This window comes from Rhamphochromis longiceps, linkage group LG5 (genome assembly GCF_057381845.1).
Source record: "Rhamphochromis longiceps isolate RC_006_pf linkage group LG5, R_longiceps_female_GT1.1, whole genome shotgun sequence".
Classification (NCBI taxonomy): Eukaryota; Metazoa; Chordata; class Actinopteri; order Cichliformes; family Cichlidae; genus Rhamphochromis; species Rhamphochromis longiceps.
In genome coordinates this window covers 35,992,660-36,134,960 of record NC_140561.1, presented here as the reverse complement: position 1 = coordinate 36,134,960, position 142,301 = coordinate 35,992,660, and the positions used below count along the sequence as shown (strand labels likewise).

General features: G+C 38.3%; 10 protein-coding genes and 1 pseudogene across 16 annotated transcripts in view; 6 read left to right on the top strand and 5 right to left on the bottom strand.

Annotated features, from left to right (window-relative positions):
- Positions 1–3,126: 3,126 nt before the first annotated feature.
- On the bottom strand, positions 3,127–15,988 carry tfap2c (transcription factor AP-2 gamma (activating enhancer binding protein 2 gamma)). 4 transcript variants are annotated; one of them, XM_085407458.1, is made up of 8 exons: positions 15,841–15,988; positions 11,017–11,478; positions 10,528–10,579; positions 9,308–9,379; positions 8,503–8,725; positions 7,179–7,297; positions 5,696–5,837; positions 3,127–5,490 (listed from the first exon to the last, which is right to left on the bottom strand). In XM_085407458.1, exons 1-8 carry the CDS (start codon positions 15,868–15,870, stop codon positions 5,196–5,198), a joined length of 1,395 nt encoding a protein of 464 aa, XP_085263584.1. In that variant the 5' UTR covers positions 15,871–15,988; the 3' UTR covers positions 3,127–5,195. The 4 variants fall into 4 exon arrangements, with proteins under 4 accessions (XP_085263584.1, XP_085263583.1, XP_085263586.1 ...); XM_085407457.1 differs by lacking the exon at positions 15,841–15,988 and adding an exon at positions 12,015–12,442; XM_085407460.1 differs by lacking the exon at positions 9,308–9,379.
- Positions 15,989–20,335: 4,347 nt separating this feature from the next.
- rtf2 (replication termination factor 2) lies at positions 20,336–43,498 on the bottom strand. The gene is made up of 9 exons (XM_085407456.1): positions 43,350–43,498; positions 42,951–43,045; positions 42,656–42,749; positions 42,326–42,465; positions 40,841–40,919; positions 27,363–27,473; positions 27,232–27,283; positions 24,919–24,993; positions 20,336–21,495 (listed from the first exon to the last, which is right to left on the bottom strand). Exons 1-9 carry the CDS (start codon positions 43,416–43,418, stop codon positions 21,299–21,301), a joined length of 912 nt encoding a protein of 303 aa, XP_085263582.1. The 5' UTR covers positions 43,419–43,498; the 3' UTR covers positions 20,336–21,298.
- LOC146670502 (uncharacterized) lies at positions 21,794–22,592 on the top strand (annotated as a pseudogene).
- gcnt7 (glucosaminyl (N-acetyl) transferase family member 7) lies at positions 30,046–38,125 on the top strand. The gene is made up of 5 exons (XM_085407454.1): positions 30,046–30,327; positions 33,496–33,799; positions 33,980–34,721; positions 35,303–35,398; positions 37,528–38,125. The coding sequence occupies exons 2-5, from the start codon at positions 33,593–33,595 to the stop codon at positions 37,773–37,775; spliced, it is 1,293 nt and encodes a 430-aa protein (XP_085263580.1). The 5' UTR covers positions 30,046–30,327; positions 33,496–33,592; the 3' UTR covers positions 37,776–38,125.
- Positions 43,499–73,125: 29,627 nt separating the features above from the next.
- On the top strand, positions 73,126–96,838 carry eya2 (EYA transcriptional coactivator and phosphatase 2). 3 transcript variants are annotated; one of them, XM_085407451.1, is made up of 16 exons: positions 73,127–73,398; positions 82,251–82,331; positions 82,534–82,574; positions 83,449–83,561; positions 84,392–84,508; positions 87,908–87,984; positions 88,138–88,321; positions 88,581–88,717; positions 88,842–88,925; positions 91,500–91,589; positions 93,679–93,737; positions 94,486–94,646; positions 95,392–95,506; positions 95,662–95,783; positions 95,888–95,988; positions 96,329–96,838. In XM_085407451.1, the coding sequence occupies exons 4-16, from the start codon at positions 83,459–83,461 to the stop codon at positions 96,407–96,409; spliced, it is 1,431 nt and encodes a 476-aa protein (XP_085263577.1). In that variant the 5' UTR covers positions 73,127–73,398; positions 82,251–82,331; positions 82,534–82,574; positions 83,449–83,458; the 3' UTR covers positions 96,410–96,838. The 3 variants fall into 3 exon arrangements, with proteins under 3 accessions (XP_085263579.1, XP_085263577.1, XP_085263578.1); XM_085407452.1 differs by having other exon boundaries at positions 82,183–82,331; XM_085407453.1 differs by lacking the exon at positions 84,392–84,508 and having other exon boundaries at positions 73,126–73,398.
- A 378-nt stretch (positions 96,839–97,216) lies between these two features.
- On the bottom strand, positions 97,217–102,721 carry tgm5l (transglutaminase 5, like). 2 transcript variants are annotated; one of them, XM_085407449.1, is made up of 13 exons: positions 102,138–102,721; positions 101,799–102,032; positions 101,377–101,495; positions 100,892–101,020; positions 100,357–100,534; positions 100,020–100,155; positions 99,816–99,919; positions 99,483–99,722; positions 99,280–99,342; positions 98,976–99,188; positions 98,685–98,842; positions 98,136–98,272; positions 97,217–97,981 (listed from the first exon to the last, which is right to left on the bottom strand). In XM_085407449.1, exons 1-13 carry the CDS (start codon positions 102,361–102,363, stop codon positions 97,828–97,830), a joined length of 2,091 nt encoding a protein of 696 aa, XP_085263575.1. In that variant the 5' UTR covers positions 102,364–102,721; the 3' UTR covers positions 97,217–97,827. The 2 variants fall into 2 exon arrangements, with proteins under 2 accessions (XP_085263575.1, XP_085263576.1); XM_085407450.1 differs by having other exon boundaries at positions 98,976–99,185.
- Positions 102,722–107,205: 4,484 nt separating this feature from the next.
- Positions 107,206–108,679, bottom strand: pxmp4 (peroxisomal membrane protein 4). The gene is made up of 4 exons (XM_085408038.1): positions 108,519–108,679; positions 108,225–108,287; positions 107,904–108,102; positions 107,206–107,808 (listed from the first exon to the last, which is right to left on the bottom strand). Exons 1-4 carry the CDS (start codon positions 108,629–108,631, stop codon positions 107,539–107,541), a joined length of 645 nt encoding a protein of 214 aa, XP_085264164.1. The 5' UTR covers positions 108,632–108,679; the 3' UTR covers positions 107,206–107,538.
- Positions 108,680–111,301: 2,622 nt separating this feature from the next.
- itcha (itchy E3 ubiquitin protein ligase a) lies at positions 111,302–124,328 on the bottom strand. Its single transcript, XM_085407448.1, has 24 exons — positions 124,202–124,328; positions 123,191–123,237; positions 122,776–122,917; positions 122,368–122,492; positions 121,761–121,892; positions 121,323–121,371; positions 121,005–121,183; positions 120,539–120,761; positions 120,352–120,447; positions 119,968–120,142; positions 119,263–119,332; positions 119,090–119,174; positions 118,345–118,473; positions 117,647–117,719; positions 117,414–117,485; positions 117,226–117,314; positions 116,926–117,085; positions 115,957–116,090; positions 115,411–115,551; positions 115,065–115,185; positions 114,790–114,894; positions 114,515–114,611; positions 114,338–114,410; positions 111,302–113,932 (listed from the first exon to the last, which is right to left on the bottom strand). Exons 2-24 carry the CDS (start codon positions 123,213–123,215, stop codon positions 113,833–113,835), a joined length of 2,595 nt encoding a protein of 864 aa, XP_085263574.1. The 5' UTR covers positions 123,216–123,237; positions 124,202–124,328; the 3' UTR covers positions 111,302–113,832.
- Positions 124,329–124,772: 444 nt separating this feature from the next.
- bloc1s1 (biogenesis of lysosomal organelles complex-1, subunit 1) lies at positions 124,773–129,816 on the top strand. The gene is made up of 4 exons (XM_085407447.1): positions 124,773–125,011; positions 125,159–125,231; positions 127,061–127,193; positions 128,788–129,816. Exons 1-4 carry the CDS (start codon positions 124,951–124,953, stop codon positions 128,896–128,898), a joined length of 378 nt encoding a protein of 125 aa, XP_085263573.1. The 5' UTR covers positions 124,773–124,950; the 3' UTR covers positions 128,899–129,816.
- A 955-nt stretch (positions 129,817–130,771) lies between these two features.
- rdh5 (retinol dehydrogenase 5 (11-cis/9-cis)) lies at positions 130,772–134,928 on the top strand. Its single transcript, XM_085408037.1, has 6 exons — positions 130,772–130,908; positions 132,121–132,206; positions 132,342–132,664; positions 132,789–133,047; positions 133,876–134,039; positions 134,397–134,928. Exons 2-6 carry the CDS (start codon positions 132,175–132,177, stop codon positions 134,615–134,617), a joined length of 999 nt encoding a protein of 332 aa, XP_085264163.1. The 5' UTR covers positions 130,772–130,908; positions 132,121–132,174; the 3' UTR covers positions 134,618–134,928.
- A 2,517-nt stretch (positions 134,929–137,445) lies between these two features.
- gls2b (glutaminase 2b (liver, mitochondrial)) overlaps positions 137,446–142,301 on the top strand; it is a 17,687-nt gene continuing 12,831 nt past the window's right edge. The window contains exons 1-7 of the mRNA XM_085407446.1: positions 137,446–137,582; positions 137,705–137,879; positions 138,228–138,327; positions 138,447–138,568; positions 141,209–141,338; positions 141,563–141,642; positions 142,174–142,301. The exon at positions 142,174–142,301 is cut by the window's right edge and continues 36 nt beyond it. Coding sequence (XP_085263572.1) covers positions 137,546–137,582; positions 137,705–137,879; positions 138,228–138,327; positions 138,447–138,568; positions 141,209–141,338; positions 141,563–141,642; positions 142,174–142,301 — 772 coding nt within the window. The 5' untranslated portion in view covers positions 137,446–137,545. The remainder of the gene's footprint in view (positions 137,583–137,704; positions 137,880–138,227; positions 138,328–138,446; positions 138,569–141,208; positions 141,339–141,562; positions 141,643–142,173) is intronic.

Here is a 142,301-nt window from a genome sequence, read left to right as displayed (position 1 = left end):
GCCTTTTTCTTTCTAGAGAAACTGATATGTAAGGTCAGTTTCTATTAGTCATATTAATATGGGTATTTCTGGGATTTTTTTTTTTCTATAACCAGTATATAAAAAAATAGTTTGACTCCAACACAAAATAACTTACTCCCCACCCCCTACTCCAACGAGGAGTCGACAGTGAACGGAACAATGTCACAGAACTTGAGGCTAGCCTTAAAGTACAACATCAACTCATTAAAGGTGTAATTCCTCTGCTGTTAAGATCAGATTCAGTACACTTACTTCAGTATGATTTATATTTTATCCTGGTATGTTCTTGTGCTTTTCCCAGCACTGATGCAGACCATGTTGCATCAACTTTTATCAGAATGCATCATCTCTAATACTTTTAGTCAACTCGCTCTCCATATAGCTCCTCATTCCTTACTCTTATTCCTCAGTGGCACCAAAATGGCACTATTAATCATGTAAAGACCGGATTGTTCCTATTTTTGTCCAAATGAGAGACACTTTTTTTATATTAAAATGATCATCTGGGTTGTGTGTTTACAGGGCCAGGCGTGTTTTAATTCAGATTTCTGATTTACACTACTACTCTCATCTGTGTGACTTGTCACTTATGACATGGAACGTTAAGGCTATGTTTTAACTCATAAAGTGGTTTCAGTGGTTGGGAGCTGCAAGCAAGCGATTAGTCTGACTGCAAATGAGCCTTAATGTACAACAGATTTCAAAGACAGGGAAGGGAAGCGGTTAACTAAAAGGGTAATTGTAAAGTTCTAAGTGTCCTCGAAACAAGTTGGGCAGAAATCTATAAAAAAAAAAAAAATTGTAACAGTAAGAGCATACAGTCAACTTGTTAGGCTAATAAGTAATAAAAACCAACAAAAAGATTGTCAAACAAGGTTTAAAAAAAAAAAAAAGGGAAATATCACATCAAGTTGTCTCCTTTTTGGCCTTTTTTCCGCTCTTACAGTTTCATCCTGTGACTTGGTTTGACCTACATGGAAAGGTCATTCAGTCAGAGCTGGAATAGAATACAGCTACAGTTCAGTGAATCTGGAGTTGACAAGTAGCCTCGGGCATCCTAATGAGGTCTGAAGATTATATTAACATGTCAGATATAATCTCTAATATCTATTTTTTGAAAGAAAAAAAGTACATGAGTTCCTCTTCTTTCATAAGAGAAAAAGAAGTGAAGGTAACAGGTAAGTGCAACAAGTCTATGCTCGCCTCCTTTTCCCAGCTACATTAGGCGTGTCATAAGAGAATTACTCACACGGTCTCACAGTTGAGAAGAAAACGTTTGACCAGTTGCGATGTTGCCTGTGTTTTGGAAAAACACGTACAAGGAATTAAACAAAGCCGTTCACCTGATGTCAAACGGAAAATATGATCATTGTATATGTAAAATCAGGTCAGTTTAACAACTCTGCTGATCATTTGACCAGCTCCAACTTTGTGAATGTGCTCAGTTCGAATTGATTCTACTGACAATAAAAGATTTGGGGGGGGGGGAACCCCCCCCCAAAAAAAACAAACAAAACAAATGGGACGTGTGTACTTAACAGCTGACATCTGCCAAAACAAACTTTGTGATGTGACAAAGAGACGGCATAAAGAAACAAGGTCAACCTCCAATCAAATCCTCAGTGCTTCCTCAACCATTTTCAGCCTGTCATCAAAGGCACAAGAAGAAGAAGAAAAAAAAAAGTCTTCCTCTTTCTCTCTGCTAAATTTCACCCATACCTCCTCCACCTATTATCTACCCTTTCAGGGCCAAGCACACAAGCTAACACGAGTAACTGAAGGCAGTTAAAGTCAACCGCTGTGAGGGCAGCGAGCCACTGCGTTGACAGGTCTGGTTAAACAGGTTCTGAGGGGAAAGGCTGATACTTGTTTAACTGCAAGGTAGTTGCTGCTGCTGCTTCCTTTATAACCTGTGGCTTGGTTTTTGGGAAATGTTCATTTCACCCACTGACCCCAAAAGCTAATATAAAACAAAGAGAAACACTGATGTCATATATGTTTGTGCATTTCAGTGCCGTTGTTATACCTTTCAATTCAGCTATATGTTCGATGTTGATTCATATAAGTGTTACTCCTACGTATGAGGGGCCGTACAAGCCAAAATTCATTCTTTCAAGCTGCAACACTTGCACCTGCAAACTTCTTTTTACGTGCACTCAAAATAGTGGCACAAAAATAACGCCATAGATAGCTTGCTGAAGAACTTATAAGAGCACAATATTGCAATGTGTGTTTTAAATATGTGTAAACATGAGAATAAAAATATCCAAATATAAAAATTAAAATAAAACTATGTGAGAGTGAAAGTATATGTATGTGAAAGAAGAATATATGTATGTGAGAGTGAAAGAATGAATTTGTTTGTACGGCCCCTCATACCTACGTGAAACACAAACAGATGAACCTCTGAAATTAGCAAGGCCTGAACAGACAAGTGATGATGAAACAAGTAGACAGTTCTGCCTAACTTCCTTTTCTCTTAACTAAATTCTTTGCTGCAGCCACAAATTTGCATCTCATTATTCCCCAAGAAACTTGCAAGTAGGCTTAATGGCACACCTGCTCCAAACATATGTAAAGGAAATATTGGCAAGCTGCAGAGGATAGACGTTGAATGCTGAACGGTTAGTACAGTCGATTCAATAGTTGTCCAAGTTTAACATAAACAACCCATTTGTCCTCTCTAAGCTGCACTTCTTTGTTCATCACATGATGTACTTTTGAGGTCTGTGCTTTTACTGAGCAACACAGCTTATTTGTGAAGCTAAGTGAGAGCACATAATGATGGCTACTGTTCTCATTAGTTTAGTAGGGGATTTTCTTTGCCGTTTATTAATAGGAAAGTTTTTCAACACATGACTTAACCATCATCTGTGTGATATTGCTGAAAAAGAGGCTACAGAACAAAAGTGCTATCCATTAAGAAAAAAAAAAAAAAAAAAAAAAAAAAAGTAAGTGTGTGGCCTAGGCAACATTACTGACTCACTAAATCAGGCTTGAGGCTGTCATTTATTTTTTTCCTGAAACTTTAAAACAGCATTTTTTTTTTAAAACATTTTCAAAAATGTATATCATCCCCACTTTCTAAAGTCTAGTTTATTAAAAAAAAAAAAAAAAAAAAAAAAAAAAAAACCCTAACTGATTTACAAAAGTTTAACACATCGTCATAAAAAGTTAAGCTATGCACCAAACTGATACCATTATTTACACAAGCCCATTAAATTACAACATAAATTAGAAAATATTTACATCCAGGACAAGACACTGGATAAAATTCTATGCTTGGAATTTAATTTCTAAAAACATTTTTTAAAAGAAATATTTACATTTACGCACGCATTCTCACAACCAACACACAACCTGGCAGAAGTGGGCTTGTTGGTAGGTTAGTGTCAATTTGGATGTTGTTTTAATAACTTGTTCACAAAAAATTAATAAGTAAAAGCAAACAAACAAATTCTCACGACTATGTACTGTATGTGTTGTAAGACTGAGTAACAATGGATCCATGGCAACGCCTGTAATCCACAAACACTGAGGAGGCTTCTGTCATAGCAAATTCAAAGTGCCCCTGCTATGCATTCTGGGATTTTATCTATCATGTAGTCTGTTAAATCATTTTTGCACATGAGAAAAAGGGTTTGCAAAGTCCACATCAAAGTGAGTTATTCTCTCCTGCAAAAACCAGTGCTGCTAAACTGCTTGAAATGCATAATTTGAAGTCCAGACCTTTCTTTTTGTCATTTACATCACTATGTAACATGGTGCCATAATGCACACCTAGCAGCTAGTTTGGCATGCCCTCAAAAAAAAAAAAAAAAAAAAAAAAAAAAAAGCAGTCAACTAAAACCTAATGCAGCCACTAATACTGAGTGTTTCAGAGGGTGAAGAGATGTGCTGTAGCAGTATACAACCACAAAAATAAAATAATGAGCCTCTAAATTGGCATAATGGGGGCACTTTAAAGTTTTTGGTTTCTGAAAGAGCACAGGCTGAGATGAGAAAACCAACTGTCTTTTCTCATCTAGCTTCAAATCAACTCCCATGAACAAAAACACAATAACACTGGATCCATTCTGAATTAATGGTACAACTAAAGCACAAAAATAAAGAAAACTAAGATTTTCCATCACACATAACTGTCCTTTGCAAGTCAATTGAGACACAGGAAATAAGTGGATTTGCCCCCAGACTGAGCAGGAAGGAGAAAACTGAGAGGAATTCACAGCCACAGAAAGTCATCTTGAAATGATGTCCTCTAGGGAAGATGAGGGAGGGAAAAAAAAAAGAGAAAGACAAGGGAGGTGGAAAAAATAGTCGCAGAATGCATTTTGTTTCCCCCTCATCTTCTTCAACAAAATGCAGGCCCTGTGGTTATAGCAGTAGGCCACTAGCAACTGTATGTAACTGCATAGTGGCTAGCATGATGCGGCATGTATTAATCCCCTTTTTAGGCATGTACTCCTTGCTAGGAATTTAACAGTATTTTATCGCATTACTTTGGTGTATGAATGTAACCTCTCTGGAAAAGTCATGGCTGTAGTTTCACTAGCTTATGACAAATAGCAACTGTGCTAAACAGCAATATGAACATAAATGTATACTTTTTTCCTTTTCTCCCCGACTTGCATGCATCACACAGACCCTGCTGTCCGTGGCAAATTTAGAGAGAACTGAATGCACAAACCTTACCAGTTCATAATGGCAGGACTTGTTGCCAAAAACAAATCTTTTGCACGTGTGAAAAATAACATATGCCATGCTGCTCTCCTCTTACTGGTTTGTGTGAATGAAGGCAAGACAAACATTAATATAGAAGTGAACTATCACTAAATGACAATCCTGTTGCTTTAGCAGACAGAAGAAGCCACACATGCCATGTCTGAAAAGGGCTTTACTCTTTCACAGAGCGGGCTCCCATTAGGACAAATCCAGAGCATTCAACACGCATGCCAACAGTAACTGATTTGTAGCCTGCTGTGACAGGCTGTTAAAAATCCCCAACCTGTCAAACTATAAATTTACAGTGTGAGCACACACATTCACACACAAATGCAGCTCTCAAAAAGACAATACCAAATATTGATTTTTAAAAAGGTCCAAAAGGGAAGTCGGGGCAGCAAGATTAAGTGACTCTGGGAATCTCAGGTTCATAGGGATTCTCCTTTAAGCTCTCATTTCCTGTGCTTGTCCATTTTGTCAGTAGATTTACTTCCACTGTCTGAGGATCCCTGGGTGTCGCTACCAGAGCTCAGGTACATCTTGTCCACTTGTTTGAGCGCTTCATTCAGGTAGTTCTGAAGCGAGGTCATGGCAGCACAGATGGCTGGAGAGCCAAAGCCATGAGTGATGAGACTGAAGTGAGTCAGGCAGCCTTGGATTCCAGGTTCCAGAATGGGAGCAGGCCTAGCGTTGCCCAAAGGTGAGCGGTCCTGAGTGAGCAGATCAGTAAACTCTTTGCAGATTTGCCTGTAGGTAGAGAAGCAGAATAACTAAGGATGTGAAATATGTACAGATTTGTGACCTAATTGGAAAATGGATAATTTCGAAAATACAGCTTTCTATTGATCAAATACTTTAAAACCAGCTTTTGAAAAAGGTTGTCTTGCTACATCCCACTTTGCTAGGTGTTTAAATGCATGTAAATTAAAACAATGATTGAAAATACACTTACTTGGCAGCAAGGAGCATGTTCTTGCGCGAGTTAGCCTCATTCCGCTCCACATGTGGCCTACCCAGGTATTCAGCAATTGCCTTTGCAGGGAATTCGGTCTCACACACATAACCAAAGTCTCTTGCTAAATGAACAGCTTCACCTAAGACAAAAAAGAAAAAGATAATATTACATATAAGAAAAAAAAAAAAAAACAAAAACAGGTTTTCTGTAGATCCAAGAAAACACTCAAGTTGCAACTTTATTGCTAACCACAAATTAATACTTGTGAATAAATATATTACTAATACATATTAATATTAGTCTTTAGACAAATATTATAACAACATATCCTTTGACATACTAGATTGTTAAGCTGTCCAGGAGCAGAACAATTTACTAGTTTAAGAGCATTACATGAATAGTCCCATTTTCAAACAGATATACACAAGCATGAAGGCATAAGAAGTGAAGCAGCTGAACTGCAGAATAATCATCTGCAGTCATTCTTCTAACTCTAGGTAAGAAGAGCTATGCAGATTGATACATTTTTGTCTTCAGGGTGGCTCGACTTGCATGTTCATAAAGGGATTATGTGAATAAATGCTACCAAAACGGGCCCCGAGATGCCAACAACACCGCTTATTGATAGACATGTACAAGTCTTCAAATGCTGGCAGCTATTCAGAAGCACAAGCTTTAAGGTCAGCTGGCCCTCCTGGCAAGCCGAACACAAGATAACAAGGCTTAATTCAGCTTTGAAGGTCTCTAAATAACACAGGCCTCCAGTCATCTTCCTGCACAGAATCATCACCCCATTTATAAAAATTCGGCATGTGGGGAGTGAGAGAGGGAAAAAAATAAAATAATATCTTTCTATAGCCAGCGGCAGGTAAATGTGATTAAAGTGATACTGGGATGATAGAATCAAATGTCACTGACTGAGGTATGACTGCAGTTGTCATTCAAACTATACAGCAACAGAAAACAGTCACAATAAAAATCAGGGCTGTATGACCTGGTAGTATTCTTTCCATCAACAGGAACAATTAATTTTCCCTAACACAACTGAGTTTCAGAGGTGACTTTGCACACTAGGTAATACAAGACAACATGCTCAATGGAGTAACAGAATTAGTGCTGAGGTTTGTTGTTTCTTTTGAGTATTTCAGATGGAAAATGGTCATCTCAGTCTTTTATACACTATACGAGTTCAGTCAACCTAATTTTGGCTAAATTTTCCAAACCACTATGACTCACCAAATAATGTGTAGCTGACAGTCTGGCACATTAAACACAGGGAAAAAAAAAAAAAAAAAAAAAAAAAAAGGTTGCAGTTACATTGCCTTTAGTTACCCTTTCCACAAGAAGTGAAACACACACATACCAATGCCAATACACTAACGTTCCCACATTCTCATACTACTAACGCGACATTCCAGCCACTGCAAACCGTAATTATAGTGCGAGAATTTACTGTGGGCAAATGACTAATGTGTCATACCTTCTACTAGCGAGGTAAGTAGAGTGACATTAGCTGCCTTCCTTCTTCCTGCAGGCAGGTTAAGCCCAATTTTGTCCAGCTTTTCTCTCAGAGAACGGCCTCCATTTTTTGACTTGGCTCTGTATAAAGAGAAAAAGAAATTGAGGTCATTCACATATTGTCTTGACATTTTCATCAAATTATCAGTGGAGTTTTAAAACGTTATTGTGTCATTTATGACTATTTATTTGATCCCCCTTGAGACCATAAATTAAAAGAAATACCAAGAGTTACAAGATATGTACTGTACACCTGTGTAATACACATTCATGTGTATAGTCTCAAACACTTCTGAAAATAAATTACAAGAAGATTCTCTTGACCTAAAATAAAATATTGAAACAATTCATGTTCCACTCAAAAGCACAGCAGAGAGGTATAACTCATAAATGCATTTTCAGAAGCTCTTGAACTCTCCACTTGCCATAGCCAATTCAGTTTTCTGCATGACTGGCAGACAAGCTCTCCCCCTCAGTGGTCGGTGAGAAGGGGCGCATCTTTGGAGAGACATGTGTGTTTGAGTGCCCCCACCCCTTCTCCCTCTTGTCCCACTACTAACGATAGTCCTATTGCTGTGTGACCTACTTTTAAGAAAGAAGAAAAAAAAAAAAAAAAAAAAAAAAAAAAAAAGAGATTGTATATGTGGGTCTGTGGGTGCATGTCAGCATTAATACAGGCACATGGGAAGTGGTAAACATGCACTCCAAGTACAAAATGCTCCAGTCAGGAGTGTTAACCATGTACTGTAACCTCGAAGTCCCTCAACAGACTGCTGCACTACCATGTGTGCCATAAGGTCAACTGCTCTGGCACAGTTTAACATTTGCAATCACGTACACAGGCACACAAACACAATAGGTAGGTACTAACAATGTTGACGCAACCTATCCCCAATGGAAGCACTGAACCCAAAATTGCACACAACACAAAGAATGTCACAAACCTTGCAAAAAATAAAGAAAAGAGGAAAAATGATGAGCCGGAGCAACAGAGTCAAGCTGTGCTTTTAAAAAGAGCCTTTCCCATGGGCTACTAAGCTTTAGCCTACAGATCACTTGCTCCACGCCTTCCACAGCTTAATGATGGTTTATTTTTGAGATAATAAAAGTCTTAACAGTTTGCAGAAACCAGAAATTTTGAACAACTGAAATCATTTTGGATTAGTTAATCCTATTTTTTGTGAATCAATAGAAATGTATTCACATGTCATGTTAAAGATTTTTACGAACCACAAGGAAAAAAGAATACTGTCTAGCTGTGACGTGGAATGAGACCGAGCCCTGACCTGCGTAGAACGCCTCCCAGGAGCGATGCGTTGAGGCATTCTGGGGGTGACAAACGTCTCTGGACTTCAGCCACAGTAACCTTGTACTTGGATGTAGAGCTCAGCAAGGAAAGACGGCCTGGTACGGAGCAAAACACCTCTGTGGGATTTGACACCATGCCCAGCAGGGACTCTTTCTGGAAGGGAAGACCCAGTGCGTTTCCTTTAGGTAGAGTGACAGGCCCTGGAGAGTGAGGAAAATAATGTTTGTAAGCTAAATACTAAAGTAGTGCAAAAGAACATAAAAACAGATTGTGGTTGGGCAGTCAGATTTGTTAATTACTGTCAATCTTTATTCCAGACTTACGATCCATAAAAAATAAAAATAAATCAGACAAACCAATCTGTACGTTTCCTGTTTATGTGCATAAGCTCTGATCTTTCTGTGTCTTGTGCGGAAAAGCGAGCAGAAGTATGCGTATGCTGCTCTCCTCCAATGAGGAAAGCCAGTCTCTGCTGTGCCAAAATATACAAGAAAAAAAACATCTAAAGCCTTTTGAAATGTGTGGTTTTGGAAAGATCGGATGCCTGATGGTTAAACAGCTATGATGCCCTCATGTCAAACACCATCCACAAACAGGTACGCACATACAGACCGTCACTCATCTAAGCCACAACCTCGGAACCGTGAATTGATTGGTCTCACAGTCTTTGATCGAGCTAGACATTGTGATTTTTTTTAAATGTCATCCCACAACAAAAGCACTGACAGACAAACAAAACAGTACAGCACACTACGAAACAAAACAGCTATCTTCATCCTCACCCGCGAAAATTCCCCCCTGATAATAAGTCCTCTGTAAGCGATCAAGGTTCCTGCCACCTCGAAGTCCTAATACTGAGACAGAAATGACAGAGTCACATCAGTGCTTTAAATCTCCTCTCCGGCAAATCACTGGGAATGACATGCCATTGTTTACAAGTGGAAACCCTAGATTGCCCATAGCGTGCCCTTGAGCCTGGGAACAGTATAATAAGCAATCACTGATTTACATAACAAATGCAGACTGTTTGGTTTATTGCACTCTGCAAATGTCGTGCTGCTTGTTATGTACTGTAATATTGCAATATTACAAAGCAACCCTATAATTACTAGCATGCTTTCAAAGAATAAAACTTTGGGACTGTACTGCAAAATATGACATTGTCAGCAAATCAAAAACATCAATTTTACTTTGATGTTTAACATACATATGAACAAGAAACTAAGGCGTGACGTTTACATTTTAAAATGAAACTTAACTCTACTTACGCAAATTATATTTTCTACTTGTCCACTGTCCACATACTGTTCATAATAACATGATGTTCCTTGGGTTCATCTTTCACTTTAAATCTGTTTAATAGAGCCCTGATGACAAAACAGCAGGAATAAGTTTCTCCCTCAAAACAGTTCAAGTCTCAACAAATTACTAAACTGTCCTTCACATGCAAGCCTAATGCCACACCCACCCAAAAGCTGGTTCTGCAGAGCCAAACACAGCTTCAAGACCAACTCATAATTTCCTGCTAACATGAACTGAAAAGAGCTGCAATTGCGAGCTTAACACGCCTAAAGATGATCCAAAGCTTTGGAACTCATAGTCAACACAGTTTGTGAGATTGCTCAATTTCCATGTCATGTCAGCTGTAGCCTGATGAATATGAAAGGGATCAGTTCTTTCCCACTGGGCATCCATTCAAGCACCTTCAACAGAATAGGCTAAGGATCACATCGGGCTTAAATAAGTGCATCGCATGGATTATCATTGTATGCAGTGTAAGTACAAACAGAAGACGCCTCCTTTCCTTACTCTCTCACTGAGTGCCCTGACATGCCACTATAGAAGTATGTCATTTCCAAGTATATAGAGTTCAACAAATGAAGGTCCAGCATTTTTTAGTAATTACCACATATTTTGCTGTACAAAAGCATTCCTCTTCAGTTTTCTTTTTTAATTGCTCTAACAGTTAAAAAGTCAAAATAAATAAAATGTCACAACTCACCTTTTTTGATGACCGTCTGATCTGCCATAATTATACTGTGGTCGTCTACTTGCTGATAACAAAGAAAAGAAGCAGCAGTAAGTAAACACATGCATTGCTCTGTTTTGATAAGATGCTTGAGCTAGACTATTTTTTCCTAAGGTGGGTATTTTCTTGATATTAGTAATCATAATCTGTCTCTTTCATGCAAAGCATATAATGTAATATGTTCCATTTTATAATAGAAATATTTTCTACTACCGCACCTTTAACTTGGAAGCATTTTGAATATATGTGACCTTTGGTTATATTAACATTTAGGAGATTTTAAATCTCCATATGGCAGGCGAGTGCAATAAAACACACTATAATGCATCCATTTACGACTTTTCAGTATATTCACTACTTCGACTGCATTCACACAACCATTTAAGCACAAAGCCTCAGTCTTTGCGCGCCTCTGCCTCAAAAGTATAATGTCAAGTGATTATATAAATCTAATCCACTTACTTGAACATCATCCAGCCCGTGTCCCATGTCATGCATCCCCATATTATCGCCAATAACCGACGACTCTAGACTGTGAGCGTGTGGAGACAGCAGCTCCGGTCGGCGGAACCCTTCCCTCCTAACCCCTGACGAGCCTCCCTCCAAGCCTAGGATCTGACTCGCGAGTCCGCTCCTCCCGTGTGCGCCGAGCCCCTCCTGGCCTTGCCGCCCAGGCCACGGCTGCTGTTGGTTCGACGATGGCGACTGGTGTATGGAGTTGATGTTGAAAGGGTCCCCGAGGTGAGAGTAGGGGTCACTAGACTGCGGGTACGAGATAGGCTGGTAGGGAGGAGGAAAGTAAGGGGGCTGGAAGTCTGAACTGGCCGAGTGTGAGAGGGAAGTAGACGGGCTGTAGAGGTGTTGACTGACCGCCGGCAGGTGAGGCAGCCGTGGGTTCCCATTGCTGTTACTATCGTGCCTTTCCTAAGGAATGGAGGAGACAAAGCGGCTGAGAAAGATGCCAACAACATGGCAGGTTGTCACCCAAGGAGATAAAATGTCAGATTATTCGCTGGCACGATGTCTACTGAAAAATGGGATTTAGACGGGATAAAACAATAACGGAGACCGTTAATTTGGAATTTTTCTTAGTACTTAGTGGCTATTGCAAGAATATGCAAATATTCTCAGCAGCAATCAGCGTCTCAGATTATTATTATTATCATATTTTATTTTGTATATAGAGTAACAATAATAAGAACACGACCCCACTTTAATTTTATAAGGAATCATAGCCGGCTTTAACTCTGACAACGACATCCTGTTTTCACTGTTTCGCCAAACTTTACTCTAACTTTTCTCCCTTGGTGCAGCACATCATGCTGCTTCTAATGAGTCACCTTCCGAAATTTTACCGTGATTATTTCAACCCAAAGGATTAAAAGTCAGCACCCACTTCTTGCCGTTAAATTCGGTGCCACTGATCTCACTTAGTGGAGGCCATCTCTTACGAAACTCACCTCACAGTCATCCTCGTATTTTACGTTGTCGGCTAATTTCCACAACATTTTGGCTGAGGAAAAAGTCTCTTTCTTGCAAATTAAAAAAAAAAAAAAGTGTAAAAGAAAAAAAAATGGGGGAGGGGGGAAAGAAGCCCGCGAGTTAATCCAGGTATGAAGAAATTAACAGCTTCCTGGTGGTCATGAACCCGCTTATTCTTCAGCTGCAGCAGGAGGCAAAGTTGTAGGCGAAGGCTGAAGGGCGAACTGACCTACCGACTGAGTATCCAACTACAGATATGAGTTTCCACAGCCACTATGAGAGAAAAATAATCGTTGTCAGGCAATATTCCCCCCTTTCCTGCCAAGGCGCTCAGTACTTCTGTTGTGAAAGTGGGCGAAACCGGTTCATAAGAAACTTGACTCCCTCTTATGGACAAAACAGTGCTGTTCAGTGCAAACATGAGCATTTCACTATATCTGCACAGCTACTTACAGTGGGCGTCACCCTGTCCGATGATGTCAGTGAATTGGAAAAAAAAATAATAAAAATAAAAAATCCTGATTGGCGGGGTGATTGTCCAATCAAAATTCGGTCCGTCTGTAGCGCGTCTTTGCACGGCGTCAAATATTAAAAGGATTAAACATCCCCAGTGTAGTCTATATCCATTTTCCTCTCTCTCTCTCTCTCTTTTTTTTTTTTTTTTTACCTATTCCTCGTGTCTTGCAGCAAATGCTGCTTCTCATTAACATTTTTACTTCTTTTATCTCCTCGGGCCCATGGGTAGTTGAACCTTTAATTTTACAGGGCACTGTGTTCTGTTTAATGATTATATTCTTGGGCTTTAAAGCGATTCATTGGGCAGAGATCTGTTAGCCAGTCATCAAAGAAATGATTTCTTGAGTTTTATATATTTACAAAATTGCACTTTACTGAACTGCAGGACAATGTGCTCATGTAAAATATTACGACTACGAGACAGAACCTGTGAAAACGTTGCAGTTACTGCTGTACGTTAATGAGAGCTTCTTGACGAGACCTTGTACTGTAGTATACGCAGGCTTTACACAGTGTATTGCCTCTAGAGACCAATCACTTTGCTCGGTTTGAGCTGCTAATTTTAATAGCCTTCAGGAGAACGTCTTAATTTGAGGTAAAAACAAAAAAACAAAAGTTAACATTCGTGTTCTTAAAACCACCACCACTAAAAGTAAAACCCTATTATTATTATTATTATTATTAGTGGTAGTAGCAGTAGTATGTAGGTCAATTATTATTGGCCTGCATACATACTACGCATAAATGCAGTGATAGGAAACTGAGCCAAGCTACTGTGTGTTTCCCTTTTATTCCTAAAACCTTGTGGTTATGCTTTGACCGACTGGATAATTTTATAATCTTAAAGATCACCTTTTTCCCACGACAAGGCGTACTTACAGTTTGTATGCTTAATTCAGTAACAGGTATTCCAACAGGCCCGTGACATTTTGATGTTTCATATCAGTGGTACGTTTCAAACCGCAATAAGCCCGAGGGCTTAACCGCATTATTCTCTCAAAAAGCTCTAAAGCTCAAAGGATTTCAGCAAGCAGCCCTTTCTTAACTTCATTTAAATTTTTGTTGAGCTTTATAGTATCTCGGAAGGAGGGCTCTTTGAACTCTGGTTTTAATCAAAAGACAAGTAGAACAGACTTTGAGGGGGGAAATACATGATATAAAAATAACACCTGTTATCAGTTCTTCAAATCGTATTATGCCACCCCGAGGCTGCTCTAGTATTTTATCACTTTGTTTTGCATTATCAATTGATACGTAAACCAGTACGTGTCAGATTTTAATTTGTGAACTTAACGTGCGGAAATCCCGTGGCTTCTCTCCACCCAGCTGTGATAGTCCGCCCCTTTTTGTCCTCTTTGCCTTGTTGTCATGCCAAGCACTATTTATTTATTTATTTTTTTAAATGCCCTATTTAAAATGTTGTTCTGTGTTGAAACAGGCACAGGACGGACCTAAGAAAGTTAGTCACGCTTGGCCGACCGGTAAGGTTTTGAAAAATCCTGATGCTCAGCCTGTCATTTTAATGACAGCCGACTCAGCTGATGTCAGGTGTGAAGACAAAATGGATCCGTGCCCGGACACATTCAAAGTGTCACAGAAGCCAATGACTGAGCTCTGCCTAGTGATCTGCCTGTTTTCTTTGATCCCAGACTTAAGAAATATAGTTCAAAGCTGGTTTATGAACTGATTTTAACACCCAAAATTTGCATTGTATTGATAGGTCTACTAACTAAGTGAGTAAACTACTAAGTGAACAACCCTAATGGAGATCACAGTAATATTGAAGTTGCTCCAATATGTGTTCGTAACTGAAGAAAGAAAGATATATATATATATATATATATATATAAACAAACTTTACTGGGCGGAAAATCTACTCTTGTAATCCCCCGCCCAAAAAAAATTCAATTTAAAATTTATAACTTAAACTGTTTGCAGAAACTATTGAAGAGGTGGAAAAAGTACCCTATCAGCAATTTTACTGAAAAATCATTTCATCCTTTATTTCAGTTTTAACCATCAGCAGCTCCACTGGTTTGTGATCCAGTAGCCTCAAGCGAAAATACTCAAAGTTTCTGATGAGTTAAACCTTGTTATTATTGGCATTAATCACAGGTTATTCAAAAAGCGCATATAGCGCCGTGCGACTTTAAGCTGGGGATAAAAACGAATTTGTAACTGCCCTTTTCCGCAGCAACCATTTTGACGTGAAGCAGTGTACAGCCACAGCCGCTACTAATGACATTAATGAAGATTTTGTAATTAGTAACACCTGTAGTTACTTACCACGTCGTGTCCAAATGGCTGCTGTAAAGGTTTAGGCTATATAAGGAGGGACTCAGTCTTAAGGTTAACGAGAGCGCACGTTTGCACAATGCAAACGTATTAAATTAGACAATAAATATATTTATGAGTAGATCTATGATTGCTATAATTTGACTTAATATAGCCTAAACTAGGGTTACGTTTTTATTCTACTCTGAACAAGACTGTTTTTAAAGTGATCAGTGTAAGAAAGACCCTCCGTAAGTTTACTTTTCTGTTAGTCTTCCACTGATGTAGATATTAAACGAATAAGTTTAGTCTTTTAATAAGTGCATTAGAATTATAAGTTTACATTTTACATTAGCCTTTTCATATGCTTGGATATTATTGATGCCGTAGTTCACTCAAACATGGTGCAATTTAAATTCCTTCTATATTCAGGTTATTTTAACTGGAAGCTACTAGTTAAATCAGCGAAGGTTAAAAGATAATCCACAGGCCTCCGTCCTGTTCAAGCAGGATGTCAACCAATTTGCATTAGTTTTTCACCCTTATTGCTCACTCCGTGGCCTCTCGCACGCAACAATCTCCCAATGCCTGCGCCTTCTGACAGGGACCTGATCTTCAAGGTGGTTTTTGACAAAATAGGGAGCTGATCTGCAAGGTGACTTTTACGGGAAACCCTGTGAAGCTTGTGATATTTGAAAGTTGCCATTTTATACCCTACAGCTGTAATTAGTCAGGCTTGTTAAATTTAATGACAGAGGTGGAAGTGCATGAATTCATTGTTCAAATTTTTAAGAGTGTGGCTGTAAAAACGGACTCTAAGCTAACCTATATTAAGATGAAGTGAGGCTGATCGTCTACCGAGCTCTGTGAGGAGTGTGTCGGGCCCGAACAGCACCAGCCCAATTTAACTCCTTGTTATGGTGGGAAGTAATAAAACAAAAGCGATAAACACGATACAGGCTTGGTCAAATTAGATCATCTGTAAGAGGAAAATACAGGAGGCAGCCAACTCACCCTCCAGTCTATCCTCTCCAGTACAGACATCTGCAAGGCTCCAGTCGCAGTAATCCCGCTGAGCTGCAGCGAATGAGTGAAACCATGAGTTTTACATTGCCGACTTCACCTGACTGCAACGCAGGACGCATGCGCACTCTAATGAACTGCACCTGAGTGGACAAATCAAAATTTATTGCCAAACCGTTTATGGAAATTTGCATATACGGTTTGTGTAAAACAACGTGTACATTAATTTATTAATATGAGGAAAGCTGGTACGAAAGACTAAAAAAACAACAAAAAACACTGAGGAAAACAAACATGATGCACAGAATTAGACTTATAACCGAGACAGTACTACAGTTAAACTTATCATTGTATTCTAGTTTTGAGTGTAAAAAAAATAAATAAAAATAAAGTTACGGAGGATAAAATTAATGAATACGTGGAAAAAAAGAAGTATGGAAAATTCAAGATAAGGCAATTCCAGCCCAGCCCTAAAGCCACAGCGCCTCGGGGTGACCACAAGAATCTGCTTTCAAAAGCCACTGAAGCTTTTTAAGGTGTATAGTCCCTGTTATCTGATCTCCAGAAGATTTCAGCTTAAACTATTGAACAGATCAAAGTGTCTTTGCTGTGTGGTTAAGAATGCAGCTGATATATCTTGATCTGGGGAGGGGGGGGAAGACGTCTACCTGTGGTCTGACACCTGTTTAATCGATTTTTAAAAAATGGTGGAATGACACATTTTCCCCCAGATTAATTTAATTCCAACAATAAGACCTTAATTTAAAACCGTGTGCTACTGTTAAAAAATAAAGATCTTCTAATATATAAATTTTGTTGTTACGTTCTTGAGTAAAACAAAAATTAAGGGTGGAGGGGGAAAAAATCTACAATTTAGCAAATCTGACGTTATGTGTTGGTGAAATAATTCAAACCAATATAAGCAAACAATAAATTGTTCCGTGTAGTTGGTATTTATTATATCTTTCCAAAAAACCACAACAAAACACCAATTTCGTTTTATTATAGTCCCCCATGACCACTAAAGAGGCCTAAATAATAAATATATTTTTTTTTTCCATTCGCAAGTCTTTATTATAACTATCAACTAAATTAAAATGCTTGTTTCCTAATCAGTGTTGAATGCTTTGTTTGATAAAATGCCGCACTAAGTGATCCAAACGTGAAAGAAAGAAAACAGCAGACTACCAGGAAAATCTCTGGATGGAAACAGTTCTGTTATTCTAAAGTTTTAGCCACCATAATTTGATCATTTGTGGTGTAACGAGAAGCAGGCTTTGTACACCCTTTGTATGCTGTTTTCTTTACGCCGAGTATAAAATCTCAGCGCGGTACTTGCGCCTGTGCTGTCACCTAGGGGCCGCATCTTTTCATTACCACAGGACTGCAGTAGTAGCCTGTTTTGTAGTGGCTGTGGAGTAAGTAGCTACTCTGGGTGGACCTATTCAGAGATCAGCTCAACATATTACATCTACGGTACTTAATTTTCAGTTATTTAAGTTATTTAGGTATTTACATTACATGCCATGATTACTTCAGCAGTGAGAAAAATAGCTTATTGGCATGGCATATTACTTTTTATTGCCATTTTCACATATGTGTGTGTGTAAGAATGATTGTTGCAGAGGTAGTACTGTATAGCAGATGGCACTAAAAGCAACCAATAAAATGTTGAAGGTAAAAATTTTTTTACATTTTCTCGATCACACAAGTCAATCATCTAATTGCAACCCAATCATGCGTTTCCCTATATGGAAAATTAGAAAGGAAAAACCCGGCAAACATTAACTCAGGATGCAGTAAAAGTCTGACAGAGTATCACAAAGCAAGAAAGACCATATTTAACATTCACAGGTTCTGGATATCAGCTGTTGAAACCAGAGGTTTCTCAGAGTATTTTATTACCATCAATTTGTCCAGTTTTTATAAACCTTAACTTTGTAGTCAGGGACAAAAATATTTGAACCCCTGCTAATTTTATGAGTTTGCCAAATAACAAAGAAATGATCAGTCTATAATTTCAATGGTAGGTTTATTTGAACAGTGAGAGACAGAACATTAACAAAAAAAAAACCCACATTTCAGTAAAGGTATAAATTCCTTCGCATATTCATGAAGGAAACAAGTATCAGCAAGATTTCTTAATACAGGTAATGAGTTGACATTAGGAGCCTTCTCAACCCGTTACCTGTATAAAAGATAGATGTCCATAGCAGCAATCAATCTATCCAGATTCCAAACTCTGCACCATGACCAAGACCAAAGAGCTTTCCAAGGATGTCAGTGGTCCAAGGATGTGTCGACAGCACTCTGGGCGCCCTTTCCTCATATTGTAAAACACATGTAAAAAACCTCGGCGTCTACATTGATGGTTCTTTTAAATTGAATAAGCAGGTGAGTGCAGTAGTTCAGTCCTGTTTTTTTCAGTTAAGACAGCTAGCCAAGGTAAAGCCATACCTTCCGGCTAACGTCTTTGAGCGTGTTATTCACCCTTTTCTTACTTGCAGATTAGACTACTGCAATTCATTGTATTATGGTCTAGATCAGGCCACCATCCATCGTCTTCAGATGGTTCAAAATGCAGCTGCTCGCCTGCTAACTGGTGCCAAACGAAGAGAGCATATAACCCCAGTTTTAGCTTCTTTACACTGGCTTCCTGTCTCCTACAGGATCCAATTTAAACTTCTACTTTTTGTTTTTAAGTCACTTAATGCTCGGGCCCCTCCTTACCTGTCTGAGCTCCTCTCTGCCTATGCTCCAGGAAAAACCACGAGGTCTAGCTCAAAACTAATGCTGTCCATCCCACGGACTAACCTCAAATCCCGTGGTGATAGATCCTTCTCTGTGGCAGGTCCCAGACTTTGGAATAGTCTCCCCTTAAATATTAGATCTGCACAAACACTTGAGCAATTTAAATCATCACTAAAGACACATTTCTATGCCCTGGGTTTTAACACACTATGACCCAAGCATTTTGGTCTTATTTGAATTAGTTTAGTTATTGTTTTAATTCTTTTACTGTCCTATTATTGTTTTTTACTGTTATTGTTGTATTACATTGTTGCTTTTTAATACCATTTTTATATTGTTAAGCACTTTGTGCAGCATCGGCTGTTTGAAATGTGCTATATAAATAAATTTGACCTTGACCTACACAAGGCTGGAATGGGCTACAAGACCATCGCCAAGCAGCAAGGTGAGAAGGTGGCAAATGGAAGAACCATAAAATAACTGCCAGTCTCCATTGTTCTGGAGCTCCACACAAGATCTCACCTCGTGGAGTTTCAGTGATAATGAGAATGTTGAGGAACCAGCCCAGAAATACTCAGAAGGAACTTGTCAATGATTTCAAGGTAGGTGGGACGATAGTCACCAAGAAAACAGTTGGTAAAACACTAAGAAGTGAAGGACTGAAATCCTGCAGTGCCTGCAACGTCCCCGTGCTGAAGAAAGCACATATGCAGGCCCGTTTAAAGTTTGCCACTGAACATCTCAATGATTCAGATGAGGACTGGGGGGAAAGTATTGTGGTCAGACGAGATCAAAGTTCAGTTATTTGGCATGAACTCAACTCGCCATGTTGGGAGGAGGAGAAATTCAATTTAATTTTTTCAATTCAATTTTATTTATATAGCGCCAAATCACAACAACAGTCGCCTCAAGGCGCTTTATATTGTACAGTAGATCGCACAATAACAGATACAGAGAAAAACCCAACAATCATATGACCTCCTATGAGCAAGCAACAGTGGGAAGGAAAAACTCCCTTTTAACAGGATTGGTTGGGGTGAGAGAAGGAAAACTGGATAAAGACATGCTGTGGAAGAGAGACAGAGATTAATAACAGATGTAATTCAATGCAGAGGTGTCTCTTAACACATAGTGAGTGAGAAAGGTGACTGGAAAGGAAAAAACTCAATGCATCATGGGAATCCCCGGCAGCCTACGTCTATTGAAACATAACTAAGGGAGGATTCAGGGTCACCTGGTCCAGCCCTAACTATATGCTTTAGCAAAAAGGAAAATTTTAAGCCTAATCTTGAAAGTAGAGATAGTGTCTGTCTCCCGAATCCAAACTGGAAGCTGGTTCCACAGAAGAGGGGCCTGAAAACTGAAGGCTCTGCCTCCCATTCTACTTCTAAATACTCTAGGAACAACAAGTAGGCCTGCAGTGCGAGAGCGAAGTGGATTTATGCTGAGTCAGTTTTTTCAGTTGCTTCCTGGTTGTCTCATTACTGTGAGATACAAGCCCTAATTACAAAAATGTGACACTGTCCACATTATCACTGCAGGGAGACTTGTTGTTGCGTAAGAGTTTTTTATAGCTTGTGTTAGGTGTGATGTTTCCCTTCAAGTGCACAACAGGGATTTGGTTTTGCTTTTGTGATCTTGGATAATTAATGCTCTGTTATGCACTTAGTAACATGTTACAGAAGAGAGAACACAAAGATGTAATATAATCTGCACCATAAAAACAACACTAAAATACTGTGAACAGAAATTTATTGTGGTATTGCTTGATACAAAAAAAAAGCAAAAAGTAAGAACAAAGCCTTTTTTTAGTTCTTTGTAAATGTTGTAAATGTACTGACTGTCTATACAAGCACATTTAACCTCAATATGAATTCATTTGGAGACAATAATACAATGTAACTTTGTATTTTAAAGGTCTTCCATTAAAGTCCAGACAAAAATGCACAAAAACAAAAAAAGCATTAGTTATACAGTATATTTCCCCAATCGCATTAAAGCTGTTGGTCTCTGGCTGTGGTGGTTATTTTGCAAATCAGAGGAGTCAAATACACCAAATGCTTTAGTTTTTCCCCCGTTTCAAAGAACAATTGAGAAATAACTAATTAAAAGAACAAAAGTGAGTGAAAGTCACCTGCTACACCTGTTAAAAAAAAAAAAGCCAAAATAAATAGCTACCAGGCACATACAACTAGATTTTGTGAGGAAGGAAAATCTGGAGATACTAATTACTGAGGATCTGCCTTTTCAAATGCAGGGCAGTTTGTCTTTTTTCATTTTTCTTATCATAACTAAGGACTAAAATAAATGCAGCAATCCTGTGAGCACATTAAAATGCTATTTTCTGCCCATTAGGGGGAAGCAGAGTGCCACTGATAATACAGTCATCCTAGTATTAATTCCTCAACCACCTGTGACTGACAACAAAGAGGTTGTGAGGGAATCCATGGGGAGGAATTAAGTTACAAAGTACACACTCAGAACCACTTAGGGAGCCGCAACTAAATGTTCCCAACATGTAAACACTGAGCTACTGGGAACTGGAGAGAGAAATTGGGAATTAGCCTGCATATCGCTGTCAATATCTGAGGTCATGTAGGGTTGGTGTGTGTGCTTGGTATGCACAGCAAGATTTATTTTAATATGTTAATATTTCTGGGAAGATCTAGAAACTGTGATCTATGCACTTTAGTAGTTATTAGAAGTGATAAGGGGTGTGGGTGACCCAGTTGGATGTCTGATCTTTAGTGCGCTTGGCAGAACTGTGGGTTGTGAACAAAGACTTAAAAGCCTCTGACTTTTCGTTCATATCCTGGATGGACCTCTTTGTAGCAGAGGCTGATGAAGACTTGGTCGCTTTAGACGAGCTGGAAGATCCAGAGGGTCCAGCCACAGCTGAGTAGTAGGATGAAAGAGACAAAAAAAAAGGCATCTTTAAAAATAAGGACTTGTTCCTCCCACAGGTTGATCATACCCATTGGATGTTAATTTAACTACAATAGTCTAAGGAGCTTGGAAAGAGTCTGGACTTCTTTAGGTTTAGTCGAAGATGTTTCACCTCTCATCCAAAAAGCTTCTTCAGTTCTAAGGGCAATTGGTGGAGAGTCCCAGATTTTAAGACATGTGGAGAGTCCCCAAGAGGGTCACGGACCCCCTATTGATCCTCTACCTAATCACACAAGCCAAGGTGTGAAAAAACAAACGCAACAATACTGTCATCCCTTATGTAGCAGGTTTATCAGAGCAACTCAGGAGAGTTTTCTCAAAGCACAACATCCCAGTGTACTTCAGACCCAGCCACACACTCAGACAAAAACTGGTTCATCCCAAAGACAAAACTCCTACACACAAACTTAACAACGTAGTGTATGCTGTACAGGGAACCGGGAATGCTCAGACCTCTACACTGGAGAAACCAAACAGCCAGTTCATAAACGCATGGCACAACATAGAAGAGCCACCTCCATGGGACAAGACTCGGCTGTCCACCTGCATCTAAAGGACAAAGGTCACTCTTTCGAGGATGCCAATGTTCACAGAGAAGACAGATGGTTTGAAAGAGGTGTGAAAGAAGCCATTTATGTCCACTGTGAGTGACCATCCTTGAACAGAAGCGGTGGCTTACGACACCAGCTGTCTGCCATCTATAATCCAGTTTTGAGATCCCTTCCTAGACGCCTTAACGCCCACTCACATCCTGGGAGATTTGACCTCAGTAAATCACATGACAGGGTGGGGCTAGGCTTCACAATAGGTTCATCCAAAACCTTGGCTGATTGGGACCCACACCCGTTTCCACACCTTGGCTCGTGTGATTAGGTAGAGGATCAATAGGGGGTCCATGACCCTCTTGGGGACACTCCCATAGGGTTTAAAATCTGGGACTCTCCACTAATTGCTCTTAGAACTGAAGAAGCTTCTCGGATGAGAGGTGAAATGTCTTCAAGGAAACTTAAAGAAGTCCAGTCGCTTTTCTTTCCAAGCCCCTTAAACTACGATGACCTGGATGACTGAGAACAATTTATAGACATTTGAACTACAGTAGAATTTTACTTTAATTGGACATCAGTGGTAAAACACTGAACATTAGACTGAACATGGATCATTAACCTCCTGAGCCCTAGAAGAAAAAATGTGTGATAGATCCGTTTAGATAATTTAAGTATTGTTTCAAAGAAAAATAACTGTGGAAGTGGAGTCAAATTTAGAGCAGTCAAGAAATGCGGTGGACAAGAGCCAGACATTAGAGCACGAAGGTGAAATTTCAGACAGAGTGAAAAGTTCATACCAGCTTTTGAGGAGCCTGGCAAAATGATAACATCCATCGCCCATTATGGACAAAAAGGATTGTGTATGCTAAGGCTCTGAAGTTGTAGGTAGTTACTGGTTTCTCAACTGTTATGCAGGACATCGAACTGTGAAGGTAATCACACTTCATGGCAGCCTTATTGCATTCTGTATTCACTTTCCAGAGTGCTTTATTCTGCTCCCACTTAGCTGTGACGTTAAGATCATTATTACTTAGACTGCCCAATGTTGATGAAGCTCTCTCAACTTAATGAATTGGCTTTAATTAGGAACCAGTAAATTCAGATTTTAAGCTATCTTTACAAGCGGTGACAACAGATAAACTGAACAATGTTTCAGTTCCAATGCCACCTTCAGAAATGACCATTTCCCTCTTGTTTGTGTGGTGATTTTTTCTGTTACACACAACCACCAGACAATGGTTTCCTGTTTTCATGTTACCTGTTAGGTTTTGTATTGTTGATTGTCATTTATGCTTAGAAATATTTAACCATATATGCTTAGAGGTGTATAATCAATTGTGTAGTGATAGGATGTGTGATCTTTAGCAGGCTGCAAAGGCTTGGTGTGCATTCCAGAGTGGAATGCACACCTACATCCTGGGAGCATGGGAAGAGGTCGTACCTTGTTTTATTGTCTTATGGTAGGATAAACGTGGCTATATCTGTTTTAGGCTAAGTGCCTTTTGTTTAGATGAACTGTTGGACTTCCAGACCAGCAGGTTTAGGGAAGTCATTTATGGGGTCACACTCTGACCCCCCCCCCACACACACACACACACACACACAAACACACAGACACAGGCAAGGTACTTTTTGTTTGTATGTAGACGTCATATGTTAATGAACCTATGCATATTCATGTAACCTCAATAAAAGAGCAGTGTTACGGGGGAGCGGACGAGAGCAACTGGGGTCAAGCGAAGGAACGGCGTTTGTCCGGTTCTCTCCCGTGCACGAGAAACATGAAGAACTTTGCCTACTTCGTGTCTTGCTTGCTGTGTAATTATATTGTCTTCAACGTTCCAGCGAATAGGTTCAAGCTACAAACCTATCATTACCTATAGAATTTTCAACCCAATTTCAGTATGTAACCCAAATTGAAATGATAAAGATAGCAGATGTAGAGTTTAATAATATATATGCTGAAAGTGCATTAATTACATGACTTGACAAAATAAGAGAAGAAATCAAAATCTTAGCTGGTGGAAGTGTGATTGTGTGAATTCAACTGAATAGGTTTTTATTTCCCCTTCTAGATATTAAAATGCCTAAAAAATTGAGAGCCCTACATTAAACAGCTCCTATTATGGATGGTAGGTACAGTCACACCACCCCTTCGTAAGCTCCTTTAAAGATGATGATCCTCTGAGCTTCCACCTTCCTACTCTGATGTCTGGCCTTTGTCCACCTCATCCCCTGACAGCAGTAACACTGACTCCTCTTCCATAGTTCTGAGTAAATTATCTTTCTGCTTCATCCTGCCTTCTGCTACCAGAAGTATGGACTGGTTGAAAATGTAAGTAGTAAGTCCTGCTGTTCAATACAAAGGACAGTGAATACAATTTTTGTTTTGGAAGGGATAAACTTATTGTACATTTCTGAAATCAAAGTCAAAGTTAAGACTCTCAAATTGAAGAAACAATCTGAGTGTAAGCAATAGAATCATAATGTATGCCAATCTGTGGAAGCGGCAATTTCCATCATTTTGAAAAGAAAGTGCTCTGCAACCTCCACAAATGTGGCATTAATAAAAAGCCCATCATGTCCCCTTGACAGTATAGTAGGAGTCGTATAGATAGCATAAATGGTGCTTAATGTAGCAGTCTCAGTCAGAGGACAAAAATTCATTGCTGGGTCTTAGAAGGTTAATAAAAAGAGGCTGAATGAATTACATACAGAAAACCACATTCATGTTTTTAAAACAGTTGGCTTCAAGAGATTTGTGAAGACAATGCAATGTCAATAGACTATTTGTCTGTACGTAAATGATCCAAGTATTGTTATTTACCTGACTGGCTGCTGTCACCACCATTTTGTTGCAAGCTTGTTCCTGCTATATCATTGGGAGGAGACACTGTGCCGTCTGTGTGGAAAGCAATCAGGCAAGACAGAGGATAAATGGTTAAAAGCACTAATACTTATGTAGCGCTTTTTAACTGAGCACTAAATGTGCTTTCTTCCTACAACCCTCATTCACCCAATCACACACACATTCATAACAAGCACTTTTTTCTATACCTTGTCAAACATTCATCCACAAAAACATTCCAATGTATGCTTTAAGACATGCACTGACTGGAGTGCCCGGCAAATTGATCCACAGACCAAGTAAACGACTGTTCTACCCCCTGGGCCATGTTTTCCCCAGACTGTGTAAGTTGAGTGGACTTATACTGTTCAGTGAATAAATAATAAATGACAGATTTAGTGGTATTTTCATAAACTATTTATTTACCACATCAATGGCAGGGCAAATATTTTTTCTAACATGGCAACCTTTAAAAAGTGAAAGGAGACAGAAAGACAGGTGAGAAAGAATAAAACTTAATTGACTTTTTGATGGCATTTTACACACAGTACTGGTACAGTATCTAGAAAGTGTGGGAAAATACTGGCATCATATACAGTACTTTCCTCTGAAGAAATTATGATGGGACCCAGAAAAAAAACCATTCCTATGTACAATAATGGATTTCTATACAGTTTACATCAAATGAAAACTTTGGTTGTAAGATTCAGATTATTTTTTCAAATTATTTAATAAAAGCTAGACATTTTAAATGAGAATAAGAAAGAAACGTATTTCTTTGTGCCCCCTTTCCCTGTTAATGCCCTACCTGGCCCCCTGGCAAGACTTTGCTAGACCCGCCCCTGCACAGTTACCAGCTGTCAGCAACGTAGAAAAGGATCCTGGTGTTAGTTGTCTCTCAGAAACAGTTCATAACTTCCTCTCAACTCATTCATGTCACCTAAAAGGTAAACCTGCTTCTCCATCAGCTGTTCAGCTCTGATGATTCAGTAAGGACATCTCCTGGTTTCATCTTCATGTTTCCCTCTCACCACATATCCAAACCGATATCATGACCAACAGCTTTTACAGCTGTGGCTCCAGCAAACATCAGCTGATACTAGAAAGTAATATTAAGTAAATTCTAACAACAACTTATCAACCTTAAGTGCTGCTGCTGTTGTTTAGCAGCCTCCTCCTGCCTCACCTTTCCAAGTGGTGGAGACCAGCCACTTGCTAATGTTACTGAATCTGTGGAAGCTCCGCCATAGCCACCACCAAGCAGTTGAGTTATTTTTACACATCTGCCAGCATCTGGCCAATCCACCACCTTTCATTGTTGATACCGTTACGTAAAGAAAAAAACCTCCAAAAAAACCAAAACATCTGCCCATAAAAACAAAAAATCCCCCCCCACCCCCCCCACCGGGCAAATGCCCGGTACGCCCGATGGCCAGTCCAGCTATGCGTTGGAGTGTTAATCTGAGTAAAAACAAATCGAATTCTGGGGTTTCTCAGTTAGTCTTGTTTGTGAGTTGAGAGCGTTGTGCTATTATTGAAAACAGGAAACCACAGCAATGTTCTCTGTTGGCACACAACACTGACACCTTCAATTTAGACTAATTAACATCAGGTTAGACTGCAGATCTACAGAATCTGGTTCAGTGTGACTATTTTTGCATTTCTTGGCTCATTTATGAGAGTAAGAAAAACAACTGGAAATAGTAAGACACATTCACAATTATAGGACATGTATAATATAGGAAAGTTTTTACATTTTGATTTACAATTGTAAAACTGTGGGAATATTCCCCCCCCCCCCCCCCCTTTTTTTTTTCTTTCCTTGCAAAAAGGTGAAAGACAGTCAACAAGGCTGATATTGGCCAATATTACTTATTTCTATGACTAATCTTTTACAGTTACACTTAATCCTGTGTTATTGGAAATGTGTCAGGATCTAAGTTTGCACAGGAATTATGAAAAACACTGTATGTCAGTAAAATATGACAAAACCAGCCTGATACATTACCGCAAAACCAGAATAAGATAAAGTAATAATGTCCATCATTGATGTACAAAGTATTAGCAGCATTAGCTTGGCCACACACTATATATTACATTTATATGTATCTTAACTTCTCAGTATTTTCAGTGTGAGTTAAAAGTTTGAATAACCCAGCTAGTACACTACAGCACATTCAAAATATTATCCAAATGAAGAAGAACATTTTCTGGCCTTTTGCTAGTTCGTTGGCCTTGTTCATGCAAATGCTGAACACATATGATGACTTACTTACTAGGCTTCACACAAACCTTTTGATTCTGATGTTGACACCGTTTCAGTTGCTTTACTCTTCTTTGATTTCTGAAAATCAAAGAATATTTGTTTCAGGGTTTTGTAGTTGTGAAGACAGATTCTATCAAAAAGCAGAGAAGTCACACACCTTAGTTTTAGCTTTGGCCCGCTTCTCTTCCATCTTCTCCCTCAGCTTGTCCACCTCCTCCTTGTTGCCATTGAGCACAACAATATCTTCATCTTTAAATGGATCTCCACACTATAACACAAACATTATATTCCAGATAAGGGACTCTTAAAGGGATTTAGAAAAGGCAAACATGTTTTGCAACAAGTGTAAAGGCAGAAGACATTCACCATATAGCGTTATTTCTGCTAATGCACTGTTATCCAGCACAACTGTTTTAAAATTAAATATGAGGTAGGACTTTCACATATATCATCTGAAATCATGAAGCAATGAGCAAGTTCTGTGTCAACCTCTGTTTACCATTTAGTACCTAAAAAGGGAACTACTTCAACAACCCCCAACAAAGCAAGATGTTTTGCAGAATCTGCACATAAACCTCCTCTCTTTCTCAAGGTGGAAACAACAGACCTGTTTTACTATTTGAGGAAACAACACACCCTTCAGCAGAGCAAGCTATGAAGGATGGTGCTGTGTAATCCTAAAGTAAAGTAAACACTCAACCAAGCATCACTAGCTGCACTCTATATAGAGCAAGTCTTGGATGGAAAATACTGGTGTGGAAAAGCAGGACTTTAAGTGGTTGGTTAAAAAACGTGACCCAAGATACAACATCCAATGTAGAAAATATTTTTTTCATTTTTATTGAAAAAGGAATAAAAGTTTTTAACTAAAATACTATGCAGGCTCCGAACGAGTAAAAAAGGGACTTTTTTTAGTTATAGGTAAACTAAAGTGCTAAGGAGTTACGTTAAACCTTTACTTGAAATTTCCAGGGAAACACGACTAGCTTATTTTACTGTTAATTGTGTTATTATTGTGTATAATTCTCTATTACTAGTATTGTGTATAATGCTGTTGCTAGCGCCTCCTTTCAATAGATTCACACTTTGAATGAGGTAAACTGTTATCAGTGACAGTAGCTTCTTGGCCAAGGAGGATTAAAAAAGTGCCCTTCAATTACTTACACTTTTAAAAGCTGCCGCCTGCTAGCATTGATAAAACATTGTCTGGTTGTATATGCATTATAAATTTTGTGGCAAAACAGGAAGTAACAAAACTGAAAGTTGATTGTAATTAACATCATTTAAGGTATTTTGAAATATACATATTTGGCCGTCAGGCTAGTTTAAAATGATTTTCTCTGAAAAAGTGACTGCTTTCAGTTTCACTTCGTATAAGTACATGTAGTCCAATCCATCTTGCAAATCAGTTTTGTTTTGTTTTTTTAACTTTCTCAATGGACGTTCATAAAATGTTGCTCGTTTGCATCTTTTGCAGGAATTTGCAGTAAAACTTTTTTTTAATATGCCTTTTGCTTTTTCCATGAGCCATTAATATCCAAACATACCTAGAACTCAACACTAACTAACAAAACTATTAGATCAACCCACAGATAATTTCTTTGTCGGGACACGTCCCTTTTCCATTTTATTTGCATGCTGCCTGCCTATGACTGGCTAAACTCTGTGAAGCATGAGAGGGGAAAAAAACAAAACAAAATGCCACGAACGTGTCAGTCAGACACGCACACATCGATGAAATGACTAAGACAAAGAAATGTTATTGTTATTCTATGTTATTATTTCAACAGTTTGACACTTGAAATTTTCACAACACAATAAACCATTCTGTCACACCAAATCAAAAGTTTAATATTTGCTCCAGATCCAAATTAAAATGTAATTTGTTTTATTGTTGCTGTTGTTTTCATCGTTCCTTTGGTTTCAGAAGTAGCACTTGAGTTATGATTTCATTTATCCACAACAGTTTGTAAGTTTGCTAATAGAAATACAGGATAATACTGGTTAACGATAACCCTGTATGAAACAAACTGGCTTACATATTTGTGAAAGTCTTGCGATTAAAAAGAAAAAGGCTTAGGTTTTTGTGTCTCTAAACATATAAACGGGATGAATGCTTTTAATAGGAAAACACACACCGATATTCAAAAACAAATATTAAACCCCTGAGTAACAAGTAGGGGATCCATTGTGTGGTTGTAATGCAGGCTCACTGGGTGTGAACCGTGGCCATGTGCTCTGTTCAACACAACAGAGATAATCTCGGGAGCTGACCAAGCAGCAAATAAACTCTGTGGACCGCTATGAAGTCTGTCACTCTGCTGTTACCATCACCAAAAATGACACAACCTAGCATGAAGTCAGTTAGTAAACAAGTCAACCAAAATCTTTTTTTTTTTTGTAACTGCAAGAGGCAACAAGATTGTGAACAAGAGACGAGTCACACTGCACAGTGTGCATAAACATGCACACCATTAACAGGGCAGATAAACTGGAACTGATCTTATCTGAGAGGAAAAAAGAAAGAAGAAACTTGAGGTAATGAGATTCGAAGACGAGCAAAAAACAAGAATACTGATGCAATACACAAGTGAGCAGGAGAGAGAGAGAGAGAGATAGCAAGAAAGAGTGTGTGTGTGTGTGTGTGTGTGTGTGTGTGTGTGTGTGTGTGTGTGTGTGTGTGTGTGTGTGTGTGTGAGAAATGTGTGAATATGACTCCTTATGTCAGGTGTGTGATTGGGTGTTCATGCTAGTAACCAGGGAGGGCCGGACTTGTCTCATGGGGCTGTGGGAGGAGAGACATAATCAGCTGCAAACACAACAAGAGAATACTCCACACAATTACAAACCACTGTGGCTCACTCACAACGCAACATCAAGCTCTGAGAAAGCAACCTCCTGACGAGAACACAAGAAAGCAATTCAATTTAGCTTGACACTACCGCTACTGCTGCTGCTGCTGCTGATGGCACCAAAGGAACGGACTCTTCACTGCAGGACTTCAAATGAATTATAGCAACATAACTCGCAGGAGCAATTTAGGTCATTAAGACCCAAACAGGTGCTGATGTACAAAAGTTGACCTCTTCACTATAAGGAGTATAGATTGACCTGCATCAAAGGTAGGTCACTAAGCTTGTCATTTCTTTGTCTTTCTTTCTTTACATATTCTGCTGTTTATTTCTGTTGCCTCTGACCAAAGCAGCAATGTGATAAATGATTGCACGAAAACAAAATATAGTCGAACATGCTGATCTAAATATGATCTCAAATTTTCATTGCAAGGAATGTATAAACAAATATTTTAAGAAACCAAAGGGTTTTTTTTTATCTACCCAAACTCGTAACCAACAACCAGCAAGCTATTCCTTGTTTCTACATATGAACTGTTCTTTCTATTAGTCGCAATATGAGAAGGATAGGAATCTCAGCAGATCAGAAACATACACATTTCCATGGCAGCCTCCCTGCTGATATCTTTATCTTCAGTGATATTCTCAGGAACAGGCTTGAGTGAGGATGTTTACTGTGAAAGAGAACAGTGTTCAGACATGTCTAAAGCTTCTCTGCCCTCCAAAGGATACTTGGGTATAATTTTTTTTTTTTTTAATAAACAAAATAAAAAATAAAAGTTGTACTTTTTTCCAATTAAACTCAGGTTTACTTACATAGGACCTAACAGTATTTGGGAGAAAACACCAAAATTTAAAAAATTCCCTGTAAGCAAGCAGTTTGTGGGGAGTGTAGAACTCTCTTTTAACAGAAAGAAACAGCTAGCAAAAACTGGCTCCGGAGGGCAGTAATCTGCCATATCCAGTTGGGGGTGTCGGGATATGCTCGGTGCATCACAGCACACCGATTTAGTCCCTAAAAAGGAGCTACTTCAAACCTCCTCCAAAAAAGCGTTTTCGGAGACGTCTGTTACCCAACAGCTCGGTTCAAGGCTCATTAGAGCCGGTGAGAACACCGGACTCCCGGCAAATTGTTTTCAAACCCACCGCCGTCTTTCGCTACTCAGGTTAAACATGGTATATAAGTCACTTAGATAACTTAAAAATGTTATTGTTTGGCTTTTTTCAGTATTTTATTTGTTCCCAAGTAAATTGGTTTGGCTGAGATTAAAATTATAGTTTTACACAGATGAATAAACATCAAGCAGACAACTGATTATCAGAAGTGCGAGATGCTCGAGAATATACTCCTGTTATATTTTAGATAGCAAGGAGCAGACGGCAGAGTTTATTCAACTTTACCGAGACAATCTGCAAATTTCATTAAAAGTTTAATAAACTATCATCTTGTCTTTATTTTTAGTTAGCACATACCTTAAACACTTAAAGCTGTAAGCTGGTGCAATAAGCTGTAAGTTTTACGTCCAATGGACGCACAATCTGATTAGTTGACTAATCGCAAAAATAATCGTTGACCAGTCGACTATCAAAATAATCGTTTGTGGCAGCCCTAGTGCTGTGAAGGAAAGAGTGCTGTCAAGGATGACACCAAGACTCTTGACCTGAGAGTCCATTGATAACTCTGTTGTCAGAGTTATCAATGGATAATGAAAGACTTCTGGTTGGAACTTTAGTCAGTTTTGATTTGGTGCCTATTAGAATAAATTCTGTTTGATTGCCATTAAGTTTAAAAAAGTTGTGAGTAAACCAAACCTTGATGTCACTTAAACAATCAGAAATAGTTGTGGGTAGGAGAGTACCTGTGGGTTTGGAAGATAAGTAGAGCTGGGTGTCATCTGCATAGCAGTGAAATTGCATGTTATACTTCTTCAAAATATCACCTAGGAGTAGGAGATAGATAATACAAAGTAAAGGACCCAGGACAGAGCCTTGAGGTCACCAGAATTAACTGGAGTAGATAGTGATCTGTGAGTGAGTACTTGAACAAACTGTGAGGAGCCAGAGAGATAAAAAGAAGACGTTTAGAAGAATCTGATATTAATGGATTACAATACTCCACCTGAAAGAAAGCAGCGACACATATTTGCTTAATGCACGTTGAACGACATATCCAGTTCAAAAATGACTCTCAGGTTCCTCACAATGTTACTGGAGGCTAACGTAATGCCAATCAAGAGTTTGCGTTCTGGTTAGACATCATGTTTCAGAGATTAGGGACAAATATAATAACTTTAGTGTTGTGTCTAAAACATGCCTGTCCTTTAACTCAGCGGTCCCCAACCCCCGGGCCTCGGACCGGTATCGGTCCGTGAGTCGTTTGGTACCGGGCCGCGAGAGTTGAGGACCGTTTTCAGGGTTTTTATCAGTTTTCAGCGTTATTTTGTTATCATTTTTATCGTTAACTCGGTTGTCCCGGGTCTTTTCACGTGCGTTATGAATAAATCTTTTTTTTTTTTCGGTACCGGTACTAGTTTTATTTTGTTGTATTTATCCGCGACACCTTAAAGGCCGGTCTGTGAAAATATTGTCGGGCATAAACCGGTCCGTGGCGTAAAAAAGGTTGGGGACCGCTGCTTTAACTAATTAATTTGTGTAATCCAGCTTCAGAGGTTACTATAGCTTGGTATCATCTGTGTTGTAATGAAAATGTATGCAAAATTGTCTAATAACAAGGGAAGGGAAGCATCTATAATGTAAACAGAATTGGTCCCAGCACAGAACCCTCTGTAACTCAATAACAAACTTGTCATGTGAGAAGACGACTCCCTATTTGCATGCACACATTGGAATCCATCAAATAAGTCATGATTAAAATCAATGCAAACCATTTCCTTTAACACAAAAGCATATATGAGTCTCTGTAGCAAAATACTGTGGCCAATGAATGTGACACTGAGATTTAATAGGATAGCCTGTTGTTCAAGTAAAGTAATTGTTCACTACAGAGGTTTCAGTACTATGATGAATTCTGAAACTATACTCAACGTCCCGCAAATAAACCGCTCCTCTGCAAGTGATCAGTTAAACGTTTTACAAGTACTCTTTCAAGAACTAAATCATCTTCTTCCCTTTGCCGCGTTGAAAATATACAACAAGATGAAAACAAGTTATCCGCAATTGAACTGCTTTGCATTATCATAAAAAATACATCTAACATAGTGATCGATATCAATTACCTTTGCCATGCTTTTGTAATATTATCATATACAGAACAGCAAGTAATTCACTTCCTGTGTTGCAAGCTGTGGTTCTAGAAAACACATCCCATAGACATTGCAGAAGCACTAAAGCAGCAGCAGTTAATGTGCCAAATATTACAAGCTAGCTTCATCAATTAGGTCCAACCTAAATACTTAACCCTATTTTATATTCCTCAAGGATCCAGGATCCTTCTGCAAATAATCCAACTGGATGTCTCCACTGCAGAAGCTTTAACTGTGGTGGTACTGGCAGACTACAGAGAAACAGGGCTATTATGCGCCAGCTTGAAGGGACAAAATGCAGCTTCCTCGTGTGCCTCGGGATAAGTATTATTATCTTTTCCTTCATTTATTTGAGGACTAGGACGCCACCTGAGTTAAAGCCTCCCCCATCTTCAAGTTGCAAACCTTTCTCAACTGTGTGTAAAACTTTTTTGCCAGGCATGAAGAAAGGAGTAAATTGGTACAGCTGTGACTGCCAGGTATGTATTTTCCCCCCACCCTTTCTTTACTTCTGAGAAATAAAAAGCACAAATATTCTAGATGAAATTTTCATTTGATCTAACAACCAGTTAGGAGCATTAGCACAGTCACATTGACATTCCTATTTAAAAATGAGTTTCAACAGTAACAGTCGCAATATATGCTTTTTTGGTCTACAGGTGGAAAGCTACATTCTAAACAGCCACCTGCCGTGCTCAAATTTGAAAAGAGATTTACACTTTATAACAAAACCTCTAAGTCGTGCAGAGGAGGCTTACCCTTTAGCTTTCATTGTGACTATTCATAAAGAGCTGGAGCTTTTTGTCCGCCTCTTGAGGGCAATTTACATGCCACAAAATGTGTACTGCATTCACGTGGATGCTAAGGCTCCACGGGAGTATCGGGAGGCTGTACAGAAGCTAGTCAGCTGCTTTCCAAATACATTCCTCTCCAGTCACAGTGAAACTGTGACCTATGCTGGTTTTTCTCGTTTGCAAGCAGATCTGAATTGCATGAAGGATCTAGCGAAATCCAAGACAGACTGGAAGAAGGTGGTGAATCTGTGTGGACAAGACTTCCCTGTTAAGAGTAACCTGGAACTGGTACAGTACATGCAGAGCCAACAATGGAGGGATAAAAACATGACACCTGGGGTCAAACAGCCGATGTCTATGATGTACAGAACGCAACGCCAGTACAAGGAGATTGTGGGGTCACATGTAGCTCCGAAAGGGCTAGGCCTGAGGAAAAGGCCTCCTCCACACAATCTGCAATTATATTTTGGAACAGCCTACTATGTTCTTACAAGACCTTTCGTGGACTTTGTTCTGAAAAGCCCAATAGCGCATGACTTCTTGGATTGGTCCAGGGACACATTCAGTCCAGATGAACACTACTGGGTGACGCTCAACCATATCAAAGGTAAAATGGCGGTTTTAAACAGGTGTACAGACACAAAACTCCACGCTTGTTTAACAGCTAGCACAAAACTATTAAACATGTACTAATGTGAGTATGATGTGATATAAACAAAAGATGATATGAAACAAGGTTCTAGGTTCAAATTTCCTTATTAACTGGAGCCTTCTGTGTCTGTATGTATGTGGGCTTTAAATACTTCAGTTCCTTCTCATAGTTCAGGAGACTGAATGGGTTTCTGTCTATGTAGGTTATACTTTTCTTTTTCATTTTTGTCAGCTAGAATAGACTCCAGCCTGCCTGTGACCATTTGTTATCCTTATACATTTTATTTCATTACCCCCTGGTAAAATGAAAACTTATCAGGAATTATAACAAGTTTAACTTTTGCAACTTTGATCAATGTCTCTACTTTTAATTGCTTACAGACTGCAAATGCTACCTCTTCCTTTAGCTTTTCTTTGAGATGTATCGAGAACTGACTCTCAAACAGCAGATGAAGGAGGCCTGAGCAGGGCTAGTTAAACCTTGACAATTCAATTAGGTCATATAATTACCAATTTTGTCTGATTACATGTTTTAAGAAGCTCCAGGCAGTCGCATTGATGGAGGCTGGGAAGGAGCTATCCGGGCAATCAAATGGCGGGATCAAGAAGGAAGTGCACACAGTGGTTGCAAAGGTATAGTCATATATGTCAATAAAGACCGGATTAGTTACTCTCCCAGAGATTAAATTCTACCAATATTTCCTAATTATTTAAATTATAAAAATGTGGTAAAAATGAGGTATTTAGTTTTGTAATCCAACAATAAATTATTAATCCCACATAAATCCTTGTGAGCAAGTCACATGTACATCCATAAATAGACACACACACACAGATATAGATAGATATATTAGGGGTGCAACGATATTCATATCGATATTGAACCGTTCGATACAGTGCTTTCGGTTCGGTACGCATATGTATCGAACAATACAACATTTGTAATTTATTTTATCAACTTTCCTTCTGACGATGCTGTCTGTGTTGAGCGCTCAGTGAATCTGCGTTCGACTACTCCGCCTAGGCTGCACTGTCGAGCGCAGATCCACTGAGCGCTCAACACAGACAGCATCGTCAGAAGGAAGAGCGCAGGGCAAGCTAGCAAGACAGAAGTTAAGCTCTCCTTGTAACATGGACCTCCCCCACCCTCATTCAGATCTGGCGTTTGGAATTATTTTGGTTTTCATGTGACGTATGACCCTGAAGGTAAGCGAGTCATGGACTAAAGTAAAACAGTATGTTGGATGTGCCGTGCAATGCTCAATTACATGGGTGGGAACTAGTGTGTTAGCGCAGTTAGCTCGTTAACGTGTTGGCCGTCTAGCCCCATGCACAGGGCGATCGGCGGTAGCTCGTTAACGGAGATTTGCCGTGTTGTGGCGTTAAGGTCATTTCAACGAGATTAACCTGAAAGCACTAGTGGGAACACAACGAATATGACTGCACATTTACGCCGACATCATCCTAGTGCAAAGACAAAAACAACAAGCATGCTACTAACTTTAGCCGAGTCATTTAGACAGCTGTTAGCACATGATTCTCCTTATGCTGCTGAGAATATAGCCCAGAAGACGCGGATAGTATAGCTTTTATTTTGGAAAGAGACATTTCTCTGTAATAAACTCTCTTTTCCAAAGATGAGTGATTCCTCAATCAGATACAGGGCTTGCAATATCGCTAGCCCCAGGACGTCGGGCTAGCGATTTTTTTCAGTCGGGCTACCAAAATCTATCTCTTCCCTGCCCGTCGGGCTATTGTAGGAAGGAAAATCATGCGAGCTGTGTATAGAGAGCGACAGCACTGATCTGTGAGTGATGATAATTTGTGCACCAATTCCTCTGACATCGTCTTATTAATCGTTAGCTTACTATGCAAACATGACAAGTGAAATCTCCCGCAGCAAGCTTAAACATGTGAGAGGTTGATCGCGCAGAGAATCGCTGAGCTTATGTGAGTGCGTGTGTAAAAGTAGCAGGATATATATTTTAGTTCTGCTGAGCCAAATAAGACAGGTCAGGGTGAAGAAGTGACAGCCAAAGAAAAGCTTACCACAAAACGGAGAAGTTATGACAAATCAGACTATAAGGCAAAAAGAAAGTGCAGCTTTATGGTTTCATGGACAAAATAATTTCTGTGGCTGCGATATGATGAGCTAAATAACCAGGGCTGCACATAAGTGGTCCGCAGGTGCGCATTCGCTGTCAAAATAAAAAACACGCACAAGGGTTAGGGTTAAATTTAAAAACTGTACTTTTGAGTTAAAATATATATTTATAATTTTAATAAATGACAAATTAAAAAGGCATGAACATGTTTTTTGTATCGAAAAAATATCGAACCGTGACACCAAAGTATCGAACCGAACCGAACCGTGAATTTTGTGTATCGTTGCACCCCTAATATCTATATCTATATATATATATATATATATATATATATATATATTAAATATATACACACGTGTATATACGTGTATATGTGTGTGTGTGTGTATATATATGTGTGTGTACATGTGTGTGTACATGTGTGTGTACATATGTGTATATATATGCGTGTACATACATATGTACGTACGTACATACATACATACATACATACATACATATATATATATATATGGCATACTCTCCACTAGCTTTACGTCAAAGGTTAAATAAGCTTGCGTACATATATTTATTTATATAATGGAAACTCGTAATAAAAGGAACGAATTTTGGCATAATGCTAAAAAAAAAAGTCATGTCCAAGCTGCTGTTTTCCAGGGCATTACATACGAGACATCTGTATCTACGGAGTGGAAGACCTACCATGGATCATCAGCATGGACAGCATGTTTGCCAATAAGTTTGAGAGTAATACCTTTCCTGAGGCACTAGACTGTTTGGAGCAGTGGCACAGAAACAAGGTTATCAACCAGGCTACTGTTCCCATAGAACCGTCATGGCTACTGGCCATACACAGCAACTACAGCAACAGCAGCAGCTACTTTAACAGCAGTGCTGGAGAATGAAATCACTACAAACATGCAGTCTATATCTAGTTGAGCTTATTTGCACTTGTCTTGTGTTGTTATGTCATAATATGAGCATAGGAAAGCAAAACCAAGGAAGACAAAATGCATTCAATATGCATTTCAAGACCATGTGTGTATACTAATATATTTATCTATGAAACTTTATCAGTGCTGTCCTTTTTTCTAAATACAGAAATAAAATATGAAATAAATTCTGTCCATAAAGCAAAAATAATGACTAAAGCTTGGATGAAACGACACTACCAAAGAAATGTTATTCAGTATGACATTCAGTTTGAAAAACACAACTGCTGATAAAGGTGTTGACCCTTTCTCTTATTTAAGAAGTAACAGGTGTAAACAAATAAAAGCAATTGTGATAACGAGTCCTAACTTTCACATGATCTTGCGCATGCTGTCAGTGTGTCTGAACAATACCCGAGTAAACAGTGTTTTGCCTTTTTAAAAAGGTTTCTTTTATATAGGCTACAGAATTTTCTAGTAAGTCAAGCTAGACTAAAGACATTTGGTTATGTGAATGGCATTTTTACATTTTTACTGGCAGATCAACTTATGCAATGACTCCTTGCAAAAATATTTTTTTTAAAAAAACAACAAAATTTCTTAAAAAGGACAAAAAGTGTGTTCGGTAAACAGCAGCATGCAAGTAGAGTTCAAATATGAACCCACAAAAGAAAAAGAAAAAAGAGAGATAAATGCTGGCTTAGATAAAGATTCAGTCTTTATCCAATGACACACACTCTGAACTTGATTCTGACAGTTCAGCCTTAGATAACAATTTTATGATGGGTACTGGATGCAAAGGGGGAAAAAAAGCCAAAATGGCTATCACTTTTTATAGAACCTGTCCAAAACTCAGCACAAACTGCTTATTGTCTTACATGGATATAACAAAGGGTGATGTTGCATTATCAGTTATTTTGTATGTTTTACTTTGACATTTAAGGTTAAGTGAACTGTACTTTACATTTCCTAAACTTAGCAGCAACTGAATAAAGAGTGGGTAAAGTCAGGCTAATCGTATTGGCTCCAGAAACTGTGCTGCCTTATAAGCCTATCTTATCAAAAATCACAGTATTCTAAGTCAGCTTCCCACAAGAAGCGCTGTAGCTTTTCTTATACTTTTAGATATTTTTGACAAAGTCAAACAACTGATCTGTCACTGTTCCAAAATGCTTTTAATTAAACAGAAATAACAACACTGACCAGCTACCATCTGCTTTCTGTTACCTCAAAATAGCCTGTGCATGGGAAATTTCCACCATAGTTTTAATGCTCCTTACAACTACAAGGTCAGAACCCATAAAAGGCCTTAGGCCTACTTGATTCAAATTCCCGTGTGGCTTAAATTAGGGCAATCTCAGAAGCGCCTTGAAGAAAGGAACAGTGCAGTTTAATCTGTCCAAAACACATCTACTCACATAAATGTTGTGATATGGCATGTTCTTTATGGTTTAGTATTATTTAAATTCAGAAAGAGGTCAGTAATATTGTAAACGCGCATTATATAAAGGCCATGTTCAACTAAAGTGATTAAACGTTAAACTTCCTCTGATCCTCAAATTAAAGTTCACATAGATTCTAGTGCAAATTGTGAATTCAGCAAAACAAAGGTCAAAACATGATGAAACCAAATTTCAAACATTTGCCTAATCACATATTCCTATAGAACAACAAAGTGGTTTGTAGTGGACTATAGGAGCACTTTAGTTACATTTACATTCTCTTCAGGCTTTATTTTCTTAACAATGCTGATATTGTGATAGTTTTTAAAAGTCAACATGCTATAATTTTTTTGTTTAAAAAAAGCAACCCAAAAACAATAAGTTATTTATCTGTGTGTATTCTACGAATGTAAAACATTGCCAGAGTTCACTTACATTTTTATTACTAGCCCTTAAATACCGAAAACAATGTGAACATGATGGTTTTTATTTCTATTTATGTCTTCTCATGGGAGCATTAAATCATTACACTTCAGTAATTTAACTTGCATTCTTATCTATCTGAGCAACCAGTTGTGCATCTGGAACAAAGCTAATACTAGAGGTGGGAATCACTATACATCCCACGATACGATATTATTGCAATTTTTTAAAATATTTTGCGATATTCAGATTCTGTACATAAAAGTAAACTTTATCAATATTCATTTTATCTAATATCAAAGTCTCACACTCAGTCTTTCTCTCATTTCAGTCAGTTTTATTGTTGACAAATTGAACGGTTTGTATTACAGTCTAGTCCAACTTAACTGAATGCAACCATCTGGTACAATTATAGCTATTCTGAACTATGCAATTTATGAAAACTATGCAGCCCCTTCAGCAACTGAAGAATTTGAAAGTAAATTAAAACAAAATATAATTTTACATTAAATAAAAAAGTTTTAAACTTAATTAAAATAAAACATGTCTTAAATTAAAATAAGTAAACTGTCATGTTTATTGCTGCCATAAAAAAAGTTAAACACATTTGGACAGTGAAGGAATGTCAGGATTCTTGCTCAGAAAAAGGATCAACATGCTCTGAAGTCAGAGCACAAAAACCTTTTTTGTAACAAAATATCGATTTCTGCTGTCCCTGTATCGATACATTATTAGCAAACAAAATATCACGATACTACACAGAATCGATTTTTCCCCCACCCCTAGCTAATACCAGACTGCTGCTATCTTATCTACATTTTTATCAAACCTGCCTATTTACAAATCATTAGCGTTGAAAATTTGCTGAGTGTGACTTAAACAAGGAGCATTAATGCCAAACACCCAAGGTCAATGATGGAGACTTTAGGTCCATCAAGTCTTTGAGTTCAACTATTGGTGGTTTTGTGTTTAAGGAGCATAAAAGCTACGTTATCATCTTGTTGCTGTTCAGCAGAAATGATGTCACAAATAGAGCTGGCTATGTTTGTTTTACATATTTTTAATGGCAGTAAAGATTAAAAGTGTCTTAAGAATTTTTTAAAAAAACTGTCAGAGTTGACAACCTACTGACGCTAAATAACCTGGGAAAATAAATAAATGAATGTTGCCTACCTTGTGGCAGATTTCTGTCTTGACTTCCTTCAGGGCCCTGTCTGAAAAGACACAGCCACAAGTCTGGAGGTAACAGAACCTAAAAAACAGAGAAACACTTATATGAAATTGTTAAACAGTTTCCACCTGTATCGCTTTTAGGGCCATTCACCAAAAATAAATAAATAAATAAATAACAGACGCAGGGCTGGGAACTGTATTTCTTTCTAACTTTATGTGATCTAAAGTTAGGTCCATACGTTTTTGGGTTCTTGACACGTTGTAATTTTCCCTCTGTACACTACCGCCTTTCTTTTCCACAGCTGACAAGGTCCCACAACAGCATAACAGCAAAAGTAACCCACAGACGAGTTGTTTGTGACACTACCCCCTGGTGACAGGAAACAGCTACAACATGTAGACAAGTCTGTGCCATAGCATCTTGGAGCCCTTAGATTTTGTGAATGTTTTTGTTTCTTAACCATAAAGAATTTTGACCTTATTCACTTTAGTTTTCCTCTGTGGCCTTTCAGGCTTGATGGAGTTGCAGAGCAGACTAATGCTTTCTTCTTTTCAGTAATGTACCTGATTGAAGATTTGGCCACTCCCAAGGTTTTTGATTTCTCTCTGATAGGTTTGTTTTGTTTTGTTTTCTCAGCCAAATAACTGTTTTCTTCACTTGCATCAACATTTCTACCAAATGCATTTTGTTAAACTCCAGAATCAAAGATACAAATCTGTACTTCCATTACATTTTGATTATTTAACTTACGCTGTGTTCCAGACACCTCAGAAGTCAGAACTCAGGAGTGACATCACTCCTGAGTTGAGTATGATTCAGTCAGAGAAGACAGTAAAAACAGGATGTCTTATACCTTGCTTCTTAGTAAGATAGAACTATTCATCCATCATTAACAAAACAGAGCAATACTTGTTTTTCTTTGACTTAAAAACACTGCTGCAGCATGGTCATGGATCGAACCTTGTAAGTGCTGTGTGAATGGATTATTTAACAAATCACAAATACGAAACAATACCAGCACAGGTTAAAAGTTTTACACTTTTAATAACGTTTACGTTCAGTCCTGCCATCTTACAATTGTTAACTTGTGGTTGGCATGTCTACTTTGAATTTCTGAGTTGGAAATTTGAGTTGAGAGGGCGTTCCAGGTGAAAATTTCCACTGGGAACTTGAAAATTCTGATTTCCAACTTAATCGCAAATGCGGTATTAAAGTACGATGTGGTTATGTACAGAGGTAAAATAAAATAAAATAAAAAATAGAGAATTTTAAGAAATACAGAACTGTCCAGAAATTCACAAGTATATCAGAAGCAAGATAGACGAATGCCATCATATGTTTTGCAGTGAATTTCAAACATGTATTTAGTATATTAAAATTAACTTAGATACAGTGGCTTGCTCCTTAAAACAAAGAGAGAACATGAATCGTCAGTCTCATTTTTTCATTCTTAGGTTTAGTACCTCTTCACTCAGGTTGCTTACCGGTGTTTGCCATTCATCTCCAACCCAACTACAGGGCAAATAAACATGCCACAATGAATGTCTTCATATCTGTCTCCCTTTGTATTTCTTCTTTCTCCTTCCCATTCAGGGTTATCAGTCAAGTTCAGCTCCTTTATATCCTTCAGAGAAAGCAAATAGATAGATTTCCTGTTTGAAACCACGAATAAACACACAATCATGTGTCCAGAAACACATGGGCTAAAGACCTCCAACTGTGTAAATGGATAATGTAGCTCTGTATTTTATTAATTACAAAAACAAACAAATAAAAAAAACAAGTTAGATGTTCACACTTCGGTGTTAATATACCTTGATCCCACGGATGTGTGCTACAGCCTCAGCATTAGGTCTCTCAGCCGACTTATCCAGGAGATACTCAATGATAGCATCTTTGTTGTACAGTCTGAAAAATAACATGTGCCAGACCACCAGAACATAATGTGGTGTAATGAAAAGATGAAAAACTGTACAGTCTTAATTCATGTCTGATTTTTGTTATTTGTGAAACGGTGTTTATATCTTCGCGCTGTCACATCATCGAGCGATACCGTGTCCAAACATCAAATAATGCCCGAGTACAAAACAAGACAAAAAAATAACTCACCTTCCCAGTTCACAGGAGACGATGGGTCGTCTAAGTTTCTCTTGACTCAATGCACAGTACTTCCATTTGGCAGCCAATTCAGCATTTTTATCAACCTGTTCATGTAAGAAGACCGTGAGGAAAGAATACGCCATGTAGCTTCGTCTATAACACATCAAGATAATGTTAACTAGCGTTAAATTCTGAAAACTCACAGCAACTACATAACGTACATTAGAAACCACATTTAAAATACCGTAATATGTCTTTTTTATTCTCATGATGAAACCCCGAAACTTAACAATACTTAGTTTAGCCCATTAGCATTAGCAACTTGTTAGCGTTCGAAAAATATCGCCAACAGGGATATTTTCTATTTAAAAACGGAAGGGAAACTGAAGCCAAATAAAGCTAACACACCTTCTCGATTTTCTTGGGCCCTTTCACCAACTCGTGTCTTTTGGGAATCGTGCCACCATCACAACCCATCTTGAAAGCTCACTTCTAACTAGTTAGCTCAAACAGTCACTGTCACACACAAAAAAACCAAAATGCTACTCTCATCAGACAGGAAGTTCTCGGGTTGTAAACAAACAACGAGATCTCACTAAAGCTCGCGGGATGTGCGATGAATTCAAAGTCGCCCTCTAGTGGCTGAATGACTAGAAGTTCAAACGCTGCATGTGTATCTAATAGCTTCGGCCATGGTGTGGCAGCATCGTTCTAAATGTGAGTATATTTATCTAACTTGAAGCTAGAGGAATAGAAAGAAACTACATATATATTTTTATATTGACTTTTTTTTATATTTTGTTAAATGTTTTTGTTTATTTTTTCACAGCTAGTTTATAATGACTTAATTTAGATCAACTTAAATCACATATTTATACTGTCTAGCATGTAAATACAGAATAAGAAGGTGATATCAGAATAAGCAAATTGTCACAAAACATATACTATGCAAAAATGCACATAACAAAATAATCAAAAACAATCCAAATGTATTTAGCAGTAACATTGATTTAACAACAAAAAGGTTGTATGGTTCCATGGCTTTTGCTAAACTATAGCGCTTTATGACCCCACAGTCAAGCACACAAACATAAAACAACTTCACACAGATACCTCCACTCTTTCATTGTCCATCCATCCATCCACATTTTCAGTCAGCCATTAAACCCAGAACTAGTAAGTGACATTAGTCTGGCTTTCAGGCCTCTTGTCAGAGTGGTCTAAAGATGAAAGTTTCCTTGGAAGATAGTTCAGTGAGTGCTAATGAGATCTGTTTCCTGTGCCTTGCAGGCTTCAGATTAGTTTACTATCGATAGTGCTGTCCAAGAGCGACCATTAGTTTGGGGAATACCTCAGTGGAGACATCTCTGGCGGCATGACTGATAATCATTGTGGAAAAGAAGAAGGAATAAAAACCCAGCACTAGACTTCATTTTGGCCCAGAAAATAGATTTCAACCTCTTTATGCTCACCACACACTGGAAGCCACATACAAAATACAATACATTGCCCAAAATAAGCAAAATTAACAAATACAAACATAAAAACATTTTTCCATTTTCCCTGTTGGTTCGATTGGTTCTTCCTGTAATTTATAAATTGTGTTATGTGTCTTATTGAATTTCCTCCCTTTCTCACACAGAGCTAAATGTTTAGTATGGATTTTCATTAGAGGCAATGGAGTGAAAGCTCTGTTAGCAAACTATCTTTGAGAGAGTACAGTGCCCTGGGCTGAAGCAAATCAACACCTCAATGCACAATGGCCAAAGGACAAAAGGAACCCTGTGTGATCTTCTATCACTTCTATCACAAAAAAGAGGTTGTATGTGTGTGTGTGTGTGTGTGTGTGTGTGTGTATGTGTGTGTGTGTGTGTGTGTGTGTGTGTGTGTGTGTGTGTGTGTGTGTGTGTGTGTGTGTGTGTGTGCGTGTGTGTGTGTGTGTGATGTACGTAACTAACCTCACCTCATCAGTGGATACATTGTTGTATTTTGCACCTTTCATTTATATCTTTTTTTACCATATCTTTTATTTATTTCTTCATTTTTTTAAATTATTTTGCATGTTTTTTGCATGCTAACAGAAACTCAAAATACACACATGTAGGAGGATAAGTCACCAGACACTGTAGCTTTAATCTAATTAAAAAGAATGTGAAATTATCACGTATAAAAAGTAAGAATAGGGATAGTGCAAGTCTGAATGTCCATATGTTTTCTAAATCTTAAGAAGTGACTGGATATTGCAGGCGCAAGGTCTATTTTTAATTACTGATTGCTAACTGATAAAATAATGGCATTGCAGTGGCCTAATTGCAAAATAATCAGTCTTTTTACATCTGGTCTGAAAAAGTGCATACAGATCCTCACTGTAATAATCACAGTTTCTGTGCTTTCTAAGAGTTGAATCTGATTAGTTTCCACAGCTGAAATGCCGCTTCCTCTTTTACAAATATCTCCCTCTGATTGACCTCCCTCCCACGCATATCTTGGTGGTGCTACCCAGCACGGCTGACCCAAAGAAAACCCCAACCACTAAGCGCCCATCCAGCCTCATGTTTATACTTCCATGATGAGTCCAACCTGCATAATCAGACTTCCAGTGACTGGCCTTGAACTGAAACTGTATACATCTTAACCATCCCAGTCATCCAAAGCAGCCAGTGGAGACTAAGACTGCATTAATTGCATAGACCAGCCCTGGTATTGCACCGAGTCCAATGCATTTAGCGTTTCTAATTGGGGAGGAATTGCTGTGTTTACATTGGCGCTAGTTGATAGAGCTGGACCCTTAGCCCTGCAGCCAACCAAGCTAACGCTCTCTGAAGGAGAAAAACCAAACTGCCTAGTCCCTGAAATCTCTCTGGACAGAGCTGGAAGGAAATTATTTGGAACAGAGCAGAGGGCTATTTTCTCAGATTTATCATGGGGGATGGTGAGAAGGTAAATCTTTCTTTCTTTTTTTCCTCTGGCAGATTTCATCTTAAAAAAATGTGCAGAGGCAAGAATGTGATTATTTGTAGTAACTAACGAAATGCCATCCTGCAATGGGAATAGCTGCCACAGTTGATTAATATCTGTTTTATGCATTTATAAATAATGACATGACTATTTTCCAAAGCCCAACTCTTTGAAAAAAAGCATGCCAAAAATAAAAGATGTTAAAGTTATAGATTTATGAATGAAAGACAATCTTGTTGTATCTCAGAGACTGCTGGATAAGCAGGAGATTTGCCAGCATTATTCAGTTTTCAGTGAAATATTTATTGTTAATGATTAATTGTAATACATTTTACATTTCAAAACTAATCATGCCTTGACAGCACGCATCCTTTTAATTTCCTGAATCCCATCAATTTTTTTTATTTGTCTGCTGCCCATACAGGAATAATATAATTTAAAGGCTGTTTTGACATCATTTCACACTTTTCTGGAACGACTCCAGTGGACAGTGACGCCCCACCGTGTGCATGAACTTTCAGATTTCAACTGCAAATCTACCTTTACCATAAAATTCTCCCTCAATAAAAATCCTGGCAAATGAAAAAATATTTTGTGAGTTTAGGTTGAGTAGGGAATGCTGCTGTACTCAGTCAACTCTAACAGCACGTATCCAGCCATATACAAGTTCATGTACCTAACATATAATGAGAAATCCAAAACCCTGGAAAAAGAACACCACATCCAACATGAAGACTGAAACCAACGGGTTACCACACACCAGTCGACCACAATTATTTTCTCATTCCTTTTTCTGTTTATGTTGAAACTCACATAGCTAAAATTATGTCAGTTGGAAACACTGGCCATAACTAATTTTTCTATCCTCTTGGTCTGAGCCATGCTAGTGTTATTAACCCTATTGAGTTTTTGCCATATATTGATACAGACTCTTGATAGCTTGTACGGTAAATTATCTCATGTAATTTGGCATCAAGTCCTAACCACACAATTGTCATTGTTTAAATGATCAAAGATCAAATTAGGTTTTGCTTATATTGCTCAACTTTGTGCAGAAATGATAAAGAAAAACATGCCTAATGTTGTCGTAATTCCTCCTGCAGATGATTGCGGGACATTTTTCCCTGTCGCAGCAGCCAGCTGTGTGATAGTTTTGATCGACTGGCTGCACTGAAGTGTACAGCTCAACAATTTATTTACCACAAATTTCATGAAGAACTGGGACCTTTGTGAGCCCAGCCAAGCTGACACACAGACCCATGCAGCAGCACACAAGCGCAGTCCACCTGGATGCATTTTTACCATCACCCAGCCAGTTTATGATTATCTTTTCCACTGTGGCAAACCAGACTGAACACCCACCAACAGATAAATGGATACATGCACGCCCACATGCAAGCACACACGCATTCGCAGTCTCTAAAAGCAGACGTGCTTATGATACAGACACACACACGTTCCAGGGTTCCTCCTTGATGGCTGTGACCTGGTAAGGAAAGTCTCCATACATCAATAGAAGGTATATGAATGGAACAACTCCTTGTGTGCTGGCAGCAAAGACTCAGTCACAACTCGTTAGCCTGACAGGCTAGCAGAAAGGTTCTGACAGCATCCTGGCTGTGATCGGTGTGGCCTGGGGTGATGGGGACATACCTGTGGCTGCTTTGTGTACTCTGTGGGCACGTGGTGAAGACTGAGCACACGTAGCAGCTGAAGCCTGGCAGCAACAGTAGCTAAGGGTCTAGGTGTCCACGCCAGCCGCCGCCTCACCATACACGTCTTCAGCAATAACAAAGTTCACTCTCACTTTTTTCAGTATTTTCTACACCCAATTTCACCTTCTCATGCCCTCTCTCACTTTCTCCTGCCTTCACACACTCACACAGACACACACAGATTATAGCCATAAGGGGAAACAGTGAATCTAAGCACTGCTGTGGTACAGTGAGCTCAGTGCTAAGTTTGGACACTGAGCAAAAATCCATTTGGAGAGCAGTTATTATTTCAGTTGATTAACCAGATTTTGTGGTTTTAAATATATAGATTTGTTGGTCTTTAAAGAAGTAGTTTGACAGTTTGGTTACTTTCTTTCAAAGAGTTAGATGGTAGGAATTGTAGACTAGTCCCCTTGTGCAGTTAGTAGGCCAAATAAATATGGCTACACCTAGAAACCAGTTAGCTTAGATTATTAAGATGATGTAAAAGAAGCCGTTGGCCAGGAAACATACACATTTAATGCTTAAATATATGGATAATCGTCATGATAAAGCATATATTTTGTTAATTCATGCTTAAGAGGATCTTGCAAGTGTGTTTTGTTTCTTTGTAAAGAGCTCATTCCTCTGTTTGTCTTACACTTACTTTGAACTTTTGCATTTTTAAGGTACTTATTATTTATGTATTTTTTTTTTAAATATTCATGAGTCTTATTTCAGACATTTCCTTCAACAATGTGCTGAAAACGAGATGAGCGAGCCCTCTGCAGAGATTTTATTCAGCCCCTTTCTAGATGTCTCTCTGAGGGGTCTTTGGAAGAACACGTGTTTTTAATAAGGGTCTTTGCGTCTGGCCTTGCATAAATGTTTTGCAGTGTTCCTTCTGTGAGCTGGGGCCTGTCTTTATAGTGGAGGCTAATCAGCTGTAAATTCTGTTTTAAAAAGGAAAAGAGGGGCACGGAAGGAGTTAATCTCCAAGGCCCATTCTGTCTCACCTAATTGTCTCTCTCGCTTTCCCTCTCTCTCTCTCATATGTAGACCTTTATAGGTGATACACACTCCTTAAAGAAAGAGTCAAGAGAAGATGATGACAAAAAAGAAATGTGTGTGGGAGGGGAGAGAAAGGTTCAAGGCTCTGACAAATGATCTAATAAACGAGTTGGAAGATTACAGGCTAGGTGCCCACAGGGAGAGGAAGTGGAGCAGTAAATATTTTTTAAAAGCTGTCAATAAATTTGCAGTGTTGAGTTGAGAGAAGTATCCACAGCGAGAGCCTAAGAGATGGGGCTCCTGTGCTGGGTAGGTGCTTCACTGTCAGGACCCTGGGTAAGGCTAAAAGTAATTTAAGTGCTGAAATGTTGTTTTAAAGGAGCGCTAATATAGAGATTTCTTACATTAGCACCAGAAAGAGCACCTTGTTTGATTAATATGCTACAACGAGCTGTCGAATTAAACTGTATTCTTTCACACTTTTTTAAAGGTTAATATGGATACAGCTGTATAATAGTAGTCAGTAAGCCTTTATAGCAGTACGTCGAGGATTTCTTTTACTCTGCACAAGACAAGGATCACAGTTTACTGATATTTTGTTTTGTGGTTCTTTTCATAAAGGCATAAACAGCTCATTCTGTCGGTGGTCTATAAAGTTCACAGGCACCAGCCTCACTTTCCCACACCTTTCAAACATGCATTTTACTTAGCAGCCTAATTAAAGTTGATTCAAGGGTTCACCTGCATGCCTATTGGCAAATGTTCCCCACAGGGCAGTGCTTCTGTCTGAGTGATGGTTTGATGAGGTAATGTCAGGAGCACACAGGTCTCACCTGCAGATGTCTTTTGGTAGAACTCCAGTACAGGTTGTCTGATTATGTGAATAAGTCACATCATTCAAAAATGATTAAAACTATCTGACAGAAACAGCAAAGGAAGCAGCTGTGATTAAAATGTTAGGTGGCTTCATTTCAAGTTGTACTAACAGACGTTTTGTTACACAAACATTAATTACACATTGACTCATACTGTTATAATTACCTGTATTTACCCTTGATAGGCCCTGTGTGCCTCTACTAGGGTACTGAAAGTTAGGTTGTCATTTTAGATCCAGCAAACTCCATCTTTATTCACCTCAACCGGGTGGAGTAGTTGGATTCCAAGGTGCAATAGTGGAACCTACGCCACCTCATAACTACCATAGGAAATTGAAATTTTTAGACCTCCCAGTCATCAGACATAACAACACTGATTTCATTCTTCTGTACTTCCTCTCCAACCAGCTTGGGTAAACATCAAAATTAGTGGTCAGACAGTAAAAATAAAAACTAGCTCACTTTTTTGCTGGTTATAGTGAGCAGTGTGAAATGTTCAATTAGGGCCAAGAAAGATTTAAAAAAATATCTTTTTGACAGAAACATGGTTTACGGTTGGTGATCTTACTGACATATGTGTGCTTTCTCTATAACACAATAACACAAATATTCATTCCTGTGTGGCCATACAAACCGTAAACACAACAAAGCCCTGAAGACATGGGAAAAGCATCAGGACACTGATACCTTCTATGACACCTTCCTCCTCACTCCTGGAACAAATCCTCTTGAGTTTCTGTTTGGTAAGCAGGGAGAACATCCTCCCATCGCTGCTGTTCTCCACTTCCCAGCTGGTTTCCCCTGCTTTGGATAATGTTTCACTGATCCTCGCATCACACCGCTGCTGCTAAGGTGTGGTGGACAGAGGTTCAAGACCTCCAAGCCAAATAAACACAATACAGAGGAGGCTTGGTGAGGTGTTAAGGTTGCAATAAGAGGGTGTAAATTACAAATAGTAAGTTATAATAATGATCATACTTTTTAAAATAACATGATTCATTTAATCCTAATAGTTAGTGTCAAATAGAAACACATAAACACACAAATATGTCATTTAAAAAGTGCACAGGAATGTGCTCATTTTTGTCATATACAGTAAAAGGAAAAACTTAAAAATAGGTACCTCTGATTTAAAACACCATCACACTCTCATATTTAATGAATTAGCTCTTTTCTACATTATTTGAGACATTCAATACAAAAGATGTAAAGTAGCAATTATTTGGCGCATATGGTCGTAATTATTTACATTTTCATAATATAACCCTGTAAAAAGTGCCACACTAGTACACTAAGTTTTGAACCTTCTCATATTCATTCCCAGTCTTTGCAGTGAATTTGAGATACTGACACTTAGTGACACGCAGAATTTGAAGGTGTTTTTTTCTCCACACAAATTTTGCAATAGGACCCGTTCAGAAGGAAGGCTTACATTGTTGTCCTTAGGATGGCACTGGCTAATAAATGTTACCCCTAATCACTTTCATTTCTGATTCCTTCACACACCTCTTGGTTGTACTTTGTCTAACCGTGCCAAGGTCCAACTGCCTCTGACTTTTATACAGCTATCCTTGAAGCAGAAGCAGCAACTACCAAACAGACATCACTTCCAATCATTGTCACGACCCCAAAGCCCTCTGAAAACAAGCAGCCTACTCCAGGTCTCCAGTTTCTCTTCAAAATCCCACTAGACTCACTAGTATTCTCTTGGATTCATTCTGGCCTGCAGTGTCTTTTTTTGCAGGCAATGCATGTCATCTTAACAATCACTAAAAATCAGAGGCAAAAGAAAAAATTCTTTAAGCCATTATCTTTCTTTTGATGGGCAATTGACTTCAGGAACGGGAGTTTTTAGGGAGGGAGGGAGCGGGGCTGTGGAGCTCGGTTGTGCTTGCCAGTAAGAGCTCCAGGGCCTCCTGTTCTGTTCTGCTGTGATGCCTGCGCGCTGAGTTTGGCTTGGCTTGAGTCTCTGCACTTGATGGTTTATTCATATTCAGTGGTGCAGGACGCTGTGCCATGAGGTTCCTCTCACACTCAATATGTCTGCAAAAAAGTGACAGCGAAGAATTCTGAATCCCACTTTTGCTGCATAGGTGTTTAAAATGTTTTGTTCTCATCTTAAGATTGAAGCAATCATCGCGCACTGATGCAGCCAATACCACACATCTTTACCGTCTCTCTCCACAAAAGCCGACGTTTTACAACAACATCTTGTCACATGTGTTCTAATCCTGTCTTTTCAAATTTGGCTTTTGTTTTTTCATGTGTTTATTTTATTCTCCTTTTTTAAATTGCTAGTCTTCTGTTGTGACATCTATTTCAGCATCAAAACCATGAATTCCTTCAGTTTTTTGTGCCTCAAACAGACTGGGAAAAGAAGCTTTAGCAAATATATCTCATGCACATCAAAGCATGAAACAGGCAACACTGGAGAAAAGTTTGGCATTCCTGGGGAAATTTATTTTCTGTATATATTACAACCTCCCACACAGCCATACTATTCCCACAAATTCGTACTATACTTGTACATGCAAACTTCACATAAATACACAAATAGGTAAACACCCTAACTTCAATAATGTCTAATCTCGCCCGGGTGATTGTCTCCATGGCTTGTACTCATCAATTAACAAGCCACTTGCTATTCAAAAACAAACAACATCAACTTCCCCTGAAAAGCCCAGTCAAAACAAGCAGCAAAGCCTGGCTTGTCCACACTGCCCCTCTTAATCAAAGCCAGATGTCTCCTCAAAAACTATTTCTCTCTTTTCCTCGCAGCACCCCTTTCTCCAATCTCTCATTTCCCTTCTCTTCCCTCCGCATTCCCTTTCCTGTCAGAGATTGTGTAGACCTCTTTTCCTCAGCAGTCGTGATTTGGCACTCTTAGGCTATCTGTCTTTTTCTCTCTCTGTCTCAAGTTTTCCTCCTACTTCCCTCCATTTCCCTTTTTCTGTCCTGAGAATCAGCATCTTGTCAAGCAAGCACAGACCTACAGTGAACCTCCACAGCATTCACAATCACTCAAGGTGAAAAATTAGACCCACATGGAAGATGTCGCCAAAGAATTGCCTCTTGCCGAATACCTTCCAGTAGATCTGCTGGGGCATTTAATGTCATGGCGATTTTGAAATACATGCCACAGCCTGCCTGTCTAAGTAAGAGTTCCAGATTTCTTTCTATTTACTTAAGCGTGAGCCATGTCCCTTAAGTTTCAGCTCTTTGAAGAGAGCAATCTCGTGGCTGTCAACACACCATTCTCAGTTAGTCGGGGCGGGAGCCAAGCCCAGAATGAACGCTAATTTACTTTTCCACCTCAGTGCTGAGAGAAAACACCCTTCCCCAAAGATGCTAAACAGAATCGGCAGTTCTGTTCTGCTAACTGCTCTTTAGGGGGAAACCTCCAGAGCATGTCTTCCTACTACCACTGCTTTCAGCTCTCTTGCAAACTCACCCTCTTTAATCTGAGAGGCAAATAGCCCCCAGTGTTGTTCTTAAAGCTCAGGCACAGCTCTGGACAGCTCAATGGGCCCTTGGAGAGATGCAACAAAAGCACAAGTCTCTGTGTTTGAAGTCTGCCATGTGATTGCCACTAATTTAGTGGCTCTTTAGCCTCTTTCTGCTTTTGCATCGCATTGTGTTGTACTGCCTCATATAATTAGCTGTGATTTCGTGTATTCTGGTAAGGAACTGTTGCTCAGAAACTGCTCTGTCAAATGTTGCCAAATGTTCTGGTCTTAGATAAACTCCTCCAAGTCATTCATTATGCAAATCACAGATGGAATCCAACAAAATCTGAAATTACCTCAGTTGGTCCTTTGCTTTAAGGATGACAACCAAACAGATGTTTGCCGAAACAACTTTTTACAAACAGCTTTTTAAAAATTATTATTAAGTAAAAATGTATGTTGCACATATATTTTGATTGACAGAGGCCATTCAATTTACAATCAAATGGCTTCCTCAACTTAAGTCTCTGTATTCTCCAGATTTCTTAATCCTTGCAAAACACAACATCCAAAACCGTTAAAAAAACAACAACAAAACATTTTCTGTAAAGCTTTGTTTTTAAAGTTTAATTTTAATTATTATAATCCTCACGCCTGCATAAACATATTGGTAAACCACTACTTGATTTATTTTTAATATGGAAGAAGAAGAAAAAACAACTCCTTCACACCATCCTGTCCTGGGTCTTATCAGCACGGACTTCATGCCTGACTTGCTGGCTTCATTGCTTCAATGGGTTTGAGAGGATGGAGGAAGGGGCAGCAGATTCTTGAAGGGGACACTTGTGGGAAGGAAAAGGGTCTCATTGCGAGAGATCAGCTTGTGTAAACATTCAGGTTAATGAAGCTCAGTGGGTCTAATCCTCAGTCCTCTTTCTCACTCTCCCTCACCCTGGCCTCAAACTCCCATCACCCCTCCCCAGGACCCACACCCCTATTTTCGACTATAATCCCTTGCAGGAGCAGGCACTGTCAATCAAAAGAACCTAAGAAAAGAAAGACAAGGGGTGTCGTGTGCATGTGCTCGTGTGTGTATATACGCATTTACTTTGCATACAGTACATCTGAATGTGTTCATATGTCAGAGAGGATATCCGCTTGTATACACGAACCACAAACGCCATGTTTGTCAATGTACGGTTACGCCGGGTGCTTTAAGGTAGAGGTTGGATGGGGGATTTCCATAGTTCTTTAAACCATATGAATCGAAACAGTGGAAGCTCTGGGCTGAGACCTGGACTCGGGGGTAATCAGCAACACATGAACAATGCGTGTGTAAGAAGAAAAGGAGATGAAGGAGGAGGAAAAGAACGGAAAGTAAGGTTTCTAGTCTAAGTTCTCCAAACATTGTCACACGTTGTGGTCAGACTATCAGGCAAGCACAGGAGGAAATATTTTTTCTACCCTAAAACAACGTCACATTATCACAGCACATTGGGCTCGCTGAGAAATAAGTGTTACATGCCATGCTGCTCCTCGTTCATGGGAAAAATTCTTGGTTAAAGATTTTGATATACAACAAATGCTGGAAAGGATTTCTGTAGTTAAGACACATATTATTTATTAAATCACACAAAGTTTACTGTTTAACAGAAACTTCCCAGAGCAGGTCTTTGAAGCTTTGATCCAGTGCAAAATGGGTGTGCGTGAGGCTGTAGTAAACACAGTGCTTTGGATGTGAAGCATTTGAAAGCAGGTGGTTTGTTCTGAGTTTATTTTTAGCTGGTTCAAATTCAAAGTTGTCACATTCCTTAGCACGTCTAAATAAGTTACTTACTAACTAATTACTGAAGTAGTCATGGTTTTAATTCCAAAGAATATGTTACTAACTTCATTTTAGGTTGCTCAGTGGGTAATAAGCACCTGTTCACACCAGAAAGCCTGAGGCTTGGTTAGTTTTGGTTACAGATTGTAGTTACACAAGTGCCCTTAAGAGTATATAGTACCTATATCCTCTTATCATCATATGTTGGATGCAACTCCCTTTACTTTATACCACTGATTTGTAGCCGGTATTTGTCTGACATGTTTTCCATTTAGTGGGTAGATCTCTACTGTCATTTCAATTCATGGAAACAAATGAATGAAAAAAAGGATTTATATTGCTGCTATTTTACACACTTGTACTCTCATCCTTTGAGGGTTTTTTCCCCTTTGTGAAACTGTAGAAACATATTTCAGTAAATTTATGACAGCCTGAATTTTCCCCTTTAAATGGCGAGTGACACAATTTGGAATTAATGCTTAAATAGCTAGCAAGTAACCATGTAGATCGTAGAGCGGGGTCATGTCAGCAGTCCATTATAATTTGCCCCTACCAAGGTCTTCAAGGTCAACTTAATGATTTAGTGTTGGAAAATTGACAAAAAATATGCATAACTTAGAAACTGTGATACTTAAAAGTGTGGTTTCTATTGTCAACATATAGAAATTACCATATAAGGATTTAAAATATCACGTTACATTTTACCTTTGACCTATCTTTCTAGATCAATAGATTGATCAGAAGGTCAAAGGGATAATGCCTATATAGAGTTTTTATATAAAAAAAAAAAAAACACCCAGCACGCCCCTGCGGGCGGTTTATCCTTCAAGCTCGGGTCCTCTACCAGAGGCCTGGGAGCTTGAGGGTCCTGCGCAGTATCTTAGCTGTTCCCAGGACTGCGCTCTTCTGGACAGAGATCTCCGATGTTGTTCCCGGGATCTGCTGGAGCCACTCGCCTAGCTTGGGAGTCACCGCACCTAGTGCTCCGATTACCACGGGGACCACCGTTACCTTCACCCTCCACATCCTCTCGAGCTCTTCTCTGAGCCCTTGGTATTTCTCCAGCTTATATATATATATATATATACATATATATATATATATATATTGTCATTACTTTTTTATACACATTACAGTAACATGTCTTGATGCATGCCGTATCATCCAGGTAAGCAAATCCCAAAAAGTTGATTCTGTCCATCTGGATGTAACATTTTCAGTGGAAGAAACATTTCATGAATCATCCAAATGACTTCCTCAGTCTCAGCTGATTGCAGGTTTCCCCAACCTTAAAAACATTAATTATATTTAATAACATTAACCAGCTCTGGTTACTGTCTCCACAGCAGCTCACATCCCAAAGAAATAGTTTGAGCTAGCACAAGTCCACTGTTGTGACATTGGCTTCAGAGCTTGACCCATCTTATCATGTTACTCTACTTCTGACACTGTTGGGAGCTAACATTCATTCAGATTTTTTTTTAAAGAAAAAAAAAACTAAACAGACACAAAAAACATTATAGAGCTCTCATAGATAAGAGGCATGGAGGGCACGTGGGTTAATTTGAAAGACTATGGAGGGCATGACTAATCAAAGGAGTATTCGCTTACTGGTCATACTTGGTCTTTGGTCCTTACAATTTTTCTCACAGTGCTCATTTTTCTACCATCTTTACAGATTTCCCTTCCTCTACCAAAGGTTGGTTGCTGTTTTATGATAGCAAAGTTATTTGTGAGGATGAAGATTTATGCTTTAATATGCTTGTCCCATTTCTTTCTGCTCCCTGGGTTCCCATAAATCAGTACTTATATGGAGCCCAGCATTGCTTCTCATGGGACATGCAAGGACTAAAAACAAGGGGGCATGAAAGATAAACAGAGGTGTGGACTCGAGTCACATGACTTGGACTCGAGTCAGACTCGAGTCATTAATTTTATGACTTTAGACTTGACTTGAAAAAATGTTCTAAGACTTGTGACTTGACTTGGACTTTTACACCAATGACTTGGGACTTGAATTGGACTTGAACCGGTTTACTTGAAAAGACTTGATATTTTACCCCAAATATAAAATTTAACATGCATATTATATAGAGATTGAAAATGTGACGTCATTCACGGGTAGAACCGCAAAGGATTCTGGGAACTCGTGGCAAGCGGTACTAGCGCACGCAGGCTTTCAATTAAAATCAGTCACACAGCGATAAAAAGAAACACAAAAATGTCAAGAAGCCGTTGTATTATTAACTGCAATAGCCGGTCGCATGACAGCCACGGGAAGCCGACGGGTAAAGAGATCGGTTGTTATCGGATTACGTCGTTGAAGAGAAATTGTTCAAGCCATGTTTCCGAAGTAACAAAGATGCGACGGATGGCCTGGATTGCAGCCATTCAAAGATAAAATATAACGTCCCAGAACACTCCAGCTCACAGGTTAGTCTGCTCCAAGCATTTACACAAAGGCAAGTCTTCTGTTGTAGTTAATGCGTCATTTTCATAACATAATTGGTGATATAGGTTACAAGCAAGTCTGGCGCTGAACAGAAATTGTCGCGCTATGCTCCTTTGTTTATTGTGCATAAATAGTGAATTGTCCTGACACAATATTGCGTTTCGCTTCTGTTATTATGGTACATTGACAAAAACATATACTTTTATTCACAGGGTAAAACAGTTGTTTTGTATCACTAATTGTCCAGTGCGATTACAACATACAATATTATTGTCACTGCTGCATTTCTGTGATGCTACCAGAAATTATTTCCACTGCTAATTAATTACCGTTGAGCTCAAAGGTTATATTAATAAACGGTTAACGAATGTGTATTTATGACGACGATTTGTGAGACTGGTAAACTTATGATACGTACGATGGTCTTTCGTTCTACACGGTGCATTTCAAGGTCCTGTACCCATCCGTCGGTAAACTGTACCTGGGCTTGTTGCAGTGACCTGAAGTTACTAAACTTCATGAGTGTATGCACTCACTCCAAGAAGCGTATAATTATAAATATGCATATAAATATGCTACGATGAGATAGCTGACTTCATCTAACTAGCAAATGTTGTCCAGGCTACGTTGGTGATGCAGTTTTTTTTAATGTGTATGATATTTTTGTCATGCGATTTTAAAGCTGGTCCTACAACCGCATCCAAGAATGACATGCAGCTTATCTCAGAACTGTCGGTGAAAATTATTCTTGGAGCTAGGTTTAATTGAGCTGCATTTTAAAGAGGTGCAATTTCACAATTTGTGTATATTTTCTAAGTTCACTATTTTGTCATGTGTTGAGAAAAACACAGATTTAAAAATTACATGGTCTAATATTTACATTTAGCATATAACTGCAACATGCTTTTTTTCGTTTTTTTTTTTTAAAGACTCGAAAGGACTTGAAATTCAAAATTTCAGACTTGTGACTTGACTCGGACTTTTACACCAGTGACTTGAGACTCGACTCTGACTTGCCTGACATTACTTGAGACTTGACTTGAGACTTGAGGATAAAGACTTGAGACTTACTTGAGACTTGCAAAACAATGACTTGGTCCCACCTCTGAAGATAAATCAAAGAATTCCTGAATATTATCACCATCCTATTATTTCCTGAACATTTAGTTCATAGTTCAGTGTGAAGTGTCTGTATAATATCAGTTCTTTTGTCCTCTTCTCTTAAAAATTTTTTAATGAAGAAGCAATTGTAAATGATTTATTGTCTACCTCTGATTTACTGGCGAAGCTGTCGGTGAAGTTTTTGCAGTAAGATTTGGTGAAATAAAATGAGCCCCATTAATGCCACCCAGACCATTATGACTGAGCTGTCTGAGCACTTCTGTCAGAGGTCTGTTCACCGAGGCCAGATGGCAGAAAGAGCGAAGGAGGAGAAAGAGACAGATGACAGAAAAGAGTGAGGTAAGAGAAGGACAAGATGAAAAACTGGGTGGTTTGGGCTTTCCCTAGCATTCCACATTAAGCTCTGAACCCAAACCACACATACAGGCACAAATACAGTATATCCACACATAAACACTGGAGTATTCACTCCAGACTCTGAACCCAACCAGTGGCTCTGATCCAACATTAACATGGTACCGTCCATAGCCACGTGTGGCACCATGGAGCAAGACTGGATTGTTCTGCCAATTTCTCTGTGGCAAAGCTGGTGTATGGAACCAAACGATGAAGCCAACAACATCCCATTGTCACTGCCAAACCCCTTCTTTCTTTTTCTGTGGTGGTAAGACTGGTCTCTTGTAGTGACAAGGGCAACCTGAGATACGTGGAGTGCCCCTCATTTGACTGTATTGTCTCATCTCGGGCCTTTTATTAAGAACTCAGCAGGCTTATTATTTTTATTATGAACTGCCTGTGTTTTTGTCCTCAGGATGCCAGGCTTCAGTGCACACAGCTGTTTCTCCTCAACTCCCATGTTTTCTTAACTTAAGAGGTGCTTTTGCAAAATGCCGTTCAGATATTTTTCTTCAGCATCCCCCCAGACTATGCCTATCTATTCACTAGTCTGGCTTCTCTTTTTTTCTCCCTTTCCCCTATCCAGGATTAAGCCAAGCTGAACTGCCATGTCTTGAGGCTGAAGTGACAGACTAGCCATATTATGTCGAGTACAACAAGCCAGATAATCATTAAAGCATGAAATAATAAATCCAAATTTGCCTGGTTTGTCTGAAGCAGGGCACTCCAGTGTGTTTGAACATTCAAGGTGACAATAAGAAAACAAAAATGATCTCAGGAATGTAAACCCTATGTAGACTTTGAAATTATAATAATAAAAAAGCACCACAGGAAAGAATTAGCGGTAATGAACAATATTCAAAATAGACATACTTCCTCTATATCCAGCTGATGAAATTCTACTGGGAAGATTTATGGGATATATTTTTATCTATCATTAATCACACCCCCACTTCTTTTAAGAGAGGGTCATAAAGTGAATGTGGAGACATCAGGCTTCTAGCTAACAACATGGAAGTCTGATCAATAGCACAGATCAGGTTTCCCAGCTACATCGCAGAGAGAAAGTAAAGCAGCAGCTGTTTAGAGTTTCAATTTGGATATTAGGTGCCAAGCTTAGAAAGAGCAGAGAGGCATTCCTTAGTGCAGTTCAACATATGGACAGTTCGTCTGTGTAAAAGATGGCTCAAAGGACAGCTTTCTATTTTTGGTGTTTAGACTTAAATTGGACACAGGGACAAGTTCAACTTGGGTTGCAAACAGACTCTTCATTGCAGTTCATGTTTGGGTTTTTTTGTTTTTTTTAATTTATGGAACTTCTTTTGAAATATGTTCTCCAATGTCTTGGCAATCAGAAGGTAAAAGATAATCAATCAAGATAATCTTGTTTATCCTTTTCTTTCCAAAAGTCCTTTTAATATTCTCTAAAACATGATTGGGGTTACACACACTGAAACAGAACTTGTTAATGTACCAAAAGCTGTCATTCTTTCTACATACACCATTTGTTTTGGTTTTGCTTAAAGAATTTAAATAATTGATTATGCATTTCACCTGGTGATCACATGCTGGTGTCATTACTATAATGAAATCGTATTTGTTTGTCGCAGATACAAAGGCTAAAGACTAAACCAAAATAGTTCTATTCGATTGCCAGCTGTCACAAAATCAATAAAAACAATGTATGATACAATGTTTGTCTGTAAAATCTAAAGACTATGATGAAGAAAAAGACAAGCAAAAAAAAAAATTCTCACAAATTTAACACATACAGAGGACCTCAAGCTGCGCCCAGAAGCAGAAAACATGATTCACGCTTTGAGACATGCAGAAACTCCTGCAGCCGTCAGTTTTTATGGATCCCCAAAGTCCTATTATCACAACCCTCTAGCATGAAACAAGCACATATTCGCCAATGCTTTGTAAGTGGGCCCAGCAAGTCATTGTTAATGTCAGCTGATTCACTGCGCTTACATTGCTCTAAAAACTGTTCAGACTTGACATAATCTCTATGCAATTTCACCAGAATCTCAGTCTAGAATGATGTAGCGATTAGTATTCACTGTGACCAGCGGTATATCAACATAGTGAAAACAGAGGAGGAAACTCTGCTCTGGATAAGAGAAACAACAAAGGTTAACTTGAAGCAGCATGACTCAGTGACAGTTTTGATGCAAAGTGAGTTTGCTTATGTGTTTGAGATTTATTATAAAGTAAAGTTCAGCAGTCAGCTAACAAAAATGAAACGTATACCGCTTAATTTAGATTTCAAAAAACAACAAGTTACAAACCCTTTCCCAAAACTGTGAGTATTTGTCTTTTTATGGCAAGGATGTGTTGCTGTTAAACCTTACTACTGAGTCATGCTTTTCTTCTCCATCACCACAGTCTAATGGCAGTAAGACTAGACTTGGTAAAGCCAGAAAAGGGGGATGGTAGAATGGATGATCTGTCACCATGTTAAGAAAAACACTCAGCATCCATCAATTATACTCCCAGGACAGTTGACTTTCTTTCTGTCCTGGTGGTTTATCAATAAAGTGATTACCGTAATAGAGAGAAATCTGTCCTTTAAAAGCCTCATTAGTTGGGATATACCGTAATTAAACCAGCAGCGAATTCGTTAAGATGGTCAGATGTGTGAATTATTGATAAGTTAGTTGAGATTTTAGAGGATCTCTGGGGATGATTAATAATTGATACCTTCCATTTAGATTAGTACATGATCATGAAAACAGTCATTGTGTTAACATAAGAGAATTTGAACTGTTCATACATGTATCCATCATGCTGATTCCTTCATGTTCTTGGGCCTCAACTAGTCCAGCAGCAGCAATGAGAAGCAAAGTCCAGCAATCATGTGTGTAAATACTTGCCTGCCTTGGTGGCTGCTTGAAAATTTCCCTCAATTGTCTGCAGAGTTATTAAAATCAGGCCCTGTGTCCTTCTGTACCCAGTCTGAGTAATAACAGGGTAATGCAGTAAGTCAAACAGTCTTGTTCTAATTAGGTGTGGTTGTGTGCAGCGTTCCAGTGCCTGTCGACTGCTCACAGACACGACCATAAACACGTTGGCCTCAGGAGTCATTGGATTCACAGCATAGACTATAGGGCATAGATGGATCCAATAAAGCATTTTCTGTCAATGATCAATGAGAAAAAGAATAATAATCACATGGGAATGCTGTTAAAAAGTAAAAATAGCTGAAGGCAATGGAAAGGGGAGAGAAGCAGTAGGTTGCAGCAGTTTGACATCCACTGGGGAATGTTTGCTGATTTGTTTTGTGCGAGAATTTCCTAGAATAAAATTATTCAAACAATTTTACCAAAAAACAAAAAACCAAACAAAGCAAAATGGAAAAAAAAAAACTATAGAAGAAAATTCCTCAATTTTCCTAACCTCATAGTGGATAGACATTCAAGAAAATACAAAGACTTTTTGCAACTGAAGCTAAATTATGGCTGGTGTCCTTGTACGCTGAATTATCTTACCAAGTAGTGCGGTTTTGTTTTTCATGTGGTTGCAAAATGACAAAATGACACAGTGGACTAGAGCTTTGAAGTGACATGATGACAAACTGCTGCTTTACCAGTGTTTGGTTCATAGCTATAAAACATTTGTTACATCCTCATATTTAAGTGTTTACAGAATGTATCGGGTTTTATAAAACAAAGACATCTCAGTTATGTCTATTGTCATCACAACCATGAGAGCAATTTATAAATTAATAGTCAAAAAGCAAATGTTTATTAGACCAAATGATTTAGGGGTTAAATTGTTTAATGTGAACCTGAAGATCACTCATCAAACAGACCATGAATAACATCTGCACAGACTTTGGACTGGAAAGGAGGTTGTTAATGTCATGTGGTCCACGTGAAGATACAAGATGGCAGATTAAATGCTGAGCAGTAGTTAAGACCAGCTGTAAAGTTAATTGTTAATAAATTGTCAAATTAATGGTTGAATTACATGTTCTATTCATATTTAATGTGTTTACGCAATTTAATTAAAAGAAGTTCACTGAATCACTAAATAATAAAAATAGATTGCAGGAGACAGGCATATACAAACAACACACACACATCCATGCTGCATATACATATACTATCATGATATTCAGAGTATACACAGATAAAAATATACAATTCATTTGAGTATAGCCATGAGCATATCTTTAAAAAGTTGCTTTTAAGTGATTAAAATATTTACAAAGCAAGTCTTCACTGTATCAGTTCAGCTGGTTTTGAAACATTGACCATATTAATTTTTGTTAGAATGTGTTTTATCCTGGAATTCCTCTCTTCTTTTACGTTTTCTGTATATGGATCTTTATAAAAGCTCTTTTTTTTAATCTTTCATAAACTAATCACACAGTTCTTTCCTATTATGCATGATGACTTATCCCTCTACAACCTGAAGTAACTGGATAGCAGTTGGTCCTTGTATGTTCTTTACTTATTTATTGGTCGCCGAGCAGGATTTTGTTTGCCTTACAGTGTGTTAACTTAGACTTCCTTGCTCTCTTTCCCTCGGCCTTCAGCTCGTTGTGGGCGGAGTTTTCACACACTTTGCAGTGACAAGACAATGTGCAACAAGGTGAGGTGAAAATCCACTGCCTGGAGCCACCAAGCAGAGACGAAAGGAAATGAAAACATCACTCCTTTTTTCACACCTTTACCTTTCCCCCAGCCGATCCCCACCTCTCTTCTCCTTCACTCCCTCTCCTTCTTTCTCTCTCATTCACCCCAGGCATTGAGTTGATAATCCAAAAAGGTCACCTGTGGCCTCCTTCTCTCACCCCTCCTTTCTATTTCTCTTCTACAAAGAGACGAGGGAAGAAAAAAAAAAAAACGAGCCTGAGGGAGTTTCAATCCTGAAGTAAAACAAGTATCTCTTCTTCTCATTGCAATTTTCTCCCACATAATTTCTTCGTTCAGTGAGAACCCTTCATTTATTCATGAGGGTGAAAAGGTCAAACAGGTATAAAATGCAAGTCACTTCAGGGTTGAAGAGCCTGTTTCATCAAGATTTGGTAAGAAAACAATAATACATGTATGTAGAAATGCATGACACATAACATTGTAAATATGTGTTGGGTTTTTTGTTGATTTGATTGTTTTGCTTGAATGTTTGTTTTTAGGAACGCGGATTAGTGCAAAATGTTATTCAAAATGAAAAAAAAAGATTGATTTTGTCCTGTAAACCAAAAAGAAAACTAGTGCAGCTTTAAACACACCAATAAGCTCTTAAAATCTCTGTATCTATCCATTAGCTGTGTGTCTAGCTATCACTTTTCAAATTATTGATTTGCAGTGATCAATTATATGGCTTTGTGTACATTTTTGGTGGAAGGAATGAAAGGTCAAAGGCCGCGGGTAGGTCCCCCTTCCCACATTCATTTGTAATAAATCAATATTTACACTTTTCAAGCAGACGGGTAAACTGGTGGAGCAATTTGTACCATTTCCATGTTATATCAATAATCACTTTAAAGACAGTGTTACTCATGAGTATCCCACCGCTTTGGGACAAATGAAATCAAGAGGTTATAAAAGTAGACCTCAATTCTGTACAATATCTCTCGTTTTTATATAGTTTTCAAACAGATATACTGTTATACTTATTAAGTCAAAGGAAGGTGAAAGCAAATTAATTTCACAGAATTTTAGAGGTGGGCAAGAAAATGTATCAACCTCCACCTCAAGAATTCGCTATAGTTATATGGGTGTTTTTAAAACATAAGTGTGGTGGTTTATAGGTGCCTAAAACCTTTCTGCTTTCGCCATGCATAACCCATGCATAGTAATGCTGTTCTATATCCACAGTCCTAATAATTTTCAACATGTTTACTTGGTATTCTCATGGTTTGTCATGGTTTTTAATCATGTTCTCTTTTTGTTTGCACCTCACTGTTGTGAATTTTTAATATATTTTATTTTTCTTTAGTTCTTTCTTGGAGGACGTAATATGTCTCAAAATTTATTGTCCATGTGGAGAAATGTCTTTATTCCAGCGTTCACTCCTTAACTCTTTATTTTGCACTTTGCCCCAACATCATTATTCTTTATCCCTCATAACCCACTTTGTTTTTGCTGACAGTGATAAAACATTTTGCTCACTGAAGCCGAAATCACGCAGACATGCGCACACAGGTCATGTAATGAAGACTTCCTTCCCTTAGCCTTCCAGCCATGGGAATTCAGCCCAACACTGACGCAATGACATCATTCAGTCCAATGCAGGTCATGTATAATCACTTATTGAATTAACATAACCAAACAAACAAAAATGTTTGTTTTAGTTCTGTGGACAATTGATCATGAACTTCAAAAAGACCACTTACTTTTAGGAGCAACAAAAATAAATGGAAGACATAATTCATACTTTTTAACGTCAGATGGTTATTTCTATTATAAGTAAATACCGATGCTCTGTTCATGTGTTGTTTGTCATGAGAGCTGTATTATTGGCTGACTGTTAAGCAGGGAAATCCCCTCTGCTGATTGCTTTGTTCTGTTGTGTTACCACAACAGCAGTGAACGGAAAGCAGTGGGTACTGTTTGAAACAGTGGCCAAAGCATTTTTAAAGCAAATACTATGCAATTGTATTTGGCAATATTTTATCTTCGCTTACGATTTAATAATGAGCAAGATGAGCTCAGATTACAAAGTCATCCTGTGTTATGCTCAGATGCCACAGGGTAAATGTATTTAGACGCAATTTTGAGAAGAATAGAAAAGGAAACTGAATATGTGTGAGATCAATCTTTCAGGATATTAACATGCAAGGACTTTGCAGGATGCACTGAAATTCCTGAATATTTACTCACATAACAATGTCAGTGAAGTTTGTTTGTTTTTTACCTTATCCTTCCTCTGGATAACTGGTGCCAGAGTACCACATGCTTCAGTCTAGCTCTGATATGTGTCTTGAAATGCCCAAAGAATTAAACAATTTATACAATGTTCCAATGGTCCCTGTAGGGACAGTGAGTGAAATGTCCCCACAACCATTCTTGATTCTTTATATTTGGCTATGTTATGTTCCTATCAGAATTAACAATAATTGCTTCAGTGCTGTCCATTCAAAACTTTATTTGGATTTGTTCTTAGATATAAGCTCATCTACAAGTTAAGTTCCTGACCTGCATCTATAAGTTACATTTGTCTCATCTCTGAGGCTAGATAGATGTGGAGGCTATCCCAGCTGCCACGGGGCTAACAGAGAGACATATAGCCATTCTCATTCACATTCACACTTGTGGGCAGTTTAGAAGCACCAATTAAGCTAACCCCACTAACTTCATGTCTTTGGATTGCAGTAGGAAGCTGAGGAAGCTAGAGAGACTCCAGGAAGAGATGGGGGGGACTTGTCTCTAACGCTGAAATGAAAGCCCCATGTCAGCAAACAGAACAGGAGCTTCAAACAAATCGGGATTTTGCTCAGTGAGTCCAATGTGGATGGTAAGCACATTTGTAATGTCTCCACAAAGGTCAAGTCAGAGTCATGGAGGTGAATACTTTCCTTGTATCACTGTTGTTGATACCAAACATGGCTGTATAGTAACCTTTTGACTTCAGTGATGTCTGTATAGTTGAGACATGGTTCTTCCTTTTTCCTGCTTCAGAAAATGATTACCTGAAAGAAATCCATTCAGCTGCGAATCCCTATCACTCAGGAATGTGAGTTCTTTGTCATCACCAACTACTCAAAAAATCTGAAAAAGGAACTGTACATAACTGTTGATAAGACAATGGGTTGTGTTGTTGCGAAACTATTTCTTTCCTCAAGTCACCTGAACAGAAGAGAAATGCAATATTCTTAACACACCTAGTCCCTATCAAAGGAAGGAGAAAAGGAGAAGGAAAAAAATCGGTCCTGGATCTTAAAGACTGGTGTTTTTCAGAGTTGTGGGAACTTGTGACTCTATGTGAGAACATATCCGTTCCCAAATCTGTGCGTGTGCACAGGAAATGGAGAGGTTGAAAACTTTTTTTTTTTTTTTATGTTTGGGGTGCAGGTAGAGGTCTCAGAAGTGTAGTGTTGAGGAATTCCTTTAGGATATCATCCATCATAGGAGAGTTGGACACTGGCTGAGGTTTTTCTTTATTTGCATCCATAGGGGAATTATAAATCACCAGAAGTGAGAACAAGCGTCAATTGTGTGAGGTGTTATTTGAACACCAGCTGTGTTTTAGGGACATTTGTAGTTTGGGTTTCTTGAGTTTCTTGTTTTAAGGCAGTTGCACTCTTTTTATTTAGGTGTTTTCTGTTAGTAAAGGCTATTAAGACGGAAGTCATGCCTTGTCACGCCCTGTGTTGACTCACAGGCTATGTAATACATAAAGCAAAAACGTAAGCCATTTTCACACAGATTGACACAGCAGCAGTTGTGTTCATACACATGGGAAAACATAGAGCAATCAAGAATTGAATACCTGCCCTGAGGTTGTTGAATTTGACATATCCGCTGAAGACATTCCTTTAAGTTTAATGCTGTGTACTACAGTACTTGGGTTTGGTGAGAAAAGCTTTAGCAAACCAAACAGTTTTCCCACGGTTCAGTTGTTAAACTAAAAGTTGGCAGAGGATGAGTCTTAGTGTACCTGCTGTGTAAATCAACAGAAAATGTTAATGCTCTGAGGACTGAATAACAGTTAGTGTAGAAAGACTGATTCGTCTTTCCTGCTTCTGCAGCTGAAGATCAACTGCCAACAATGCAGAAATATCATAATTATAATCATCATCATCATAACCATAATAATAATTTAATTATTTTTAAAATGGCTCATTTTAAATCTATTAAAGAATTGATTATCATGCCAAAACTTGCACAATTCAAACTCAAAATAGGTATAAATTTAAAATAAACATTATTTTTGAGATTCCGTTAAAAAGAAAATTGTGATTTCTTCTCTGACTCTGAGTTTTAACCCTTTATTTCTCCCTTTGCCTTCATTCAGGAGATGAAACAAAGGATCTACATCTACAAAATCTACAAATTTACAACACAATATGATGAATTTTTTATTTAGTTTTTCCTTTTTGTAACACAAAGGTCATAAAAAGGTCACTATGTGGTATTTGTACAAGCTGAGACACAATGACACAAATACCTTGCAGTATACTATAATACAGTCAAGCATTGCAATGTGTCAAGTACTGACACATGATTTGTAATCTCCCAGGCAGGAAGGTCGTATTTATTGCGGGGTTGTTTAAATGGAATGCATTGTTCCCATACATGCTATTTACGTTACAGTCAACTCCCTGCAACTTAATTAAAAATATAAAGTGTTCTCTCTTATGACACCTTAATACTTCTATATTTCTTTATCTAAATAAAAATACAGAGGAAACTTTTCTGAGCTATTAAAAAAGCTGAACTCTAAAGCTGTATTGCTCGCTCAGTGTTGTTACAAGTGCATTTCTAATGTTATTTCTCATGCTGTATAAACATTAGTCATTTAGTACAGTGTATCAGACGAGTGGGCAGCCCCTTTAGGCATGGGGTTTCATCCCGCTGTGGAACCAACTATGTCTGAGGCTTATAGCTCGAAACATCTGTTGTAATTTCTGTCAAATTGAACTTTTATTACCTGGTCATTAAAGCCCCAGCAATGGCAAAACCAGATGGGTTCTTGCTGACCTACAACTGCTTCTTTTTTATGGTGTTGGTGAAAATTGAACCAAAGGAAGCCGTGCGCTTTATAAAATTAAGGCAATCATTCCCACATTCCTGAGACATAGGGGGCATTGAAGAGGGCGAAGAGGGGCTCAGAACAACAAGGCTGTGAGTACGCGCGTGTGTGTGTGTGTATATGTGTGTGTACGTTGGCGGGAGCTCGAATGCATATATGGTAATGATATAAAGTAAATAATTAAATGTAATCCAGATCACTTTACATAAAACTGTAAAGTAGATCACTGACCTCAGGAGAAAACCACACTCCTCCAGTGCTTTTTCTATTTTTTAACCAATACATTTAGATGATTAAATATTAACATTTTATTTTTCTCTCCAGTCAAAACCCAACAACAACATTCCTTTGCCCTGCACATGCGTGTGTTCCCAAGGGCCTGTGGTTAGAGGCCAGGGTCAGTTAAATAATACGCACATCACATAGCTAGCCTGGGTGAAACTTGTCTCATTGGGAGGGAGGACTGCTCCATCACTGGTCCCAGTGGGGAGGAATGGAGGGATACTGGGTCTGTTCATTAGAGACAGAGAGAAGAGAAAAATGCTTCCAAAAAAGTAGCGAGGAGGTTTTCAGTATTTTTACTCAGTTTTTTCGACCTTGTTTTTGTGATTGATTGGTCTACATTTACTATATTTTTGATTAAATGTGTGATATTTTTCTCAAATAGATAAGTGGAAGAAAAAGGATGGATTCCAATCATTTAATGAATATTATAACTTAACTGAAGAAAGTTAGAAACTGAGCGTTTTGGTGAATATGACAGGGTTAAGAATCATGTGTATAATTTTACACTACTTCTGATTAAGAGAAATATGGACAATGTATCAAACAGCACTTCCTTCATTTCCTACTAAAAAACTAAAGCAAAAATCGAGGCAATATCTTTTCAAAGAATTCTCCCTGTAAGCTTTCTAGACATGGCCCATCAGAGCTGCGTGCGAAAACACAAATGACTGACTCAGTCGTTACCCTCCCCACCCCTACTGCAAAATCTGTGCTCACCAACTGAGCTCATGTGAGAAAAGAATGGCAATTGTCTGATAAATTCACAGGGAGAAGTGGACGTCATGTGTCCCACCTCCTGCATGCCCTACCCAGGTAGCACCCGTACCGAAACCAAACGCTGTGTTTCCTGCAGAGAAAGCACGTCTGAAGTGGACTATTTCCTGCTGTGTGCTACATGTGAGAAGGTACAAATGCGGACAACCTCCTAACTCTTCTGAGATTGCCCGCAGTTTTGTGCGAAAACACCCAAAGAAAACAACTAGCTGACAAAGACAGTAAGGTGCAGGGTGATTTTATGTAATGTATTCAAGAACACTTGACGACGATTTGAGCAGGAAGTGGTATATCATTGTGAAGTTGAACGTAATCCGATGGGGTAGATGTCAGTTTTCAGTCTAGAGTTGACGCTTTGGTGGCTGTATGTGGGGCATTTAAACACAGATGTAGCGGTTATAGGGCTTTTCTTCCTTTCACATGGCATTAAGCCCTGCAAAGTATAAGGTTACATTCATTTTTCCTAATGTTTATATTCTCCCTCTTTCCCTTTTCTGAGTTTTCTCAGTGTCCCTCAGCATGGGAATGATAACGCTTATGTGACATTTGCATGAATATTTCACACAACAAAATGTTTAACTTCACATGAGACTCTTCTTTGACAGGCTCACATTTCAACGCAGGTTTTTTATTATTATTATTATTGCTCAATGATACAGCTTGGACTTCCAGAAAATTCATAAGAAGCCTTCCACTAACTTTGTGGCAGGAATGCCGATGACACACTGTGACAGTAAGTGTATGTCAGCAGATCGAAAGACAGCTGGCTGAGGAATCACAGGAAGACAGAGACAATGGCAGCTTTTATTTCTTCACCACACACTGGAGTTGAAGAAAGCAGTTGGCCTGCCTGCCTCTTGCTTGAACAATTGGCAGACTAGGTCGTCATGTCTGCATCACAGTACTTTCCAGAGCTATTGTCGTTTTGTACCTCTGCTTTGTAATATCACAATGTAGATCTAGGTATTTTTCCTTGACTCCATGGCACTGAAATGATACCATCATAAAGGATTACAAGGAGAACAGTGTCAGCTTCAAGGTGTTTCTAGGGGCCATTAACACAGCACTTAAAACATAGATGTTCACGAGTATTGAAATTTAAAGCGACAAATTAAAAAGTTGCTAATAGTTAAAGATTTCTGTTTTTCTTTGTACAGATGTGATGTTTAAAATGAATTCTGGTACACATCAACATTTCAGAAATGTTTAATATTTTTTTATTTAATTCTGACAATAATTTTACCTAAATGTGTCAAAGCATATGATTTATCATTTCACACAGAAAGTAGAATGCTTTTGAGATCTACAAAGCTCTTTTAAATGTGCATATCCAAAGTTTGTGAAACAAACACTGTGCAGTAGACTGACGCTTTAACATATGGAATGTTTAGCTAACACAAGGGACTTCCTCCTACTAAATACATTCTTGTGCGACTCTAACACACTTTGGGGATAACACGTGTCGGTCCCAGACACGGAAACAAGGGAATAGCCTCCCTGACTTTCTGTACTGCTACATCTCAAATCTTGTTAGTACTGAACATTGTCATAAAATATAAATATTTCAAAAAACAAGATTTAAGTAGTTACTGTGACATTTTCTATAGTCTTTTACTAGCAAAAACCAAGCATTTCCCTATAGACTCATTACTGTCATCACTCATCAGACAAGGCGGAGATACCAGTTTCTCCAGTGACAGAAGCCTCAGTAGGCCAGTATGCGCTGTGAGTGCTTCAAGTCTTGCAGTATGTTTTGCAAAGTTCATAAATCATCTTCACAGCCAATATGTTTTCCTTTATTATTGCTTTCACTATCACTCCTATTCTATAACTGCCAAGTGCAACAGGTTCAGACTCATGCTTTATTTAACGACCCAGAAAAAAACAGCCTGACTGAGGAAATAAAGTACAGATAATATTAAAACAGAAAAACGACACAGTGAGGATGAAAATCCCCTTTTAATTTTGGAAAATAATACATTGGTCTTCAGTTTTTGGTTTTTTTTTTTGTTCTCCATTATTTTACATTGTGTCAGAAAAAATATTTTAAACCAGGCCAGTTTTTTTAATGAAACGTGTATATATGTGGCAAGCTGAATGACCTTTGAGGTTTACATATAAAACTGCACGTTTCTATGAATGTGTTTGGTTAAGCAAAAAGTCAGGATAAAAAACGTGTCTCTGTTACTTTTGAACCACTTCTTCTAAATGTCTTCTGCTTTCTTGCCATTCTCTCCCCTCTATTTTAACAAAAAGTATTACCCTAAAGGTTGTTCCATTCTTTTATTTGGAAAGGTCAGTGATGTCAGTATTAGCCCAGATGTAAAGTAGTACAAATCTCCCCCCAGGAGTCCTTACGTATCCATGTCTGCGGGTTTGGAGATGGTGTCAGTGAGCGCATCCTGTTGTCCATGCTCAGGAGAACCTGTTTCCTCCTGAGTCATGGCTCCCAGCTCCGACCCAGAAGTCCTCATGTTACAGAATATACACAGAGACAATGGCTCACAAGGTGGACACACATAACGTGGGCACAAACACAAATATTCTCATCATATTAAACAAAAGACAAGCTGAGGATGAAACAACTGCACTGTGCTTCCTCAGATTCACGGGAACTCACTGGAAGTGAGGGCTGCAATCAGACCGACAAGACATGTTAGATTCATTTCATTCAGCAGGTGTTGTTAGAACTGCACATCCACATGACCTGTTTGGATAACCTTGAATGATCTTTGACTTTTCAGATACATGACTAGACCCAATACAGTGTGAGCAGTCTAAATGGCTGCATGCAAATGTTAGGGTTATGACTTTTCTTTTTCTTTGATTGTTTATTTTTAAGTGAATGATTGTTTGAGGTTTAAAAAACGGATAGATTACACACATAATAAATGTGTGACAAATGAAGGAGTTATTTGAAAGACATTTTTATTTTCTTGTATCATGTATGATATAATTCATTAATGGAAAGTACAGCTGGCAAAGGTCTGTACTTTTCTTAGGCATTTAGAGGTTGGGGAGAATTTATTCTAATACTGGTATTCTCCGAGTAATGCACATTAAAATTTTGGATTTCAAGTTTCTTTAATGATGTTTTATGTACTTTATCCAGTGTGCACATATAATGAATAATAAAAAGACCCCCGCTTATAAAAGCTGAGTAATATCAAATTAAACCAAAGTAAAAAATCATTTCATCTCAGCTCTATGTTATCTTTAAAGTAAGCTACACACACACACACACACACACACACACACACACACACTAAAGATAACTACTGCTTGATAAGTTTGTCAATGCCCAGGAGTTATTTACCACAAGCTAAGGAAACTCTTCATATCTGGAGTGCAGACGTTGAGTCCTCAGCATCAGCGTGTCTCCCTCAGTAGTTTCAGCGTCGTTGTGTAAACACAGGCGGTGAAGAGCCTTTGACTAAACAAAGATTTAAAGATAGGCGAGAAGTGAGGCACTTCTGCTGAGGGCATAAACGAGGAGTGGCTGAGACATGGGGGGCGCGCACGCACACACACAAACACACGCGTTCAGGCTGTGTGCAGCGCGCACGCACTTCTTCGGTAGTAGTAGGAGGAGGAGGAGGAACCAGGAATCTTCGCTCATTTACTTAACACCGCTTCCCCACCGCCGGGAAAGCAAACACGCTCCTGAAGCTGCAGAGTGCGAGAAGAGAGATCGATGCGAGTCAGTGTCTACAGAAAGCTGTCACCTAGAGACCCTCGATTTAAAGCGTCCGCTTTTTCTTCCTCCGTATCTCAGGAGCTCCGAGTCAACAGGAGCGTGTTGTCACTGATTTCCTGGGACACTTGGGGGAAAGACCTGCGGGCTCTCTCCTGGGCATGGAGAGGCTCTGATCGGTAATCGGATTTTTCCTGCATATGCCTTATTCTGAATTATGGTAAGTTTGATATACCTTGTTTACTGTCTTTTATTTATTTATTTATTTATTTATTTATTTATTTATACAATAAGGCATCATATCATTACATATATCACTTCATGGATTTACTGATTTAAACCAAACAATCCGCAGAGTTTGATGCTCATCTGTTTCGCTGCGAATTTTTATGTATTTCCTGATACTTCCAAGTCTGACTGAGAGCTTTTGAGATAAATATTACAGAAAGCATAATTTGTCCCGTTAAGAGAGTTTTTCTCCCCCCCCCCTTTTTTTTTTTCAAACCGTATCAGTGAAAAGTGTATACTAAAGTAAATTTACGGCATAATATTTCAGCTACACTATTATATTTTTTTTCCTCGTTTGGCTATTTTAAAATTATAATAATTATTATTATGATTACACAATTAGGGTAATATAATGACGGTATTATTGGTATTGTTAAAATGTTTGTTTTTATATATTGTTTTATAATTTGATTTTTAAAAATAAGACAGCCCAAATGTAATGTATAATTATAGGAATCTTCAAAGCCGTGATACAAACAGTACTTGGCACCATTCCTATTTGTGTAGGGACAAATGTTTTCTAAAGCGGAAAAATTCCGCGCCATATACAAGTAAAACTGGTTAGTTTTGTTTTTGTTTGTTTGTTTGTTTCAGGGTATTTTAAAAATCCTATGGGCTGAGAATAGTACATTCTGATTAAGCATTTAACTATAATTCTTAAAAATAATTCCCAGCAGTAGAAAATCACCATCAGCAAAACGGTTATTTTGTGTCTTGTCAAGCCATTAAAAAAACTGGGGCAGAAGTGTGTGAGGTGCCTTCTCTTTAGATTGAGCTCCTTTTGTTTTTCTTGGTGGGCTTTGAGTCCGTGGACTAATTTTTGCTCGGGCCTATAAGTACAGAAGATTACACCCAAATCACTGCCACCCGTGTAGCAGCCACGCAATGACCCTCAATGAGTAAATTAGGGGAGCCTCCCCGTTAGCGTTTTTCAAAGACTGGTATTCATATTTGTCAAGGACTCCTTCATTGCTCCAGACTAGAAAACTCGCTCTACTGTTTTGCCAGTCATTCAAATTACTTTTAAACATTTCTATCGGTTACAGGGTTGGAAGAGTAATGAGTAATGGGGTCCTCTGGTTTTAGCATTTACATAGTAAATGTATTGACATGAAAAAATTCTGACATTGCATTGTCTTGGATTTCTAGTAGACTTTTGCCATGATATATAGATAAAACATATATATATATTAATTAGGAAATATTTTTAAAAATGTACATTTAAACTTTAATAAGTTAAACAATTACATGTTTGTTTGCAGAGATCTTTTTTTAATATAAGTGGGACATGAAAATATGTTCCTTATATACCAGCACTCTGAATTTTATAAAGCCCTAGTTGGCATATCTCTCGCCTGCCACTTACTCTCAGTTGTCTCTGTTCCAAAGCGGGAGTCTTACTTTAGATAGTTGGTGTGTGAAATTCAGATCCCCAACCGTCCATATGTTAGAATCTCCTGCTACCTCTATTTCAATCTCCATAAATATCCAGGGGTCTGATGGAGGCGACAGGGATGCTGGCTCAAACCACCTTCACAACGTTTGTGCTCGAGCATGTTTGATTTAACACTGTGGTGTGTCTCCTAATAACATTAGAATAGAATAGAATAGAATAGAATAGAATAGAATAGAATAGAATTCAACTTTATTGTCATTGCACATGCACAGGTACAGGGCAACGAAATGGATTTCTTCTCTATAGCTGACCCGAGCCCCTCACAGTCTTTCTCCCTCTGCCTCTTTCTCTTCTCCCTGTTTCCTCAGACTTCATGGTTCTTATTACTAGCTCTAATAAATTGTGAATAAGCAGGAACCCGAAAAGTCCCGAGTTGTAGAGAATTCCCCATCCTGAACTGAAGGCACCCCCTCTTAAGAAAACACAAATTAATTCCAAACCCCTCTGTAGCCAAACGTTTCTGGAATGATAAATATTTTCATAGGAAGCTCTGCTCTTCCTGACTTTATCGGCACCGATTTTATGATATTTCTTCACAGCTGTGCAGCTCTTGATGTCTTATGGCTTCTGTTTGTCCCTTTCTCCTCAGCCTCTCTCTTCTCTCTCTCACTCTCACTGGGAGTCAAGCAGCTTTAATGACATGAATTTAAGGCTACAGCAGTGTTAGAACCAGACTTCTCTGTGTCATTGCAAAGCTTTCTAATTTGCTGCACTAAAATGAGTGCGTTTGTATTTGGTGCAGAACCAAATATTTTTTTTAGCCGTTTAGTCAGCTTATTATCAAACTCTTAGACACACAACTTGACATCTTCTCGTTGTGCTTCATTAAGTGTGGCGTACAGACCAAATTTGTCCACATAGTGGCATGTTGTCTTTGTCTAAATTCTCTAATATTGCACTTGGTGTTTGTCAAGGTCACAAGTATTTCCTAGGCAGTAGTTTATCCTGTCTTTTTAACAGTCACAGGGACACAATAGTCAAGTGATACAGCCAGTTTAATCCTGACTTACAAACAAGCACACAAGGTCAAAGTCATAACGGCTGCATTTATATGACCAGTGTACGTCAGTGTGATTGCTTGTTTTTGCTCTGTCTTTTTATTTTAAATATACTGTTTTTGTTTTTTTTTTTTAAATGTAGTTTATATTCTTTGCTCATAACCCGAGAAGCCTGCAACCAATCAGGTAAAATGTTAAGGAAATAAGGAAAAGTTTAAATGTCCCAAAACAACTCAACAGCAAGTTTTTTGTTGTTGTTTTTTTGGGGGGAGGGGGATTAATGTTTAGATTTTATATTAGATTTTTTTTACTAGACTTCTTTATTTATAGTCTCACAACATAAAAGCTGACAGTCGAACATCATTTAGATAATAATTTTAAATTATTAAAAACTGCACATTACTGTCAATGTGTTTGGTTTAGCAAAAAGTCAGGGCAGAAAACGTGTTTCTGTTACTTCTTGAACCACTCCAAAGTTATGAGGCCTCCTTCTTAATGCCTCCTGCTTTCCTGCCATTCTCTCCCCCATATTTAATTCCCTTAAGGCCCAGAAAGCTCCCGGCGAGTCCTTGTGGTGATGTGTGTGTAGGTCTGGGTATGTGTAATAAACTCTGGGCTGTCAGCAGACAACAGCTGTCTTTCTGGCTATCTCCTTATCTCATCTTGAATAGTGAAGCCACACACATTGCAACAAAACCTACTGTGACCATTTTTTTCTTGGGGCGGGGGGTTAATGTGTGAGCACTTTCCAAAAGAGAATTTAATATTTCTTGGTTTTCAGTAGAATATTTTTTTTTAGGTGTAGGAATTTCTTTTTTTTTTCAGCATTACTTTTTCCTCATATAATATAATGTTTTGGGGGTTTGCTTGTTTTTTTTGTTTGTTTGGTTTTTTTTTTTACAATTTTTCCATCTGTTAGTCTAAGTCACCCATCCATCCACCTATTTTCTTCCACTTATTCAATTCAGGCTCGCAAGGGACTGGAGCCTATCCCAGCTGCCACAGTATGAGGTTGCCAGTCTGTCACTGAGTTTGAATTCATATTTGATAATGTCTTATTTTTTCTGGCATTCTTATCTCCATTTTTGTTTCTTGCTTTCTTCGTCTCTCTCAGACACACACTTGCACAGTAAATTTACCAGTAAAGAAGTAATTGGACCTCGGTCTGTCCGTAGCACCTTTGAGATTCAGCTACTGCTGAGTTCTGTCTGGCCAGCTGTTAGCGGCTAAGGCAGCCACTTGCCATCATGTGCTAAGGAGACGATCGAGGGTAAACCTAATGACTAATAAAGCAGCAAGTCTGAGAGTGTGTGTACTTTAGTGTGTGTCTATGAGTTCATTAGAGAAGGCAGGAGCACTCATGCAGTCAGGCGTGTGTCACTTTTAAATTCATGAGCGCATGCACAGCCGCCCTCCCATCACCAGACCAGATGTTTTTTTACCTGGGAGCCAGACCACCATCTGACTGGGGTCAGCCCAGTTCTCCAACCCACACCCACTCCTCTAGGCTGCTGGGAGGTCTGCCAGCTGTCCCCCTCTCTGACCCCTGTCCCGGGGCACTTGTTTTGGCGTAGGTGGTCCTTCTTGGGTTTGGCAATATTACAGGGGGAAATTTTAAGGGATATTATAAGTGTTGTCCCTTGAACACAGGGAGGGAATCGAGTTTGCAAAGAAACAAATGCAAGCTGAAATGAGCAGAAATGTAGAACGGAGGAAAGAGCGCGTGTTTGAGAAATCGGGATAAAGGTGGCAGTAGTGTCGAATAAAAAAGCTTTGATTACCAAGAGACGGAGTGGGCTGCTGACATTCAAGCAGTGCTGTTGTTGGAGTTAGTCAAGTGAAAAAGACAGAACACCAAGTCTTGAAGGTAAAGTTACAGAGTGTACACAGAGTTGACAACAGGTTCACTGCTGCCAGAGGTTAATTGAAGCCGCTTGCAGAATCACTTCTGTTTCCTTCAAAGGAGTTCCCTGTCTATATCAGTTTTAAATGAACATACTTGAATAGCGTCACCATTCAGTTGTATTCGTTTGTGTCTGTTTTGTTATCTCAAGAAAAAAAGGAGACAGAAAAAAGCTGAGCTAATCAATAGAGTCTTTATTTTAATCATTTGTGTTTGTAAGATGAGATAAAACTTTATGTCTTAAAGTGGTTACGGAAGTTAAGGTTTTTTTGTTGATATTGTAAATATTGTAGATAAGTTGGGGTAAGAAGGGAGGGATTGGGGAGTGACAGGACCATTTCTACTGCAACACGTGGAACTATCTTGCGCACGTGTCTTTGTTTTTTGTAGTGTTAGCAAATATCAAACTTTGTATGGAGTCAACAAAAACATTTCTGTATGGTTTTTCCAAGTGTTACAATTAAACCGTTGCTGATGGAGTGTTTTTTGTGAGTAGCCATTGCTTTAATCATGTAGTTATAGCAATAACAGTCAGCGGTAGCAAATCACATATAGAAAATGAGCATAAAAATGGGGTGCTAAAGTAATTTACTAATATTTTAATATCCATGTTTTCTTCCAATGAAACAATAACACTATGTTACAGCTTATCTCTTTTGAAAATTGGAAACTTGGACAAAAAAAACATATGTAAATGTAAATTATGAGACAAAGCAAGCAATTCAAAGATGTGCATATTTTAGAACATTTAGTGCACATGTTTACTTAGGAAAATAATCAGCGGACATAATTGATAAAGAAAATAAGTGCCAGACCAGGCTCAGTCCCTGGATGGAAAGTTGCAGATTTGCATGAAGTTTGCGCTCTGTTTACTGAAAGATTTTCCAGCATTACTGGACAGAGTTTGCAGGCTCTGAAAGGGCTTTTTATCATCATAATACCAAAAGAAAAAAAACATCATGAAAATGTCAGGAAAAACAACAATGTTTTCCCACATGTGTACTAAATCATCTTGTGTTCATTTAGATTTGGAACTGTTGGCTTTGTTTTTACTTGTGGATGGATGTAGGGGTTTTTTTTTTTTATTATTAAATATACAAAAAAAGTTCTGAACATAAATATCCATATATTTTCCTGTTTTCTGTAGTCTGTTGAACTCTGAGTTGTGTGCCGAAAATGTTTAAACGGGGCAGTGGTTGGCAGATGGCATCAAGTTCCTCCCCAAAACATTGACATAAATCCAAATAGTGGGACCTTGTTCAATGTCTTTTATCAGCAGCTGAGAGAGAGGTTTGTGTGCAACAGCGAAACAGCCCCCCAAATTCCCCCAGGCACTTATGTGGACTGTACAAATTGAGGGCTCCAGGTGGGGTTCCATATGGCATGACCAGAGACCACCAAATTACCTTTTCAAACTTATGATTGAAAACCAATAATAAAGGTCAGACCATCCGTGGGTCACCTCAGGCTGTAACCAGACTCTTACTATAAAGTCATATCAAGACTCAGAGAGCCAGACATATGCAAACATATATTTACACTGTCAACACCAGGCAGACACTGGTTACCTAAATGTCTGACAAATGTAAATAAGATAGGGAACACACCCTGCATTGGAAATTGCCACCAGCTACAGCATCTGGTGAGGTCACCTAGTTAAAATACCAAACTTTACTAGTAGGTTTTTTTTTTTTGCTTGTTTGTTTTTTGTTGATTTTTGTCCAGATGTGATAACATGTCATAGAAACCAGTTTCTTGAACATGACAACACCTTAATAACCGAACCTAGTTTATTATGTACAGGTATAAGTTGGCTTAGTGTGAGTCAAATCTGTGGCTTTACTTAATAAAAGGTAAATCTGCATAAACAGATGTTTTCCTTTTATTTTCCCAAATGACATTCCAACCTAAAGCACAATACACTCCACAAAGGCTAGAATTTGATACCCGTGAAATAAGCCGAGGTCTAGCAGAACTCTGAGACCCAGGTGAAGCTGGTGAGACAGACCTTGTGGCCTCGCAGCCCCCTGTAGCATTGCTGGGTTTGTTTTAGCTTCGGTTTCAGTTCTTGGCCTTCCACATCTCTGTTGAGCGCCGCTCATCTTCCCTCCGGTGTCCTGTAGTTCCCATGGCCTTGGCCGCCCTCATCCCAGGCCTCAACCTGAACCAGGAAGTGCCTTGGCTTTCATACAGTTTTTGTGTTTGCGTGTACATGCATGTGTGTGTCTGTGTGGGTGTATGTATACAGGACTGTTACAACTAAAGTCAAGAGGACTCTGAACAGACGTTGCTTTTTGTTTTACTCCCTGGAAAGTACTAGGAAATGCAAAGCACAACAGAACTTCCCTTATTTTTCTTCTGCACTGCAGTATCAGTGTCATCATACTGAGCTTCACAGTCTGCCTGTGATAAGGGTCAGATTAGGCTGCAAGGACTTAAACAAAGGTTACTGGTTACATCTAAACTGCAAAGCCTGATTTTTAGATTTCAAATTGAGATGAAAATAATTCAGATACAATTTTATGCTTTTAAGCTGTGGTTGTAACATATTTACTTGGAAAAAAAAGTTTGTAATAGAAGGAAAAGAAATAACCTGCATTCGCATGTATGTATGTTTAAGGTAAGGTCAATACTATAGACCTACAAATGGATCTAGTAAGTCCTTGTGGCTGAGAGTGCGCTATTTGTAAGTAATGCATTTTGCCTGTGATTTTGTGAAGCCACTAACGGTAAATCTTTAACTTCTGCCACTTCAGTCTTCTTTCTCGGTCATATCTCTGCTGCTCTGAAACCTAGTTTCTCTTATAATTCATCACTGTCATCTGTCTCTGTCAATGTGTTGTCAGTGAGGTTGGAGGTCAGGCAGTTAGCTACAGCTTTGCCAGATTGCAATGGCCTAAGGCAAAAAGAGAGAGGGGGAGACAAAAAGAGCATATAATATTAATAAAATGTTCAGGTTATTGCAGATGTAGTCATATATTTACAAAGGAACAAGATTGTGCGGAACAAAGACAGGCAACCATAGCATTTAGTCACGCTTTTCTTCACTGCTCTGACATCTACTTGGCTACTGGGACAATACGCACACATACATCAACATTTTAGCAGAGTTCATTCTTCAGAAATTGTTTTCAGCAACATTTGGGAACATGGCTGCAGGATTTTTTTCCTGTTTGTCCTGATGTCAGGCGATAAGACTTGGCAGGCAGTTTGTGTTTTACTTCTTTACAAAGAAGTAGGATGCACTGTAACTGTACTTCCACAGCAAACTTGTAAAGACATTTCTTAGTGCATCCTCTCAAAACTATTACCACAGAATCAGTATCATTGCACGCTCCAAAATCAAGATTTCCCTTCATTTTGATCTGATATGTGTAACACAGATAGCATTTTGACATTTTCCCAGCATTGTAGTAGGAGTTCTGTTGGGCAGACTGACCTCATTCAACTTCCTCCTTTGACTTATTTATATGTGCAGATTTTGTCTAACCATCAGCCCACTTTACAGAATCCTTTTTTCTTATTTTTATTGCTTTTGTCAATTAGGTAGGACCTATCAATTGTACATCTTCTAATCAACTCTCATATCACATTACTCTGATATATCCAATTATCTGTAAATTGACAGGAAAATCAAAAAGGCCATATCGATCTGGTTGTGGTTAATTGAGTGATTTCAGAATGATTTCACTATCCAATAAAGCAATATGTTATCGTATTTCTCATATTAATTTTCAGCATTCAATTCAGTTTTATTTATACAGCTCCAAATCACAACAACAATCGCCTCAAGGTGCTTTATATTGTGAGGTAGACCCTAAAAAAAACCTTCAATTTACTCAAGAGAAGCAAGTAAATTAAAGAGCTACTGTAGCTCAAGGGAAAAATATCTTGCAAAATTTTTCCTCTCCTCATGTCATTATTTTGTCATGCCATCGTGTTTACTCACATCAGCTCTATTGTCCCACCATGTCAGCCAACAGACATGAGAAATTCTGTTTAACAGCTTTCTGTTGAAAACCCTATCCACCCCCACTGGTTTGTGAACTATTCCCTATGTAGCAACACACAATTTGCATGGCACAGGTGTCAGGCAGGAGAGTAAGTCTGAAAGGTTAAAGCAAGCTACTTTGCAAAAAAACCACAACCTTAGAAACAGTTGTACCTGGTTTCTGTAACTCCTCATTTGATTTTCAGATCCCTTATTTGACTGTCTGAAGTCACTGTGACAATGGCTTCACATCAATGCTACATTTAGCTTAATCTCTCTCCCTGAGTCTTTGTTTTCTTTAAACCTGTTCACCTTTTCAACTGTTTGCATGAATAAAATATTTTTTTCTGCTTGTTTTGCTTCAACAGGGCTTGAAGCATGTCAGTAACCTGCATGACTATGTCCTGATGGTATGTATTCACTATTGTTTCCACAGGATAGTTGACGACTGAAAGAAACCTGACAAACACTAGTGTGAGAGGATAAAGAGGTTTAAGCTCTCTCTCTACAGGAGCAGGTAAGAGAGCCAGACTACAAAGGCATGCAGTCTGCCTGAGAAATTACTGAGAGGTTTGTTACATAGTGAATAAACATCTTATCATAACTATTTATATGTTTATAACCATTTCTTTGAGTGACATTGTCTTTTTCTTGGTTGATCTCATGTTTTTTTTTCTAACTTTTTTCTAAATTGTGTCCACTCTTGCTTCATTTCACAGGGCTTCTTATTATCTAATCCAAGGACATTACACATCCTCAGGTATTCTTTTAATGACATTTGCCACTAAAATTAAAAGTGAACTAAGATTAGAACTTTTTGATAAAGCTTGTAGTTAGGACTGGATCAGGTGACTCTGAACTTTCCCATAGTTATGTTGCATAGGAGTATTTCTCCTTCTCTCCTCTTTTCATTCTACTTGTTTATTCACCACTTTGTAAATAATCATTAGTTATTATTAAACTCTCTTTGAGCCTGGTTCTGGCTGAAGTTTTGTCCTGATAGAATGGAGTTTTTCCTTCACACTGTTACCAAGTGCTTGCTCATGAAGGATCATCTGATTGTTGTGGTTTTCTCTTTCTATTTTTGTGATGTCTTTACCTTATTATATAAAGCGTGCGTATGATCAAATGAACTGTAGACATGGGTTTCAGACTCTTCAAAATACCAGTTCACACAGCTCCGGCTGTGAGCACAGAAGATCAAGCCATCTTATGTTTGCAAGAGGCAGCCAATCAAAAGAAAGCTTGTTTAAAGGGGCCTACACTAAAAGGAAATCGGAGCAAAAATAGCTTGTTTTAGCCCCGTGGATAAACTGAGGATCTGAACTGTTTAGGCCAATAAGGATTATTTTTGTCTATGGGTTAAGCTAAGCTATGCTGGTAAAGTACAAAAATTTAAATTTGCGATTCCGGAAATTGCTATAGCTCACCTTTCCTTTCATTTAACTTTTTTATTTTGATTTGTTTAAGTTTTTAAGCTTTTAATAACAGACGAAGCAAAGAGACCAAAACAAAAAAAACAATGCGTATCTTTCAATTTTATCAAAGATTCCTGGCATCCACCCATTCTTCCCCTTTCTAACATGACAAAAACAGAGAAGTCAAACTCTCTAACAAAAGCTTCCTCTTTCCAGGATCATTGTCATGGCAGCATATGGACAGACTCAGTACAGCCCTGCGCTCCAACCTGCAGGACCATACGCATCGTACACGCACCACACACAGGGCTACAGCATGCCATCTTACAGTAAGTACAAACAAACATGGTTTTATGAATATACAAGGCAATGACATTCTAAAACAGTGACTTGAGGTGGACACTAGGGGAACAAACATTTTGTAATGTACACAACAAACCAGGGCATTGTGCTACGAAGATAAATTGCCATTTTACTTACACCAATAAGCCACAGCATTAAAACAATATTTTGTGGGTCTTTCTCATTCAAGTCAAAACAGCTGCGATTAGTCAGGGCATATACACTAGCTCTCTGGCTGCGTCTTGTGATGTTTGGGGCTGAGTGGAACAGTTTGTTCTAGGCATCCCGCAGATTGGTTGATTTGACTAGGATTTGGAAGGATCAGGGGCCAAATGATTCGTCCGTAGAGCTGTTTCTGTGGAGTTTTTGCAGGTCGTGAGGTGCATTGTTCTAGCCTGCTGCCTTTGAAGGGGTGAACATGTGTCGAAGTGGGTGGCATGTAGCAAACTAACATCCAGGAAGGCCAGAACCACAGGCTTACCAGCAGAACACTGCGTTATAACAAGCTGATCACGTCACTTGTCACTTGTTTTAGCATTATGGTTAATCTAGGCTCTGTTCAGGAAAATGGATTTCAAGAGATGGACCAATCTAGACACTCAAATGTCAAACCTTGATAGTCAACCTCATTGTGTTCTGTAGGTTTAATTATCTCAACTGATTACCATGAATTAGACCAAACCGTTTTCTGATTTCAACATCGAAACTCTAGTAATAGCGTGTTTGGTATAATTGATAATGAAAATAACTTCCAGCATTGTTGGTTAGTCTTGCCCTGAATGCAACATTAATTTTCTGTTTTTTAATGTTATTTTAGATATTAAAACTGAGGATGGCCTAAGTCACTCACCAGGACAGACAGGACTACTGGGCTACTCCAACTTCAGCAGTACTCCATCAAGTCAAAGTCTCTACAGCTACTCTCATACACATGGTTAGTCTGAAACACTGTATGTACTGAAACTAAGGACACGCTACCGCACACAACAAAGCACAGACCTTTTATAAGGCATCTCTGATATTGCGTTACTGGATGGAGCATCCATACTCGCCGTCATCCCTAGCTCCTCTCCTCTCTCTGCCACACCTGTTCTCCATTAGCTGCGGTCTGGACTCCTGGCGTCAAAAGTCTCCCCACCCCTCCTCTTTTTCATGGGGTCAGGCCCCTTTTCTCCACTCAGACCAACAACACAGCATGCAAACGCTTGTGTCAGTTTCTCTGGAGAGGGAGTCAAAAAAAACATGTAGATGATAGGAAGAGAAAATGAGAGGATAGAGGAAAAATATGAATTGTAGAGATAACAAAAACTAGGCAGAGGGTCTTGTTGGCAGTCAAATGATTTGACTAAGATGTAGAACTCGTGAGTCTGTTCAGCGCTATGCCCGTGCAGGTCTGTGTGTGTTTGTGATTGAGTGTGTGTGTCTGTGCTGTACACATTCCTCAGTCGTCCGGCGCCCAAAGCATGACTTGCTCAGTGCGACTTTATGGCTTTGAAACCAGCGTGAAATTGACCTTGTGTGTGAGAGGGGAGAGGTTAAGGGGCATTTTACGGAGGGTTGAATGGGTTTAATATTGCAGACAGAGCATGAGCTTTTTCCACTGAATGAAAGCGACAAGGAGAAGATGAAACAATTTCGGGCAATAAACCGATGAGTGGACGTGCTTTTAAAATGCTGTTATTTTGCATTGAATATTTTTCAGAATAACAACCCAGTACTTTCTGAATCTTACTGCCTTTCTTCTTCTTGTGTCTATAAGGTTGGATACCAAATGACTACTCACTAGCAAGGATAATTACCTTGTGTTATTCTCACTTCAACAAAATCAGACACCACACAGACTTTGTACAAGGTTAAAAGCCATCTAATGTTGGGAACTTGCATTGTCACAAGCATTTCTAAGTTCATGGCTGCAGTTAAAATGAGCACTAAACTGTCATGTTGTGAATAAGCAGAGTTCATTGTTTGTGAATAACTATAGTTTACTCTATTGCCAAAATAGTCATGGTGATAGATCCTTTTCCTTTCAGTTAGTTAACGGACTAACTCAGCGGTCCCCAACCCCCGGGCCTCGGACCGGTACCGGTCCGTGAGTCGTTTGGTATCGGGCCGCGAGAGTTGAGGCTCAGGTGTGAAATGTATGGTTTTCAGGGTTTTTATCGGTTTTCAGCGTTATTTTGTTATTGTTTTTATCGTTAACTCGGTTTTCCTGGGTCTTTTCACGTGTGTTATGAATAAATCTTCTTTTTTTTCGGTACCGGTACTAGTTTTATTTTGTTGTATTTATCCGCGACACCTTAAAGGCCGGTCCGTGAAAATATTGTCGGGCATAAACCGGTCCGTGGCGCAAAAAAGGTTGGGGACCGCTGGACTAACTGACTGATGACTGAGTAGTTGTTTCCACAGCTTTTTAATTTACCCTAATCTTCCTCTTCGAAGAAGAATCGCTAGTCTTTTACACGGTTAAGTTTGTGCTCTGCTTAAAATCCAATGTTATCCAATATGAATGTCATGCTTTATCTTTCTCCACTCACCCACTGACTCCAGATCAATTGCTTGTCAGCTCTTTACAGACAAGTTAAATCTTTTTTTCCATATAACTTTCTTTTAGGAGAATATTCAGATGTGAGGCATTACACAGGAATGTAAATATTCTTGTAAACACACTTTTGATGAAGCCTCTCAGAAACTGCAAAGCCTTTAGTGACTGTGCTTTGTTAGATCACCCTTGAACCAACAAACAGTTTTTAACATAGTGTACTTAAAGCTTGAAGGACACTGTTTCCAAACAAAATACAGTTGTTTGAATATTTGTATGCATAAATCATTAACTGAAAACTTCAAACGGTAATAAACTGCCACAACAACCAAATGTTTGTAGGATTTCAGAATGTTTCCATGTCATCCATTATACTGCACACAATACGCAAGCTACACACACACACACACACACACCACAAAGAGCCTTCAGAAAAACTTACTGTACACTGTGTGTACAACTCAAACCAAATGGGGGCTATGGGAGCTTTTTGTGTTTACTCCAGAGACGTCCTATATTTTTCCTTTAGTCACTCTAAAGGCTGTTGTGTTATTTGAGACCATTTCATTGTGATTCTTCCACTGAGTCATTATTCTACTGTTTGTCATGCACTGTGTCATGGTGAAGAAGGAGCAATGATCTTATGAAACAATGAAGGGTAAACATAAGGTAATTACATATAGGAAGCTAGGAAGCGAGCAGTGTCTGTTAATTAACTTCCAAACTATCCCATGGAATTACTTATTGCTTAAAACCACCCATTCAATAAACGGTACAGGTGGAAATAAAACAAATAGTAGGCATGTCATTTGATCTGTTTTTCATATGAATGCAGATGGCAATAGACACAATCATCTATAACAAGCTGCATAACAAGAAACGGCTTTTAGTTTCTCTAAAACGGGAACATTAAAAGGTCGAACGGCTTTTAAAAATGTTCTTTCTTTTACTTTACAGTTACTACAACTGTCCTGTAACTCAGCTGGTTTAGCAAAGACTGCAAAATTTGTCAACTGTCATCTTCTTCGGTTCATAACATGCATAACTGTCTGTTTGTAAATTCTGAAAATGTAACTGTTTTACATGAAGTTGTTAGGAAATAGTATCCCCATTTTAAGGAACCACACACAACATACTTTTTTTTTTTCACAGTTAGTAGAAGTTCATTTGATCCTCTTTGGCTAATAGCCAGCATTATTGCATTTTTTTATTTTTTTATTTTTTTTTTTTTTGGGGGGGGGGGGGGTTAATTTAATTTGCTTTTTTTTTAAAGCTACATCAAGATAATGGTTAAACTAAAGGGATGGAATGAAAATTAGAAATATATCCAGTTCTGTGGGTGAAGGTGATAGAATTACAGGAGAAGTAGTTAATCAGACAAACAAACAGTATGCACATACCTGACAGGAAGATGCGAGGTGAGACGGCATTAATGTGGGGCAAAATCGCTCGGAGGGAGACATTCTTGCCTTGGCTTGATTAGATTAGAAGATTCCCAGAGCAGCAGGAGCAGCAGACTTTCCCACCTGTATTGTCATGTCCATAATAAATCACACTCTAACCTTCTACAGCACTTAGCTGTCAAAGAGGAGTCAAAGTTTACTGCTCAGTACTTCCTCTACTCAGATCACAGATCAGATTGGATCTTGCGAAATTATATATGAAGCGGATTCAACAATACTAGATGGAGCAAAGTCAAATATCCCTCCAGTTTGAAATTGTATCTTTTTTTTTTAATCCTTTATGAGTGATTTATACCTTAAAGCTAACCCTTGTCTGTGCATCATTCCTTAGGTAGTGGAATCTCCTCTGGAATTTTTCAAGGCACCCATGCAATATCAAGTTCAACCCCTTTCAACCCTGCACAACAAGTGAGTATCTAAGTTCTTACTAGCAACACGTGAACAAAATGTTTCTTTGTATATAGTTATTTGCAGAAATAAAAGGGGAACTCTAAAAGTCCTGTAATCGGTTATCAACTGATGTTTGACGTCACTGACTAATATTCTTGTCTGTGTTGGCAGGAGTTTTCAGCGTATTCAAGCTACAGTCAGAGTCAATACTCGCCGTATTATAACTCACATCACTACAACAGCCCCTACCTAACCAGTAGCAACATTAGCCCTGCTGCGATCACTGCTCCATTAGCCTATCAGCACCCAGAACACCCAATTATGTTGCCCAATCACAGCCCAGAGTCACATACAGGTAAAAACTGTATTTTGTTTTATTTCTAAGCTTTTTTTAAGAATATATGAGTCATTTAATCACTTTAATTATACTATGTGTCATTTTTTTAAATCATTGTGACATTAAGAAAAAGAATACAAAAACTGAAATCTTTAAAATTTTACTTGCCTGATGATTCTGAAAACCATGTGGTTGCCCCTTTGAACATACAAATTGTTGTTTGTGACCAGTTTAAAAAAAAAAAAAAAAGTAAGAAAAAAATATTTCTGTCTTTTAGGAGAGTACCACCCACCACCCAGCCCCCCCACACCAGGTAAAGAGGAGGGGGTCCCAACACGAAGGGGTTCAGATGGCAAGTTAAGAGGAAGAAAAAGAGCCAGTGACCCCGCTCCACCTTTGGACTCTGATATTGAGGTAAACCCATGGTCACACATTGTTGGAAATTATCAGCATTTCTCTCCAATATTTATCTTTCTCTCTCACACACACTCACAAACTGTCATGTGGTTAACATTACATATCTGTTATTTCACTGCAGCGAGTGTTTATCTGGGATCTGGATGAAACCATCATTATTTTCCATTCGCTCCTCACGGGAACTTTCTCCACACGATTTGGCAAGGTATGGCGATATGACCATTCTTGTTGTCATTTACCGTAAGGAGTATGTACTGAAGCTATATTCACACCCAATTCCAGCGATAAGGCTGGTGGACACATGATCCTAACAACAAACCCGTAACCCTGTTTTCTCTCAGCAATCAAGTGCTTATTTAACTTAGTGGTCAACAGTTTGGCTGCCTGAGACAAGTGACCTTTGGGTCTCATCCCTGAGCATTTTCACACGCTGGCTGTTTTTCCTTTCTGCCCTCCTGTTTCTTTTCATAATGCAGCAGGGCTGTTTAGCTACCCCGACAACCTGCCGCGTGATTGACAGCCAGCGGGACCTTTACATAACAGACAGGCAGCTGACGAGGGGCGGACAGTGGTGCATTTCTTGTTTTTGGCCGGGGATCTGTGTTTTGAATTCTCACGGTCCCCCTGTGGGTTGACACAAGGCTGATGGGAGTTTGAGAGCAGCGTTTCTGATGGGCCAGGGATCTGTTGTTTCTTTTTCTTTCTCTTCTGCCACGGTGAGGGGGTGAAGAGAGAAAGAGCAGAAGGGCCAAGAAAAGAGAAGGAGCAAGTTAGACTGTGTGGATGTGTTGAAATGTGACTCATGTGCCAGAAATTCCTGATTCCTCCCACCACCCAAACACCCCACTGTTGGATCTAGGGAAACTCGGGACAGATTCTGACATCAAAACTAAGACAAGCAGTAAAGGAACTGAATGAATGACAGTGGAAAAACAAATGAATAGACTAATATTGAGATGGCTCAGAAGCTAGAAATATTTTGTTGTTGTTGTTCCTACTATGGGAGAAATAATATAATCATTTCTGGAGTTAATTAACTCTGTTTGCATCCTGCTTCTCACCATAAGCCTCTTCCAACTGGATCAATGTAATTTGCTCTTATTATTAACAAATGCTTGGGCATTTATAAAGTAAAGGTAAGTCTGGGCCCACTCTGAGGAAGACTAATGGGTCTGTTGAAAGAAACCTGTTTTCACTAGCTTGGTGAGCCAGAGGTGAATAGATGTCCACATGAGGAGCTGACCCTTACTCCCAAAACCTTGCTTCCATTATCTCATTTATCATGCAGCACCTCACTCTATTCTCCAGAGTGTGAATTCTCTTCCCAAACCCTGTCTTTTATATCACAAACAAAAGTCCCCTGCAAAGGTGCAAATTTGGGAACCAATTTTTCTTGCATGTTCTTTCCTTTTCTACCAGTTTTCATCTTCATTCCTCTGCTTTGGGGTTAAAAGAAAGAGGCTTTTATTAGATTTTCTGTGTAGTAGTAACCACAGTCTTCAGAGAAGGGTGATTACAGACAATTATTTCAATTATTGGACAAACAAACCTTTCTCAAGCCTTTAACTCCACCCACTTCACCCTTTCTATTCACCTCTTCCTTAGTCCTCGCCCACTGCATTTTCTCCCAGTCACCTGTGTCCTCCCCGTCGCTCCTATTGAACTTATTTTGGCCTTTGTCCTTAATCACCTTTTTTTTAAGCCCTTTTGTGGAGGGAGGTATTTTGTAATTGCTGTGATTTACCCTACTTGTGTCATCAAGTCCATTTTACCAACCTGAGTGAGAACACAGCCCTGCTTGTCATTTCAAATGAACTAATTAAATGATCACCTTTGGCTGACTTTTCCTGGCTTTGCGTGTCTTGCTGCCAAAGAGGAGTTATCAAAACAATGCACCACTCATATGTACACACCTTTTCTTTTTTTCTTTTTTAAAAAAAAAAAGTTGAACAACATGGATGATTTGTCAGCCAGACTGCTGGCACATTATGATTTATATTTTCTGAATGTGGTAATTCAGAAAATGCTTATTAAAAACTGAATTGAAGTTATTGTAATGCAAAACCTGGTTTTTACTTTGCTTTCTATATGATTGAAAATAACAGAAAATAAAAGGTTTGAGGGAAAAGGTGAAAGACTGACTACATTTCAGCTATTATATCCATTGCATTTAAGGTGCCAGTAGTTAAACGAGTCTACATGTATACGACTGAAAATAAGGGTTTTAATAGTTGCTGACTTCGATTAGTTTGCATTTCTGACCAAAAGCAGCAGCAGAGAACAGTTGGGGAAGCTTGTTGACTGAATTTATGAACGCCAAAACAAATAGCTCAGAATGAAGATGGCAGAGATAACGATAAGCAATAAAGTTTGATTGACAGATAAATATTCACGCCTACCTTCTTCTGGAACCTGTTTATGTAAATCCTTTTACTTAGAGCAGAACAAAGCTTCTATTATGTGTGCATTGACATAATGAAAAGAGCAGTAATGTTAAATAGCTTTAAATGAACAATTTATTCTCTAAATACCAAAGCTTCTAGTCTGAACATAAGCCCAGAATTTTATTTCTATGAACATGCTAACAAAGAGCATAGCCTTTGTTCACATTCACATTCTATTCATGGTGCCAAATCTGTTTATAGTTTTAGTTAAGGATGCCAAAAAGAAAAAATTCTGTTACTGTCCACACTAACTTTTAACAGTTTTCTTCTCTCCATCTTGTGCGAGAATGGCATATACAACATGTGTCAATTTTTCCTGCCTCTGTGTGTATCAGGACTCTTCAAAGGCAGTGTCTCTGGGTTTGTGGATGGAGGAAATGATCTTCAACTTGGCTGACTCAAGGCTTTTCTTCAATGACCTGGAGGTGAGGTTTGAAATTTGTGTGATGAACCGTAACTGTTGAAAAAAGAAACACAATGAAAATTCCAAGACTCAGTGTTGATTAATTAGCGGTGTGCTTTGCTGCACAAAGAAAATTGTGCCAGTGTACTATTTTCATATTTGGCTTACAGTGCACTGGATCTCAATATATTCTAATAATTGTGTGACTTTTTCCAGTAAGCTGGAAAACTGTAGCACTGAAAATTATCCAGCAATGTAAGCTGGCATACAGTTAACCAGAAAACCTTGCCTGCAAGAGCTTAGCGAGCGGTTTGACATTTTGCTGCTTTTTCTTCTTACATAAAGCACGGTGGCACTCATTGAAGAAATCCCTTCACACAATATCTATCTCGTATTTATTCTTTCTGCTGCATTTACAGCATTACCCAAACAATTTACTTTCATGGGGAATTGACAGGACATCAAAAAAAACTCCCAAAGTTAATACACAACGTCTTAAAATGATGACTCCTTAAAAAAAGAAATAAAAGCCTCTGTTGGTCATTAAAATGCATTTTAGTACCTGCTAGTGACTGAACAACGCATGTGTTTTTCATCCTAAATTCCTTAACCTTGTTCTGACAAAGAAGAAAACCTGAAGAGCTGCATAGAAAAAGAGAACAAGTACACTTTGTGATATAATTATAGGTCTGTGTCTGAGTATCCAAGGGGGAAATTAGTCAAATGGGAGGAGGAACAGTCAAGAAGAGGGAAAGGAGCCAACAAAGCCATTTGCAAACCCAGTTTTTATCCCTCCTTTTGTTGTCAGGACTCAGTAAAGCTCTAAAGCAGTGCCCCATATCAGGCTGACAAAGCCTGTTAAGTCTTAAGGTGCAATTATCTTGTCCTTATCATGTCTGTGGCAACACCAGTGGCTACAACTGCTGCTGTCATGACTCACGTATTGTAAATAGTCGGTGTTACTGTCTGACTAATCAAGTCCATCATTGCCAGTTGAAATTTTAATGGTTTAAAAAAAAAAAAAAGATTTCAGATTGTTCTAGTTTTCTTTATCTCAATTTAACGATACAACTAATCAAAATCAGACTAACTCAGACTTTTGCTTTTTGAGACTTTTAGCATATGTGCAATTTTTTTTATTTTATTCTGCACTTACATTGACATTTTAGGACTTGCAGAGCTGACAGATGAAGGATCCAGTTTGCTTTTGTCCGTATTAAATAATCAAATGTTTGAAATTAAATTATACAAAGGTAATCCGCATTGTACGGTCAGCAGTTACATTTCAGCATGGGTGGATGTCACCTGAGTGGGAGTGGGTTGCAGCCCCTGGGAATATAGTTATGCAGCAATGTAAGGGAGATGAGGTAGCGTCTCCGTCTGGGAAAGGTGATAGGAGAGCCGGTCTGTACTGGGCCGTTGCGTTACAGTTTGGAGTCATACTAGGACTCCATTTTTAAGCATGTGCGTGCTTAAAAACAGAGTATATCACTGAGTGTGCAGAAACCAGAGTGCAAGTTTTTGCTTGATACCTTTGCATGGTGTGTTTTCACTTAGTCTGTGATGACTGACTTGTCCTACTTTTTTTTTTTTTTTTTTTTTTTTTTTTAAATTTAACATATCAAATCATAATAGCTGTTTTCAAATTTCTTGTTTTACTGCATATTGCTGAAGGTGTTTTGGCTGCAGACACTTGGTTAAGCTACAGTGTGGTTTTGTTCCCTGCAGTCTGGTTGGCTGCATTAACGTCCAACAGAGACAAATATGCAAACCATTGTGCTTGTCGGACAATGAGTGATTCTTAAGAGAATTTCTTTCTTTTTTTAACCAGTGGTTAAATTGTTAGGTGTATTTAAAAAAAAGTGCAGATTTACTTTACTTCACTATGTGGTTGCGCTAGAATTGCACCACTATGTTGACGACTTTTTTTCCGTGGCGCCTTACTGGCCCATTTCCTGACACCTTATTTCCTCCTTCCTTGTATTTTATTTTAACCCTTTTTTTTTTCATATCCATTGTGCTATCATTTCTATAGAGCAGAGACCTGCCTGTAAATGGCTTTACTCTGAAAAGGATCTCGTCATATATCTGCTCTCCTTTTCATTTCCCAGGAATGTGACCAAGTCCATATTGATGACGTGGCATCAGATGACAATGGACAGGACCTGAGGTAAAGTTTCTGCTGTGTTACTGTACTCAAAGCTTAGCTGGGAAACTGACAGTTCTGCTATGGCTTGTGAACCAGACTTGCCCTCTGGGTTTTAGTGGGCAGGAAGAGAAAAGCATGAAGATGAGATGGGGGCTGTGTGCATCTGTGTGTGCTCATGCATGCAAGCATGTGCATGTCTTTTATTTTCCCTACTTCCACAGTCATATAATATGTCAGAGGATTATCCAGTGCTTTCATTTCTCATCAAACTATCTCTTTCATTCCCTCTGTCTCCCTCAGTGCTGGCGTTTTATTGCATAAACTTGTTGAAACACTTTAAGATGCTTTTAGGAATGATTTGAGCGAACCAGTCTGTATTAAAGTACATTTTTGACATATTTATTTTATTGAACTTGGACCTTTTCATTTGAGTATGTTTTTATATCTATTCTAGTCACACTACATGTATATAATATTTTTAGTGACAAATGCTCATTCAATTTTACAGGATTTCTTGGCCCGGACAGTTTCATTTGCACTGGCACATTTCCCTACATTTGATGAAAAGCTCGAGCAATGCTTTCTTTTTCAATGGTTGAATTGCTTTAATAAATTCCTGCAACCCTAAAATATATTAGTGAATATAGCCACTGATTCTTGGAGTACCAATGTCAACAATGATGAACTATTACAATAAGATCTTCAGAAGAATTCAGCTCACGCCTTTATGATTTATATCCTGGCTGTTTTCTTTATTGTGACTCTGCAGCACTTATAACTTTGGGTCGGATGGCTTCCAGAGCCCAGCAGGAGCAGGATCTCTGTGCCTGGGGTCAGGGGTCCACGGAGGGGTGGACTGGATGAGGAAACTAGCTTTCCGATACCGCAGAGTCAAGGAGATCTACAACACATACAAAAATAATGTCGGGGGTAAGTTCTAGTCTCATTTTATACAACATTGCTGTCTATGTGTGACGTGAAAGTTTAGAAATTCTTCCTTCCTTCTTTTATGTGGGGTTTTCGTGCACTTATTAAACACCTAACACTTACAGGAAGTTAGATGATGAGATTATTCTACACAAATGCAAATATTTATCAACTGTAGGACTTTCACCAGTGCCCTTAAAGGCAAAAGAGAAACTAACTGTAAGTGTTACACCTAGTCAGGCTTCAGTGGGTAAAGAGTTAAAGAACTAAATCTTAACATCTAAGAATCAAAAGATGATTGATTTGAAGTCATAAAGTAGGACCTTTTCATTTGAGTTCATTCAAATTCAAATTTTATTTGTCACACACACACACAACCATACACAGTATGACATGGGGGTGAAATGCTTGTAGCTGTACAATGCCCGACTATTAAATGACAGAAAAAAAGTTTTACAATATTTACAATTTACAGGTTACTACAAAATTTACAAATTAACTTAGGAATTTACAGTAAAGAACGTGCAAATAGCAGAAGAGATTATAAAGATTATGAATATTATTATAAATCCTATAATTTATAATTATAGGATTATAGGAAATGTGTGGTGGTGCGTGTGATGATGTGATGTGTTTCATTAGGTTCCTATTTTCTTTCTAGGCATAAACATGCAGTTTGGATATGAAGAAGAGTAAAATACTTGTTTCCAAGATTATCTGTCAAGCTTTTGTTCTTCTTGATGGTCAGGTTTACTGGGCAGCCCCAAGAGAGAAGAGTGGTTACAGTTAAGGAGAGAGATGGAAGTCCTCACTGACCTGTGGCTGACTCAAGCACTCAAAGCTCTGGCTCTCATCAACTCAAGGTCAGTTTATGCTTCCATAGTTTTATTACCACTTAGAGGTGAATTAAATGTTAGCTTTGTTTAATTTGACATTTTCATTTTTTTTCTCAGTTTGTGACAAAATATATTTGTTTGTCATATTTACTGACTTTAGTGCCTGTCTTGCCCTCTTTCAGGCCTAATTGTGTGAATGTGTTGGTGACCACTACTCAGCTCATTCCAGCCCTGTCCAAGGTGTTACTCTATGGTTTAGGTTCAGCCTTCCCCATAGAGAACATATACAGTGCCACCAAGACAGGTGAGAAAACTTCAAGGGAAAGTAGGCAAGGAGATAATATCACAGTTAAGCAAGTGAAAAGGCTGTAATAATAATTTAAACTGTGATTTTTCTCCTTTTCAAAGGCAAAGAAAGTTGTTTTGAGCGTGTCTCTCAGAGGTTTGGTCGGAGAGCAGTCTATGTGGTGATAGGAGATGGAGCTGAAGAGGAGACTGTAGCCAAGAAGGTAAAACTGTCTGGTTTTATTATTACTTTAACGGCTGAAAAATGGGCCACAGCAAATCAGTTAACCTTACACTATGCTTGATTTCTGCAGCTTCTGTGGTATGGGTTTGTTTTTTCATGAAATTGCTGTTTTGAGATTTTCCTAGATTTTTTTTTCTAATGCTTTTCTATAATGTTATCCAGATGTATCTGTGTACTATAGCACCCCTCCAAATGGGACAATACTTCACATATGCTCTTCTTCTGCAGAAACACTGAAAACTTCTGAAAAGATACTATCTTAAGTTTCAATGTTATACTCTATACACGCGTTTGATATGACATTATTTTTGTTTTATCAGAAGAACATGCCATTCTGGAGAGTGTCCTGTAGGGCTGATCTCGAGGCTTTGAGCCACGCACTGGAGCTGGACTACCTCTAGAGGGCGCCATCCATCACATTCTGCTCTTATGCTTGTGTTATGAGAAACTCTGGAGCTTCTGAGTGCACCTTGCAGGTGAAGATTCCCCTGGAGACTGATTAAAAGTCAGTACTGCTATATTGAGCAAGCACTCTGACAGACAATTTTATACCCAAGCCAATGGATTTTGTGGGGATTCTGAAGCAAGGCTGCAGTGTCTGTGATACATAAATATGAAAAAAAGGGCTGGAAACAAAATAAAAGGCCAAAGTGAAATAAGGGACCAAAGCCTCATCGCTAACTCCAGGGAATTATGGTTAATACCGATAATATTAATCATATAAAACAACAAACTTACTTTTTTTTTTTTTTTTAATTCATCTTGAGTTTATAAATTGTTCCGTTTTCAGGATATTTACATCCTGTTTAGCGATCACAGTGAGTAAAGTTCAGATTGTTGATGACTTTTTCTGCTGTGTCTTTATATTTCTTTTGAGACTTAACAAGTTTTTTTACTGGCCATTAATGTTGTAAAGACAAAATTAGAAGCAAGAATTCTGATATTGTGATTTTTAGTAATAAATGTTAAATACCATTCTCTTAAAGGTAGGGGCTATTAAATAGTCTGCATTTCAGCTTTACAGTCTGAGCTATTTACTGGTTCAGTTTTACAATACAGTACGGTAATAGTTTGGGAGCTCTGCATAAAACAATAATCACAGTTAAAGACCAAAAATCTGCTCAAAAAGTTTTGATGAGTTGGCTTGAAGATGCTGTATTATAGGCTGGTGCTTGAATGAATCTTTACCTTTAATCATGGGTTGTATATTGTTTTCTTTACTGTCATTAAGTTCCTAATAACCTGTTTGTAATATAGTTGGACTGGTATGATTGTGCATGTGCCGATTACACTGCCTGTCAGCTTAGCAATGATCTGTATATAATGCTTTGTTGCCAACTTGTTGTGACAGACAGTTGAAGTAGATGAATAAAGATAAATTAATTACACTGAGGGCAAAGGTGAGTTCAGTTTCATCTCATTTTTCACTGTTGCTCAATCTATAGACACATTCTAATCAATCTACATGACATAAACCTAAAAAGGAATTTTAAAGTTTTCCATGCACAAAATCACTCGAGGGACTTTTCTTTCTTTATGGGGAAAGATCACCATCTTCAGGCCAAGAAAAGTAGTAACATAAAGACACTGATAGACTCATACACTGTGTGGCTTTTAGAAGAAATGAGACAGAATTGAACATTTTAGGATTTTATTTCTCAAATAAAGGTAAAAGTACAACAATAAATTAAAAAATATATATCTTTGGGTATCAATGTTAATTTTTATGGCACATATACACATAAATAAAAACAATAAATAGCTAAATAAATAATATTTACATTCATCATTTACAGCATAGGAAACATGGCTGCAGGTGCTAAACACTGTTGACAGAGACCATCTTAAAGCCTCTGATGGTGACATTCATATTTGTGAGCCACAGGCTGGCTTGCAGCATCTTTTCTCCCACCATGTTGGGCATGAACGGGATTGGCTGATCCGCTCTTCCTCCTGGAGGCAGTGGGGGCATCCTGCAGGAAAATGTAGAAAGCTTATTTTAAAAAAATGTTTGCAAAATGTAGAAATTTATTCCAGTAACTTAGATTGGCTGACTACAATAAACGTCCTGTCACTTTGCATCACGCCTCTAATTATTGCCCATGAGACAAAAAAAATCATTCTTACCTGAACTGAACTTTGCCTTGGAGCAGCCCAGCCCCAGCTACAGTCAGTACTCCACTGACTGGGTGAGAATATGGGTTGATGAAGGTCACTAGGGCAGTCTGTTCGCTGTGTTGCTTGATGGACTTTTCATCTGCAACCTGAAGGACAAACACATTAGTAAACCCAGAACATTTCCTCAAGTTCTCCATTATATAACTTTAAGCTAATAAATATGACATAACATCTGCTGTCTGCAACTCATACTTGTAACTATATGATTACATTTTTATTCAAAAAGGAGAAATATTATAGAAATTTTCAAAACCACCGATGCATTTTTTTCACAGCTGGTGCATCATCAAATCAGATATGAAAATCCTGAATGCCCTTTAAATACTTTCTTATAATATTACATAGCAACCTGTACTTGGTATCAAAGCATTGGAATTTGTGCTCAAAAACATAAAGTTTAATTAATTAATTTGTTTAAAGAAGTTTAAGTTGATGGATGCAATAAGTCTGTATGTGAGAAACTTTAAGGAGGAAATATTGAGAATTTTTGTAAAGTACCTGTATGATGAGCTGTGGGCTGGTGATGTTGAACTCCTCTGAGCTCAGGACTCTCTCCTGACTGGCAGTATCCTCCACAACAACTGCAAGGTTGATCAGGTTATCCCCCACCACGTCTTCATACTGTGCTAGGGGGATCTTCTGCCTCACTACCTTGACTGGATAGAGGAAGTGACACAGAAATTAGGTTGTGTTAAATAAATAGTCAAATCCAAATAGATTAAGTTCTGAAAACAACAACAGTCCTTCAAAGGTGACTATTTTAGTTGTAGATGAGAAAAGTAAATGTACCTTCCATAGGTGCAAGTTGTAAGACACCGTGGTTTTCCCAGAAGGTGTCCGAGGGGCTGTGGTTGTATTCTTTTGCCTGGGCATTGAGGTGAATCTTCAACATCTTGGCTACATTCTGCTTGTTCATGATTTTCACGCTGAAGCTGACAGGCTCCCCAACAATGGGGGATTTGTCCAGGGTCAGGAAGACTAGCACTCCCTGGGATGAACCTGCTGAATAAACATGAAAAAGTCCTCATGAAGAGATATGTTTATAAAGAAATCGGTATAAACTCTGATGAATACATTCAAAACTACAAATTACCTCTTCTTAGTGTTGAGTCACCTGAACTTGAAGAGCTTCTTGATGAAAGTGTTGAAGTTGGGCCTGTGTTATAAAGACAGAAAGACAAATGTGAGTATGTGAGAGTGCTATTATTTCACTTTATCACTTTAGTTCAATATATCACTTCATTAAATTGCATAATGTGCAAATCAATGAGCAGAATTCTAGTTTTATGGTCATACTTTTGATGTATTTGTAATCTCCTGTGATCTTTTGCAATCTGGGGAACCCAACAGCCTTAGTGCAGATGAGGGAGCCAACTCTCTCAGTGTCTTTGCTGAACCCGAGCACCTGACCCTGGCCCAAGATGATTGTATGGATATCAGCATTCACACTGGCGTAGACAAATGGGACATCATAGAACAGGTCCACACGCTTGTTCTTTATTGCTTTGACTGGTGCGGGGCCACAGCGGTACACTCCTGTGATGATGGCAGAAACAAGACCGTTTTGAAGAAGTTCACAAAGAATTAAAGAGTGGAAGAAAAAGTTTAAGAACTTTTTTTAGCACACACCTCCACTTCTCTGCTGAGGAGTCGGGTCAAGAACTTGCCAGCCATCCATTCCAGATTCAAGATCCCGACGAGTCATCCAGCACTCCACCCAGACATGGAAGTTCCTGTTAAAGTCCAACAAAAGATAAAGTTAAGCATTAAAATGTCATTAAAGTCTTTAAAGTAGTTAAATAATACAGTTTATAAGCAAAATATAAAACTGACCAGATGCTGTCTTTGGTGAGGTTTAACTTCTGCCCTGTTGCGCTGTAGTATTCCTCAATCACCAGGTTGCCATCAGTGTCATGGGCAGAGTTGAAGTTTGTGATCACACGGCAAGGAATGCCAAGAACTCTCATAACTGAAGCACAATTGATTTAAAAAAAACGCTGTTAAAATATTTGAACACTGTCATGGAAAAAATGACTCGGTGTTAAAAAAAAAGGAATGAAAACACTTTATTATGATAGCATCATTTAGAACAACTGATTATCAAAGACCAGAATTACATGATCTAAGTTACTTGCTTTTATAAGGTTTTAAAAGATGAAGATATAAGCACCTGTGCACATGACAGCTGCAAAAACCCAGCACTGTCCATACTTGACTGGGCTGTTACCAGACTGGTTCCACTTTCTCAAAATGTCCCCACTCCCAGTCCACATGGAGGGACTGACACCTTGTTTGAAGTCGCCTGTCCAGTTCCCCTTCAGCACCCCACGGTCATCCTCACTGTTGATCTAAACACAAAGCACAACTTAAGTATAGTTTTTACTGTTTGCACAGCACGTGCCAAAGATGCCAAAACAGGTTTGGGCATCCCATAATTTTCCATGTTGCCTTGGCAGTTTTACAGTAATAATTACAGTGTTGCTGCATGTGACATTTAGTGTTCAGAACATTGAAGGCTGTGTCTCTTCATCGTGTCAATGTGCAGAACATAGTGTCCCAGGTTAAGCCCAAGCTTGTTTAACAAGTAGAAATGATGCTCATGTAATAGATTGTAAACAAGATCCAAAAACTAATGTGATTCATACAATTTGTAAAGCTAGTTAATGTTGAATTTGTGTTGCTAGACAGAATCTGTTGACACTCACCATGGCAGACACAACCCGGCTGAGGTACACGGGGTTGTTTCGGTTCAGGTAGTCCATCTTTCTGTTCTTTTTGTGCTGAGGGCTGACTTGGAGCAAATTCAAGCATGCCTCCAGAACACCAGACTCATACTTTACAAGCAGAAAAAAGAAAAGAGAAAATTTGAGTACATCCTGTTAAGCAGGTGGTTTGAAGTCAGATTTAAGGTCAAGATTTTACTATGTGCACACATACTTTAAGATGTTTTATCTCATTGATCCTCCAAAATTTGCACATTTATTCATTTTCAAATATTGTTTTGAAGAATTATTAAAGTGAACTGAAAGTGAACACTGGGAATCTTTCAAAACAGTGTTACAGAGAATACGATCTTTATGCACTTTGATAAAACATAATACACTCATACATAATACCTCATTTAAAAGGCACATCTTCTGGTAATACTTTTTTTTTGAGTTGCTTAGTGTTCAGTTTGCGACTTTCTTACCTGATCAAAAGACCACGGTCTTCCAACAATGTTTGTCTCTGATCCCATAAACAGCAACCCAAAGTCACTCTGGATATATTCTTCTCTCTGATCCTCAAATGGGATGTATACTGTATCCTCTGCAAGAAATACATCCTGCATTTAGAACCACACAGTGTACTAACATTTTCAATTCATGTTCAATTCAACATTTTCAAAGAGATTTACAGATCATCCAGTCCACGGACCTATATAGTACTGTAGCAGATACTTAAAAATAAGTAATTAATAATTTATTATGTATTCTACAATAATGTAATTTTCAATATGGTTTGTGTGTTAGGCCACACAAACCATATATGTATTCTGATACATATATGGTTGCTGCAACAAGCTACCAAAATAAATCTGATTCTCCAGCACTGATACTTTGCTTCACTTACCAGAACACCAGGGGTTGCAGAGCAGGATGAAATTGCCATATGCAGAGCTTTTCTTGCCATCCTGAGTAAGCACACACAGCTGAAATCTGTAGGAGCCGACTGAGGCAGAGGCAGGAGAGTAGATGTAGATAGAAGGTTTCAGAGGGTTCCACTCCTCAGGGTCAATATAGGCATTCCAGCTGGACTTGGAAGAGCTCTTGGAGAAGGTTACAGGCATTACTGCATACAGGTTACCTAATGGGAAAATTGAGGAATGTTAGAAACACAAGCAAAAGCCTTAAATTGTGGGTTAGACCACTTGTATACAAAAGCATCCATGCAATATACTCAGGAAAGTACCTAGCATGATTTTCACCCTCAGAGTATTGATCTTAGGGTTGAAGGGTCGCCCTTCCAGCTGAACGCTGACTTTAAATGGGGCTCCTCTCCGCACCACCAGAGATTTGGTGTTCCTGAAGCCATTCGTCCTATGACTCTCAAGGTTTTCTGATTGTTCCAGGTCAACATATTTTATCCTCAAGTCTGCAAGTTGAGAAAAAGAAACATTAAAGACTGTCAACATCATACATTGTCTGTAACAGTAAAAGGCAATCACGCACAGCAGTAATCATGGTAATAATCAAATCATAATCAAAGTCTTTATCAAGAGTGAATTTGCTCTGTATAACAAATGAATAGTAATGAATAGTAAGGAACAGAAAAGAGTGAAAGAGTTTGCATTTCTGAAGATGAAATCTCACCTTCCATCTCTTAGTCTCTCTTTCTCACAGCAACGTTGTATGACTCCACTATCGCCCACTAAAGCTATATAAGCATTTTGCCCAACCCTTCTTAAGCATTTCAGAAGGCGGGGAGAACGCAGTGTGACTTTCTTGAATTGTTACCAAGGCCCGAGGCCTTGGGCAAGAACAGTACCTTTCAGTGTTAACAGATGCTAGCAAACCTGATTTTCAATGATTAATATCTGTCGCATAGACCACAAACTTTGATATTCCACACAATAGAATCTGCATTCAGACGTCATGTTATGACACAGGATTCAACTGAAGGCTGATTCTATTACGTAAGTCCTAGATTTTGTTTCACATACATGTCTGTTATCCAAATATTATTGTTTACATTGTGTTCTAAGTTTATTTGCAGAGAGGCTTTTTTCTGACGATTTTGAATGAATGACACTTGTTAACGGCTAGTTTGATGCACCCACTATTTGAATATGTGACTAATACTATATTACAAAGTTCTGCATATACAGTATGAGGTGGTACTAACTATTTATTTTGTTGACTATAAGGTTGAGTTGGATGTTCAAAAACTTGTGTGAAATTATTTCAGTTTTGTGACATGGCACGTTATCCTGCTGGAAGCAGCCAGCTGAAAATGGGCACAATATTGTCATAAAGATAAGGACATGGTTAGCAACAATACTCGGATAGGTCGTGCATTTAAACAATGCTAAACTGGTACTAAGGAGTCTAAAATGTGCCAAGAAAATGTCCCCCAGAGCTGCGACAGCCTGAAACTTTGATACAAGGCAGGATCATTTCTTGCTCTTATTGTGTTTAACCCAAATACTGTCCCTGCCATCCAAATGACCAGGCAACATTTTTCCAGTTGTCTGTTGTCCAGTTTTTGATGAGCTCATGTGAACTGTATATTCAGTTTCCTGATTTAGGTGACAGGGATGGCTGTTGTGGTATTCTGCTGCTGTAGCCCATCTGCATTAACATGTTCAATATACTGTGCAATCAGTGATGTTCTTTTGCATACTTTGGTTGGAACAAGTGTTTAACCTTTCAGTATGAAGCAGTCTGGCCATTTTCCTCTGACTTTTGACATCAACAAGTGATTTTCACCCTGAGAGCTGCAGCTCACTAGATATTTTCTCTTTTTAGATGATTCTCTGTAATCCCAGAGATAGTTGTCCATCAGTTCAAGCATCAGTTTCTGAAAGACCAGTCTATTCACGCCCTCTGGATGACGTATTATCCTTTTCACTATTACCACCTTTATATTTCAAAGTAAAATATCAATATCAATATTAACAGTTTGTTGCAAAACACTTGCTTATTTTGATAATCTCCACAGCTTTAAAATTTCAGGTATCTGGTGGTTTTCATAGTTGTCTTTTACATGGGCAGCCTCCCTGCCTGACATTGGAGATGAGATACTAAACTATGAAAGATTTTATCTTGTTTGAATCCACTGGAAAAAATGTCCATCTATTCTAAAAAATAAATTAGACTCCCACATGCTTTCACGCTTTGATTACATTAAAAAGAGTCACAAAAATATGCATACCAACCCACCTAGTCCACCCTGTTACTGTGGAAAACAGTAACTGGGTGGACAATAAGAAAGAGCATGTTTTATGCTTAAGTCAACTATTATTATTCGTATGATGCACAACAGGGTTGCGTGTGAATAGAAATTCTTTTTTAACATTTTTATAAGCCATATGATCAAATTTACAAAAATACTGGTTTATGTTGTAAATAAATGTAACCTGGTGGACATGTGATGATAAACCATCAGTGAACCACTGTGAAACATGAAAAAATGGCTGATGAAAGAGTATTTTCTCTTTGTCTCGTAGATGATTTTCCTTCAAAAATATATAACGAACTATAAGCAATAAAACTAGAGGACCAATGAAGAGTGTGTTTCTTTTTATACAATTTTAAAAGAAAATGTTAGCAGATAAACTGGAAACAATTTTTTTTCATGTTTCTTGTTTGACTTTATGAATTGTTGGGTTTCTTAGCAGGATAACACATGAGACCAGAGTTGGAGTCTATTTTCAGACAAATAGACCACTTTCACAGACTTCCCTCTGGGTTTTGCTTTATCTCTATGATTGTTTATTCTGTATACCTACTGCTGTAAAAACAACTTTTTCCCAGCAGACATTTTATCACGCACACAGATGACACTGCTTTAGTAAGCCCCTACATGATTTGTTAAGGTAAATCATCATGGTAACAATAACCAATAAGTTGTTAGGAACTGCGTTTCCTATTTTAGAAAGTGGCATCTTCTTTTTTGCCTCCTCTTTTCAACTCTTGCCATCCGCATGGCACTATTGCCCCCACTTGCTCACAAAAGAAAAGATCTTTAGTTCCATATTGGTGTATAGAAATATCATGATTTTCCCAGAGGGACAAATAAATATAGATGAGTGACAAAGGCCTTTTCTTCTTTTCTTTTCTTGTCTACATTTCTTAATGCAAAATGAAGACATTTAAAATGATGTCAAATGCAATGAGGCTACATGAATATTAAAATCACCCTCTGTAATTATTTTATCTGAGCTGAATACTAAAAAAAAGCTGAGCACTTAAAAAAGAGAGATTAGACTTAAGGGGCAGGAGGAAAAATGGACAACAACAAATAACAACAACGCTTTCCAGTTAGGGTGGCTAAGAGTAAGGTTTTCAAATGAAAGACATGTGGTTTTTATTAATTATACATCTCCCTCAACTCTGTAAGGCAAAAGGTTAGAGCAGCTATCCATAAATGAGTAACAAAGCTAAACTATGAAGACAAAATTGGCCATTACATACATTCATACACACTCATGTGCAGCTTTCCCCCCTCTGTCACTTTATCTCTTTACACGAACATTCCTTAGGTTTTGTAATTCATTGATTAATCCACCTCAAATAAGTTGCTGCACAAGGATATGGAGTTTTGCCCCAGAATAGAAGCGTGGGAGGTTAGCTATTTGAAACTCATCATTGTTCACTCTGGTTTGCCTCTTAATGAAACTAGCATCATCATCATCATTGCGCAAATGTTTTTGTAGTGAAGGAGCGCTCACCCACTTATAATTACAAGCACGCACAATATCTTGGGTGGGAAGCATTTTTGGAGAATGAGTACTGACTCGCTCTCATGAATTTTAACTGTTGCTTTCTATGTTTCATATCTGCCTGGATTATACTTTTCTTGCTCAAATCGTAACATAAGCCATTTGTTGAAAAGTGTTAGTGTAAGAGTGAACAGTACTGTGTTGCATTATTTTACATCAACAGTGTTTTTAGTTGAAGTTGTTTGATATTTTATTTTTTAACATTTGACATTTAACAAGTAACACCAGTGCCTTTTAGTCGCAGCACATATATAATCTTTTTTTGTCTACACAGGACTGTTCATGAAGTACGGTGTAAGTGCACTTAGTCTATATTTACTTTTAACAGAGAGTATTATCTAAATTATAGAAATAAGCACTTTCGTTCAGAACAGCCCTTTTATGGTGTTATAATAATATGTACAGTATTATTACCACCAATGGGTAAGTAAAATTCTGATGCTCTAAAGCATGGATTGTCGTGGCCAAATTAAAGGTGTTTTTTATTTTTTATTTTATATATCGTTAGTGTTATTTACCAATGGAGAGCATAAAGTAACATTAAATTGAAACATTGAAAGTCATCATCCATGTCACTGTCACTTCTCATTTGAATTTTGCATCAAAAGTGATTCTGTAAGTTTGACACTAGGATGTAATTTCATAAGGAATGCATAAGCACAAGTACTATTATCATCAGTGAGCTGACAGTTCTAGCTGAAATACCTGGCCACCTGGGGGTGTTCTGTGTGGGGTTTGCATGTTCTCCCAGCGCATGCATGTACAACATGCCCAAAAGTCTGCATGTGAATGACTGTCTCTGTGTGATAGGCCTGTTATAGACTGCCCTGGGTGCAGGTCTCTCTCTGTGTAACAGTTGGGTTAGGCTCCAACACCGCTGTGACCCTGAATTGTCCAAGCAGTTAAAAATGGATGGATTCTTCTAGTAAATGTATACATTACCATTAATAGCATTTTTAAAGTAATTAATATTTCAATTCAAATAACAGACTGTAGAACATTTTTAACAAGTATACAGTAGAGAATGCACCTGCTTAATTCAACCAACTAAACTTGTTTTTTCTTGAAACTGGCCACGTTGGACCAATTTTGTGAATAAAACTAGAAAACCTATGCAATCAAAAAGTGATGATTAACCCTTTGAAGATTTCACTCTACATTAAATATTATATAACAATGGCACACCTTGAGTCACTAAGACAACCTAACAAAATCTGCAACATGCAAATCCAGTATTTCTTCTGCATGCATTGCTGGGAGGAGTTCAGGCGTAAGCAGTATGAAGAAATCATTATTTCATAAAAAAAAAAACGCAAAGAAATACGTGTCATTATGCTTCATCATTCAAACTTGCAGAATGCATTGCAGAAAGAACATTAACAGTTCATATATAAGTTAAAAATAACAGCTGCCATTGCTTTGTTACTGAATGAATGTTAAAGAATGTTTTAATTTTTTTTAAATAAATCAGCTGACAACTTGAGGTGACACAAATATGTCAATGTGTAGCTACAGGTTTACAAGAGATAACAGAAATTTAATTTAGTTGTTTATTAATTCTTCAATTATACAGCAACTACATTTAGTGACATAGCTCTGGAAAATCAGAATCTCCAACAATCTGTACAATCAGATAAAATATGAACACAAAATCATAGGAAGTACTGCAACCATTGCCTTTCAGCAATGGTACTTAAATATGATGGTTGAGCACTTTAGCGAGAAACTTGGTTGATACTGACAAACAGAAAAGAATTAGGACATTCAAATACAAACTTCAGTGTCAAACATTTAAAAAGGCAAAATTCAATCATATTTAGAATAGTGATTAAAAAAAGATTATTTTACAAAAAATAAAACAATAAACCTTCAGTTTTGGGCAGCAGTCCTTGGCTTATTGTAAACTAGGAAGTCTGAGATGTCATGCCACACGTTGCTGTCATGATAGAGGTAGTTCATGGAGGACTGCAGTGATGGCTGGAGTGTATGTGGGTAATACTCAAACAACCACAAGACGATACCCCAAACTAGCGTGGCAAAGAGTGGGAAAGGGTCATGCTTAGGCTGTGGGATGAATCCTTTCTCTACAGCCAGCCGAGACAGGGCGAACAGGATTCTGGACAGCAGGTACATGTTGATCTAGAGTAGAAAGTAAAGAGTTGTATAATCGGAACACAGACAGATGCAACAGGCAAGTTTGAAGTTTGACACCCACAGGCTGCAGTTTGTCCTACCTGACTGTTAATGTTGTTGTTATCGCCAAACACTAACCATCCACCAACACAGGCAGCCAGAAATGAGTGAGACTGTAAACTCTTTCCTTGAAGTTTCTGCTGCAAAGCTTGCAGTCCTTTGTACGTGAACACAAAGCAAGCCAGGTTTCTGGAGTGGGTGTATGTGGCCTTCAAAATGGCTTTGAACTTGTCGTTTAAACTAGAACACAGGAGGAAAACGGGATGTTTTAACACTTCAGAGGCACGCGAAGTGTAGCACAGGGTTTGTTTGGGGTTTTTTTTTTTTTTAATATATATATAAGCTTGAGATTTATGCCTTACCTGCCACTTCTAAATAGAAATGTCATAACCAGGGCATGTGGTGCTCTGATTTTAGCCCCATATCTGAGAAATAAACAGAGTGTTATATAAGTGCTTCGCTACCGGCTAAAAATCTCCACTTATTGTTATTATCCTCAGCTGCTGCTAAATCCACCGCCAAGTTACCAGTCTGGCTCTCTGCCATGACAGAGAACAACAGCTAAAGGAACAAGTGCAATAGTCCAGCTGATAGCAGTGTAAGTGTAAATAAGTAAATAGCGTAGTTAAGCTCGCAGGGTGCTCCACTGAACTCACACAGCGCCGTTCCTGAATCCCTTCAAAACTGCCAACGCCGCTTTGTATTTCTCCTGCTGTAGAAGATTATTGACGGTATACAGAAGAGTTCTTATCAGATCAGGACCTGCCATGACTTTCAACGGAGCCGAGGGGAAACAGATACAGGTGGGACACAACAGTGCAGAATGCTGTGCCACATTAAAAACGCACCCTGTAGCCGAGTTCTATTAAAGGTTCCTATGCGTGCAGAAGCGCAGCTCAGTGAGATGAAACTAACACTGAAGGGGAAAGCTCTAAAACACCACAAAACAGTACAAGTATTGTGTGGTTACTGAAAGTAAATAAAATCGTACAGGACGTGTCTTTACTCTTAGTTTTTTTTTTTCAACACAGTCAGGATATCTGCTTAAATCCAACAAAATCTGAAGTAAACTTTAACTCGATGAAAACTACACAAAAAACGAACAAACAAAAAAAATGGAAAAAAGAAAATAAGTAAATAATCAAAAAATACCGAAGTGTAGTAAAACTCTAATGTTATTTGAAACCGCTCCACCTGTTGAAAAACACACTTTAAAAAAGAAAAACAGAAAAATATATTTACAGGTAATTTAGCTGAAAACTCTTCAGTATTTTGCACAATGCCACAAATGACATGAGGAAAAGAGCCTACTGCACCTCATTATTATTGCACTGCAATTTATTGCTGACTGTAAATTAAATGCCTAATTTTTGATACATTACTGCACTAGTTATTCATCTTCTGCTTATTACATAATGCAAATTTGAATATCTCATATGAAAACTGAAGTGTTTTTATGTCAACTTTCACTTTAAATGCAAGCCTAAGACCAAAGACCAGTTTTTGACTTTATCCTGCAAGAACGGTTACAAATTTTAGGATGTTAAAATAACAACAAGGAGAGGGCATAATTTGTTTAGAGGTATCAGCATGTACACATGCAGTATTCTAGCACATTTGCCAAGACACCACCCATGTAATTCAGGCAGACACTTTACTTATGTAATAGATTCATACAGTTCCCCATCATTTCTTGTTCTTATCTTTAGAAATGTCACCTTGATAACTATTAATAACTTATAGTAGATAACTCTAGTAGAAATAAAAAGTACCATATGCTTATAATTCAGAAGTCAAGTTTTAAAGAAACAATAATTAATATTATGTAACAGAACAATTAGCAGACAGCAGTTTCTGAGTCACAATGTTAAGTAATGGCTTATGACATGCACATACAGTGGTGTGGTGAGTACTATTAACGTTGTTCTTTGGGGTGGAAGAAAACCTATTCTAAAAACATGCTCATTTCTTATTTTAGTAGAATTTGTTCTGTCTATTAAACAAAACAACTAAATATGAAACTTTAAGGAAACTGTGTTAGTCATTTAATTATTGCATATTACATAATGTAAGAGTGGATGCTTCATACAAGTACTAATGTAAAATTATGCAATGAATTCTAATTGTTATTTTTGTGCTCTCCACTGTATATTTTGTGATTCTTATGTTTTTTGAAAGGCATCACCCTTTTAACCAGGATTTCAAGTAATACTTACATCCACACTATAAATGCTGTCTAGAAAATCATTCTGTACAATACAATTATACAACTGTTTATGACTTGTATAGTTCATATTTCATAATTCTGTATAGTTTCATATTTATATCCTGTTCATAGCTTGTACACTCACTACAGCCTGTACATACTTATAGTTATAACATATTCATAACATACCTTCATACCATGTACATTGTAACATACCCATAATAGACCCATGGTTTGTACCCTCTCTACAATAGACCCATTTTTGTAATATATCTATATAACTATATTATTGCTAATATATATATTGCTAAAGCACTTTCTGGGTGGATGCAAACTGCATTTCGTTGCCTTGTACCTGTGACATGTGCAATGACAATAAAGTTGAATTCTAATTCTATTCTACAACATACAGTTGAAAGAAAGCAACACAACATTCTCAAAAGTACAAACAGCATAGTGAAACAGTGCTAGAACTTGGTAGTTCACTCACTGTTTCAGCTGTTACATAATGGAGTAAGCATCCTCCTGTTAAATGATGTTGCCAAGAGCCATCTTACATACCATCTGGTGTATTCTGGTACATTCTCTGTGTCAACACCCATCAACATACCCAGCATATGTAGTTTTGTAACAAAGAGAGTTCTCGTTTTCTTTCATGTATCTTCTGTGTGTTTTCAAAGACAGCAGTTCTTACATAATTTAGGTCACTTTGCTAAAAGTAAATGAAGACAGCACTCTGACAAAACTGTTGGAGACAGAGATAGATTTGTTTGGGAAATTTCAGCTCACAAAGGGCAACAATAAACCCAGCAAGATGAAGAGATCAATTCAAGTGGAAGACAACATAAAAAAAAAATTATTCAATTAGACTCGGAAGAAATATACTTACAAAATGAATGAGTTGTGTGTTGTAAGTTATTGTAATGTACGTGTACAAAATACCCATCACACTTTCAGTGTTTTAATTGTTTTATTGCTCTTTTTTAAATCTACTAAATCCATTGATACAAGAAATTCATCTTCCTAATATTTATCCACAAACTTCCACTTGTGTATAAAAAATGTTAGTCTACTATTCGAATGACTGTGCAATCAGAACAAGTCAAACACCATTTTGCATATTTTTTTTAAATATATTCAACTGCCCCATGACCTGGACCACAGTGGTGGTTAAACACAGAAGTGGTTAATTCAACCACTCCGAGTGTCAATGTGCTGTAATATTGTTACCTGTTAAATATTCAACAGTCAACATACTTAAAAAAAAAAAAAAAAAAAAAAAGAAAAGAAAAAAGTTTTATGCATTTTTTTTACATTAATCTGCACAGGAGTAGCTACACTGCAAGTGTATGGGTGTACAACCAGTAAGGGAATAGAGGTGAAGTCAAGTGAAACATCCTACACAATTAAATGAAGAAAAACTGGTATGTGGCGGTGGAGGTGTGGCCTGAATGAATGTACTCATCAGGGCAATGAGGGATCACTTACATCAGACAAGTCTTTTTTTTTTTTCCTACCTGCAGTGCTGACGACATGAAATGGGAAAAACAGCCACATGGTTCACACATGAGTACATTAAAAATGACAGTATTTTGTCTGTTTACATTTCAATCTGTATCTTAAAGACACCATGTATAAAATCATTTTCTGGGCCACACACTGGAATTACTGCAGATAATTTACACCACGCTGCCAACATACACACTACCACAGGTTGAAGGCTGGACAGTGGGAAGAAAAATAAATAAATTAAAAAAAGAAATCATAATATGAGTTTTGGGTCTGTTTATTCAATCCTGTTTATAAAAAAATATTAAGACCTACTGACCTAATGATCTTTTAAAATGTGCTTACTTTCACTGGCTACGTCTTTGTTTCTGGTGTCATTCACTTGTAGAACTACATTCTAAGTAAAAGGGGGAAAAAGTAAAGTCTTTTTATAATGGCAACAAAATTATTAAAACGTGAATGTGAATATAATTCCTCAGCAAGGTAAATTTGTTTTAAATACAAAATATATTTTTAGTTTTCTTTTCTTTTTAGCAGAACAGAGCAGTTTTAATTTCTATACCTTACCACAAGTAAAACAAATAACAAACTCTTAGTACTGACCATTGATATCACGTGTGTAATTACTTTGGGACTGTTCGGAATTGATTACCTCTGTTAAGGGTTCTTTAATTAATTTAACTCATTTGTTAGACTGGTTCCAAAGATTTTATTTAAGTGATACTTTACCTAAAATAAACTATATCTGTCAGCAGACAACATTTTGAAAAGTCATGAAATACAATACAACTGTACAAATCTGAAAGCCATACGCCCTATAAAACTAGGGGCACTTGCTATCATAATTCAGATCTTATTTCACATCTTGCCAGCAACTTAAGAAGTTCTATTGCTAGAATAAGTCACTTTTCTTTTGATTAAACTTCGGAGTATATTTACATAAACTGCCTTAGCCACAGATAAATTTGTTAAGAATCAGAATAGTCATTAATCCTTTTTGTTGTATTGTGGTATCATAACATCAACACACACACAAAAATATACAATTTTTTAAAAACCTTTTTGTTTCCTAATAAATGTGCCACATTTTATCTATTTTGTGGGAGAGAAAAAAAAAAGGTGGTTGCCTCAGAAACCCAGCATCAGCACATGTAATACTTTGCTCTGGGCAATTAGCAGAGATCAGTTACCATCTCATGGAAATTGTTCATTGACATTCCACGTCATCAGTAACAAGTTAATTATCAGGAAAAGCCCGTCATGTTCCCTGACTGACAAAAGTGCTGAGCGTCCACACTTAAATCTGATTTCATACAGCACAGTATGGGAAGGTAATCTTTTCTCAAATCACAACCACATTAATTTCACCAAATATGTCACCAACTTCATATTGGAATTGAAATCAACACTAAATGGTAAATATTATCAAAGTGTTATAAAAATGATCAAACAGCTTTGACTCTTATCTGGAAAAATGTTTCCTACAAAACAATTGCACATAAAAATACCACATCTTTCAAGAACAATCAAAGCATCTTACTGCTCACACAACAATGTGCAAAGGTACTCAGCATCTTAACTCATTAAATTTTTAAGAAATAAACCTGTCAAAATAAGATAAAGCTATCATTATGTTTTGCAAAAAGTGTTAAAGAAACTGTATAAGTGCTACGGGAGTCTTTACAGTCTGTCAGTCAGCGATTTGGGGGGGGATCCATTTCATTCATAAAAAATAGGAAAGATTCAAAGCCATGTGTGAACCTCTGATGTTGTTTTTAACATATCAACTTCCATCCTTTAAGACAAAATGCACAAATATGGTTCTTCATGCTCATGCATAGAACCAGAAAGTGTCTCATAAGTTTCTACTGCATATTCACACATGTAGATGTAGAAACTGCAGTCGGTCTTCATACAAGTGCAAACACGACAATGCAAGAAAGGCCCCGCCTCCATCGCCTGACAGTGGATTAGGAATGAACTGATCACCTCTTACTACAGGAAAGAGGTGAAACCAGGTTAAGAGGATTTTTAAGGTCTCGTTTGAAGCAAACAAATTTTTAACAATACAGCTTTTTCTTTATGAATATGCAATTGTGACAAACTATAAGAAGGAATAATAAGTTCTTCCACCAGATCATAAGCAGCTTCTGACTACAAAGACAATCTGCTGGAAAGTGCTCTTGTCTGAAATGGATATGGCTCCTCCAAGTCCACCGCCATCACCACCATCCTATACGTTTGCACTTATAGTTTTACTCCTGCCCGAATCCTTCTGTTTCCTCTATGGCAAACATGAGTTTCTCCTTCAGCTGTTCGTAGCTCTTATAAGGAGGGAGGTCCAGACGATTAAAGCTACATAAAACAAGAAGACAGAAACAGAGGGTGGCCAGAAGTGCTCTATTAGTATTAAGTTAACATTTTCTTTCTAGGTCATTCATAATGATGACAAGTGTGTTGTGTTTGCATTTATAAATGATAACATTTGTTCAGCTGCAGTAATGTCCCACGGTACTGCGCACAGCGAAGACATCTGCTAAATAAACACTTAACGAGCAACAATGTATTCTCACATAGCATTATATAACAACAAACACCAACATCTCAGGCTAAAAATAAAGGAACGCTTGCAACGGTTGAATCAGAAATGACTAATAGGGTTTGGTCATGAAAGTTTAATCCCACATTAAGCCGGATATGACACGAGGTTTAACACATGAACTGAAGAAACCTGTACAAATGTAGAATTACTGGTCTTACCATGTGTGGCTTCGTGGAAGCCAGTTTTCTTTTCCAACTTTCTCAATGCAAAACTTCTGTGGACCATTGCTTCCTATATTGATCAAAAATAAGGATAAAGAGATTAAATATGATTTTGATATCACATACTGGTTTATACTACTGTACAAATGTCATGTGTCTGTTCGCTGTTGATACCCATTAGATCAGCGAAGCCGCCCACGGGAAGACGACAGGTTCCTGTGACAAACTGCAGAAGTCTCATCCTTTTTTCGTTGTCCATCTCCTTCACAAACTGTTAACAGACAGTTTTGTGTTAACACCAGTATAAGGCTGATATCCGTACATTACAGTGATACTAATTTTCCATTTGTTGTTTTTTAGTTGGAAAAAGAAATATTCACACTGAATTAAGCAGCTACAGCTGATTCAAAAACATATATATATATATATTTTTTTTTTAAAGTACCAACCTGCCAGAACCACATTATCTGCTTGCTAGTTCGGGCATAATGTCTATAGATTGTGTTTCTCTGCCAGTCCACCAAGTCTATCTCCTGCATACCGCACAGCATCACCTACAGACAAGAAGGGGACATTTTATAAATAAGCCCAACATTCATGTTAGTATTTATTTTCTCTAATTTTTAAAATCCTTATTGTTACAGAATCCCTGTAGTATTTAAAGGACCAGTGCTACCTCAAACACTTGTAAAAGTTATAGAGAATCATCTATTGACTTCAGTACCTCTAATTCTCTAGCATCAAAGTACTGAAGGTATTGCTGTGGAAGAACTTCATTGAAGCCCTCAAAGAAAGCCTGTGTCTGCTCCTCCACACCTCTGGATAGCCTCCACTCTGCCACTAACCTGCATAGAGATGACATAATGAAATATTAATAAATTAATATTAACACACTTTAGAGATGTCAAGTGCTTCTTAAAAATGAATGTTTTCAAGGAAAACAGAATTATTTAGTTTAAACATGACATGTCCGAATTCAGTGTATTTAAATGTTACGCTTGTTTACCACATTATGTTATGGAGCATGTAAAAGTAGCAAATGAATATGGACGGTAGGTAAGAAGTTGTACCTGATGTATTCCTCTTTATTTTCTTCAGTTACTAGAATGTTCCCTCCATCTGGTTTAAGCTCATGTGTGGTGACCTCCCCAAGTATCTCCTTGTCAACGGAGAAGAACATCTCCAGACCGCACTCCTCTATATTATTGTCCCTACAAGCAAGACAATGACAGTTACCGTCATTACTGACAATGTTTAAAAAACAAAAGAAGTTAGCTATTATGTCTGCTCTAAAGGTCACTATAGAATCCTATACATTTCCACAGTGAGTGACAAATTACGGGAGCATAAATCATTTACTCAAATAATGCACATGACCCAATTTGTCCTCTCAAACTCTTCATTTGTGTGCATAGGTTATCAAAACCTAGTATCTAACAATATGCAAACATATTTAGGAAATGAAAATATTTTTTTTAAAGCAGCCAGAAGTCTATGTATATATCCACAAATTTTGGTCCACTTATAACAACCCAACAAATGTAAAATACATCAAAGTCTTCGACACCATCCACCACAAGTATAACTCAATTATCACATGTACATCAGAAACTTACTTGATCCAGATGAGTGAATTATAGAATTCTGGATCTATGGACTCCAGGTCTTTCAGACCCAGAGGTTTGTTCAGAATACGTTTGTAAAAGGGCAGCGAGAAACCTGTGTCGATAAATTTGCCATGGAACAAGGCCTGGAGAGACATAAAATGGAAAGGTTTTGTATGCAAATTAAAAAACAACAACTGGGAGAAAGTCAAACATATTATTCTGTAAGGCACATCTATCTCTTTTTGAAATTTAATTCAATAATTAGATTTGAGATCTAATCATTGTGATTAAATTGCAATAAAAGACAAAAGCATAAAATATTGCATGATTCACATAAAGTAATTAATGTGTTACACAATGTAATAATATACAGGGTGGGCCATTTATATGGATACACCGTAATAACATGGGAATGGTTGGTGATATTAAAGTCCTGTTTGTGGCACATTAGTATATGTGAGGGGGCAAACTCCTCAAGATGGGTGGTGACCATGGTAGCCATGTAGAAGTCGGCCATCTTGGATACAACTTTTGCTTTTTCAATAGGAAGAGGGCCAAAACAATGGTGTGCTTGGTTTCAACGTAACTCACGAAATAATAAAGTTACGTTGAAACCAAGCACACCATTGTTTTTCTTGTGACATTACCAATAAGTCTGATGTGTCACATGGCCCTCTTCCTATTGGAAAAACAAAAGTTGTATCCAAGATGACCGACTTCTACATAGCCACCATGGTCACCACCCATCTTGAGGAGTTTGCCCCCTCACATATACTAATGTGCCACAAACAGGACTTTAATATCACCAACCATTCCCATGTTATTACGGTGTATCCATATAAATGGCCCACCCTGTAGTATGGCATAATAATATGGTAGGATATAGCAATGGCAGACCAGATTAATCATGCACATACATTTAGTTTCAAAACTAATGATTTAAACTTATTAGTAACAACTGAGAGATGGTGCGCATACCATGGCAATAAATCGCCCAATGAACTTGAAGTACTTAAGGTGATCCGGGTTGATGTAAGAGGCAGGGTTGATCTGAAGACAGTAGTTGTCCTTGCCAGCATACTCAAACAAACAGTACATTGGATTCAGCACCTCATGAGACAGCAAGAAGAACCATTCCCTGAAAATAAGCACAAGTGGTCAAACTAGTTGAGTGGGGTAGTTCTTTTTAAACTAGATTTTAATGACAAAATCACGAGTTTTTACTGTTTGTGTTGTTATTTTAGCAACAGGGTGGTGCAGCTTTTACTTTGAGATTACCTGGCCACACCTCCATAGTCCAAGCCTTCCTCACCAGGGAAAATTATCCAAAGTCTACGCCTAAGATCTTGTGGGTGGAAACTCATGATCTAAGAATGAATTAATTACACATCTCAAGCACTGAAAAGACAATGTTATTACATATAGAAATGTGGTGAGAAGACAGTACAACCAATTAAAACAATTACCTGTTGAAATGAATCCTCAAACAAAGTTTTGCGTGAAACTGTAATTTTAATGTGCTGAGGCATCGACAGTTGCTAAGAGGAAACAAAACATGTAAACAATGTAAATAATTGATTTTAAAAACTCTGTCCACTAGCAAAATCATTTACACTTTACTTTGCATTTACGTAATTAAAAACAAGAAGAACATAACAGCATATGTAGTAAAACAGTATGATATGCTGAAAGCACGTACCTGACACCAGAATCTGAAGTATTGCACTTTGGCTTTGAAGTCCCTGACATAAGTTATCTGTGGCCCATTCTCACTACAAAAAAGACCACATTAAATTATTGTCAAATAAAAGTATCAAAATACATTTTGATAACAAGTGCTTATATTCATCTCTGGACATTCTGAGCATCCTGTTTGTTTTCTTTAGCAACACCCAAGCTTTGTGGTCATGATCACTTGAGATTATAAGGCTCATTTGATTTTACACCAATCGCTGATTTAAATATATTCAGGCGTGCACTAATCAATATTCTCGACATTTGCAATTTAGTGTGGAAAGAGTTAGATAAGCAAACATATACAAATTTTGTAAAAATTAATGAGACACACCTGTCCCATTTAAATTGAACTCTGTTCATCCCCCCCCCCCCCCCCCCTCCCCCCTTTCATGATGCTTGTTCATGCAAATGTAAGCACTGTAACACACCCAGGTACGGACCAGAACACAGAACAGAGACCATTGGAGTAGGTCTCAGTCAAACTCCCGAGTTGTTTGCTTATGTTGAGAATGACCTCAATTATAATTATAAATACATATATAAAAACAACCAAAGACTTTTTTGATTCACAGGCTACAGAAGCTTTTAACGTGCAGTTGTGTCTGTCTCCATTAAATGAATCTGATCCCCCTCGTGTTAGCACAAGATACCAAAACTTACAGTGAGGATTTCCCTGTGCGAGGGTCAATGTAGGTTGTTGTTCGCCTATTGTGATCTACAAAGTAGGGAATACCATCCACAGTGAACCTCATCTCCCAACCCTCAGGCAGAGGCTTGTCATTCAGCAGCCTGGATAAAGTTAAGTAAGCACAGAGAAATGCAACCATTAAAAGAAATCATTTTAAAAGAAACATAAAATGTATATTTTAAGTTAAATGAATAAAAAATAATAAATGGAATCAAAGATTTAAAAACTCGTCCTTAAAAGCAGGGTTTCCTCCGTACTACTTAACTGTGATTAGCTGGTTACAAAAAAAGCATTTAGACAGAAACCCTTCCCTTTGTGTATCCATAAACCATAAATTTAAGAGCAGTTAGTGGTCAACAGCAAAGACTTTCTGAAGGAACTATCCAATTCCAAATCTGTCAAAGATGTCAGAATCCAGTCATTATGTTCTACACATTTAATCCAGTTTCACAGTTGCCAGATCATCTGCATGCAATTTCTGTGCCACTGTTGACCTGTTCCAAACTCCAAGCTCCTAAGAGGTTAGGACAGTTTTTCAGGGAGTCCTGCAATGGAAAGAATTAACCTTCTACATCAAATTGATGGCTGAAACACAGACCTAAAATGTGTCACTCAGAAATTTGGGCCTGCCAAAAACAAAGTGACATTCCTTTCACTTGTCATTTTATTCTAGACATATCAGCGCTCCCTACTGTCAAGAACACAAAATACACTCACCCTTGGGTCCTTGGGTCTTCCCACTGTGTCCTGCGAGTTGGGTGATGGACAAAATACACTCTACCATTGGTGTCAGTTCTCTTTTCTTGTGAAGGAGAAAATCAACACATTTCATTTATTTATCATGTCAGTAACATCAGCTAAAACATTTTTGTAATCTCACTGATACTTACCCCATCCGTGAGGCAGAGGTCCTAGTGGGTCAAACTCTTTACTGGCTGTGGCTGCAAACTGGTCTTGCAGCTGAGCCAGAAAGAAAACGTTACAAATGTCAAGTCTGCAAAAACATCTGTAAAAACTATTTTTGTCACGGTCTGTTTAAACACAGTTTAGACTTAAAATCAGAGAAGAAACTGACCCAAGAGCATTTGTATGTTTATTTCCATCGGGTGCTTAAAGCTTTTTAGTCACGAGACTTAAAACATGCTATCTGGACTTTACAAACTCATGCAACCTTACTTGAGCTCCTTTCACACTCGAGAGCTACATCAGACCTCAAAGTCTGCACTGTCACTTCATTTTAAAGAGAAAGATGTTCCAAAATGTTTCCAAGACACAATTATTGCAATATATTGTTCAGCATGAAATATGCAAATTACACAGTAGAAGTGGAAAGCTGAAACCTTAAGTGCTTATTCATTAGACTGCAGGTGTTTAGTACTTAAAAGTTAAAGTTATTTTTTTATTTATAAATTTGAATTTAAGACGTAGAAGGACTGTGCAGTATAATTTTTGTATGTGGTAAAAGTACACCATATACAAATGATTTTATAGATCAAAAACCATGCGTAGATGGGCTCTTTAAGCAAATCAAAAGAAATACATCTTCAAACTGTTCTTCATGTGTAGTCTGAAGCACATTCAGTGACTGCTCTCACCCCATATATGAATCTCTGGTTAAATTGCTGCATGGCTCCCTGAAGCTGGCTACGCTGGTGCTGCCATTCCTCGTAGTTACGCACTGACTCCTGTGTGGGTCTTTGCCATGTAGTAGTTCGGGTTATGTGGTCAACATAATAAACTCTACCCATTGGATCCACTCTGCGCTCCCATCTGCATAAAAGGAGAGCAAAAAAAAAAAAAAAGTTGTTTATTTTGCCAAGGATTTCTTTCTAGATATTAAAAACTCCCACAGAGAACACATAACCACATAGTAAAAGTGATTATAAACAATGTGGCATAGATAATTATATGCCACTGAATACACAATATTCAAACTACATATATATCTGTAGTATAAAAAAAATAAAGATGTTTGGCACCCTGAAGGCAAAGGCTCAGGCCTATCCCAGGTTGTTCTTTTCTCAATGTGATCCACATAGTATACCCGTCCATTCTGGTCAACTCTTTGCTCCCACCTGCAGAAAAAATACAAATTAAATAAACAGATTGAAAATAAGCTTAAATGAGGGGCCTATAAAACAAAATGCAGAAAGCATTGCTCTTTACCCTGGGGGCAAGGGACCATTGTTTATGGGAGCCACCCTGGGAATTGTTGCTGAGGCACTGGCCCCTTGTTTAGGAACACTTGCTGTCTGTGAGGAACTTGATGTTGCCGCCCTTGCATTTGATTCATTCTGCTGATCTGAACACCCACTAGCTGATGCCTGAGAGGAACCATCGGAAGCTGGGCCTTCGCTGAGTTCACTAGGAGAAGAACTGCTAGAAGAGGCTATGAAATGAGCAAGAACAAGAGTAGGGAACCTTTAAGTCTGTGAAAAAAAATGTTCTTTCTATTTTCAAAGGTGTATTTGTTTTCAAAAGCGTAGTGACTTTAATACTGACTGAAGTCAGTATTCAGTGCTTTAGCTAGTATATAAAAGAATAATGGTATATTAGACATGAGGGAGATTGAAATCACTCATGTGATGTATATGTAAGCCATTTAATCTTTGATGTCTTATAGTTTTCCTACATGGTGAAGCTGCTGGTTTCTGTCGCATAGGAGGGGGCGGTTGAGTAGGTCCAGAAGGAAGTGATGCAGTGGAGCCCCCTGGAGACCGTGAGGGAGAACTTGTACCATTGACAGCATGCACATTTGGTACAATGACCCATTCATCCAAGTCACTTAAAGGTGATGAGCCTCCGCTTGACCTACAAGTACAAAATACTTAATATTTGAGTAGTTTTCCAAGACCAAAGATTTAAAATGTTTATTTAATCTTACAAAACCAATGTCCAAATATTTTAATGCAATAGTATCTTAAGATCATTAATTAAAGATTTACTAGACCTGTCACCAGTATCTCCATTTTGCTGCGTATTTCCATTTGGAAGAGCAGCTAGCAAGCCATAAAAACAAAAATAAAAAATAAAAATCAAAGTAAAAGACAAATGTTTAATGTGACATTCAAAAATGTATGTGTAACTCCCAAGTTCTCAAATGCTTGGGTGCAAATGTAGTCACTAATGCAGGTAGATATAAAGGTTACAAGTAATGCCAAGGTCTTGTCAGGGCACAGAACACTGATAAGCATTTACAACCTGGCAGCAGTTTCCACCTTGTTACCTCATTGCTATCAAATTCATTAATAATGACCAACATGGTAACAAGCTAAATTTATTCTGCAATTCTATTCATTTTCAAATTACAGATTATGAGCATTCCTGTTCTAAAATTGCAAATGTGTCCCACATAGTATACTGGGTTTGTGTGAGCGTGGTCTCTCACCTTGTTCTCTCTCTGCCAAGCCAAAGGTTTCTGGGTCTACCTGCATGCCATCCAGACAGACTGACAAGTCACCTACAAGATCCTGGGGGTCTCTGTCAGAGCACAGCTGCAGTGTCTGCACGACCTCACATACTTAAGGGGGACAGAATACATGTCAAGTTTTAAGCAGGCACTGTAATTACAAGACAAGAGAACACATACGATACCATAACACAAAAGAATAAAAGCAATTATTAACGATGTCCTGGTTTAATTAAAAACTGCTCCTACAAGCACATTGTTCTCCTAGTAACATTTATTACTAAAATAAACAAATACTGAAGAACAATTTCCTAAGGGGTCTCTGATTGTTATTAATCACCTGATTTTTAAAGCAACGTTTACTTTTTTAGCCCAAACTGTGACAGTGTGAAAAGAGCAGAGCTGAAAAACTCCAGTCACATGGAATGCCTCAAAAACCATGTGCAACAAGAATCTCATTCAGTGCTTTAAAAATCACAGACAAGTAGCTCTTACAGGGAATGTAGACCAGACTGTAATGTCACTGTAATGCTATACACACTGACCAGGTCTGAGGTCCAATCACCACTTAGGAAAATGAACTTACATTTCATGTCATTGGCCTTAAGGGTCTTGCTGATTTCCAATGTAGCTAGACCCAATAGAATGTCTGACTTGAGTGTCTGATGGCTCCAAACACGAAATATCAGTTTGCTGAACGGCGTCACAATTCTGTAGAAAGGTGAGAAATTTTCAGCATACAGCACCAACCAATACGATACAACAGCAGAGAAATAATTGAGGTAATCTGTACAGCTTCTTAGCTTTTGTTTGAAACTCATCAAGCATTGATACTTTTTGTTTTGTTTTTCCCGCCTCCAAGTACAGAGGAAATCCAATTAATAAGTCTATGATGATTTTAATCCTCCATTATATCTTACATTACATTTACTGTCTACAATTGCAACATTCTGCTAAAATATGGACCTAAACAAATTTTCACAGTTGTACTCACACTGTGAGAGCCTGCTTCCATTTAGGGCTGTGTGTGTTGTTGCATTTCTCAGTCCTCTTTGACTGGCCATCCACTGCTATTTCAACATATGGACTTGGACCAAACCAGGTCTTTTTGTTTTCCTTCAGCTTAGCTGAAAGCACTGGAAAAATAAAAATTCTAGTCATGGAAAACCAAGATTTTAAAACCACTTCCTGTAGCCCCATGCATCCTGAGCTCAACAGCAGTCAGTTTATTTACAACCAGCTTTAAGGTATTTTTTAAGATCAAGGGATTCATCAAAATCTAGGTTTCCATGACAGATGTTAAGCATATTAATAATGATAAAAGAAAACCCCGTTAAGAATTTATCACAGTCCTCTACTGGTTTTTGTTAAATGATGAGCATACAAATTTTGCAAAAACAATAACTTACCAGTAACTTGCAACTGGGCCTTCATGGTTCATCCATAACATTAGAGCCTAAGTGGCAACAACAAATGAACCTCCAATCAATGTTATCACATATAACTTAATACTTAAAGAGTGAAAAATATAACCTGATTTATAGTCAACTGTGAGTAAGCAATCTAAATAAAACAAAGAGATACTTGAGACAGATTCTGGTATCTGGGATCATTTTTTGTTGACTCAAAGATAACATGTTATCTCAATTATCACTCTGGTTAAATATTTAAATTGACTGTGGTTTACAATACACAAATAAACAAATTGAGCTATACCCTCACTAGCTTCTTAGCACACAGGCCCAGGGAAATCATTCATAACTGCTGTCCAAATCTGTCACTCATCTGGTAGAGCTTGTAAATCAGCAAACCGCATTGCTATGTGTGCTAGACAGTCAATTTTAGTAATCGACAGTCAATTTTAGTAATCAAAACAGAGCCTGAACTAAATAATGGTTGGTCAGTATAAAAAAAAAATCTATTGGCATACATATTGTTCAATGTTGAGGTTTGAGATATTGGTACTGAGAAACTGAGGTTGTATGGAGTAAAATGATTTCTGCTTGTTAGTTTGTGAGGTTTTATATATATAAACAGAAGGGAAACGAGACGGAGGATATCAGTCAGTAAACTGATATCTGATCTCGTTGCGCATTAGGCTCAATTTTCTCACAGGTTAGCAGTAATGTTAGCCAACAGAAGATTAGTTATTAAGACAGCGTTAAACACTAGACTCTAGTAGAGTTTCCGTTTAAGCTGTCACATCACCATCACTAGCCAGCTTGTAAACTGTTTCATAACTGTAACGAAGGCGGACAAGTTCAAGAACCTGGAACTTTGCACACCGATATCCTGATCAAGGCTTTAGCTAACCATGCATTAAACCCACGCTCGAAATGCTAACACCACTTTCACTCATTCGACTATTTAGAGGAGGAATAATCAAAGCTGTTCCTTGGAAGAACTCTAAGTGACCATACCTGATTAAAGAAGAAGATAAAGAGTGACAAAAACTTTAGTTTCAGCTATGTCTGAATGATGACAGGTAAGATAACAACATCAGCTCAGACCAGTGATCCGCTAGCTTGAACAAGTCCAGGTTTTCCGGTACAAGTTTTTCATAATAAAGCATTGGAGAAAAAGGCTTATTATCTATATCTGATTATCTATATAAGTTATAAGCAACATTAGGCGTCAGACCATGTTAATTTTTATTATAACGTTATACACATTAAAAACAAAAAGACAAAAATAAAACAGCACGATGCACCAGACTATATTTGTCTTGGTATTTTTGTCCCCCAGCTTTCTGCTATTATAAGTCTGGACTAGAGTAGTTTTGTCATTTGATTTCTGTCTGCAGTATTAGTAGATGTAGCCTATAGGCAAGCTTTTATTTTGAAGGGATGTTGAAGCTGCTGACATCGCGATAAAAAAAGATAAAACAATCGTATAATTTAACAAGATACAAGATACGTTTATGTTCCTTTAAATTTTACATTGTTTGGCAGTACATACTAAAATATATGGTTTTATTTATGAAATTATTCAGACATTTACTCGATGGCCAAAGTGTGGACACGCCCACGTGTGACATCCGTCTTTTTAGTCCCGTGACACGGCTGTAATTGTTAGCAGTCAGCAAGAAACGCCGCGGTGTGGTAAATGATATGTTATTTGTTCTATGAGCAGTCACTTTCGCCATTAATATAACGTCTGCTGAAGCACGATGTTATCTCGTCTATTGAAGGAGCACCAGGCGAAGCAAAATGAGCGGAAGGAGCTGCAGGGTGTGTGATAACAAAAATCGATAGTGATAGCCGCCAGTGCTAACCATTGCTAAAAACAAAGCTCTCTTTGACTTAGGATGTCCCAGCACCACACAGTGCTACAGTCCGGTGTTGATTGATTGTAGTAATGTCTTTTTTCTCTCACAGAGAAACGCAGACGTGAAGCAATTGCTGCAGCCACTTGTTTGACAGAAGCCCTGGTAGACCACCTCAACGTTGGGTATGACGGTGATTCCTTTCTTTTTTCTTTTTGCTTATTTCTTGCTGTTCATTTTGGTTTGGTAGTATTTAAGGAATGCTCAGTCATCCAGGTAAGTAAATCTCCAAAAGTTGATTCTGTTGATCTGGACGTAGCGTTTTTAGTGGGAGTAACGTTTCGCCACTCTTCCAAGTGACTTCTTCAGTCTCAGTTTACTGCAGGTTTCCCCAATCGTATAAACAGTACATTTGCATAATGATCGAAACTAACACCACTGAAGGAACAATGCGCTGGGAGGTCAGTTCCATTGATCAACAACCACTGATCAAAGCCCATTGATCAATGGCCATGAGTACCATTCACATAGAGTTGGGGAATGGCTGCAATCACAGCACTGTAAGATGCCAAGAGATGTACCCTTAGACCCCCTTCTCGATTCAGAGATGGTCTTTGCCTTTTCACGTAAATGGCCTCCTTGACTACGCGCTCAAACCAGCGTTCCTCCCTGTCCAGGATGTGTACATCCTCATCATTGACACTACAGGCCACTAGACTGTAGTGTCTAGTAAATAGACTGCGGAGGTAGCTTTTCTGTGTTGTGCCATCCGCTTCGCCTGAGGTTGTTTGGTTTCCCCGATGTATAAGTCCTGGCAATCCTCCTGGCACTTAACAGCGTACACTATGTTACTCTTGTTTGCGTCAGGCGACCTGATCCTTGGGGTGGACCAATTTTTGTCACATCGTGTTTTGGGGTTTAAAAGCCACAGGAGACACGGTGTTTAGCAAAAATGTGTCTTGATACTCCTGAAACATACAGAATCCCTACAGGTTTTTGCTTAGGCCAAAACGCGCTGCGCCAAAAATTGGTCCACCCCCAGGATCGGGTCCAAAACTCATCCAGGTTTCGTCACTTGGATGAGTGACAAAACGTTTCTCCCCCTGAAAATGCTATGTTCAGATGAACAGAATCAACCTTTGGAGGTCCCACAGAAAGGTACATTTCACGCAATCTCTCTGGAATATTGGACATCTGTGTCCTGCACCAATTGTATTATTTACTTTTAAGTGTTGCTCTGAAAGCTGTACTTGTTTCAGCACCAGTAATTATTGATTTTCTTTTTTACATTGCAAATTTAGTCAATGGAAAGTAAGCAAGTTGTGAAAAATCTCTGAGCCCAATATTAACTTTCCACATGTTGTGTTGTTTACAACCAGTATTCAAAATCTAAAGATATTTAATGTAAAATGACAATAAAGTTAGAGAATATGTTACATTAAATATTTTTTTGCTTATTTAAAGTCAAGTGTAAACAATTTTAAAAGTATCTTGATTTTAGTGTGATGTTAATAGCTAGTAATTATTTATTATTTGTATCCCACTAATTAATAATAATTTTTCGACTGATTACTTCGTATATGGTATGTTAGTGCCAGGCTGACAAAAGGCTTTCACACACATCAGATTTTAGTCATACTGTTTCTCCAGGCTTTCACATTACTGACACCTTCTTCGGACCAAATTAATCAAACAGTTTATTCTTAACAGGATGGACATCGCCTAATATTTAACACAGCCAAAAACAGTATGCTGAAATTATTAACAATGTATTGTGAAAGATGTGATGAAACCAGGACAATCAGCTTAAGAGACTCAGAGTGGGATGCAAAGACCATTATTGTTGTGCTGCTCCTGCATGAAAAAGATTAGCCACCAGACCAAAATCCTTCTGGGACAAAGAGAGATTTTTACTATATTGAGTAACAGTGTATGGTTTCAGTGTATTGAAATTGAAGCGGCTATATGTATTATAATGCCCTAAACCTCATTATTTTGTTCTGTTTCATTTTAGAGTTGCACAGGCATATGTAAACCAGCGAAAGCTTGACCATGAGGTTAAGACTCTCCAAGTGCAGGCAAGCCAGTTCTCCAAACAAACTGCTCAGTGGATCAGTATGGTGGAGGGTTTCAATCAAGCATTAAAGGTAGGTTAAAAGGAAATGCCTGTCGTCTGTCATCATCTCAAATCTACCATATCAGTCTTGAACACAGTCATGTTGCAAAGTGATTTTGCAGCAAACATCAGCATTTTTTCAAGGTCAGTTAGGATGAAAATGTTAAAAGAACGTTATGATATTTAATAATATTGTACTTGTAATGATAATTTGTTTGACATGTTTTTTTGTCAGTATAATTTTTATCCAAAAATTCCCTAAAAGACATCCCCTTAAGTGTGTCAGCAGGCTAACTTCTAGCTGCAGTTCTTTGTGCAAGTGTGAGGAGTAAAACACATTAAAACTGTAACACTAGACGCTGGAGCAAATAAAGTACTATTGTAACCTTGTGTTAAATAACGTCAGGAGTACATACAAACAAAACTGTTTATGCCCAGAAGACAGTGGAGATTATTGTGGACTTCAGGAAGCACACAGCCCCACTCCCCCCCATCATCCTGACTGACACCCCCATCACCTCTGTGGACTCATTCCGCTTCCTGGGTACCACCATCACCCAGGACCTGAAGTGGGAGCCCACCATCACCTCCGTCATCAAGAAAGCCCAGCAGAGGATGTACTTCCTGAGGCAGCTGAAGAAATTCAACCTGCCAACACGGACAATGATGCAGTTCTACACTGCAATCATCGAGTCCATCCTCACCTCCTCCATCACCGTGTGGTACGCTGGAGCCACTATCAGGGACAAACAGAGACTGCAGCGTGTTGTGCGCTCTGCTGAGAAGGTGATTGGCTGCAGACTCCCATCTCTGCAGGACCTGTACACCTCCAGGACATTGCGGCGTGCAGCTCGGATCTCAGCTGACCCTTCTCACCCTGGACACAGTCTGTTTGACCTGCTCCCCTCAGGCAGGAGGCTCCGGTCCATTCGCACCAGAACCTCTCGCCATAAGAACAGTTTCTTCCCCTCTGCTGTTGGACACATGAACAATAACCATATGACTGTTCCCACCACTAACACATGACCCTACGCTGTGTTCACTGCATCATTCCATGTTTGGCACTGATCACCACCTGCACTCATGTATATATCTTTCAACGTAGCACTCTTAATTCTTATTCTCATGCATATATCTCATGTATAGCTCATGCACATATCTTTCTACGTAGCACTTTTAATTCTTATCCCTACTTTTATTTTTTCATGTCTATTTAAGTGCTATTTATGACACTATGTTTGCACTGAAGCACCGCAGCAATTTCCTAATGTTGTAAACCTGCTCAACATTTGGCAATAAACCCCTTTCTGATTCTGATTCTGATTCTGATCTTCCAAAGATCTGCGCTCTCTGTTGTGCACTGGCAGTTCCAGGTCAACACATCGCACTTGTGTAAAATACAAACTGGATCATGATTGGCTTAGGAGTTATTTGTGACATCACCAAGGAATTGCTTGTACAAACACATTTTAATTAGGGACTTAATCTGAGCTCAACACACTTTTCCCCTTTTGAAAAAGAATCCAAAAAACACATTTTGGGAATTAAAGACGGCTGATAGTGGGTTATATTTGTACATTAACAAGGTTGTGAATACTAATTTTTTCATGCTCTCATTTAAACAGGAAATTGGAGATGTAGAAAACTGGGCACGCAGTATTGAGATGGACATGAGGACAATAGCAACAGCGCTGGAGTATGTACACAAGGGTCAGCTTCAGTCTGCTTGCTCATAAACCATGAACATGTACGTGCTGGACATTTGCAAGTGAAACTGAATACACTGGAATAACATTTAAATCTACTTGAGTTGACCCCTATCAGCGAATATGTGTTTTGCCTTTGTCAGCAGTTTATTTGCTTGTCTGCACTCCCCTCTAAGTTTGCCAGGGCAGCTCAGATGAACATCAGAATTCTGCTGCTTTAACAATTAAATGCACATGTGCAGAAATTGTTATGTTGTTGTGTTAGCAGCAGTGTTGGAGGTGCTTACAGATCAAGGTTGCAACAACCTAAATAACAGTAGATAAATATTTAGAATAGAATAGTTCATGTACAAATGGGGAGGGGGAGGGGGGGTGCAAAGAGTCACCTGTGGCCCTACTTTTTCTGAAACAGGAGAATCTGGCGATGGCCTCCAGGGGTGGAAGAGGAATCATTTTTGGGGCAGTGTTAATTACCCTTTGCATACCCTTCCTATTCTCAGTTGTGGTCCTTGCGTACCTGATGAGTGGTAGAAGGCCAGCAGCAGCTCCTGGTCCTGGTTATTCTTCCTCAGGACATAGTCGTGTGCACACGGCATACATACAGTAGGGGGCTAAGAACACAGCCCTGCAGGGATCCTGTCACTCCATGTGGTGAGTGACAGTAGGCGATAGAGGTGGGGGCCGAGTCAGACAAATTGGTTCACTACATTGCCTGATTTGTTGAATAAAAGAGGAAAAAGTAACATTGTTGTAAAGATTCAGTTTACCCCTTTGCAATAGGTTAAAGAAGCCACAGACATAATAAACACCGGTTACCTTTATTTAGTATATCCAAAAAAAGCATTTTGTTTTATGGCTTTCTTTTCTGTGGCTGATACCTGAACGATGGATGGATTTCAGATGTTGTTAATGATGGAAAAATATTTTAATAAAGTTTAAAAATCTTCACTTGTGTTTTCTTCTTATAAAAAATGTGTTAATTGAACAGTTGTTACATATAAAGAAATTGGGAACAAGGAAATGTGAATATTTGTATAAAGTACCTCATTTAAGAAAGAAAAGCCTGTAGGCTGCTTTTTAAGGCGATTCGTTGTCAGGAGGTTCATATGCACAGCAGATGTCAGTGTTGGGTAAGCACAGATTAAATCTTTACAACACAACTGGAGAACAAGTGAGAGTTAAAGGCTGTGAGGGTTGCAAGTGGGCAGTTTCCTTCAAAATTACTTCAGGATCAAGAATTGTTTTTTTTTTTTGTTTTTTTGGCTTCCCAAAGAGACCTTAGCATTTATGGACTTGCAACTATTGCAACAAGTTTTGATATAAATATAGTAAGTGGATAAATACCTGCCTGGCTAAGGTGCTTGGACAGTTTGTGGAATGTGTGACGTGTCAGTGAGTGTGGCTTGTGAGTTCACTAATCGTATTACAGGCAAGAAATTTACCACACGAGACTGCTCTTAATCTAATTTTAATGTAAAAAAAAAAAAGGTTGGATGTATTTGTTCTTTTTCCACCGGCCCAAAAATTACGCAGGTCATAGAGACTGTTAAAAGAGTACTGTATGAGCTTTATTACTGATATAACTGTCAGGTGAACTGAGGCAGTCACAGATTGTACTCATGCTTGGTCCTACAGGATTATCACAATTTGTATAAATACTCTTAAAACACAAAGTATTCATGCCGCTATAAACTAGGAACCTTCAGGCTTTGAAAATATATACTGTATACACTTTGTGGTGCACCATTTGAAAGGACCTGACGTAACATGTTAAAATGTCTTTAAGAAGATCTTGAAATCCAAGTGCACGTCACAGAAAAGGGTTTTTGTTTGTTTCGTTCCCACCACCTTTTTTTTAAACACACCAACCAAATGGTTACGCGTTGCTGGATTACCAGTAGCGGGCTAGTCTAAAGGGATAAACAACAGGGATAAAGCTTCTGTCCAACCAGCTGAACTAAGACAGGAGAATAACCAGAAAGGGAACGGGAAGAGGAGCGACAACGTGTGGAGCGCCATCACTTCCCAAAAGATAAAAAGGTAGGACAACACAGTTTTGTGTTTTACTCACCACTTCAGTTTAATCAAAGAAAGTAATTAGTTTAAATGTGAATATTAAAAACTCAAGATATGCAGAAATGGACTTTTGAGTTTTATCTGATTATAAATTTACACTGATTGAGATTTAAACAGTTATTAGCAAATTTAGTAAACCACATGTCATAAAAAACAAGAAAACATTTTAGAAATCTGTCAAAAACCAGTTAAAAACAAAAAAGATATGTTGTCATTTGCTATTAGGCTAATAGCAAACTGATTTCATGGTTTTGTACCCAAATTTGAAATGGAACACTAGAGAAGTCCCTGAGAAGTCACAAAATTAATCAAGCATTTAGCATTCAGTTGGAAAATTACTGTAATTTGGCATCAAAAATAATAATGTGGTTTATTTTTTTTTTCTGCTTTTTTTGTAAAACAGCAAATTTGAACATTTGTGGTTAACCAAAATAATTATATTCTAGCATTAAAAATATCATTACGGTGAAAGAGCTTGTACACACTGGTGGAATAACGATTACAGAAACATAAGAAATCAATTTGGTAATTACCAATATTGTTAATTTAGGGCAGCTGTAGCATAAACCTTGCACTGACATCTCTCTCTTTCTGAGAGAGTGTTCTGGTTCAGAAAATGTAATTATAACTCTACTTGCTAACTTAATTTATCCCAAATGTAACAAGATTTTAACAAGTATTAGTTTTTCCACACAATAAATATTTTGGATACCTTAAGCCACAGAAGTTTTTTTGTTACAATAATAAGCCTGCAGACTAATTAGTTTTCAGCAATCCCAAGCAGATCCGTTACGGGTATTAAAATTATGCTTCAAAAACATGTCTTCGTCCCCCCCACTCACTGGGTTTTACTCCATCACAAATGCCTTTTCTTTCTTCCTTAAGAGTATTATCCAAAGATTTATCACATGCCCAGAGCAGCCAAAGCAGTTTTGCATTAGGGGCACCCTTCAATTATGGCTCTCACTGAACAAATTCATTGTGTCAAATAGCTGTCAAAAAGATGAAATAAAACAATATAAAGCTTCAATAAAAACCTAATTATTGTGGAATTGAGACAAAATCGGTTTTGCAACATTCCTGAAACGTATCAATGTATTTCTGATTTACATTCTCTTCTCTGAAAACTGTATTTGAGAGCTTCCCATGTCAGTACATACTAACATGTTATTTCAGCAGGCATCAAGTTCTCACAGTGACTGAAAAACTACTTCTAGTCCTGAAGACATCATGGATACACAGTTTGTGTATGACCTTTTAGGGTAAGAAATACCAAAACTAAACTTTGACTTCTTGATTTCTTTGCTACCTGTAGTCATACCTTACCATACTCACGGATGCAGATGTGACAGTCAAATACTTAACATTCTTATTACATATTATTTGATCTCTTTTAGGGAAAATGCTTGGTTATACATTTCTGCTACCTTCATTGTGTTGTGGATTGTCGGGTGGCTCTACAGAGACAGCTTGGAGATTGAGGATTTCAAAAATAAGTATGTCTTTGTTACTGGCTGTGACACGGGGTTTGGAAACCTGCTGTGTAAGAAACTGGATCGTAAAGGTTTCCGTGTACTAGCTGGCTGTCTCACAGAAAAGGGAGCTGATGATCTGAAAAGAGTGGCAGGGCCTTATCTGAAGACTGTCCTGCTGGATGTGACCAGTCAGGATAGCATTGAAAAAGCAATGGAGTGGACCAAGCAAGAGGTTGGCGATAAGGGTGAGAGATGATTTCCTACAGTTACATATACGATTGTAGGACATTATTAGATCACACAAGGCAAGCCTGTAAACAAAACACAGCATCATGTTTTCCTTGTTTTGTCTTTTTATTTGCTTTGTAGGACTTTGGGGTCTTGTGAACAATGCTGGACGTTCATTACCCATGGGTCCATCCGAGTGGATGAAAGTGGAGGATTTCCACAGCACACTGAAAGTAAACATGAATGGAGTGATTGCCATGACAATGACCTTCCTGCCCCTCATCAAACAGGCTCGTGGTCGTATTGTAAATGTAGCATCAGTGCTTGGTAGAGTGGCAGCAAATGGTGGTGGATACTGCATTTCCAAGTTTGCAGTAGAATCTTTCTCTGACTGCCTCAGGTAAGACTCATTTAAAGGGCTGCTGCAACCATATATATTAGCTTAAGGACCCAGTTGGTACTCGTTTCTTATTTAGAAAGACAGACAGTGTATCATAATTAGAAAGTTAGCATGGGTGATACAGTTTTATTACATTTTCAGTGATAAAAAAGACCATCAGTAAATTACAGAGTGCACTAAAAATGCACACCATCTAACCAATTGTACAAATAGACCTAATTTGGCCACAGCGTGCCTCAGAGAAGGATTTTTGGTTCTGAGGCCAAACGGGGGGAAATGTTTGTTGCCCTCACTGACTCACATAGCTACATTAACTCTCTTTTTCTGCCAGGTAGTTGATTATGTTTTCATTAATGACAATGAAAAGCTTGCAGCCTGTGTTATAGAGCTAGCACTGAAACCATCTAAATCTATAAACCTGAATATTAGTTGGTAAGTGGAAACTCAAGACTTTACTAATGTTCAGTAGGTCATTCAACAGTATTTGATAGTAATACAATACAATGTATCAGTTATAAACAATTGATAAGAACTCATTTGCACTCTCAGAAAATCAAGAAAGCCCGCACTGTAAGGGAATACTAATGACAAGTAGAGATTTTTAGACTCATTTTTTGGCTTAAATGCAGATGGCCAATCCATTTGGCCATTTGATTGGCCTTTCTACCAATCCAAATATTTTTATTAATATCTCACAAATAAATTGTAAAGCAGATATAAAGCAGGACATGTGTGAATGGTGACCTGTTAGAAAGTGGTGCTCAAAATTAGATGAGGTTTTGTTATTGCTATGAAAAAGCAACACACAGAGCATATCTGTGTTTCCAGGAGAGACATCCACTACTTTGGAATTAAGGTATGTATCGTTGAGCCCGGGTTTTTCAAGACTGCAGTAACGAGCCTCGAACCCATTGAGAGGGAGCTCCATCGCCTGTGGAACCAACTCAGCCCTGAAGTAAAGGCCAGCTATGGAGACAAATACCTTGATAAATGTAAGTACAATGGGCCGTGGACCATCTGAAGCATTTTATTGATGCAGAATAGGTCAATTGTGTCACATTCTTACTGATTTTTGTTTGTTTGTTTGTTTTTTGCTTTGATACACTAGGAATGAAATGTAACTGTTAATTTTAGATATAAAAAGTCACCTATTGAGAAGTGACTTCCAAGATTCATACATAACATGTTAATCCAAAAATATCTTTGCGTGCTTTTAAAAAAAATGAAGTATAAAAATAAATCATTGAACATCAGATAAGAATGAAGGATTCTTGGAAATTGCAAGTTTACTGTGGCTTAAAAAAATCACAAATTACTCTCTGGTCACAATACATAATTCTCTTTTTAAGATGTCAATATACAGCGTTTGATCATGAATGCCGTCTGCGACTCTGACCTCACTAAAGTGACCAACTGCATGGAGCACGCTCTCTCTGCTGCCTACCCTCGCACCAGATACAGTGCTGGCTGGGATGCCAAGCTTGTCTGGATCCCCCTCTCTTACATGCCTTCCTTTGTAGTTGATATTGCACTGAAGCTCGTGCTTCCACGTCCTTCAAAGAGCGTCTGATTTGGGATGACCTACTTTATGTCATTTTGACGCAATAAGGAGGCTGACATTAAAAAAGTTTTTTTTTCTTGATCTATTTTCCTTATCAGAGTTGGCCATGCGATGATAATACGACAACTTTAGAAATTACTGTTATTATATTTATAAGTGTATACCATAGAAAAGTCTTTTTCCTCTGTAATGTCTCTTTGACACTTCTAGACAACACAAAAATACTCATACAGTTTACCGTATGCATATTATTCTGTTTGTTGGGTGTTTTAACGCTATTATTTAATGTGCTTGTTATGGATGTTGTTCACCATGGAAGCCTAAATAAAGAACATTTTAATATTAAGAAACTGTGTTTGTCAGAATGCAAGGATGGGCATGCTGCTGAAACGGGAGTGAGAACGGGCTGCATACAGAAAGAAAATAAATAAAGCTTTGCTCTGAAACAATGTCTACAGGCTGAGCTACAGTTATGGGCAACATGAACACGGCAGTTAAATGAGAAGAAATATGCATATATGAAGACTCATGCACTGTACAGTGGGGCAAAAAAGTATTTAGTCAGCCACCGATTGTGCAAGTTCCCCCACCTAAAATGATGACAGAGGTCAGTAATTTGCACCAGAGGTACACTTCAACTGTGAGAGACAGAATGTGAAAAAAAAATCCATGAATTCACATGGTAGGATTTGTAAAGAATTTATTCGTAAATTAGGGTGGAAAATAAGTATTTGGTCACCTCAAACAAGGAAAATCTCTGGCTCTCACAGACCTGTAACGTCTTCTGTAAGAAGCTTTTCTGTCCCCCACTCGTTACCTGTATGAATGGCACCTGTTTGAACTCATCATCTGTATAAAAGACACCTGTCCACAGCCTCAAACAGTCAGACTCCAAACTCCGCCATGGCCAAGACCAAAGAGCTTTCGAAGGACACCAGGAAAAGTATTGTAGACCTGCACCAGACTGGGAAGAGTGAATCTACAATAGGCAAGCAGCTTGGTGTGAAAAAATCAACTGTGGGAGCAATCATCAGAAAATGGAAGACATACAAGACCACTGATAATCTCCCTCGATCTGGGGCTCCACGCAAGATCTCATCCCGTGGGGTCAAAATGATCATGAGAACGGTGAGCAAAGATCCCAGAACCACACGGGGGGACCTGGTGAATGACCTGCAGAGAGCTGGGACCAAAGTAACAAAGGTCACCATCAGTAACACACTACAACGGCAGGGAATCAAATCCCGCAGTGCCAGACGTGTTCCGCTGCTGAAGCCAGTGCATGTCCAGGCCCGTCTGAAGTTTGCCAGAGAGCACATGGATGATACAGCAGAGGATTGGGAGAATGTCATGTGGTCAGATGAAACCAAAGTAGAACTTTGTGGTATAAACTCAACTCGTCGTGTTTGGAGGAAGAAGAATACTGAGTTGCATCCCAAGAACACCATACCTACTGTGAAGCATGGGGGTGGAAACATCATGCTATGGGGCTGTTTTTCTGCCAAGGGGACAGGACGACTGATCCGTGTTAAGGACAGAATGAATGGGGCCATGTATCGTGAGATTTTGAGCCAAAACCTCCTTCTATCAGTGAGAACTTTGAAGATGAAACGAGGCTGGGTCTTCCAACATGACAATGATCCAAAACACACCGCCCGGGCAACAAAGGAGTGGCTCCGTAAGAAGCATTTGAAAGTCCTGGAGTGGCCTAGCCAGTCTCCAGACCTCAACCCCATAGAAAATCTGTGGCGGGAGTTGAAAGTCCGTGTTGCTCGGCGACAGCCCCAAAACATCACTGCTCTCGAGAAGATCTGCATGGAGGAATGGGCCAAAATACCAGCTACTGTGTGTGCAAACCTGGTAAAGACCTATAGTAAACGTTTGACCTCTGTTATTGCCAACAAAGGTTATGTTACAAAGTATTGAGTTGTATTTTTGTTATTGACCAAATACTTATTTTCCACCCTAATTTACGAATAAATTCTTTAAAAATCCTACCATGTGGATTCATGGATTTTTTTTTTTTCACATTCTGTCTCTCACAGTTGAAGTGTACCTCTGGTGCAAATTACTGACCTCTGTCATCATTTTAGGTGGGGGAACTTGCACAATCGGTGGCTGACTAAATACTTTTTTGCCCCACTGTATGTGTGTGATTGTCGTGTTTTTAAGTTGTGTATGACTGTATTATTGTTGGCTCTTTAAACATTATTTTATATTATTTTGTATACTTTCTAAATGCAGTTCAGTAGCTCCGGGACATTTTCAACTGACAGAGATGGAATTAATTACCATGATGGAGGGACATTATTACTGTTTTATGTTTTTTAATGCAAAGAAGCAGAGTGAGTCATCTGAACCACTAGAAGAAACAAGAAAAAAAAAATATGTTTCGTCAGAACTGGGTTCAGTATTCTGGCACATTGCTAGCCAACTATAAATGTACACCACATTACATTCAAACCTACTGACTGGAAAATCCACCAGGTGGTGCTAAAACATCGCATGAAAGTTTCAGAACTAAAGTGCTTAAAATTGCCGTACTATAAAGATTAGATTTTTTTCCCCATAATGTTGCAAAAGCAGTTAAGTAATGCGTAAAATATTAATATTTCTTTCTTATGCGCGTTTTAATACTCCAACAGCTTTGGAGTTTCAGATTGGGAAATTTATTTCTAGCTTCTGACCGGCTCCTGTGCAGACTCTGCTGCTTTCAAATGCTCCTTGTAAAACTTTAACCACGCTTCAAACGAGTATTTGTGGAGTTGTGGGTTGTGACACATTCTAGGCTGTTTTAATAATATAAACCTGTTTCTTGTTGTGCTGTTTAAGTAGTCGAGATCTCTATATATTTTAAGTTAAATGTTTTTTTCCAAGTAAATGAACTGTACTTGTAAAGGGCTTGTAAAAAAAACAGTCCCACCTTTCCGATGACACATGAAGGTAACAAAACTTCAACTTCAGCCTAAAGCTGGTGAGTCAACGACCTCGCACGATCAGCTGGCGTCCAGCTCAGAAAATAACAGCAAGGTTATCTGTGTTGATTTCATCCTGAACGAACTATCGCGAAGGCTTTATTTGTGCCGTTTGTCGCAGCCATGCATTTCCTGAACGCGCTGCGCCTGTCAAACTCTGCTCAACTGGTGGTCAAAAGTACAGATGTGGCGAAGAAGGTTTTCATCGTGCAACCAGCATGCTGTTTGGGCACGAAATCAATAACTCAGTTTCAGAGACGATCCCCTGCACTACGAGATCGTTTGCATCTGAAAATGTAAGTATGTGTGTGCTAAACTGGTGAGAATCAGCACCTTCTTACTGGTGTGAATTCGTTTAAACAGAACGCCTCCACACTAACTATTATCTGCCATATGCTGGTATATAATTATTTGTGCATAAGCAGTTGTTTTCTGTGTTATGGGCACAGAGAAACTATAGGAGGAAGAGAACAGTCACCATATGGACCTCCATATAGGTGGTTATGTCTGTGTGTGCAGCATGTGTAGGCTATAAAAGCAATCTTGTCTTTTATTTGTTGTTGTTGTTGTGTTTTTTTTAAGGGAATCCAACACTTCTTTTGATTGTTTTCCTCTTTTCAAGAGTGTGCTCTTCACTTCACCAGGAATATGCATTCAAAGCCATCTGGTTCCGGAGTGGAAAACATGCTTTTCTACACCATCACAGAGGGAAAAGAGCAAGTGCCCATCTCATACTTTACAGCAGTAAGCAGACATCATCTGTACATTACTTTATATGCACTGTTGCTACTGAATATATACTATCCTATTAATTGTACATACTGTGTGCAATGACATTAATGCTGACAACTTCTTATTTGCAGGCACTGAAAAAAAATGGCCTTCACCCATCCGATCCTCGCCTTAAAGACTGCATGGAGAAGCTCCGAGAGGCCGTGAAGGAATCTGTTGGTGAGGTGATGATGGACAAAGACCTTTTCCACAGGTGACAAGCGGTTTCTCAAGGCTAAGAAAATTTATGTCAATAGCACCTCTAAAGCACACAGGCAGTTCAAAATGATTGGGAAATGAGTCAGTTAATCATTCTTTAATTAAACTAAAAAGAATCCAGTCTGACCAAAACTTAATTTAATTAAAGAATTTCTTTTGTATTTTCCTGCAATTTGGTTCTGGAGCAATTTGGGGGCCATGGTGTTGTATATACAGGTTTACTGCCAGGGCGTTATGAATATAACTATATACTGTGATTAGAAAGCCTGTGCCTTTCCCACTGACAAGAGAACAGTCAACTCCACTGTAGTAGACCATGATAACCCCCATATCTTGTAAATTTTACAAATGCAAACTGTTTAAAAGACAACCTCTATCTTCTACTGAAGTCCAACCAGTAGAAGATAGAGGAAAGTCTGGATAATTATTTTATATCACTTTGATTTTAAGTAGGCCTAACCATTGAAATTCTCTTTTCTAACAATGTAAAAAAAAAGTTTAACTACACATTTAATCTCTGAGAATAATGTCAGAAAAAAGTGGAATTACACAGTAAGTCCTAGATTTTCCACATGACATAGTAATGGTGGTGTAGTAGATGAAATAATTGAAAGAAATCTTTCACAAGACAGGAAACAAGAATTTCTGGTAGCTAATTGCTCAGACTGTCCTGCAATAACAAAACAGAAAGTTTCTCTTAATTCACAGAGAATGCTCTTTTCTTGTGGATTCAATGTAAAGTCAGTATTAAAAAACAGGAACTTTTCTCTTATTTAAATATTCATATATTTTTTAATTACTGTGGTGTAATATAAATTGTGACGGGGGAGGTCTTTAAAAGCATAAAATGCTGCAAAACCTATTAAAATACAGTTAAAAATACAAACATTTATAACCCCTTCACGTTTTCCAAAGCTGTCCATTATGCCGATTCTGGCCCCTGGGCCTTAAGTTGTATACCCATGGTCTAGCTGGAAATGTGTGCACTTTTTAACTTAATAAACAAAGCATTTTACAATTAGGACACAGAGATCAGATCAGTAACCCTGTGGTTATTGGACAGAGAGCCTGAGCCACAGCTGCCTCTGTCTACAGAGTGTGATTCAATTTGGAAAAATGGTTTACATTGCTGGTAAACGCTTTATGTCTTTGATCACTACAAATCAAATGAGGCTAAGTTTCATTGCATTAGGGTTATTTACACTCAGTACGTCGACCCTCGCGGTGAACTGCCTGTAAGTGCTGACATTTAACTGTTAGTCCTGCGGCTGCTGGAGATATAGTTTTGCTCCCTTTTTTTAGTTTTTTTTGTTGTTTTGGTTATTTCATTGTGTTTTGTTTTTTATTATTAATATTATTTCTTATGCCACTCTGTGAAACCAATGCAGTCTGTGGATAAGCCCATGATTTGTCATTTGTGTGTCAGTTTAGCAAGTCAGAAATCAAGTTAAGAAAATGGCACACAGAATAACTTTTAGCAAACTCTAAAGGGCAACAGTGGCCAAGAAAAATGGATCTAATGCGGCAGTTGACAGGAAATTTAACTTTACATTTCTCCCACAATTATTGTTGTTTTTTTGTGGGACTTAATCTTCGTTACACTATCCCTCAGAGAGGGCTATCTTAGCTGTGACAGTCCATGGTGTTTTGTTTTCCATGCATGAGGAAGCAGGTGCAGGCATGAGACCAAACTATTTTTAGCCTGACCTTCCACTAACAATCCATTTTAGTACAGGATTTGTTGTATGTGATGTTATGCGTAATTGTTTCTCTCTTCTTTTGTCTTCCACGTACTTTATGTTCAGTCATTCAGACAGGTTTAAGAATGATAAGGCGGAACTATAGAATGTAGAAGAAGTCGGAACTAAATGGACAACATTTTATGCAATTTTTAAGGCTTCTGGTGTCACAAATTGTGCGCATACAGATTTTTTCTTTATAAATAATAAATTGAAAAACTGATACACTGTATAATGTAATGCAAATACGTACAGGTATAGCTTAAGAATGTTAGATTTATCATACAGTAATAAATTCACACACATTGTAATGTCATAATTAAATACATGCATTTCATCAAGATCCATCCCAAACATGGATGTGTGAAAGTCGGTGTCAGGACATGTCAGTTTTATTTACTGTCGTTTTGATCAAAGGAACAGCTTCTCACACTTAATGAAAACTGACAGCTGCTGGCTTCCACTTACTCTAGAGGCTACACACACACACACACTCGTGTGTGTACTCCTATCCTTGTGGGGACATCTACTTGACATAATGCTTTTCTTTCCCTAGCCCCGTACCCTAACACTAGCCATCAAAAATAAATGCCTAACCCTAACCCTTAACCAGACCGTGCACCAGAGCTTTATGAAAAGAAAACTAAACAAAACTCTCTTAATACCTAACCATAACCCAATTGTATCTCTTTAACTAAAACCGCATTTTGAATCTGAAATGCCTTCAGACTTGTGGGGACCGGGCTATTGGTCCCCACAAGTATAGTAAACTTCCATTCTTTGGTCCCCACAAAGATGTCTAAACAGGTACACAAACAACACACACACGCAATGAAAGTATTTTCTTTTTATTTAGGGCTCTTGAGTAATTCTGCATTATGCTGTTTTTGTCTTAGATGTGTAGGAGGAAACATTGTTCTGCTAATCCAGGCCTTCAGGAAGAAGTTTATCATCCCTGAGTTTGACCTGTTTGTACAGAAAATAAATGAAATCTACGAAAAAGTGCAGAAGCAAAGTGATGGGAAGGTAAACTTTTCCTAATTTAGTTTTCCATGCTATGATGGTTTATTTGCTGCGTAAAGCTTTCTCCTAATTCATCCTGCTGCCCCAATATCTGCACACATTAAACATAATACTTGATGAGTAAATAAGGAATCTCTTCTACTACATTAACATTAGTTCTAACAATTACTTCTGAATGAGCATTACTTCTGTCTTAACTTTAACTGTGTTTCTCATTGTGACTGCAGGTTGCAGACTACATTCCCCAACTGGCTAAATTCAGCCCAGAGCTATGGGGTGTGTCTTTGTGTACAGTTGACGGACAGAGGTAGGAACTAAACATTTGAATAAATGAAATGAGAGTCTTTTATGAGATTTGTAGAGATTTATAGAGCTATTTTATTCATATATTATGAGATTCCTCATTAGATTGTGATTTCCCAGCTATCACTGAATGACAGCTGGAAACAAAGATTCTTCTTGTCTAGTGTGTAACTAGATTTATTTGATTTGACATATTCTTTGTAAGACAATTTCATGTGAAAAAATTTTGCAGAACATCAGCCTAATGTTTTGCTGTACCTTTGTTTTATTTTTGTCCAATTTTGAGTCACAGACTTACTGATACACATTTCTGTAATCAAAATATAATTTTTAGTTCCAGTCTTATAATCTTCATACACAGTGCATTTGCTACAGATTTCAGAAGGTGAATCAAATATAAATGAGCGTTCTCTCAGTCTCTACTTAAACATAGTTCATACTTTTTTTTAAAGTGATACTGCACATTCAGTATGACTGTCACTTTATTTTCAAGATTGTGTAGGCTCTAAAGGTCTATTCTGTTTTCTTTTTGCAGGCACTCAGTAGGCCACACCAAACAGCCGTTTTGCCTGCAGTCCTGCGTGAAGCCCCTGCAGTATGCCATTGCCGTACATGAGTCAGAAACTGAGAAGGTTCACCGCTATGTTGGCATGGAGCCCAGTG

What these genes read in the sequence shown, in the direction of transcription:
- tfap2c (XM_085407457.1), bottom strand. Translation starts at nt 12,062, where the DNA reads ATGTTGTGGAAATTAGCCGACAACGTAAAATACGAGGATGACTGTGAG. An exon ending in CTGGGAGGCGTTCTACGCAG is followed by an intron (nt 7,298 to 8,502) that starts GTCAGGGCTCGG and finishes CTCTTTATACAG; the next exon opens with AGCCAAGTCAAAAAATGGAG. An exon ending in ACTTACCTCGCTAGTAGAAG is followed by an intron (nt 5,838 to 7,178) that starts GTATGACACATT and finishes TTTTTGTCTTAG; the next exon opens with GTGAAGCTGTTCATTTAGCA.
- gcnt7 (XM_085407454.1), top strand. Translation starts at nt 33,593, where the DNA reads ATGCGCCAGCTTGAAGGGACAAAATGCAGCTTCCTCGTGTGCCTCGGG. An exon ending in GACGCTCAACCATATCAAAG is followed by an intron (nt 34,722 to 35,302) that starts GTAAAATGGCGG and finishes ACATGTTTTAAG; the next exon opens with AAGCTCCAGGCAGTCGCATT. An exon ending in TGCACACAGTGGTTGCAAAG is followed by an intron (nt 35,399 to 37,527) that starts GTATAGTCATAT and finishes GCTGTTTTCCAG; the next exon opens with GGCATTACATACGAGACATC.
- rtf2 (XM_085407456.1), bottom strand. Translation starts at nt 43,418, where the DNA reads ATGGGTTGTGATGGTGGCACGATTCCCAAAAGACACGAGTTGGTGAAA. An exon ending in GTCAACATCAGAATCAAAAG is followed by an intron (nt 24,994 to 27,231) that starts GTTTGTGTGAAG and finishes CTTTCCACACAG; the next exon opens with ACGGCACAGTGTCTCCTCCC. An exon ending in TGGTGACAGCAGCCAGTCAG is followed by an intron (nt 21,496 to 24,918) that starts GTAAATAACAAT and finishes CCTACTACTCAG; the next exon opens with CTGTGGCTGGACCCTCTGGA.
- eya2 (XM_085407451.1), top strand. Translation starts at nt 83,459, where the DNA reads ATGGCAGCATATGGACAGACTCAGTACAGCCCTGCGCTCCAACCTGCA. An exon ending in TCTCCACACGATTTGGCAAG is followed by an intron (nt 88,926 to 91,499) that starts GTATGGCGATAT and finishes TGTGTGTATCAG; the next exon opens with GACTCTTCAAAGGCAGTGTC. An exon ending in CTGGCTCTCATCAACTCAAG is followed by an intron (nt 95,507 to 95,661) that starts GTCAGTTTATGC and finishes GCCCTCTTTCAG; the next exon opens with GCCTAATTGTGTGAATGTGT.
- tgm5l (XM_085407449.1), bottom strand. Translation starts at nt 102,363, where the DNA reads ATGATGTTGACAGTCTTTAATGTTTCTTTTTCTCAACTTGCAGACTTG. An exon ending in GACCGTGGTCTTTTGATCAG is followed by an intron (nt 101,021 to 101,376) that starts GTAAGAAAGTCG and finishes CTGCTTGTAAAG; the next exon opens with TATGAGTCTGGTGTTCTGGA. An exon ending in CAAGGCAAAGTTCAGTTCAG is followed by an intron (nt 97,982 to 98,135) that starts GTAAGAATGATT and finishes ATTTTCCTGCAG; the next exon opens with GATGCCCCCACTGCCTCCAG.
- pxmp4 (XM_085408038.1), bottom strand. Translation starts at nt 108,631, where the DNA reads ATGGCAGGTCCTGATCTGATAAGAACTCTTCTGTATACCGTCAATAAT. An exon ending in GGATTCAGGAACGGCGCTGT is followed by an intron (nt 108,288 to 108,518) that starts GTGAGTTCAGTG and finishes TTTATTTCTCAG; the next exon opens with ATATGGGGCTAAAATCAGAG. An exon ending in ACAACAACATTAACAGTCAG is followed by an intron (nt 107,809 to 107,903) that starts GTAGGACAAACT and finishes TTTCTACTCTAG; the next exon opens with ATCAACATGTACCTGCTGTC.
- itcha (XM_085407448.1), bottom strand. Translation starts at nt 123,215, where the DNA reads ATGAAGGCCCAGTTGCAAGTTACTG. An exon ending in CCTGAGCCTTTGCCTTCAGG is followed by an intron (nt 120,143 to 120,351) that starts GTGCCAAACATC and finishes CCTTTTATGCAG; the next exon opens with ATGGGAGCGCAGAGTGGATC. An exon ending in TTGGGCGATTTATTGCCATG is followed by an intron (nt 116,091 to 116,925) that starts GTATGCGCACCA and finishes ATGTCTCTCCAG; the next exon opens with GCCTTGTTCCATGGCAAATT.
- bloc1s1 (XM_085407447.1), top strand. Translation starts at nt 124,951, where the DNA reads ATGTTATCTCGTCTATTGAAGGAGCACCAGGCGAAGCAAAATGAGCGG. An exon ending in TGAGCGGAAGGAGCTGCAGG is followed by an intron (nt 125,012 to 125,158) that starts GTGTGTGATAAC and finishes TTTCTCTCACAG; the next exon opens with AGAAACGCAGACGTGAAGCA. An exon ending in GTTTCAATCAAGCATTAAAG is followed by an intron (nt 127,194 to 128,787) that starts GTAGGTTAAAAG and finishes TCATTTAAACAG; the next exon opens with GAAATTGGAGATGTAGAAAA.
- rdh5 (XM_085408037.1), top strand. Translation starts at nt 132,175, where the DNA reads ATGGATACACAGTTTGTGTATGACCTTTTAGG. An exon ending in GCAAGAGGTTGGCGATAAGG is followed by an intron (nt 132,665 to 132,788) that starts GTGAGAGATGAT and finishes TTTGCTTTGTAG; the next exon opens with GACTTTGGGGTCTTGTGAAC. An exon ending in TCTTTCTCTGACTGCCTCAG is followed by an intron (nt 133,048 to 133,875) that starts GTAAGACTCATT and finishes CTGTGTTTCCAG; the next exon opens with GAGAGACATCCACTACTTTG.